We start from the raw sequence: 106,027 nt of genomic DNA on the forward strand, positions 1-106,027 counted from the left end.
TGGTTCTTAGACTCTTATCTTCCTATCCCGACCTCCACGCCGTGCCAGCTGGGATACGAGCAACCAAGGGAAGATCGGGTAACCAACCCCGGTGGGAACTTGGTGGTATACTGACAGGGAAGGAGGGCTCTTTTGAGTTTCCAAGCGTCTGTCTGCCATATTAGGAGTGGCTCATAACGGCGTCTGTACTTCAGGTTAGGGGCGGCCAATCACCGTCCTCGTGCCAACGTGGGACTCTAAACATTGTTGCGCACGATGGTCCTCCGGCGAGACAGGGGGCTAGTTAGCAGGCCCACCACAAGCCGCGACCGTAAAACACTCACAAGTAATGAACGAGGAACAAAGAAATTCGGACTGGAACAATCGGCACAGACTCATGTGAAGAAAACGGAAATTGGAAACTGGGGCGTGGAACTGCCGATCTTTAATTTCCAGGGGAGTCCTCGAGTGCTCTCCGAAGTATTGAAATACCGCAGATTCGACGTCGTAGAGCTGCAGGAGGTGTGCTGGAAGGGCTCAATGGTACGTACGTTCCGGGATGGTCATGCCTTCTACCAGAGCTGCGGATGCGGAAACGGGTGATTGGGTGGTGGCCAATCAATCCTCGAATGTGCAGGTTGAGAATCAAGGGCCGTTTCTTCAACATCTGCATCATAAACGTGCACAGCCCTCACCCTGGAAGTACCGAAGACGACAAGGATGAATTTTACGCGCAGTTGAGATCAAGATCGTCATCGGGGATTTCAACGCTCAGGTCGGCCAGGAGGAGGAATACAAACCGGTGATTGGAGGGTTCAGCGCGCACCAACTGACCAACGGAATGGCGCTAAGACTCATCGGCTGTGCCACCTTCAAGAACATGACCGTGCGTAGTACCTGCTTCCAGCACAACCTTCTACTCAAGTACACCTGGAGGTCACCAAATCAGACGGAAACACAAATTGACCACGTTCTGATTGATTGTCGGCACTTCTCAGACATCATCGACGTCAGATCCTAACGTCGCTAACGTCGAATTGGACCACTACCTGGTGATGGTTAAGATGCGTTCAAAACTCTCCGTTGTTAACAACATCCGGTACCGACGCCCACTCCGGTTAGATCTCGCACGACTGAAGCAGTCTAACGTCGCCGAAATTCGCATTCGCTCGAAGCTGCGCTGCCGGAAGAGGACCAGCTGGAGAATAATGCTGGGACTTTTAACCGGATATACTCGAGATCCGGTTACCCGAAGCTCGGATCACGGATGGGTAAACGAATACTATCCGGATACTCGAATATCCGAATACGGATCATCGAATAGTCGGATATTCGGGTATCCGGATATTTATCATCCGGATATCCGTAATTTTTTTCTGTCTTTTGAAACCCCGTCAAATAAAACGTAACACGAAAAATGGCTTTTTTCACAATCTCCCATCCCCTCGTAAGTAATTATTTACATAATTCTCTTTAAACTATGTTTGGATACAAAATCCGGATATCCGACTATCCGAAAATCCGGATGTCCTGTCGGATAATATTCGTATATCCATTTGATCCGGATTTTGGATATTTGTCGGATATCCGGATATTTTAATCCGGATAGTCCCAGCACTACTGGAGAAAGGTCCTCTCAAGGACGGTTGGAAAACAATTAAAACAGCCATCAACAGCGTAGCGGAGAACGTCATCGGGCATGTGGGACGATTCCAACGGTAGGAGTGGTTCGACGACGAATGTAGGAGGGTGATTGAGGAAGAGAATGTCGCGGGGGCGGCTACAAAGTGCTTTCCCAAATCAGTTTCCGCCGCCTCTCGCCCCTAGCCAACAGATTTGTAAGAAATTATCAGGCCGGCTTCGTGGAAGGACGGTCTACGACGGACCAAATCTTCACCATACGGCAAATCCTCAAGAAATGCCGTGAATACAGAACCCCCACGCACCACCTATTCATCCACTTTAAAGCCGCGTGTGACACTATCGACCGAAAAGAGCTATGGAAGGTCTTGGACGAAAACGGCTTTCCGAGGAAGCTGTCAAGACTGATAAAGGTGGATGGGACGCAGTGCTGTGTGCGGATTTCAGGTGAATTGTCGGGTCCATTTGAATCCCGCAGGTGGTTTCGACAGGGTAATGATCTCTCCTGCCTGCTGTTCAACATTGCGCTACAGGGTGTAATGAATCGAGCGGACATCAACTCGCGGGGTACGTTTTTCAACAAATCCAGTCAATTCGTTTGCTTTGCTGATAACATGGATATTGTTGGCAGAACAACAGCGGTGGTGGTAGAACAGTACACCAGACTAAGCTGGAAGCAGCAAGGATTGGGTTGCAGATAAATACGTCTAAAACGAAGTATATGCTAGCCGGCGGAACCGAAGCCGACCGACAACGACTAGACAGTAGCATTACAATCGACGGAGATGAGTTCGAGGTAGTCGATGAGTTTGTCTATCTTGGCTCACTGGTTACTGAGGACAATGATACTAGCCGAGAGATCCGGAGGCGTATTATCAGCGGAAGTCGTGCCTACTATTGGCTCCACAAGCAATTGCGGTCGAACAGACTGAGCCCCCGTACGAAATGTAACCTGTACAAAACGCTGATAAGACCTGTTGTTCTCTACGGGTATGAAACATGGACAATGCTCGAGGAGGACCTGCGAGTGCTCGGAGTTTTCGAACGACGGGTACTAAGGACGATCTTTGGCGGCGTGCAGGAGGACGGAATATGGAGGCGCGCGCAACTGTATTCAGAAGAAATGCTGGGCAACTACCCTGCGAAGATGGTGTTTGCCTCGAATCCGGTAGGAAGAAGACGACCAGGAGCGCAGCGAGCAAGATGGGTGAAGCGAGATCTGGCAGAGAGCATACGGTGTCCCAGGGATTGGAGAGCGGCAGCGACAAATTTTGTAAATCAGGTCAAATCTCTTTGGGCTGTAAACAGCAACTGCCAAAAACCTCAATCTGCGTTTAAATAATGCACCACAACTGCACAGCAGATGTTCCGATGTCTCGATTTCACTTTTTTTACAAAAACGACAGATATCATCCTGAACCCGGCCAATGTTCTTTAAATAATATCTACTCGGACAATGCCCCGTTACTAGGCCGACATATGTACAAAGAGCTCTTTTGCTGAAAAAAAAAATCCGGTCTCGTAATCTTGATCGCTTCGATCACCATTAGATCTTTCCAGCAGTTGCAATTTAGAAACTGCAGAGCTTAGCTACTCCTGATTCCATTGTATCGCACAACACTAATATAAGGACACCTTATTTCCAATTACAAATTAAACTATTTTTTTTTCCTTTTTTTAATTTATTTTCTCTTTATTTTTTATATTTATTTATTTATGCTGATTAGCAGTTTCGCAAAATATGCCTCAGTTTTATTGTTTTTTTTTTAAATTGTTATTATTGATTTGGCTGTAACTTTGCATAGACGTTTCTATAGGCAAAAGATGCCATTATGTGCTTACTTACCTCACCAAACAGTCCCAAGCCGTGGTGTGACCTTTGCTGTACGTAAGAGTCGTCTCAATTCCACTCGATCCATGGCTTCAGTTTGCCAGCTCTGCAGTCTGCGTAGGGTCCGCAGATCGTCTTCCACCTGATCGATCCACTTTGCCCGCTGTGCAGCTCTCCATCTCGTCCCTGACGGATTGGTTTCAAGAACCATCTTTACCGGGCTGTCGTCCGACATCCTTACAATATGTCCAACCCACCGCAACCTGCCTATATTAGCGGTGTGGACGATAGATGGCTCCCCAAGTAGCTCCTGCCGTTCGTGGTTCATTCGCCTTCTCCACACTCCATTATCCTTAACCACTGCTATGCGGCTCAGCAGCTACTATTCCAAGCAGTCACGGAGTCGCTGTCGGACATCGCCATCGTTTGGCGGCCGTATGGACGACGAGCAAGTTCAGGAGGTTTTGAACGGAGTGTTCAGTTGTTATGTTCCGCCACGTTGGTCTACCGAAAGGTTCACTCAGATGGTCGACCAGTTATTCATGAAGCTAACGGGCCGTTGGTGATGGCGGGGCGGGTGATTTCAACGCTTGCGCTGTTGAGTGGGGAAGTCACTTTACGGACCAGAGGCTTGCGACGCCACCATGCCTAGGACCCGCAACCTAGAAATGGGAAGATAGCGGACCTGCGCAGTGCTTGCCTACGTGCATGACGGAGGATGCAGCGTGCGCGAACTGACGAACAGAGGACTGAGTGCCGCGCAGCATTCGGTTCTGCATGATCGGCGCTAAAGAGTGCGATTAAGGCAAGCAAGAAGGCCTGCTTCGACAGGCTATGCGCGAGTGCCAATACGAACCCGTGGGGTAACGCCTATAGGATCGTAATGGCCAAGATCAAAGACGAGCTGGCGCCTGCAGAGCGATCACCAGCGATACTGGAGCGTATTTTCGGGGGACTCTTTCTACGCCACGAGCCTAGTCCTTGGCCTCCGGCAGTTGAGTCTCACGTCGTTTCAGTATCCCAGACACAGACCAGGGATGGTCGGCCAACCTGCTGAACATCCAATCCGTTAGCGACGACTGCCGTGTCGAGATTGAGGGAGAGGTTATGGTTACGAATGAGGAACTCATCGTAATCGCAAACTCCTTAAAGGTGAGCAAGGCACCACCATTACTTCCAGAACCGAGTACTTGTTTACAACACGGAAGAGGGTCAGCAGTTCGTCCCAATTACCGCAGGAGTTCCGCAAGGTTCTATCCTGGGACCGGTGTTGTGGAATGTCATCTATGACGGGGTGTTGAAACTTAAGTTCCCTGTAGAGGTTGTGATCGTCGGCTTTGCAGGCTAATGGCTATTGCAACATTATCTCACATGTTGTCGAATAGCTCAGCGGAGTTGTATAGGAAAATCAAATTTTTTGATAAAAATAGATAGCATATAGTGAAAGTAAGTACTAGAAAGTTAGAATAATATAAAAAATGGTAACTAAGAGCAGTTTTTGCGGTAGATAAAATTTCACTACTACTACCACTACAGCGCCACCTCTTAGCATTGGATACTTTTTCGGGTGTCCCATTGCAACAACAATAAAATAACCAACGTGTAAAACCTTTAAAATCGACGAGATTAATTTTTGTTGTTGAAATTTTAGTGCAAAAAGTTCAATCGTAGCTTAAGTGCTCGAAATTTGATTTGGGAATCAAAATATCCCATCGAAATAGAAGATCAACGTAAGCAGCGTAAATAGCTCTCATACGTTGTTGTTTACATGACAACCGACATAGCGACGACGCTAATTCGAATTGAATTTGTTGGGTACCGCTCGAATTTCAATATTAAAGCAATCTGATGAGGTTTATAATTTTATGAAAGCTAATATTTTAAATTATCCAAAAAAAATAATTTTTGATTTGATTTTGATTGTGATGTTGTTTACTTTCGCAATCAAAACCTCGGTGCAAGTGTTGAAAAATTTTGCAAAAAAATATATTGCTGAAACGAAAACTGCGTATCGTTTGATCGTTCGTTGATCACATTTAAAAAAGCTCAAACAAAAATCTCAACAATCTCCGAAGGAGAGAAACGGTTATCGTTGTCACTCGTCCTCTTCCAGGCACAATCACCGCCGCCGCTACCAAGAAAAGGCAGAGAAACGGGACGAAAGCTGATATTTTATGTGTCAACACAATGGCCTTTTTAGTGGAAATTCATTGATCGTTAAGATAATTTATTTACGTGTGTGTGCAATGCGTTTGCCCGCCCGTTTTGTCGCGCCGCTTGCCGTCCTGCCGTTCGTTTCCATTGATGAGCGTCTTCCCCGGTGTTCGTTTGTTGGAAGATTCTTTTTCTGTTTTTTTTTTGATTTCGTGCGCTAACGAAACGATGCCCAGGTAGACTGGCAGGCTATTGTTGTGCATATCGCACGAACATCAAGATCATCCATCTCCGCCTGACGAGGCTTCGAATTCCTAATTTAGGTGTCATTCCCGGGAACACGATCTCCCATAAACCGGGGTCTTAACGAGAATAAAACGAAGCAAGGTTCGAAAAATTGTCATTCATTTCGGATCGGTACCTGTTGGATGCAGCGAACAAAGCAAGCCGCAGCAGATGACGAAGACGTGGCGAGCAATCAAAGCAGCCCAAGAAGTAGTCGACATCGAGGCTGGCAGCGCTGGCAAGCGCCTACTTGCATTCCACAAATTTCACAGCCCTGTTCTCTCTTTCTCTCTCTCTCTCTCTCTCTCTCTCTCTCTCTCTCTTGCCCTCATTGTGAATGGCTTTTCGGAGAACTAATAAAATCATAACAATTATAAAAATGTTTTATTCCGGTCGTTTGCTGGCATATTGTCTATTTTCCCTGCCGTGTCGTGCCGGGCCGGGTCCGAAGCTGGCCAGCAGTAGCAAGCAGCATCACTGGGCTGCCCTGGAGGTAAACGGGAAGGTGTGAAACAATGGGTTGTAAAACAATATAGGTGCAGGTTTTGTGCGTCGTCTTCCGTTTAGCCTTCTGGCCGAGCTTATTTCCGCCATTGTTACCGCCTGCTGTGATTAAGTTCTCCTTCTACACCGGCATTACAGCCGGGCTTCGGAAAGGTGAGATGATTTCCATCCCGGCAGGGATCAGCTGGACAGTTAGATAGGATGTAGGGAGAGAGAGGAAGAGCGAGGGAATTGCCTAATTCGATGTGCAACCCGAGCGGTCGCGAAGCAGGCTGCGAAAAGAACACTCAGCACACCAACGACTCAGTAATCACAGAATTCCGATCTTTTTAACGAGATAAATTCCAGCGTCGTTTCAAGTTCAAAAGAAGTGAGAAGAACGATTGAGACCCAATGAAAGGAGTCCCACCATGCCACAGTTGCCGGTCCGTCCTGTCCGTCCGTCGCAAAGCTCCAATCGCCCGGTGCCGATCGCGTCCAAGAAGCGACCGAGGGACAGAACGAAACTGAAAAAAATAAAGATGAGGAGTCGAATAATAAATGAGCCAAGCAGGCGCTGGCGTTTTGTGTGGCACATTAATTCCGTTTAACACTTTTCTTCTTCCTTCACTCGCCGAATCTGCCGCAACTTCAGTTCGGCCTTTCCCCTGTGCCGTCCATCAACGACCGCTCGGCGCGGTCCAAATAGGCATTCAATTCCTGCGGCATTCACATCATCATCCGCCGTGGTGCAGCAAGCCGGCGAAAAGAAGAGGAAATCTCTTCAATATCTGGGCGCACAAAAGGAGCCAAGCGAGGTGAGAAATAAAGAATGAACCACAAGCATTTTTTTTTCTTCAGAATAACAGAAAAAAACTTATTGAAAAATCGACGACCAAACTCACGGGTTGAATAGGGATCGGAATTCCCGGAAATTCTCAACCTTCTGTCGTATATATTTATATATACATATTCTGGAGGCCAGACGCGGCAGTGGCCGCTGCCAATGCGCTAATCAGAACGGTGGAATCTACGGGAATAAATCACACCCGGCCGAACTTAATCCACATATTTACAGGCTTTCGAAATTGGATCGCATTGCCGACGTCGGCGACGAGTTTTGGCATAAATAAACCGCGGCTTCCCTGGAAATGAAGTGTTGCGTAGTTTTAATAATTAAATTATACAATTTGATAACCGTCTTTTATGATTAAAATGTTGAAAATGTCAAAACTGTTGAAATTCAGAGAAGCGGAATTGAAGAAATATAGTTTTCTATTTTGAATCCCGAAAAGTTATCTGAAAGACTCATTAATATGGAATTCCGCAATAGAGACATCAAATGAAGACCACCAATGAAGATCTCGATTACTGCTAGAATCACGAACTCTAAGAAAAAAAAAACAACAATGACGACTGAGAATTTCGTACTTGGCCTGTTGCTATGGCATTACAGGAATGCATTGCCTATGAATGGACAATCCATACATATATTTTTCGAAGCCAGCCGAAAAAAAAACAGAATCTCTCACCTCCAAATGCCTTTGAGCGCGGCCAAGTCGCGCGGTTCGTCCCGAACAATAAACCAATAGTATCTAGTTTCACTTCAAGCGAACTTCAAGATCTCGCCAATAAATCAGCCCATTATAGAAATATAAAAAACCTGGTGAGGAATAATAATTTTTCCCACTTGCAACCGAAGAGCCTCCCTTGGTTGAAGAACGGCGCTTCCAGCCGCACCAACATCAACTGACCAATCGAAATTCGGCTGAGCGCGATTCGTTGTAGCCAGAGACCCTCCCTCTTTGCTTCTTCTTCTTCTTCTCCTTCTTGTGAGTGCCCATTAGCATCGTTACCGGCCGCCGTCGGCCAGGTCGATGCCTGACGGACGCGTGGGTGGGAATCGTGCCGAGAGCTCCGTTGCAGCAGCGGAGAAAAACTGCAAGATTTATGTTAACTAAATATTAAAATAATTATTCGCAAAATGCCATCCGCCGCGTGGTCCGACACGTACAACGCGTACGACGACGACACCTCCTGATCTGGAACGGAGAAATCACAAAAGATACCGACGGCCGGCGGCAAACCGGTGACCGGCTGTAAGATTATCTCCTTCCCAGTGGCGCCAAGATCACCACCGCGATCGGGGACGGGCAGCTCGCGTTACAGACTGTCGTTCCTCTTTTCTTCTTCTTCCTCTTAGGACCTCATGGGTCCGAGGATCACTGCCTGTCGGAGTCTTCAACACAACACAGTGCCCGTCAACTACGGGACCGGTTATTCGAAGCCCCCTCGAAACAAATGGTTGCCAGTCGCCGTCTTTTTCTTTTTCTCTGGAAGGGCGAATCAGGAAACCAAATGGACCAAATGAACCACAGAAGGATGATTTAAATTACTAATGCCTAATGCTAGATCAAGATAAAAAAGAGGACGTTCGAAGTTGTGGGACATTTGAGGAAATCTCTCATGATAAGTTTGAACCGTGTAAAGATCAACAGCTAATATTAACGATTTCTACGTTTAAATATTGGTTACAAAAAAGTACTTATCCCCAAGACAATCAAAATTAGAAGATTGACAAACCGACACTTCTTAACTTTAAATCCGATTGGAATGACGCCGAAAACAACTACTCGATAAAAAGGTAAAAATTTTCACGTTAAAAAGAACTCTAGTATGTAAATACCAATAAATTCATTTAATTTGTAGTGAAGTGTAGTGTAGGTTTAAGTTTATTTGCTTCTTGTGATCGACAGTTTTCGGCGGAGTAAATAAATTAAACTACATTTGCCAGTTTGTCCGTACGTTTCGAGTTACTACTGGCTTCACTCATCATCAGCGGACTCTAAAATTAACTTTATTTAATATACATTCAGAACAAAAACACAAAATTCAAACATACAAACTTTACGACTTACTGTACACACCACAACTACTGTTTTGTTTTCGTTTATCTAATTTTCTTCCTTTTCCTGTTTTTAGTTTGCAAATTATAGGGTTGTATGCAGCTTTGAAAATTATAGAGTCTTTTTGTTTGTTAACAACGTTATCATCTCCTCTAACTTTGCAATCTTTGCTTTATAACATTTTTTACAAAGAAAACAGGATAATTATTTTTATTCATTATGTTTTTGACAACTTCTAAAGCTTTCTGTCTTAGGTCAGCATCGGTTAGTTTTAGAGCTCTATCTACTACAGCTATCACTGTGTTTTTCTTGTGACAGAAAGGGCTGTCCGATTTGAAGTCCAGATACCTACCGTCTGGATCTTTGGGGAACCATTCAGTCGATATCTTTCCATCGCTTTTTCGTAGGATAGTGTCTAAAAACTTCAGCTTCCCTTCTGCTTCCATTTCGATTGTTGATTGATGAATCTAGGCGGTTTTTAAAATCGCATAGCGAAATCATCGTAACGAAAGCTGATAAAGGCAAAACGATTGCAGTCATGGATCGAGATGAGTACGACAGTAAAATGGAATCATTGATCAATGACGAAAAAACGTATGAACGATTGATAAGAGATCCCACAGCTGTTACTCTGAAGAGGATCAACTTAAAGATTGACGAGTGGTACGATAAAGGCTTCATAGATAAATCGCAAAAGATGAAACTGGAGCTGTTCAATTGCAACCCACCTCGTGTATACGGTTTACCAAAGACCCACAAGGATGGAAGACCATTGAGGATAATTGTGTCGACCATTGGAACAGCGACCTATAAAATGGCAAAGTACCTGTCAAATGTTTTAAACAATGTCGTGGGAAAAACGCCGCACCATATAGTGAACTGTTTTCAGTTTGTGAATGATGTACGCAAACAAGAGTTACATTCGGATGCAATACTTTTCTCCCTGGATGTAGTATCGCTGTTTACAAATGTACCAGTTGACTTCGCGATAGAATCTGTTGACCGTCGTTGGGATGAAATAGAAAATTATACCTCTATCGAAAAATGTTCGTTTTTGGAAATGTTGAAAAATGTATTGGAATCCACTTTCTTCCAATACAACAACAGTTTTTATAAACAGAAGTTTGGAATTCCAATGGGATCACCTTTGTCTCCTGTGGTAGCGAACATCGTTTTGGAGCGAATTGAAAGTGCGGCTCTAGAAGAACTGCAAGCACGAGGTATAAAACCGGATTTCTTAAGGCGCTACGTGGATGACTGCTTGATGGGTGCTAAACGCGAAAACACAGATGAAATTCTTGCAGTGTTCAATAGTTTTCACCCTAGACTGCAGTTCACAATCGAAATGGAAGCAGAAGGGAAGCTGAAGTTTTTAGACACTATCCTACGAAAAAGCGATGGAAAGATATCGACTGAATGGTTCCCCAAAGATCCAGACGGTAGGTATCTGGACTTCAAATCGGACAGCCCTTTCTGTCACAAGAAAAACACAGTGATAGCTGTAGTAGATAGAGCTCTAAAACTAACCGATGCTGACCTAAGACAGAAAGCTTTAGAAGTTGTCAAAAACATAATGAATAAAAATAATTATCCTGTTTTCTTTGTAAAAAATGTTATAAAGCAAAGATTGCATAAAATGTACAACAGTCTGGAAAACCAAATGTAATTAAGAATGAACGCTTTGTCACTATACCGTACATAACAGGCTTAGGAGAAAAACTAGCTAGGTACCTAAAACAATTTGGGATTGATGTTGCTTATAGGCCACTTGACAAAATTAAAAACATATTGTTCACAAAAACTAAAGACAAAATTCCAAAAGACAAAAACACAAACGTGGTATATGAGATTAACTGTGGTCAATGTAACAAATCATATATCGGAGGAACGAGCCAGTTTTTGTATAAGAGATTGGAACAACACTAATTTAATATTAAGACGAAAAACATCGGAGGCACAGGCTTAGCCCAACATACTTTAGAAACAGGGCATAAGTTTGATTTCGACAAAACTAAAATTAAAGAAAAGGTATCTAAGCACAATACAAGACTAATAACTGAAACATTTCATATTAAAGTTAGAGGAGATGATAACGTTGTTAACAAACAAAAAGACTCTATAATTTTCAAAGCTGCATACAACCCTATAATTTGCAAACTAAAAACAGGAAAAGGAAGAAAATTAGATAAACGAAAACAAAACAGTAGTTGTGGTGTGTACAGTAAGTCGTAAAGTTTGTATGTTTGAATTTTGTGTTTTTGTTCTGAATGTATATTAAATAAAGTTAATTTTAGAGTCCGCTGATGATGAGTGAAAGCCAGTAGTAACTCGAAACGTACGGACAAACTGGCAAATGAAGTTTAATTAACTTACTCCGCCGAAAACTGTCGATCACAAGAAGCAATCAAATAGATGCGGCGATAACCACGATAAAACACGTTTAAGTTTATTGGTTACACCTTGCTAATCGTTTGGTCTAGGAAAGAAAAAGAAGCGTTCAATGAGGTAATTTCAGAGCGTACTTTGATGGCTTTGATACACGCAGCTACAGGCTTAAATTGCTGTCATGTAAAATGTGTACCTGCCTTCGTTGTTAGCAGATATTTTCTGTCTGATGCTCACTAGGGTTGTGTATCAATTAATGAATCTGTTAAAACTTAATGCTGCAGCAACGACCTTAGCCTAATTTTCTCAAGCTCCATAAAAGATACATTAGGGCGGAACTGTGTAGAAGTCATAAGCTTCGAGTTCTCGACTTCGAATTTTGAAGAGGCCCAAGACTCGGAAATAGTTAATACATCACCGATGAAAACATATTCTCAGGTTTGTTTACCTATTTTCACCGACGTTCGCTTGAAGAAGTGGTTGCACTGGGAACTAGCATGGCTGAGTCCCCGGATCAGTCAAGAAAGTTTCATGAACATCCGAACACGATGTCAATGCTATCGCAGACCAGCGAAAAATAATTTCACGGTACAAAGTTAGATTTAACGAGAGATTTCGTAAGCAAACGGAACGTTATCCAATATCGAATACGTTTTACATGTTACAGTTGTGGAAAACGTGGACGAACATATACAGAGTAGTGCTGAGTGTTCTACCAAACACAGTAAGTGTGTCAACTGTGGAAAGCTAGGCCATTGAGCCAAGCGCGGTTATTCTCGTGAACAGGTTCAAAAACGTCGTCAGGAACCACACCCAGGTGAACCAAAACCGAAGCGAATTCGTGCTGTCACTGAAGAAAGCGAAAAGCAGAAAAGGGAAAGATTACATTTTCTACGTGATGGGACGGAATGTGTTTAACTCCAAGGTCGGGGGTGTGGAGATTCCCATGAATATTGATTCTGGTGCGGACGCAAATATTCTCACTAGAAGTGTTTGGGAACAGATGAAAGATGAGGGTGTGGAAATACTGGAAATGTCTACAGACTCTGACTGCAGCCTGATTGCCTACGCAACAACAATTCCGCTGAAGATATGTGGCATGTTCAGTGCCACGATCGAAGCGGGTTCAAACAAAACAAAGGCTAAAATCTACGTGGTGGAGAACGGACAACAATGTCTCCTTGGGGATCATACAGCCAAGCAGTTACAAGTTCTTAAGACTGGATTCAACATCAATGCAATCTAAACAAAGCGATCGACTCCCTTTCCTAAAATTCCTAAAATTCCGATAGATAACAAGGTTCAACCGATGCAACAACCTTATCGACGCCCGCCAATTGCAATGGAAGGTGAAATTGAGGAAAAACTTCGTTCACTGTTGGAGCAAGACATCATTGAACAAGTCAATGGGCCATCTCCGTGGATCCCACCTATGGTTCCAGTAACAAAGGATTCGGGAGACGTTCGTTTTTGTATAGACATGCGTCAAGCTAACCAGGTAGTTCTCCGTGAGGCACATCCCTTGCCACTTGTTTATGAACTATTAGAATCAGTGAATGGGGCGGTTCGGTTCTCAAAAATTGAGTCAGTTTTGGCCGCTCTTGATGGTGTAATTGTCTACTTGCAAAAGAAGAACACGACAAAAGATTGTCTCCGACTTTACAAAGACTGTCGGTATACGACGTGCTTCTCAACGATAAGAAGTGTGTATATGGCGTTGATACACTAGAATTTCTAGGACACGAGCTCTCTGTCAATGGAGTGCGACCCACAGAGAGCAGAATCGTCGCTAGTCAAATGTTTCGCGAGCCACAGAATGTTCCAGAACTGCGAAGTTTCCTGGAACTGCTTTGTTACGTTGGTCGGTTTATGCCAGATCTGGCTTCTCGAACTGCATGTTTGAGAGAAATACTCCGAACTGATGTACCGTTTAAGTGGACTCAGAAGGAGAGTGCAGCGTTCAACGCAGTTAAGAACGAGATCGGCAAGAGAGCATATTTGGGATTTTTTAACCCTAAAGATACCACCAAACTCATAACAGATGCCAGTCCTACAGGATTAGGAGCAGTTCTGCTTCAATAAGACTCTAACGCGCAGATTAGAGTCATTGCGTATGCCAGTAAGGCTTTAACAGATTTAGAGAAAAAGTATTTCCAAACGGAAAGAGAAGCTTTGGCGCTGGTATTGGGGGTTGACAAATTCAAGTTGTATTTGCAAGGTACGCGATTCACACTACTGACAGACTGTAAAGCACTAAATTTCTTGTTTAGTCCTAAGTCTAAACCGCGAGAATTGAACGGTGGGTTCTAAGATTACATTACAAGCTTACAAATATGATATCGAACATATCCCTGGGGCAGTAAACATTGCTGATGCATTCGATGTATCAGGTGAGGGTTATATTCACAGTATAGTCGAAATTGCAGTACCTGTAGCAATACCATTCGCCGAAACAGTGAAGGACACTGCAAAGGATGAAATAATTCAAGCAACATTGCTGGGACTTCAAGACAACTCGGGATTTTCAAACGAATACAAGCCATTTCTTAATATGCTCTGCGAGGCTGAAGGAGTTCTGCTGCGTAGGAACCGGATAGTCATTCCGAATACACTTCGCGATCGTGTATTAAAACTGGCTCATGAAGCTCATCCTGGAATAGCAGAGTGAAATTAAGACAAAAAGTTTGGCGGCCATTGATCGATAGTCATGCGGAAGAGTATGTCAAGCGGTGCAAACAATGTACTTTAGTATCGTCGCTGGGTCCTCCAGAGCCACTGCGAAGAACTAGAATGCCAGAGAAGCCTTGGAACGACATTGGCATTGACTTCATGGCACAATCTCCTAGTTATGCTTGATTATTATAGCAGGTTTACAGAAGTAGTTGTCATTAAACAGATAACCGTTAAACGAACTGTGCAAGTATTACATGAGACTTTCTGTAGATTTTGGATACCGGAAACTAGCAGTAAGTTGAACACTTATTTCAGAGAATACGGTATAGAACTACGTTACGCTACACCATACTGGCCACAAGCAAATGGTGTGGTAGAACGTGCCAATAAAACCATACTGAAGCACCTGAAAATCAGTCAATAATCTAACAGCCATGATTGGATATGGGATCTACGAACATTTTTGCTGATGTACAACTCAACACCACATGCAACAACCGGAGTGGCACCATCTCAGCTAATGTTCGGGCGGATTTTAAGAGACAAGTTGCCGACATTACAAGGAAGTACAACTGAGTTCGAAAAAGAATAAATACGGGACCGAGATTAGACCCGAAAACTCGAATGCTCGAAATACACTGACAATCGTCGGCGTGCAAAACCATCAAAATTAAGGGAAGGGGATATAGTAATTACTAAAAGAATGGTTAAAGACAACAAACTCAACTGCAACTTTTACACCGGGAGAATTGGAGATCACAGATATATCGGGATTCGAAGCAACTCTCCCTTCAACGGAATCGGATCGGGTCATACATCGAAACGTTATCCCAGATGTGTAAGTGATGCACCAAGCAGGAAACAATTGCGGAAATGAATCACCTACTCTTCAGGAGATTTCGAAGACTTGACCTAAGGAGGATCAGCAAGGACTGCCAGAGCGACCATCTCGCACCCTACGGAAGCCAGGTTACTTGAGAGAGTATGTAGTACAGAAAGTTCAGGGGGGACGTTGGGATTAATTACTGGAATTACGAGAGACGATGCAAAAGAGGATATCTGGCAACAGGGTTTCGTGAATAATGTTAGTAGAGAGAACGGGTCGGAAGCAGCGTGTGTTCGAAGAACCCTGGGAAAATATATATAGATTCTAAAGTTACTACGTGTATGATTATTAATCCGTTTATTGCGTGCGTGATCCTTATTCAGTAAGTTAAGATCCTACACTATCAACATCGCCATCACCCTTGACGGCCATCCCACCAAACTTCTATCCAAAGAGCAACTTGGAACAGTGCACGATTCGATCCTGGATCAAATTGTGACACTAGGTTCTCCCCTACTCAGGCCCAAGTACAGGAGTTGCCACTACAAACACGGCTACTTTTACTTGGCCTGCGCCGATAACGAAACAGTTGTGTGGCTGGAGAAAACCATCCCAGACCTAACCCGAGGAAGACTCCCAAGTAACAATCTAAATGCTTCGAAGACTTAGGATTGTTTTGTTTTTGTTTCATATCGACTTGAATTAAAGTCATTAATTATATGTTGGTTTTATTTGATAGCCATGAAATATGATCCGCAAGTATCCTTTACAGCCATACTATGCCAACCGTTATTAACATGAATTTGTATGATAGTCCCTCTGTTGACAAAATAAAACTAAAATCCTGCAGACTATAACTGTGGATAAAATATAACTTGATGATCGTAACTTAGGCAAATTAATACCATGATAGGCTTGCTTGGTTATATATATGCTATATTTTGATCAAATTAAGAGAATGAGTTATGATCAAGGATTAAGAGTGCGTTCGAGGGTTTATTTGAAAACAATATGTCGCCTTGAATGAAATAATGCAAAATTATGAAATTCAATCCTTTATCAGGATTTTATTTTACAATATCACCGATACCACAGAGCAGTTTTGAAATTCGCATGATAAATAAAGTCATACATTTACCAAAATATGACAAATCATGGCATTTATTTACTTATCACCTTAGTTCAGAGGAATTTAATTTTGATTAAATATTTATTTTCTACACGCAAAAGTTGAAGTCTTGTACAATCATTGTGTCTTCCCGATTCGCAGAAATGTTGCACAGAAATCTCACAATAAATGTGTGAAACGCATAACGCAACAGTTGTACTGCGAATACATTGACATAGAATGAAATCAGAATATGTGTCATATACCGACACTTTATTTCTCACGTCGAGTGTATTAGTGACTAGACTAGACACATCACCAGCGTTGCCAGGTATCCAGATTTAGCTGGATTATCCAGATTTTTGAACATGTATCCAGGTAGACAGCTTTGATGTCCAATTATCCAGATTTTTCATGGATGGTCCAGATTTTATCCAGGGTTTTTAAAGGTCATCACTTCAATTTTGGCGCGGAATTTTGCAATTTTGTCACCACAAATTTTGCGTACCCCAAGACTTTTATTCGAAAAATTAACCTTTCACCCCACGAAATGACTGCCAGATTTTTTCCAGATTTTTATTTTGCCTTTTCCAGATTTTTGAAAAAATGACCTGGCAACGCTGCACATCACATACAATTTGCGGGTTGCTCTTTCGCTTCTCTTTCGGTTCGGATTGCGACGCGCAAGGCGATATCTCGTTGCTTCACGAAATGAGCGAGACACCCGTGTTGTACATACTTGATTTGATACCAGTGTTGTTAGTCTCACTCATACTGTCGGTGCGTGCTTGCTGCTATTCAGAGGAATGCATGAAGAAGAAAAAGTATCTCGAAAGCGTGTGTGCAAAGATTTGAAAAGCGTAGCATATGTCTCGTCCTCAAGCAGGAAGGAGGAGGATGGTTTTGCTTCTCGCTCGCTTTGCAATGCTGCTTGATACCAGTTGAAACTGTTTAGGTGTAGAAGTTTAGAGCTGCCAAATACATTGGAGAAACGCTAGAGCATTAATTGCGTTATGCCCAACACGCTATCATTGTACTGGTTCCGAATTACATCAACAATTGCGCTAAAAACGCACAATTTTGTACTGGTTTCGCACCATCCAACTTTTGCGTGTACAAAATTACGGCGGCGCGCAGTAATTTTGATAAAATTTGATGCTGATTTTACCTTGAATATTTCACGGCATGTGTTTTTACATGCACGAAAACAATTTGAATGATTATAATATTTAATCATTATAGAGAGAGAACTCACATATTTCTGTTCTCACGACACTGTCGGAATTCAAAGTTGTCATTGAGAAAAGAACGCCAAGAAAAGATTTATTGCTTGACACTAAATTTGGAGAATATATCTTAGTTAAAATTTCGAGGTCATTCTATGGTGAACAAATTGGCCTGTTGAAAACATCTGGTCCTACGGTAGAGCGCATATGAAGTTTTGATGACTTCAATAAAGCTGGGCCAACTAGCCATGACACATGTTTATAGCGGTTGTTAGTGGGTTGTTATAACTGCGTGGTCGGCATTGAAGGTTTTATATTTTGGTTGTATCTAGCGCTAGAAAACTTAGATATAACCTATATTGTTACATGGGCTAACTGGTCTTTGTATAAGGATCATTTAGTCAACTCCCGGTCACCCTGCTCAATCGACATGCGTGCTCCCGCTGAATTTGATACGGCCGCACGTAATCTTGAACAAAGGATCACTGATGCCTACATGGCCAGCTGTCATTTAAAGGAAAGGTTTGTGTGTCAGTACGTGCCTTGGTGGAACGAAACACTCAATAACCTCCGCCGTGAGGCCAGGCATTTGTTCAACAGGACAAAAAGCACATCAAATTGGGATGAATACAGAGCGTTGCTCACTAAGTACTTGGTCAATTTGCATAAACGAACAACAGACACCGGAGCAGCAGCGTCCGAGGACTAGGCGTACAGTGCCGAACGCATCGATTCTGCTCTCTCGAAAGCTGTACACGGAGGCTTCAATCAATTGGGCATTGAGCTCCTTTGAACCAATGAAGTCTCCTGGACCAGATGGCATTCTACCCATCTTTTTACAAAAATAAGATGGTGTTATAATGCCTGAACTGATACATCTGTTGCAAGCTTCACCCTGGGTTATATCCCAGATGGCTGGCGGAAAGTCAAGGTGATCTTCATACCGATGGTAGGGAAAAAAGACAAAACATTAGCTAAAACCTTCAGGCCTATAAGCCCCACAACTACACTCCTGAAGTTGATGGAGAAAATTGCGGATAACCATAAAGGCAATAAGTTTCTCAAGAACTCACCACTACATAAAGATCAGCACGCTTGCCAACATGCTAAATCAACGAAAACTGTTCTTCATGGCATAGTTACTCTTATCGAAAAGTCGCTAAAGTATCGAGAGACAGCACTATGCGAATTTCTTGATATTGGAGGCGCTTTCGACAATACATCCTATGCTTCAACCAATACAGCTCTTCTAAATAGCAGAGTTGACAACACTACAATGAGCTGGATTCAGAATATGCTCTCGATCGGAGAAATCACAGCTACATTGGGAGATGCTTCGATCACTTCGATGAAACTTTGATAAAACCAGTTTTGTTACTTGCGCTGGATAGTAAGCTGAATTGGACGGCTCAAATCGACTCTTAAACTTTGGGCAACTCTGCCTCGAAAATGGCATTGATCACGTCACTACTTAACCATACGCATACGTACAGGATTCTTCTTGAAAACTCTTGACCAATTTTGGATCGTGGCACGTCAAAAAGTTGGGAATTTTTTTTTTTGACATCCGGGACCGCGAGGAACCTGGAACTTGGATCCTCTAATTCCGGATCTTCGGGACTATGTTTTGGTGATCCAAATTAGTGCAATTGTCAATCAAACCGAACAACATTATTGGTGTCAGAACTCATAAAATTACTCCAAGAGTTGAATTTTATTAATTTTCATTACATCTGATGAGTTGTCTCCGAAATGGCCATTCCGGAGCAGATTCCCAAACATGAACATGGTACTGAAGATCCGGATTTACCGAAACCATATGCGGACCAGCGGCTATTCATGTCCCGTATACTAAAAATAGAACAAAATTGGCTAAAAATTGGAAAAGTTAGAAGCATTTGAACTTTTGAGAAATCGGAAATTTTCGATGTTTTTTCGACGCCATTTTGTTTTAAGACAAAATACTGAAATCCTAAGAGTTTGTCCACAGATTAGCAATTTCTTGCCCATCTTGAAAAACTGAGCTCAAAACGGCAATTCTACGAAACCGGCTTTTGGCATGGTTTTAGTATATTTCACAAAGTAAAATAATATCGAGTATGTCTGAGTATTAATGGTAATGCGCTAATATCTAAAAGTGGTAGTCAAATTATATCCTATATTGAGTAAAAAAGTCTCAGAAATTGATTGGTAAAAAATTGGTAAAAACTCATAATGGCGCCATTATTGCCCCTTAAGTTGATATATGTTCAAACTGAGAGAAATTCGGTTTTGCATCAAAATACACAAAAAAAAATTATATCGAAACCAAGGCAGAAAAAAATTCAATTTTTGTTGCACTGTGTTATTATCGTCCAAAGGGCAATAAAAATAACTGAATCTGGATCCAAATGAATCAGCCAAAACAGGAGACTGGATAGTACCAGTTCGAGATAAAAGTGAACTTTACCGGTTATAAGACATCTAAAGCAATCTCAAAATAGGTTCGAACCGCAAAGATCAACAACCGACTTGTTTTGATGATTCCAACATAAACAAAACATTGGTTAGTGAGATAATTACGAATTCCGACACCCAATTTCCACCTCATTGCAGATAAGTATAGTAATCGCCCTCTCCCCCCCCCCCCCCCCCCTCACGGTCAGGGGTAAGGGTCGGGAAAAGTAGCGCTAGTAGACAAAAAACAACAAACAAACTTTTCCCCGCTGAGTAAGGTTCTATCGAGTGAACGAGCTGCGAAATGCTTTTATCAGCAGTGCAAAATTTTAGCGCCATTCAATTTTTTCCTGAACTGTTTCTACTGCTGAGATGGGAATTTTCAACATTGCAATATTTACTTTGTAAAAAGTGTTTTTGCCCCTCAGTCTTTTTGCGGCCAGCTTTATTTTTTTCCGTACACTCTTGCTGGAATCCGAGTAGGCGATGATGCCATTTGTGGTGTGTTGTGAACGAAGTAAGTCGCCATTTCTAAAACTCCGCAACCGCTTCGGTAAGTGCTTCTTCGCTCTGAATGGATACGGGTAGGTACATGAATCGGTACTCCGGGCGTGATTCAATGTGCCAGACGGTTGCATTATGTTTATATTAACGTTAGTTTCCATTTTTTATTCCGCAGTGGGTGATCGCGAAAATGATGTGTGTACAAACGGGGTGAGATCATCGCGCGGTTTTCCTTCCGTTCAAAACGCCCAACATCAACCTAACCTCTTGATGTTGGCTTCAAATAATGGCCAGCAGACGCCACTCCGGCTGATCCGTACCGATGTCGTTAAAAGCACATTCACACGTGATTCCGGCGAGAATTTTCCAAATTCCTGCCGAAATCTGAAAAGCATTTGGCAGCAGCGAGGAAAACAAAAACAAAGGCAGCGCAACCCCCGTCGTGACCTTTTCGCCGCCGCCCTTGGTGTGTGTATGTGCGAAACGAAGAATAGTACGTGCTCGAACGGGGTACATTAAGCCAGCAGTGGTTTGCACTTCTGTTTGGCTGCCCTTAACCGCTTTCAGCCCACTGCCGCTTCGGTGTTATGATCCTTTACCGATAGAGGATAATCGCGTCCAGAGCACTTTTTTTAGAAATATATTTAACAACGGTCGAAAGAATCCCGATTATACTTGGCGATATTGTGGCGTGTAGTGTTTTATTTGTTCAAATAACTTTTGTTTGACACGACACAAGCGTATCGTTGTTTTTGAATAAGCGCCAAAAAATCCTCGTATTGTGTCTAAATCAGAATTACATTTATTTCATCAAAAGTCAAATTTCAACAATACTGAAGTTATCATAATGAATCATAATGACTCTGAGTAAATGAAATTGAAAATAAAAATAATTTCGAAGATATAGACGACATCCATTAGGTACATCACGCAAATTGGTAGGTAATTGAATTTTACTCCTTCTCCCCCACTTGCCACATTTTGTCTCACATTCATTGGAAGCCCCTTTCATAACCAAGTAATTTTTTGCACCAACTCGAGCCCGTCAGACCATTGTTGCCAAATGGGTCCTAAAGTTTCACACGGTTTTCTGATTTTTATTTCAGCTGATATGAAAGAGTGCAATTTTCTCCTGGACGAAATCACCAAAGGGAGTGACATCGCACAAATCTTTGAGAAAGAATGCGGGGTTACGATGGCCGTAGAGGTAATTTGCCTCTGAAAAAATTTTTCCGGGACACAGGTTGCCACCGTAGAACTTCCATCATCGAAGGAAGCAAAACACTGAAAAAAATCAAGCTGAAGGTTGACTGGTCGCTCTGCCCACTGGGCATCCTCCAGCAGCCCGATGTTTGCTTCAGGTGCTTCGAGCGGGGTCATAAGTCGTGATCCTGTAAAGGGCATGACAGGTCTGGCTTATGTCGACCCTGCGGTGGTAGTTTCCCCGGCACGAAAATGCTCTTGGTGATGTACGAAACATGGAAAATACCTATCACCAAACTATTTTAGAAAGCTAGCGTGCATGTCAATCTATCATCTTACAAAATCCTACGGTGAGTATAAGGGTCTGACGGAAGTTATAGGGTAAGAGGTGTGCATTTTGTCAGAAGCAACACGAAAATGCCTTTGAGGCTGTATGAAACATGGAAAATACCTATCACCAAACTATTTTAGAAAGCTAGCGTGCATGTCAATCTATCATCTGACAAAATCCTACGGTGGGTATAAGGGTCTGATGGAAGTTATAGGGTAAAAGGTGTGCATTTTGTCAAAAGCAACACGAAAATGCTCTTGGTGATGTACGAAACATGGAAAATACCTATCACCAAACTATTTTAGAAAGCTAGCGTGCATGTCAATCTTTCTTCTGACAAAATCCCACGGTGGGTGTAAAGGTCTGACGGAAGTTATAGGGTAAAAGGTGTTCATTTTGTCAGAAGCAACACGAAAATGCTCTTGGTGATGTATGAAACATGGAAAATACCTATCACCAAACTATTTTAGAAAGCTAGCGTGCATGTCAATCTACCATCTGACAAAATTCTACGGTGGGTATAAAGGTCTGACGAAAGTAATAGGGTAAAAGGTGTGCATTTTGTCAGAAGCAACACGAAAATGCTCTTGGTGATGTACGAAACATGGAAAATACCTATCACCAAACTATTTTAGAAAGCTAGCGAGCATGTCAATCTTTCATCTGACAAAATCCCACGGTGGGTGTAAAGGTCTGACGGAAGTTATAGGGTAAAAGGTGTGCATTTTGTCAGAAGCAACACAAAAATGCTCTGGGTGATGTATGAAACATGGAAAATACCTATCACCAAACTATTTTAGAAAGCTAGCGTGCATGTTAATCTACCATCTGACAAAATTCTTCGGTGAGTATAAAGGTCTGATGGAAGTTATAGGGTAAAAGGTGTGCATTTTGTCAGAAGCAACACAAAAATGCTCTGGGTGATGTATGAAACATGGAAAATACCTATCACCAAACTATTTTAGAAAGCTAGCGTGCATGTCAATCTACCATCTGACAAAATTCTTCGGTGAGTATAAAGGTCTGACGGAAGTTATAGGGTAAAAGGTGTGCATTTTGTCAGAAGCAACACGAAAATGCTCTTGGTGATGTATGAAACATGGAAAATACCTATCACCAAACTATTTTAGAAAGCTAGCGTGCATGTCAATCTACCATCTGACAAAATTCTACGGTGGGTATAAAGGTCTGACGAAAGTAATAGGGTAAAAGGTGTGCATTTTGTCAGAAGCAACACGAAAATGCTCTTGGTGATGTACGAAACATGGAAAATACCTATCACCAAACTATTTTAGAAAGCTAGCGAGCATGTCAATCTTTCATCTGACAAAATCCCACGGTGGGTGTAAAGGACTGACGGAAGTTATAGGGTTAAAGGTGTGCATTTTGTCAGAAGCAACACAAAAATGCTCTGGGTGATGTATGAAACATGGAAAATACCTATCACCAAACTATTTTAGAAAGCTAGCGTGCATGTCAATCTACCATCTGACAAAATTCTTCGGTGAGTATAAAGGTCTGACGGAAGTTATAGGGTAAAAGGTGTGCATTTTGTCAGAAGCAACACAAAAATGCTCTGGGTGATGTATGAAACATGGAAAATACCTATCACCAAACTATTTTAGAAAGCTAGCGTGCATGTCAATCTACCATCTGACAAAATTCTACGGTGAGTATAAAGGTCTGACGGAAGTTATAGGGTAAAAGGTGTGCATTTTGTCAGAAGCAACACGAAAATGCCCTTGGTGATGTACGAAACTTGGAAAATACCTATCACCAAACTATTCTAGAAAGCAAGCGTGCATGTCAATCTATCATCTGACAAAATCCTACGGTGGGTATAATGGTCTGACGGAAGTTATAGGGTAAGAGGTGTGCATTTTGTCAGAAGCAACACGAAAATGCTCTTGGTGATGTACGTAACATGGAAATACCTATCACCAAACTATTTTAGAAAGCTAGCGTGTATGTTAATCTACCATCTGACAAAATCCTACGGTGGGTATAATGGTCTGACGGAAGTTATAGGGTAAAAGGTGTGCATTTTGTCAGAAGCAACACGAAAATGCCCTTGGTGATGTACGAAACAGTGAAAATACCTATCACCAAACTATTTTAGAAAGCTAGCGAGCATGTCAATCTACCATCTGACAAATCCTACGGTGGGTATAAAGGTCTGACGGAAGTTATAGGGTAAAAGGTGTGCATTTTGTCAGAAGCAACACGAAAATGCCCTTGGTGATGTACGAAACTTGGAAAATACCTATCACCAAACTATTCTAGAAAGCAAGCGTGCATGTCAATCTATCATCTGACAAAATCCTACGGTGGGTATAATGGTCTGACGGAAGTTATAGGGTAAGAGGTGTGCATTTTGTCAGAAGCAACACGAAAATGCTCTTGGTGATGTATGAAACATGGAAAATACCTGTCACCAAACTATTTTAGAAAGCTAGCGTGCATGTCAATCTATCATCTGACAAAATCCTACGGTGGGATGGTCTGACGGAAGTTATAGGGTAAAAGGTGTGCATTTTGTCAGAAGCAACACGAAAATGCTCTTGGTGATGTACGAAACAGGGAAAATACCTATCACCAAACTATTTTAGAAAGCTAGCGTGCATGTCAATCTATCATCTGACAAAATCCTACGGTGGGTATGAGAGTCTGACGGAAGTTATAGGGTAAAAGGTGTGCATTTTGTCAGAAGCAACACGAAAATGCTCTTGGTGATGTACGAAACATGGAAAATACCTATCACCAAACTATTTTAGAAAGCTAGCGTGCATGTCAATCTACCATCTGACAAAATTCTTCGGTGAGTATAAAGGTCTGACGGAAGTTATAGGGTAAAAGGTGTGCATTTTGTCAGAAGCAACACAAAAATGCTCTGGGTGATGTATGAAACATGGAAAATACCTATCACCAAACTATTTTAGAAAGCTAGCGTGCATGTCAATCTATCATCTGACAAAATCCTACGGTGGGTATAAGGGTCTGACGGAAGTTATAGGGTAAAAGGTGTGCATTTTGTCAGAAGCAACACAAAAATGCTCTGGGTGATGTATGAAACATGAAAATACCTATCACCAAACTATTTTAGAAAGCTAGCGTGCATGTCAATCTACCATCTGACAAAATTCTTCGGTGAGTATAAAGGTCTGACGGAAGTTATAGGGTAAAAGGTGTGCATTTTGTCAGAAGCAACACGAAAATGCTCTTGGTGATGTACGAAACAGGGAAAATACCTATCACCAAACTATTTTAGAAAGCTAGCGTGCATGTTAATCTATCATCTGACAAAATCCTACGGTGGGTATAAGGGTCTAACGGAAGTTATAGGGTAAAAGGTGTGCATTTTGTCAGAAGCAACACGAAAATGCTCTTGGTGATGTACTGAACATGGAAAATACCTATCACCAAACTATTTTAGAAAGCTAGCGTGCATGTCAATCTATCATCTGACAAAATCCTACGGTGGGTATAAAAGTCTGACGGAAGTTATAGGGCAAGAGGTGTGCATTTTGTCAGAAGCAACACAAAAATGCTCTGGGTGATGTATGAAACATGGAAAATACCCATCACCAAACTATTTTAGAAAGCTAGCGTGCATGTCAATCTACCATCTGACAAAATTCTACGGTGAGTATAAAGGTCTGACGGAAGTTATAGGGTAAAAGGTGTGCATTTTGACAGAAGCAATACGAAAATGCTCTTGGTGATGTACGAAACAGGGAAAATACCTATCACCAAACTATTTTAGAAAGCTAGCGTGCATGTCAATCTTCCATCTGACAAAATCCTACGGTGGATATAAGGGTCTGACGAAAGTTATAGAGTAAAAGGTGTGCATTTTGTCAGAGGCAACACGAAAATGCTCTTGGTGATGTACGAAACATGGAAATACCTATCACCAAACTATTTTAGAAAGCTAGTGTGCATGTTAATCTACCATCTGACAAAATCCTACGGTGGGTATAATGGTCTGACGGAAGTTATAGGGTAAAAGGTGTGCATTTTGTCAGAAGCAACACGAAAATGCCCTTGGTGATGTACGAAACAGGGAAAATACCTATCACCAAACTATTTTAGAAAGCTAGCGAGCATGTCAATCTACCATCTGACAAATCCTACGGTGGGTATAAAGGTCTGACGGAAGTTATAGGGTAAAAGGTGTGCATTTTGTCAGAAGCAACACGAAAATGCTCTTGGTGATGTACGAAACATGGAAAATACCTATCACCAAACTATTCTAGAAAGCTACTGTGGGTAAAAGGTGTGCATTATGTCAGAAACAACACATAAAAGCCCTTGGTGATGCATGAAACGTTGAAAATACCTGTTACCAAACTATTTTAGAACGCTGGCGTGCATGACCATCTACCATCTGACGAAATCCTTCGGCGGGTATAAAGGGCTGACGGAAGCGAATACTCTTGGTGATGTGAACAACATAAAACTATCTATGATTTTAATAATATCAATCATGACAATAATCAAAAGCTCGAAAATCATCAACTTCGAAACTGATCACGCTCCGAGAGGATCAAGCGCAGCAGGCGTGAGAAGTGGTGATAATTAGATTACTAGAAACTATAAATCAACACGGAAGCACGGGATCGCCATCCTTATTGCGCGCGCTACCGCTGAGTGGCGGCCAACTGCGACGGGGACCATATGATGGGAAGATTGACGTCCGTTTGTCACGCAACATGTGCCGCGGTTGGTGAGATCGAGCGCACCGAAATCCGGGCCGACGGCTGTTAGCGTTTATATCATTTTGTCAACTCCAGCTTCTGCGGCGTTTATTTTATCGATGGAATATTAATTTTGAATATAAATTTTTTGCACGGCACTCAGATTAGAAATCAGAAAGGAACGTACTGCCGGGCGCTGTGTTGGCCTAAGCGCACCTCGAGCGTTCGTTCGTTCGGACGGTGGAAGAACGTGCTGTGGCCGCGCGGCAATGAATTATTTAACATCTGAACTAACAAGCCAGCCAGTCAATCGTGGCACACGGAGAGAGAGAGAGATAGAGAGGACGAAACTAGTGGAATAACATTTAGAGAGGAAACGTCATCTTCGATTATTGGATCCAATCGAAAAAAGGGGACTGGCAGAAGTTAGGGCACAAAACTGACGGCGCGACGGCGGGCGCCGGCTGACAAAGGTTGAAGGCGTGAGATTGATTCATGTAGAGCAGAATCGACCTCTGCTCACGAAATTCATTTGATTGCTCGATTAATTGGCAGCGCACTGATGGTGACAGTGAAAAGACGCTGCACGGGTCATTGGGAGTGGAGGAATTTCACGCCAATTCCCCAGCCGTCCTCGTGCAATTGACGAGAAATGTCCCTGATTTCGAGCAGAGCGCGTGAAATCCCTCCGCGTAGCCACTGGACGGACACACGATCGATAGCAGGGAGGCAGGGCATGTCGATCGCATCGTCAGCTCCGCCATCAGTCGTGCTGACAAATGGCTGAAAAATGACAACAAATCACGAATAGGCCACGGTGGTGTGATCTTATAGAAGGGCTACCTTCCAGCCGGTAGCGTAACCAAGGCGACCAGCAAGCAGCGAAACCCGTATGATCGACTCCTTCGCTTCGCAACCGCACCGTCGTCCGGGTCTTGTTGTGACAACGAACAAGCGCCAACAACGGTGACACTTTGCCTGGTCCTGGCTCAGGTCCGGAAAGTGGTTTTCGCGAGGAATGGAATGCGATGTTGATTGCATTTTTTTGTATTGTTATTGTCATTGAAAACTATGCGCACACCTTGGCAGGTAAGTCAACTTGCAGGCAGGCAGGCAAGGCGAGAAAATTGAATAATATTAGCACGCCGTTTAGATAAACATTCCCACTTTGCTGAATAAACAAATCGGAAGAGATAATTATTCAAATTAAGATTGACGGCGCAGCCAAACGCAAATCACCAGACACCTTTTATTGAGCAAAATATTTCCACTTTCGATGGGTCATATTACGATTAGGTGGAAACGCGTGGTGTCTGTCAGACGGCGGAAATCCACCGAGCGTCTACACCGAGGACAGACAAGACGCGTGTCAGGAGATCAAAGCAAAAAACATTCCCGAAATTCGTCGAAAATAAAAACTTTTACTGCCGAGTCACATCATTCGATTGAAGAGAAGAAAAAAAATACAACCAAAAAAGTGATTCCAACCAGTATCAGTCCGATATTTCCAGAACCGAACCGGTGACGGTGATGTTTTCTTTCCGCACGGGAGCACTTTCATCGGAACGCTCAATCCGCAGTTACACTCTATCGCTAGGAGAACAACAGAATTATTCACTGCTGATTGTGCAAGACGACGACGATGACACATGACGTAAGTGATGCGTTCCACTGGACAGCGACGGTGGCGCCCCGGCAGCGTTTTAACGCTTCGATCGATCGATCGACGCTGCTTGTTTGCCACGCTCCAGTGACCAAGCGAATCCAACCTGGCCGAACCAGGCCTGACGGGAAGCGACCGGAATCGGTCGGATGGGAACACCGACTACTCAGTACAGTTCAGTTGTGATTGTGTCTTTGTACTCAACGTGACGCGAAGGACGTTTTTGTTTCAAGTGAGTAAAAAGATGTGAAGTGTCGCTTGGAAGGGCTGGATGAAGATGGAGGGCTTCCATCAGTAATTAGTGCCAATTTAATAATGAAATCGAGACTTTACAGCCTAATTTACGCTGATTTTGACCTATGCGAAAATATACTGACGTTAGAGTAAAGTGGGGCAAAAGCTCGCAGAAAATAATCTAATGGCTTTCCTTTCTGGAGGTATGCATGAGATTGCCGTTGCGGGCTTCAAGCTTAAGTCTGAGTTGTAGGTTTTTGCATTTTGACGGTTACTTCTACCGGACTCGTGATGTTTTATTATCCAAAAGTTCCAAACAATTAAATGACAGCTAAAATGATCAGCTGACTCGATGAGCTGCCAAACCGGTACAGTGTTGCTAGCTTAAATGTTCTTGTATTCTGTCTAAAAATGAAATCGGATGCATTGATGGTAGCACAAGTTTGAAAATCCGGCGTCATTCCTAAACTTCTGTTCAAGAAATCTGCATTGGATGTGATTCGGTACGCTATTGATATTCATTGTCATTTGAATGATGTTCTCTAAATTACGACAATCTTTTTTGTTCTGTTATTTTCTGGGCAGCGCCAACCAGCCAAAAGTGATCACTGGGAGCCAATAATCAATCCTCTATCGAATTTTTAATTTTTTATTAAAATGTATAGAAAATTCCCCAGTTCCGGATCTCAATTCTTCTAACAGGGAACATTGCTGAAGACAACATTCGGACTTACAAATACTAAAGGTTATCAAATTTTCTAAATACATGTTAGATTTTGGCAACATGTCTAAATTTAAATTTTTTATGATGCCTACCGAATTAAAGAGAAATAGCAGCTAAACTAAGAGAGTTAGGTGCTTGGTGTCAAAGAAAAACTTGTAGAGTAGATTTCAATGTTTAAATTAGTTAACAACAAAACCATGTGAACTTCAGTTCACAAAAACATTCGATTTTACATTTGTTCCTTCTAAGTGCTTCTTTTTTGTCTAGTCTAGTACGTTTTTGAGACTCTATTGATTACGAAATTTTCTCAGCTTTCCAGAGTAACCAACAGAATTGAGCTAGCTTTCATTCTTCTTGTGCTAGATCTCGTTAAAGGCAAACATAACCGAAAACTGAACAAGTGAATAACTCTGCAGTTGTCTAATTTTGACCATATGCGAAGAAGGATTTTTTTCATCAAATAGGGTCCTCTATCACCCTTTAAAAGATTTTAAGTGAGCTACGGAACACCATGTATATGGTCGTATTTATATTTGTTTGAAATTATGTATATTTGAGAGATATGCGGTTGTTGTTGTAAACTTAATGGCGCAGCAACACGGGCCGGGAATCAGCTAGTGTTTTTCCTAAGTATGGCCTTATTTTTTTCTTCAATTCATACAACAAACATTTGGGGCTGTTTTTCCAAGTTTTATCAATCAATAAATGCAAGGTTGTTTAAAAAAAATCCAAACAAAAGTTAATTTTGAGTAGACACTGAAACTGCAACATGTTCTTGAAGGTTGCTCCCGAAAGGTTATTGGCTTTGTCATTCAGAGGGACAATAGCCTTGAGCAATACCGCTTTCTGTAAGGGGTTAATTTCCTGTAGATGATCTACTCACTTCAAATGATCTTTCAAGTTGAAATTGTCAGAAATAAAAAGAAATAGTTTCTAGTTGCTTAGCTAAAAACAGCGTTTACCTCTTTTCATCTTGCTCAGATCTTTATGAAAATTTGTAGAAATGTTCTCGAGATGTTGTACTTTAAGTTAATGCAATAAATTTTTTTCGATTTTTTGAAAACTAAAAACCCCTTAAGACTACGTGCGTGAAACTTTGTTCGATTGTTTGCGTCTTCGGCGCTTGCCTAAAGTAGCAATCTGTTTATTTAGTAGAAGCGGAGATTTTTACGCTCAAAAACGTGGAGTGACAAAAAAACCTAACCTGTATGGCCACAATTCCAATTCACCTTAGTACTGCACATGTTGATTTAACAGGTAGCCCGCAAAGTTACACGTCGCCTCTGAATTAAACATTTTGGTTCTCTGAGACAAAACATTGAGCCAAGACGATTTCATAAAAAAAAAACGGCATTGAGTATGCCACCGATATGCCTTTCACTTTCGCCAAGAACTCCCACTTTACTCGCATATTATACACAGCAAATTTATGCACCGTTTTGCTACTATAGATGGAACTTTTTCCTTTTCAAAAGTGTTCCCATTTTGAGTTTTTCTGTTACCAATAATTTCCGTTTCACTGACTCGTCCAGGTATGCTAGAAGTGTCGGGAAGAGAAAATTCTCTTTCTACTCGTAGCGATGCGTGGTATTTTTTTTTTGCCCTGTCATCTCAGACTGTTCATGCTGGCAGCCCGAAAATTTTTTCTTCTCGTGAACAACCACCGTTTGCTACGATACAAACGCAAGATAATAACGCAGTGCTGCTAACGCAACAACGCAATCACAGAAGCACGTGGGCGGTAAAAAATGGACATTAAACTTTTTCGGAAGACGCGAAATCTCGCGAAAGAAGAATAAATGAAATTTGGGAAAAGGTACTTTTTTCATTCACGCTTCCATTACCTAAACTACCTTCGAATGCTCGGAATAAATATGCATTTTGAAATGGCTGATAACTTTGTAGAAGGTTTGAAAGTTCGGACAAAAAATCACAAGAAGGTTGTATGCAAAGCCACGACCGCAAGGTTGAAGTAGAATACTTCTACAAGAAAGATAACCTGGCTGCTTGCGTGTCAGTCATTTTTTCTAGTAAATAAATGTTGACCGTTCATTGGCAGTATTGTAATTTCTTTTTGTCTGATATATTGAGGCTGAGGCTGTCACTATACTGCTGTTGGTACCAAAAGCTATTAACTCTTCAAATAAGTGTGTTATTTGTTCTCAAAAGAACAATTGTTCAATTCAAAATCGGATTTACGCAATCGCATCTCTGTAATATTACCGACAATAATATTCTTCTGAACAAACTGATACAACTTTCCCATTAGGCCTCTGCCATAATAGACGCGAAAAGCGACGCGAACCGATTCGCTCAGCTGTAGGTTAATGTACAGCCATCAGTAGAGCTGTACATTAACCTGCGGCCGAGCGAATCGGTTCGCGCCGCTTTTCGCGTCTACTATGGCAGAGGCCTTAGAGAAAGTTGCTGGCTGATGTATTCACTTCATGCAAGCCTGCTGCTGATGCTTCCCGCTACCACACTGAAACAGCATTTTAGTGAAGGGAGTGTCGTTGCATCAGCTGACCCTGCTACTATCGATGCTGATATACCCGCTGCAACAGCTACGCTATGCATAGCCATGCCACAGTTGTGGCCGCTATACGCTGGCCCAACTGCTGAGCACCTGCAACGCTATCCGTAGCCATGCCACAGTTGTGGCCGCAGTTGGTATTCGCTGTACCTGCATCTGCTGGCCCTGCTGCTATCGATGGTGAGATCCGCTGAAACTGCTACGCTTATTCGCAGCCTTGCCACAGTTGTGGCCGCTATCCGCTATCGATGGTGCCCACTGCTCGCTCCCGCTGCTGCTAAGGGAGGACTGCTGTCGTCGCTGTTCAGAACTATTATGAGCGGCTTCGACTAAAACAGGCTCTTATATAGAGATGAAAATAGGAATGAATTATTTTACGTACGTGGTGGAATGATATAACTTGAAAAATATGTGTGACTTCATTCTGGTTCAGAGCGATCATTTGATAAGCTCCACCTCTTTTTTCAGTTTCTAAAGTTTTTCCTCAGTTTCGTAGCTCGAATGCACAAAAATGATTTCTTGTGAACATTCTGTCGAGCCGGACCGATAGCACTCTCATTGAAGCAACAAAATAACATGTTTTGTGTCGTGTTGTGCAGCTTGGATGAAGAAAATATTCCCGTCCCCATGTCGCATGTAAGCAGATTATTGCGATCAGTAGACAGTAGATAGTGTATCCAGCGAATAAACACCGATGGGGCTCTCACACACGCAACGGTTTTAACCCGTATCTTATTGCGGTTTGTAACATCAAGCGATTTCGTTTGCTCGCTGTTGCGTGTTGCATCATGTTGCAACTTGGCAGCTGGGAGACGACGAAAATCTGTTTATGCTGATTGATTGAATCGACTTCATATTAGCTATGCATAGTCGAATTAACTGCTTTTGTGAATGCGTACTAACAGGGCAGTCTATTATTCAATGTCGGTTATGCTGATCGCAGCCTTTGCGCTGCCCCTACAGTGGGGAGTTTACTAAATAAAGTGAAAATTAGATAACTACAACAGAATTTGGTTGCATCCCGCACAGAATGTCTGCTTGTGTTGATGCCAGAAAATTATTAACCTTCAATTATTTTTTTATTTGCCTTGAAAAAAGCATGTTGCGGTTCAAAATCGGTTGCTAATTACAACCTTTGAGCTGCCCTAACATTGGCGGAATTAAGATACACGGACAACATGCACTGTGGAAGCTATTTCACATTCAGTAAATTAGACGGGTGCGACAAATTTAAATTGCTAGGATGCAACACAGAATACTTGCTTGCGTTGACAAAAATTATTAACTTTCAATGACTTGTTTATTTGCCTTCAAAAAGGCATTTTGATTTCCAAAATTGGATTTCCTGATGGCAATCTTCATGCTGCCCCAACACGGGGGGAATAATGGCTGTCTGGCGACACACGCTGAGAAAAACCGCGCTGCTCCTGAGACGTGGTGACCAACCACAGAGCTAGTGCTACTGCTAAGGAAGGACGACTGCTGTTGTCGCTTTCTAGAACTATTATGAGCTGCTAGAATTTTTTTTTTTTGAAGTAGAATACTTCTCTCAGGAAGTTCGGCTACATAGGGATGTATTCGATGGATTTCCTTCGTTCTTGCAGCAATAGATTGGAAAATCTTCTAAGATACTTCCCGAAATAAGAAAATTGTAATTTTTTTATTCACACTATTTGTACTATTGAAAATAGTCAAGCCTTGTCAAAACGAAAAATTCGACCTCTGATTGGTCGTTATATGCTTGCTTCCCAAGCACGGTCGACAGGATCATATACCTTGCGATTGAAAACATGCTATTTGGCCTATATAAGAGCCTGTTTCAGCCAGAGCCGCTCATAATAGTTCTAGACAGCGACAACAGCAGTCGTTCTTCCTTAGCAGTAGCACTAGCTCAGTGGTTGGTCACCTCGTCTCAGGAGCAGCGCGGTTTTTCTCAGCGTGTGTCGCCAGACAGCCATTATTCCCCCCGTGTTGGGGCAGCATGAAGATTGCCATCAGGAAATCCAATTTTGGAAATCAAAATGCCTTTTTGAAGGCAAATAAACAAGTCATTGAAAGTTAATAATTTTTGTCAACGCAAGCTAGCATTCTGTGTTGGATCCTAGCAATTTAAATCTGTCGCACCCTTCTAATTTACTGAATGTGAAATAGCTTCCACAGTTCATGTTGTCCGTGTATCTTAATTCCCCCACTGTTAGGGCAGGTCAAAGGTTGTGATCAGCAACCGATTTTGAACCGCAAAATGCCTTTTTCAAGGCAAATAAACAAGTAATTGAAAGTTTATAATTTTCTGGTATCAACACAAGCAGACATTCTGTGCGGAATGCAATTAAATTCTGTTGTAGTTGTATAATTTTTACTTTATTTAGTACCCCCCACTGTAGGGGCAGCGCAAAGGCTGCGTAACCGACTTCGAATAAAAAACTACCCTGTTGGAACGCATTCACAAAGACAGTTAGTTCGACTATGCAGAGCTAATATGAAGTCGATTCAATCAATCAGCATTAACCGAATTTCGTAGTCTCCCAGCTGCCAAGTTGCAACATGATGCAATACGCAACAGCGAGCAAACGAAATCGCTTGATGTTACAAGCCGCAATACGGTTAGGGGTAAAATCGTTGCGTGTGTGAGAGCACCATCGGTGTTTATTCGATAGATACAAAAATCAAATGCGAATTTTGGAATAATTCGTCTAAAGAACATTAGGAAATGGTAAAACTGAACAGAAAGGCGTGGCCTATTTCGTAGCGCCCTTCAGCTATGAAAGAGTGTTTCTGAGAAAACTAACAGACAATAGCAGCGTAGACAATGTGAAAACACCTTTCTATTGTGTTGGCTGTGCGCATTGAGCCTCTGCCAGGCTAAACGCGAAAAGCGGCGCAAACCGATTCGCCCGGCCGTATGTTAATGTACAGTACTAATGTATGTTAGTAGAGCTGTATATTAACCTACGGCCGGGTGAATCGGTTCGCGCGGGTTTTCACGTTTAGTCTGGCAGATGCCTTAGTCCTCGCTGTCGAGGTAGCACAGAGATGTAAGATAAACACTACAGCCTATGATAAATTAAACAATTGTCCTTATAAGGACAACAAATGAATTAAGGAAGATTTAATTTTTCTTGTTTTGCGCTATAATCGATAGGTAATTTTCACCCCTTGCATGCACACTCTGACTGTTGGCTCCGCATAGTGTTTGTTCCATTCCTGTTCAGTAATGTAGGTATCAGCATATTACAATTCGATAGCACTTCAACTTCTCATTCGCACAAATTTTCAAAAATATTCAATAAACTTCATTCAAAACGTCAAATACTATAGATACCATACAAGACTGTCAATGAACGGTTAACGTTTATCCACTAAAAAATTAATCCAATTCAAAACAGGTTTTTGTCTGAGTACAATAATTTGCACAAAAAGACATTAAAAATTTTACCGCATTATCAGACGCGTTTCTCCAGTCGTGCCTCGTGAACGTGAAGGTTCCCTATCACAAACATAGATTTCGTGCTCCAGCCCGTTACAACACGTAGAGATTATCTTTTGAAGTAGAATACTCCTCTCAGGAAGTTCGGCTACATAGGGATGTGAAATGAAAATTTGAAACTGAAAAAAGTGAAAAATATGTCCAATTTCAAATGCTAATAAATCGGTTAGTATTCGATGGATTTCCTTCGTTTTTGCAGCAATAGATTGGAAAATCTGCTCTGACTCTTCCCAAATGAAGATAATTGTAATTTTATTAATCAAACTATTGTACTATTGAAATCAGTCAAGCCTTGTCAAAACGAAAAATTCGACCTCTGATTGGTCGTAATATGATTGCTTCCCAAGCACGGTCGACAGAATCATATACCTTGCAACAGTAAATGCTTTCAATGAAAAGTTGACTCATTTTGACAACACGTGAGCCGTCTAGTTTTGAGTGTTAAATCAGCTTTTAACTGTTTATTTTATCACAAGGAATACTTTATTCGCACTGTCAGTGATAACGCCAAGATGCGATCGGTATATTATCCGATATTGAATTGAATAACAAATTGTCCTTTTCAGAATGAAATAAAAACGTGATGATTTAAGTGTTAATATTTTCTCTTGAGTTAATTTACATTTTAAAATTTGTGAAAGTTATAAATTTTACTTTATCTCCGTGTCTCAGAACGTTCTGAATTATCTTTTCCTTCAGTCATGAGCACGATATCAAAAAAATTTTCATTATCTGCATAAAAATTGTCAAGCCCCAATCATGACAAGCAACTTACTATATTATTGAAAATGGTCGATCCTTATTGAAGCGCAAAATTCGATTTATCTGATTAGTCAACGTTTATTTACTAGAAAAAATGACTGACACGCAAGCAGCCGGGTTATCTTACCCGTAAAAGTATTCTACTTCAACCTTGCGGTCGTGGCTTTGCACACAGCCCTCCTGTGATTTTTTTTTTGACTAAATGTTCAATGTATTTCTGATTTGTTAATTGGTAATTTACAATAATTTTACAATGCAAGTGTTTTGCTTCAATGCATTTCAACTTTGATTTTTCTTAATTTTTGTTTTTGTTGCTCATTTTGCATATTTTAATTATAGTATTAATTGTTTTTGATGTTTGAACATCAGGATTCAATTATTCAAAAATATTCTACCTACTTAACCTACTTATTCTACTATTTACAATCTTAACCTAAAGTTCGCGGATAATGGCGTGTTCGGAGATGGAGCACCTCCCTCCATATTTCGTGCAGTACCGGTCGAATTGCACTGCCAAGGTTTCCAGGTTCGCGAGCTCGTGTACCTCGCTTGTTCTTGTCCAGGGGGGAAGGTTTAAGATCATTTTTAAGATTTTGTTTTGGACGCGCTGGAGGCTCAGCCTGTGTGTCCGGGCACAGTCCTTCCAAACTGGTACGGCGTATTCCAACGTGGGGTAAATGATCTGTCTGTAGACAGCCATCTTATTCTTCAGACACAATTTCGAATTCCTGCAAATCAGGGGGTACAATGCCCTGATGAGGATGCAGCATTTGGTCACTGTCTTATCGACATGAGCCCGAAAAATTAGATGACTGTCCAGAGACAGACCAAGATAGACCACCACGTTGGACCACTCTATAAGGGAGCCACCGAACCGTATCCTGCAATCGTCAGTAGGAACAAGCCTAGACGATCTCGAATGTGGGAACAAAATGACCTGAGTCTTGGCCACATTGATCACAATTTTCCAGCTGGTATAGTACTCATTCAGAGCATTCAGGCCTCCTTGCAGTTTGCGTGTCAAAGCGCGGATGATGCGACCTTTGTACATGATCGCGGTATCATCCGCAAATTGTGACAACACTCCACCTCCCGGGAGAGGTGGGATGTCCGAGGTGTAAATGTTATACAGGAGTGGTCCCAAGATACTACCTTGGGGCACTCCTGCATCGATGTTTAGTTGCTCTGAGCACACATTGTGCAAGGAAACCCGAAAGACTCTGTCCGAGAGATAGCTTTTGATGATTTTGATCAAGTATAATGGAAAATTGTGTCGATGCAGCTTGTACACCAGGCCATCATGCCACACATTGTCAAAAGCCTTTTCAATGTCCAAGAGCGCCATTGCTGTCGTCTTGGACACCGACTTGTTCCGCTGAATGATGTTCGTAACTCGATTGAGCTGATGGATGGTGGACCTGCCCTTGCGGAAACCAAACTGTTCCTCAGGGAGGACACCATTCTCATCGGTGAATGAAAGCAGACGGCTCTGGATCGACTTTTCAAACAGCTTGGAGAGGGCAGAGAGTAGGCTGATTGGACGATAGCTCTTAGGAATAGAAGGATCTTTCCCCGGCTTCAGTACTGGGATGACTTTAGCTAACTTCCACATTGAAGGGAAGTAGCCAAGCTCCCAGCACCGGTTGAAAACACGTGCTACAAAAGCAAATGAGCCGTGACTCAGGTGCTTGAGCTCGATGTTAAATGTGTTATCAAAGCCGGGGGCCTTCATATTCATAGATCTCCTCGCTAGACCGATGAGCTCATCCGCCGTCACTCGTACTTCCTCTGGGACCAAACTGCTCGAATTGTCGACCATAGAAACTCCCTCAGAAACAGCCAGTTCGAAAGGGCTGACGATGTTTCGCCCCAAATTGTGTGACGACACGAACTGCTGCCCCAGCGCGTTCGCCTTTTCAACAGGTGTTATGAGTAGTTCACCTTCCCCGGACGGAACAAGCGGAGGAATGGGTTTTGGTCTCTTTTTTCAAAATTTTGGTTAAGGACCAAAAAGGTTTTGAGTCTGGTGGAATCTGGTGGAGCTTTTGGCCAAACTCGTGGTTCTGCAGATCTTGAATGCGTTCCTGGATAACCTTGGTCAGTCGGTTGCTCATGGTCTTCTTGGATCGGTCACCAGTTCGTTGGTACTGGCGCCGATAGATGTTGCGCAACCTTATGATGTGTTTAGTGGTGCTGTCAATATGGAAGGCGGTACTCACCTGAGTATGCTGTACTGGGACCGCCGAGTCACGTGCGACGACAATCGCACGCTGGAGTGTGTCCAACGCCTGGTCGATCTCCGCTGGAGTGTTCAACGGGTGGTCGGTGTTGGTGTTCTCGTCGACGATACGCTGAAACCGGACCCAGTCGGCGCGATGGTAATCTCGCCTGGGTTGATTGGCCACCGTCTCAGTAGTGGCACCTAAGGTCAGCACCACCGGATAGTGATCCGACAAAAGCTCCTCGAACACCACTGGACCCTCGAAGATTGCCATGTTGGACAGGAATATGTCCAGGACAGAGTGAACCCCGGACCGGGAGATTCTGGAAGGGCACTCCGGTGCCAAGATGTTGTAGTGCCCGGTCTCAAGGTCTTCCGCCAGGATGATGCCATTCCTGTTTTGCCTTCGGTTGCCCCACACCTCGTGCCGAGCGTTCAGGTCTCCAGCAATGATGTCTTCGCCCGCCGCCGAGTCAGCTTGGCCAGATCGTTTCGTAATTTCGCAGCGGTACCGTCTCGGGTGGTGGTTTGCTTGGGATAGTACGCTGCGATGATGATGATTGGGCCGAGCGAGGTTTCGACTTCAACCCCGATGGCTTCGATAGTCTTAAGCTGGAAACTCGGCAGCAGGCGACGCTTGATGTTGTTCCTCACAGCGATGGCAACTCCTCCGCCCCCAGCATTTATCCTGTCTAGTCGTACCAGCTGGAAGCCCGGAAGGAAGATGTCAACTTCCGGCTTCAGATGAGTCTCCGTAATGACGGCAATATCGACCTCCTTCTCGCCAAGGAAATCGAGAAGCTCAACGTGTTTGTTCTTTAGAGAACAAGCATTCCAATTCGCAATGACGAAGGGCTTATGGTCCATTGTTGGAGATTAGGGCGACGATTGCAGCAAGCTGCTGGCTGCGGGTTTTATATTTACGCTGGATTTCGAATGCAGCGGAGATGATTTTGACTAGTTCCTCTGTTTGTTGGTATTCATTCCTCAGTCAAAGTTCACATTCGTTTATATATTATCAAAGTTGAAATTCATTATCATCATCACAGAAACGAGAACGAATATCAGTGCCAGTAACTTGTACTGAATATTTGTATTACGTTGAGCTCAGATGCAATATTCAATATTAAATTCTTGGGATTCGACAAGCAACTGACTGACCTAGACCAGTTCATACGTAATCACAGCAGCCATCATAGTATATAATTCATATAATTTATTCAAGTTATAACGTTTAATACGTTTATTCTAATAAATGATATTTCTCATAAATAAGTTCAATCATAATCACAAACTTATTATTTGAATTCATGAACAATTGATCAGCCAAAGCGACCTGTCTATTGGTGATGATTCTTGGTTTCTTCTGAGTAATTTCATCATCTTTGAATAAACCATGCTCAAACGCTTCAAAAGAATGACTAGTGCGGAAATGCCGGATGATATTCCCGATGTCCAAAACGACTTAGGAATGTTTGCATTCGCTCCCAACATCAATTTGACATCGCCCACGTGCAATCAGCGGTAAAGCGGTAAAGTGACGCTTCCCTAAAAGAAGGTTTTTAATGTTGAAGCACTTTTTACAACGTTGAAAACACATGGACGATAACCATACCTGCACAAAGCTTTCTAGTTTTGATAATATCGTTATCACGAGAAGAGCTTCCAGTTGGTATTGATATCCATTTCAGATTATTTTCGAAATAAAAAAAATGTAACTGCACTTCAAAAAATATCAGTACTTCAAATCGAAATTGATTTTTTTGCCTTTGAGCATCATTTTCACGGTTGCTATTTTTGAATTGATAGATGAACCGATCCGAATATCTTCTGTTTCGTTCTAGTTGGGTATTAAATTCATCTTGAGACGTCAAGTAACGATGAACACTTTTGTTTACATCGCATATCGGATAGTGAAACCGATTGTCATGGTAATATGTATCACCTACACGACGAAAAAGCTGAGTTTCAAAGTTGTGAAACTCATTGGATAATTTTAACCACTGGCTCCAACACGGGGACCACATGTCTGGTCCGGATCGGTGGAAACTGATCTTGTGTATGAGCCGGGGGAGGCTTTCGATGACGTCCGTTCTGATTGGCTGTTGACGCTGCCTTACGAATGCGAATAAATTCCGCACGCTTCGGGCAGCTCCGGCTGGTGACACGATGGTTTTGGTCACAGTTCGCGCATTTCGGCTCGGAGTCATCAGGTTGAAGGCAGGTCGAAGAGCGATGCGCCCCAGCGCACTTGTCACAACGCGGAATCATTTTGCAGTTTCGTGTACCATGGCCGAACCACAAACAGATGGTACACTGGGTTACGTCACGGTGTTGAGGACGATACGGTTCCCACTGGATGATGGTGTGGAACAGATGTTTGGTGTTACGCAGTGCACCAAGAGTCGTGCTTCTCTTAGTGAAGTGTACTAAGAACAGCTCGTCTCGGTAGGGGTCGTCCTTGACGGTTTGGGATCGACGATTCATCTCGAAAACCGCTTCCACTTTAAAGCCAACCTGCTCAAGCTCGGCTTTCACTGTCGATGCAGCCAAAGCTGGCAAACCTCTTCAGTGGCTTCGTTGCTGGGTTGTCGTGCGTGTAGTAGGGCACCTGGTGCGTGGCTAGTAGATCGCTCACTTTGTTGTACTCCTCCATGTTGGAGCACAGGATTTTGGTGCCTTTGCTACATTTTTTGTAGAGAGGCTCCAACGATAAGTAGCTTTAACATGTCCCGGAGGGGGGTAAATAGCGGGGGGACTCGCTCTTTTTTAGCGATGGGCTCGTTGTTACCATTTTCTACCGGCAGCAGCGCAAACTTGTAATTTTGCAGCAGCCGATTCGATTCTGGGTCCGCCGAACCGGGGGGCACGGCCTGCTTGCGTTTGTGTTTCGAACCGGTGGATGTTGTTGCAGCAGATGAATTTTGGCTGTCCATTGTCTTCTTTTTCTTCACTAGGTGAAAGCCATCGGTCGACTGCTCCGCGCAGTCACTGTCGGTTATATCGTCTAATGTAACAGGAAAGAGCGGCTTGTTGCCAGCCATGGAAGTACCCTTGGCGAGATCCAGAAGATACTCCAAGGTACTCGACGGGAAATCCAACGCGAAAAGAAACTTGTTATATAGAACGTACAAAGCAGCGCAAAAAATATAACGACTATACTGCTCAACACGCTAGCAGAGAATGAGCGGCTCCGTCTGAAACAGGCTCTTATATAGGCCAAATAGCATGTTTTCAATTGCAAGGTATATGATCCTGTCGACCGTGCTTGGGAAGCAAGCATATAACGACCAATCAGAGGTCGAATTTTTCGTTTTGACAAGGCTTGACTATTTTCAATAGTACATATATAGTATAAAATTACAATTATCTTATTTTGGGAAGAATCTTAGAAGATTTTCCAATCTATTGCTGCAAGAACGAAGGAAATCCATCGAATACTAACCAATTTATTAGCATTTGAAATTGGACATATTTTTCACTTTTTTCGGTTTTAGATTTTCATTTCACATCCCTATGTAGCCGAACTTCCTGAGAGAAGTATTCTACTTCAAAATCTGAGAAAAAAGTTTTAATGAGAATTGTGACTTTTTCTGTGCCTCGTTATAGAAAACTTTATTTTGCTCGTAATATGTAAGAGATAGAAACATGATGGCTTCGGAAAAGTTTCTTGTTTTAAGATCATCTAAAATTTTACCAAAAACGCCATCTTTACGCACATGAAGCATGGACGCTGAAGAAAGCTGATCGACGAGTGCTCGGAGTTTTTGAACGTAAAGTTCTGCGATTGATACTTGGCTCGTGTCAATAGGATTGTAGTGCTAGCCCCGTAACTGTCCTGTACACTAAAAGTTGGCTGCAAAGTATGTGTCCAATAAACAGTAAGGTCTAGTGTTTTGCCCTGTATCGTCAATCGAAGTGAGATTTATGAAAAAGAGCGATATTACTTCGTGGCAATTTTTCTGAGAACTGTCACTACAGACGAAAGAAATTCCTCCGAAAGTGGTTACAGTGCAAGATTGTGGGCATTATCGAAACAAAAAAGGCGATAAGATAGTGAGTTTGTGAGCAGCTTTGAAAAGTCATTTGGAAAGTTTACATTTGGACCTTGTCTAACAATACAAATTCAGTCTGTAGTTAGAAACTTGCACGACCAAGTCTTTATTCTTAAGCTAAAATTTCCCGTGAAAGGTGTTTTAAAATTTAAAAAAAATCGCGTCCTTATCCGTTTAATGAGTAAGTTCTTCGAATAATTTTTGAGGAAGTAAATTGAGCAAGATTTTGCCATTCCAGATTACAAAGTTTTCAGTGCTGTGGATATAAGCAGGACAGATTTACTTTCAGAATGCCCATCACGATTTGTGAGTATGAGTGTCTTGAAAATGTCGGAATTCTTCGCGATAACGACCGTGAAGAGTTCATCGAGAAAATAACTTCGGGGGCAAAGAGAATCAATCAGTTGGGTTTTTCTGCACGACTTGCTTATGCAGATTTGGACATCGAAATTCGCAGCAAATGCTACCTGATGACCGTGGATGATAATTTTGTGGCCAAGGTACGAGTCGATAATCCACAACTCATCATTCAAGCTGTCGGATTCGATGCGGCGAAGAGAAATCTGCTTCAACAGCTGCGGATTTCCGAAGTCCTACAGGACGATCTGGCGACTGAACGGGAGACGAGGCAGTCCTCAGTAGTAGAGGCAATTCAGAATACCCTAAAGCAAATGTTGGAGTACGGAAACAGATCAGAATATGTTCAATTGTGTTTTTTAATAAGCAACCATACTGCCAGCTTGGACTTTTATCAGCTTTGTGAGGCCATAAAAGCAAACGAATCAATAAGCACAGAACTGCGTTCTGCAGCAACAACATTTTTTGACTTTGAAGCCCGTATTGCTGCAAGAGATAAGATTTTGGCTCAGTTTAATCATCGTCAGTCGACATCTGGTGCAAAACCAATCGCTCAATTACGCAAAATTGTAGATGAAAACATTACTGCCTACAGGAAGCAACTATTGGAAATTGCACCGTTCTATTTGAGACACTTTCTCACCAATTGCAGCAACGATCGAATAACCTTCGTGTCTAACAAAGATGTCGCTCTATTCTCTGATATGACGGAAAGCCTAGATAAAGAAATATTTCAGAAACCGCTTACCCACCTTGCTGTTCGTTGGATTAATTCAGTGGAGAAATTAACAGCAACTAAACCGCTCCCAGTAAATGGATTGATCAATACGGCTTTCTATCTACTGGCAAAAAGCGTGCAGCAATTGGTTATTGAAATCAGTGATCAAACAGACCACAAAGCGGAAGATCTTCTCATAAGTGACAGTTCGTCTGGATGGCATTCGATCAGAATGATTACTTGGAAGTCTAAGAGCGTGTTGACAAAATGTTTGGAGCGGGAATATTTTTTCATCTTCAAGCTATTGAGGCATTTCGATCTTAATGATGATAGTGAAGAGCAACCTTCTAAGTACATTCGAAAGTTGATTGAAGAACGAACATTTAACTTATCACCAGAACAACATATGACATGGAACCAACTCGCGAGAACAACAACACCTACTCTAGGAGTGGATGGTGGAAGCGATATCAGTTCAATGAACATCGCTGACGAAAAGTACATTTGGTATTGTCTACTGGGTGACGTTCTTTTCCATACTCTACCACCAGAATATAAATTTGATTGCTTCAAAACCATCTTCGAGAGCTACGTGGAATTTATGATTGAGGCTGGTCCCAATCAGATGGAAATGCTGCGTGTTATTACTCACAGTACAGCCCGTTTTATAATACAAACTATGACGTGCCTGGCACAAAAAGATTGCTCCACGATTGACCATCAAATTTTGCAAAAACAACTCAACTTAATTTATGCTAGATCGCTTCAACTCTTTTCCACTCCAACCAGCTTCCGAGATTTGGTTAATGAGTTCACCATATATTGGAAACATAGAGAAGACATTTTAACTGTACTTCCAACCAAAATCTGTCTTTTTGAGATGGAATCACTGATAAAGGTTTTGCTGGAAATTGTTTCGACTGCTTTGGATAAAAATGTCACTTTGGAAATCTGGGAATCCTTTTTCAAATCATACAATGAGCTCTTGATGGATTTGAATAAAGTTCAATACGATTGGTATGTAAAAGCTTTCCCTGGCGTCAGCATGACTACGTTAGAAAATTTAAAACTTATTGAAATAATCGATAACAGATGGGCAACTACAGAACATAAAACTTATCGGGTTACAGAAGTGGAAAAGTTTGCCAAAGCAACATCAGCATTTCTCGAAAATTCATCATACCCTAAGCATTATGTTATAGACGTAATACTAACGATGTTGTCTTATGTTATCAACCACCTAACGAAAGTCCAGTGGAAGTCAGGTACTAGACTATCCGAAGTGGAACAACTCTGTACGTCTAAAGAGCTTGTAAATGCCGTGAGAAAGTCAATCTTGGATCCAATGGACAGCCTGATTATGTATCCTTCAATTTGTATCGGGATGAACAGATCAAACCCTTTGCAAATGCGATTAATAACAGTAGCTCTCATGCAGACTTTACCGAACGTATCGAGCGTATTGAGAAGTCATCTTGTAGTTTTCTTCGAAAACAAAATGAAATGGACATTGATCAAACTCTGAAGTTGTTTGGCCAAACGAACAACGCATCCGAGATAGAAATTTTACGTTCCGTATATCTGAAGTATAATGAATTTTTTTACCAATTCATCGAGGATTCACATGATGGTAAACGTGTTTAAATATTATCACTCTTAAATTCGAATTATTTTTATTTTCCAGTTCCAGATTACACTACGGAAGCATCTCAGGTTGCTAACAAAGTGTTAGAAATGAGGTTCCAAAAACCATTTGCAAGCTGGACTAGTGATGACAAACGAGAAAAAATACCAAAGCTCCTGGCAGGGTTGGCCGCTGTTTGGTCTATTCTCGAATCCAAGAGTACTTCAAGAACTGGAAAATTTCTCACTCCTTGCTGCATTCAGATTCTTTGCATATTTAGAATGCTGGGTGTTGATAGCGCGATTGAAGGTGTTGAAAATCATCTCGCGCATGTTCAAAGCGGACAGGGCAAATCATTGATCTTTGCTTTGACAGCTGCTCTATTGGCGTTGACTGGTCATGAACCTCGTATACTTTGCAGTAATGATTATCTGGCATCAAGGGATGTACAGAACTTTTCACAGTTTTTTTCTCTGCTAAATGTTGAAAGTTCCGTAGTTTACGGTATTCGTAATATCATGATCGATGATGTTATCGATTGTACAAAACTAGGCAACTCGCTTGTGCAGAAGTTTCTGGACAAAAATGAGCAGAAACAGAATAATTGTTTCTTTAAAAACATGCGTAATTCAGTAATTCTATTAGACGAAATAATTAACGAAACTGGTATCTATAGAACTTTTAGTATTCCCGTGATCAACATACTGCCGGGGTTGAATTTAATACAGGAGAAAATTTGGAATCTTGTATTATCACAAAAAGGCGACATTAAACTCAATGACATTGTAAACTCTGTCTATGCTTACATTGGTTCAGAAGAGATGCTAAAAGAGAAAGAATTCCAGACCTTCCTTTCTAGTAAAGAGCAAATTAAATTCACTACATCTTGGTTTTTTGATAAAATACCCAGCACCACCAGAGAATTGTTTTACGAGAATTTAAAGGAAATGATCAAAGGTGCTATTAAAGTTCACAATTCGCCAGTGGATAAGGATTTCAAGCTCAGCAATAGAGGCACCATTCTTTGCAAATCCTTTAACAAATACGTAAACAAAGTGTATACTGGTTACGACAATATGTTTAACTATTTTTGGCTCTGCAAATCCGATTATAAGGTGAAAATAGGCAATGAAATCAACTACGGTTATTTATTTGTGCCTATTGGTCCATTTTCATACACAATGCTATTGAAAAGATATTCACTGATTTTGGGCGTCTGCAGCACATTGCCACCCAATGTTAAACTAGTTGAAGTATTTTTTAACACGAACCGAACGTCGATTATGCCAACGCACTCCGGAGTTTCCAACCTTCGTTTCAATCCGTCACGTGATTTCTGTGCTTTGGCCGACAAGACAAAATGGAGGAATGCAATCGTTAGTCGAATTAAAGCCGTGATAGCTGAAAATCGATCCGTGCTTGTTTATTACAAGCACCAGTCTGAGCCGAACAATGTTCACTCCGAATATTCCAGTCACCTGAGAAACCTGAACGTGTTGACAAAAGATACTAAACCGGAACTTAGAAATCGGTACATTAAAGAAGCGGGCAATGTACAAACTATTACGTTAATAAGTGACGGAATGGACCAAAGATTTGACTTCCAATCCAATGACGTTGTCGAGAAGCATGGAGGCCTGCATGTCATTCAGACGTTTTTCTCGTACGATCCTTATGAAGAAACACTGATCAAGGGAAGAACAGCCCGCATGGATAAACAAGGCAGCTACGAGTTGATTATTTGTCGAGCTGATTTGGAGAGAGAATATTTACATGAGAATGAGACCTATGCCAGTTTAGATGCGATTAGGCAGTGTTCAGCATCTGATGAATGCGAGAATTGTTTAAAAACAATAGACTGCTACCAAGTCCGTCATGAAAATACCATCGAGCATTTGAATAAGATTTTAAGTCAATCAGGCAATTAATTTCGCATAAATCTGAACTATAAAATTATATGATAGTAAATCGATCAACCGTATCTGATGTCTTTTATATAATACTAGCTGACCCGGCAAACTTCGTCCCGCCTATTTTAGTGTTTAATTTAATAATATTAGCATTTAAAATTAATTGATTCCTTGCGATTTGTTCATATCGTTCGAAATTATTGGTTTTATCGGAATGACAACATCCTCGACTTTTGGCTTTTATACATCACCTCTATTCCGGAAATATATTGGGTGCATTTCAGTTATTTTCGTTTTTTTTTTTCTTCATCTATAATTTATTTGACACGGCACAAATACAATTCAATGTTTAACGGCGCCAATTATATCTGGTAGCTTACTTTCTAAAGTATCTTAATAACTAAAAGAAAATTTTTTATCCTCGCTGCCGACTACGAGCTGGAACTAAATCTAACTTAAAGCTAGAATGTTTTGTATCAAAAGCACAGGTTTGCTGTTTGATGGATTTCAGGAAAACGTATATAAGGGACATGTAGGATAGGTCACGGCTCGCCAAGACATCACGAACAGGAACAGCCGGCTGCCTACTTTCGGCCTGCAGGGAAGCTATTAATTTAGACCTGGCGTCACGGTGTACAGGGCATGACCAAACCACATGCTCTATGTCGTGATAACCTTCACCACAGGCACAGATACCACTCTCCCCGAGCCCAACACGACGGAGATGCGCGTCAAATCTATAGTGATTGGACATAAGCCGGGACATCACGCAAATGAAATCCCGACCTACATCCAACCCCTTGAACTACGGGTTCGTCAATACTTTGGGGATTATGGAATGTAACCACCTTCCCAATTCCCCTCTGGTCCAAGCATTTTGCCAACTGATGATCGTATTCTGACGTACAAGTGCGAAAAATTCATTAAAAGCAATTGGTCTTTCATAAATATCACCGTTTGTTGCGCCCACCTTAGCCAAAGAGTCCGCTTTCTCATTGCCCGGTATCGAGCAATGAGAAGGGACCCACGCTAAGGTAATCTGAAACGATTTTTCGGATAAAGCACTCAGATGTTCCCGTATTTTCCCCAGGAAATACGGTGAGTGCTTAACATCTTTCATCGATCGGAGAGCCTCAATGGAACTGAGACTGTCCGTAGAGATGAAAGAATGGTCCGTGGGGATTTTTTCGATAATCCCTAGGGTGTACTGAATTGCAGCTAATTCTGCGACGTAAACAAAAGCAGGATTATCGAGCTTATGGGAGACGGTTAAATTGTTATTGAAAATACCGAAGCCAGTGGACCCATCAAGAAGTGATCCGTCAGTGTAGAACATATTGTTGCAGTTGATGTTTCGATATTTATTGGGAAAAAATTTGGGGATCTGCTGCACGCGTAAATGATCCGGGATTCCACGAGTTTCTTCTATCATGGATGTATCAAAAAACAAAGTAGAATCAGAAGTATTTGATAAGTCGACACGATTTGGAATATTCGAAGAAGGGTTAATATTTTGGGACATGTGATTGAAATACAATGTCATAAAACGGGTTTGAGAATTAAGTTCGATTAACCTTTCAAAATTTTCAATCACGGGACGGTTCAAGACCTCACATTTGCTTAGAATACGAGAAGACAGGCTCCAGAAGCGGTTTTTCAATGGTAGTACTCCAGCTAAGACCTCCAAACTCATCGTGTGGGTCGACTGCATGCAACCTAAGGCGATACGCAAACAACGATATTGTATTCGCTCCAGTTTGATCAAATGTGTGTTTGCTGCGGAGCGGAAGCAGAAACACCCGTATTCAATAACAGACAATATCGTTGTTTGGTAAAGCCTTATAAGGTCTCCTGGATGGGCTCCCCACCATTGTCCGGTTATTGTACGAAGAAAATTCACTCTTTGTTGACATTTTTTAATCAGATACCTCACGTGACAACCCCAGGTGCCTTTAGAGTCGAACCAGATACCAAGATATTTGTGTACTAAAACCTGAGAAATCGTTTTACCCATTAATTGTGTTTGAAGCTGAGCAGGTTCATGCTTCCTAGAAAAAAAAAATCACAGGAGGGTTGTGTGCAAAGCCACGACCGCAAGGTTGAAGTAGAATACTTTTACGGGTAAGATAACCCGGCTGCTTGCGTGTCAGTCATTTTTTCTAGTAAATAAACGTTGACTAATCAGATCAATCGAGTTTTGCGCTTCAATAAGGATCGACCATTTTCAATAATATAGTAAGTTGCTTGTCATGATTGGGGCTTGACAATTTTTATGCAGATAATGAAAATTTTTTTGATATCGTGCTCATGACTGAAGGAAAAGATAATTCAGAACGTTCTGAGACACGGAGATAAAGTAAAATTTATAACATTTACAAATTTAAAAATGTAAATTAACTCAAGAGAAAATATTAACACTTCAATCATCACGTTTTTATTTCATTCTGAAAAGGACAATTTGTTATTCAATTCAATATCGGATAATATACCGATCGTATCTTGGCGTTATCACTGACAGTGCGAATAAAGTATTCCTTGTGATAAAATAAACAGTTAAAAGCTGATTTAACACTCAAAACTAGACGGCTCAAGTGTTGTCAAAATGAGTCAACTTTTCATTGAAAGCATTTACTGTTGCAAGGTATATGATTCTGTCGACCGTGCTTGGGAAGCAATCATATTACGACCAATCAGAGGTCGAATTTTTCGTTTTGACAAGGCTTGACTGATTTCAATAGTACAATAGTTTGATTAATAAAATTACAATTATCTTCATTTGGGAAGAGTCTGAGCAGATTTTCCAATCTATTGCTGCAAAAACGAAGGAAATCCATCGAATACTAACCGATTTATTAGCATTTGAAATTGGACATATTTTTCACTTTTTTCAGTTTCAAATTTTCATTTCACATCCCTATGTAGCCGAACTTCCTGAGAGGAGTATTCTACTTCAAAAGACAATTTCTACGTGTTGTAACGTGCTGGAGCACGAAATCTATGTTTGTGATAGGGAACCTTCACGTTCACGAGGCACGACTGGAGAAACGCGTCTGATAATGCGGTAAAATTTTTAATGTCTTTTTGTGCAAATTATTGTACTCAGACAAAAACCTGTTTTGAATTGGATTAATTTTTTAGTGAATAAACGTTAACCGTTCATTGACAGTCTTGTATGGTATCTATAGTATTTGACGTTTTGAATGAAGTTTATTGAATATTTTTGAAAATTTGTGCGAATGAGAAGTTGAAGTGCTATCGAATTGTAATATGCTGATACCTACATTACTGAACAGGAATGGAACAAACACTATGCGGAGCAAACAGTCAGAGTGTGCAGGCAAGGGGTGAAAATTACCTATCGATTATAGCGCAAAACAAGAAAAATTAAATCTTCCTTAATTCATTTGTTGTCTTTATAAGGACAATTGTTTAATTTATCATAGGCTGTAGTGTTTATCTCACATCTCTGTGCTACCTCGACAGCGAGGAGTAAGGCATCTGCCAGACTAAACGTGAAAACCCGCGCGAACCGATTCACCCGGCCGTAGGTTAATATACAGCTCTACTAACGGCTGTACATTAACATACGGCCTGGCGAATCGGTTTGCGCCGCTTTTCGCGTTTAGCCTGGCAGAGGCTCAATGCGCACAGCCAACACAATAGAAAGGTGTTTTCACATTGTCTACGCTGCTATTGTCTGTTAGTTTTCTCAGAAACACTCTTTCATAGCTGAAGGGCGCTACGAAATAGGCCACGCCTTTCTGTTCAGTTTTACCATTTCCTAATGTTCTTTAGACGAATTATTCCAAAATTCGCATTTGATTTTTGTATCTATCGAATAAACACCGATGGTGCTCTCACACACGCAACGATTTTACCCCTAACCGTATTGCGGCTTGTAACATCAAGCGATTTCGTTTGCTCGCTGTTGCGTATTGCATCATGTTGCAACTTGGCAGCTGGGAGACTACGAAATTCGGTTAATGCTGATTGATTGAATCGACTTCATATTAGCTCTGCATAGTCGAACTAACTGTCTTTGTGAATGCGTTCCAACAGGGTAGTTTTTTATTCGAAGTCGGTTACGCAGCCTTTGCGCTGCCCCTTCAGTGGGGGGTACTAAATAAAGTAAAAATTATACAACTACAACAGAATTTAATTGCATCCCGCACAGAATGTCTGCTTGTGTTGATACCAGAAAATTATAAACTTTCAATTATTTGTTTATTTGCCTTGAAAAAGGCATTTTGCGGTTCAAAATCGGTTGCTGATCACAACCTTTGACCTGCCCTAACAGTGGGGGAATTAAGATACACGGACAACATGCACTGTGGAAGCTATTTCACATTCAGTAAATTAGAAGGGTGCGACAGATTTAAATTGCTAGGATCCAACACAGAATGCTAGCTTGCGTTGACAAAAATTATTAATTTTCAATGACTTGTTTATTTGCCTTCAAAAAGGCATTTTGATTTCCAAAATTGGATTTCCTGATGGCAATCTTCATGCTGCCCCAACACGGGGGGAATAATGGCTGTCTGGCGACACACGCTGAGAAAAACCGCGCTGCTCCTGAGACGTGGTGACCAACCACAGGGCTAGTGCTGCTGCTAAGGAAGGATGACGGCTATTGTCGCTGTCTAGAACTATTATGAGCGGCTCTGACTGAAACAGGCTCTTATATAGGCCAAATAGCATGTTTTCAATCGCAAGGTATATGATCCTGTCGACCGTGCTTGGGAAGCAAGCATATAACGACCAATCAGAGGTCGAATTTTTCGTTTTGACAAGGCTTGACTATTTTCAATAGTACAATAGTGTGAATAATAAAATTACAATTATCTTATTTTGGGAAGAATCTTAGAAGATTTTCCAATCTATTGCTGCAAGAACGAATACTAACCGATTTATTAGCATTTGAAATTGGACATATTTTTCACTTTTTTCGGTTTTAGATTTTCATTTCACATCCCTATGTAGCCGAACTTCCTGAGAGAAGTATTCTACTTCAAAACTACTATCTCAGTCTTCTCCGGAGAGAATTCGATACCTAGCTGTAAAGCCCAAGCAGACAAATTGTCCAAGGTATCTTGCAATGGTCCTTGCAAATCGGCAGCTTTGGCTCCTGTAACAGAGATTACACTGTCGTCTGCAAGTTGTCTTATCGTGCATGAATTTGCCAGACATTCGTCGATGTCATTTACATAAAAGTTGTAAAGAAGGGGGCTTAAACATGAGCCCTGGGGAAGACCCATGTAGCTAATGCGAAAAGTTGCCAAATCGCCATGCGTAAAATGCATGTGATTTTCGGACAACAAATTGTGCAAAAAATTATTTAAAATTGGAGAAAATCCTTGCCGGTGAAGTTTGCCCGAAAGAATGTCAATAGAAACGGAATCAAAAGCCCCCTTAATGTCCAAGAACGCAGACGCCATTTGTTCTTTGCGAGCATACGCCAGCTGAATATATGTGGAAAGCAACGCAAGACAATCATTCGTCCCTTTGGCACGGCGGAAGCCAAATTGAGTATCTGATAGTAGGCCATTTGATTCGACCCAGTGGTCTAAACGACGGAGTATCATTTTTTCCATCAATTTCCGGATACAGGATAGCATTGCAATCGGCCTATGAGAGTTGTAATCAGAAGCTGGTTTCCCTGGTTTTTGGATGGCGATCACCTTCACTTGCCTCCAAACCTGCGGTACAATGTTTTGCTCCAGGAACTTATTGAACAAGTTCAACAAGCGCCTCTTGGCATTGCCGGGTAGATTCTTCAACAAGTTGAATTTGATTCTATCTAACCCAGGCGCGTTATTGTTACAGGACAGGAGGGCAACTGGAAATTCTGCCATCGTAAAAGGTGATTCTATCGCGTCGTGGCCCGGAGACGCATCGCGAACAATGTTTTGCTCAGGAACAGAGTCCGGACATACTTTCCTGGCAAAATCAAATATCCACCTACTTGAAGACTCCTCGCTTTCGTTGACCGTTACGCGATTCCGCATTCTTCGGGCTGTGTTCCAAAGAGTGCTCATCGATGTCTCCCTCGACGTCTCGTTCACGAACCGACGCCAATATCCGCGTTTCTTTGCTTTAGCCAAACTTTTAAGCTTGGTATCAAGCTCCGAATACCGTAAATAGTCGCCAGGTATACCTCCCTTCTGGAAGGCCAAAAACGCGTCGGATCTTTGCGTGTAGACATCGGAGCACTCTTGGTCCCACCACCGAGTGGGAGGCCGTTCTTTGATCGTTACGCCGGGATATTTCTTCGTTTGGGCTTGCAACGCGGCGTCGAGGATTAAGCCCACGAGGAGGTTGTATTCTTCAAGTGGTGGGTGATGTTGAATCGACTCGACCGCTTTTGAAATCATTTCCTCGTATAACTTCCAATCGACATGTGAGGTCATACGGAATGTCAATTGGTCGCATGCGAGTTGACCCGTTGTAGCTGGCCCACAGGCCGCGATGTGTTCCGTCTACTAAATACTTTCCAGGACGTATAAACGAGTAGCTTAAGCGCCACCTCCAGAGAGGGCTACTCGTCGTGTTGAATTTTGCCCAGCACGAAACCTAAACCTCAGGGCAGGTTGTGGAAGAATTGTCCCGAAACGACATAAAGAAACGGTAGCAATTGTTGAATGAAGAATTACTCCGCCGCGCGTACGATGAAACCACTACTCCGCTTAGCCAAAAACAACCGTCTTATCGAAACACGGAAAACACGAGTGTCCGAAAAATAAGCGTTATCATCACAGGCGGAACACCAAAGCCAAATCTTTCTGTTCGATTCAGCGGCAATAGTGGGGGCTGTTTCCCGAGAGCCACCCGGAGTAAAATAAGAACGAACAACGACAAAAAACTACACGTACGCGAATGTGAGAATTCTCCTAGACAAGATTTACCTGTTTGGGAAGCATAAAATCGAGCATAGTATATAGTATTTACGATTTACATTTATTGCATGAAGCGGGATTTACTTAAGTCTAACGGGTTAGTGGCGTGTACAGTCAATTATCACATTTTTATTTCCTCGCTTCTGTGTGCTTCCCTACGTTACTCCTACAGTGCGGTCAAAAGAACTCGTCCAACAGACGGCTGGACGGCGAAAGCTTTCTATCAAGAAGGGTTTTTTGTGTGTCTTTATCGGGCCCGGCTCAATGAGCTATTTTTACTCACGGTAGATAAAGAAGTCCCGTCGGTGCTATTAATAGCCCTACCGTCGATGACTTGTTGCGTCCACTGCTGTTCTGCTTGGCGTCGTTGGCGTCGATCGATGAGCTGCGATGGCGTCACTCGATGATAAGCGATGGCGTCGATCAATGGGACGGGATGGCGGCGATCGGACAGTATCGACGGCGTCGTTTGCCGGCTGATCTCAAGGGCCGACGTTCAACCAGAGCAGCAACTTCCGATTTCGTCGTGGGTCAGCAGCGTGAGGGTGGCAGCGTCGCGCTGGTGCAGCGGCTAGTAAAGGGCGAAAAGAAAGCCCCAAAAAGAAGCCGACAACGGCTGACTTGGGTTTTCAGCATTTTCTGTCGTACACACATTTAAAACCTCTTACCTTCTTTTTGTAACAATAACGCACGAAAAAGCGTCCGTAGACCGCACTTCTAACTAAACCGCACTAGCTAAACCCTAACGAAACGGAAAAACTTAACTAAAAAGGACACTCACATTTAACAAAAGACTTACTATAAAACGCACGCGAAATAAACTAATCACACTGCTGCCTCGTTCACGATCAGAATTGAAATGGACGAGTAGTAGTTCCGAAAACCCTCAGATAAGTTGCGCGGTATTCGGTTTCCGCGATCGGAAGTAATGAACCACTTCAACACGATCATTTATGGCTTAAGCGTGAATGATTTTATCTCCTTCTTTCTTCCGTTCTTCCAATCGCAGATTTGCTTCCCCACCCGCTTCGGTATTTAGTGAGACGGAAAATACTAAGAAAAGGGAATTTGAAACTGCTGAATTCAATATAGTGGAGTATTTGTATACAAGCGTCTGATTTTCTATTCTATCATGCAATATTGAACAGTGAAACTAAGTGAAATTGAATGATTTAAATTCGTATAACAGTGACCATGCTACACCGTTTGTAATTGAAATAAGAATAGGCAGATGGTCGCTACCGTGAGGATCGAGGATTACCTTCCATGTGCAATCCAACCGTAGCGACGTCGAACATAAGGATAGATCCAAAGCGCTTGGGCGCGCTGGAGGTTTCGGGATACGTGTCATTTCACCGTTGTTTAAAATAGTCATTTCGAAGTCATCTCAAAGGTTATAGATTTAAAAGGAGCGGTTATCATTGTAAGGGAAACCCCAAGCCACGCCATGAGAGTTGAAGTCTCCCAAAATCAGGTTAATACGATAGAAAGAATAGCACTTTTTAATCCCTAAAAGTACTCCTCCATATGGGGTGTCTCGATCAAAGCGAATAATATTAAAATCATGGAAGTTGAGATCAATATTTGAAGTAAGCCAAGTTTCACAAAGGGAAAATGCATCGCATTTGTTTCTATTTATTAAAACTTTAAACCAATCAATTTTTGGTAAAATACTTCTACAATTCCACTGTAAGACAGAGATAGAATCCTTCATATACGCAGTTGAATTAGGCATCGAAGGATACAATCGCTGCAAGGAGGGGCCATTGGGCAGTCAACTGCTTCAAAAATGATCTTACTGTTGGGAGGAATGCTGTAAGAAAAATTTTAATTGGACCGGGTACATTGAAAGTTTCAAAAATCCAGTCCACAATGTCAGAAAATTTCACTAATCCAGAGTTTGTTTCATCAACTGGGAGTGCAAAAGGAACAACTGGGGTTTTAGATGTTTCTGGCAGTGCTGGGAACTCCTTCTGGGACTTTAAATTTGCAAGCCCAGGAGGAGTTTGCTTCGGTTTTTCCGCAGCACTGTTTGGTTTGTTCGTACTTTTCATTACACTTTGGGAAATCTTAGGACCTTTACGGGGAAGTTTAGGAGAAGAAACATTTTTCCTCTTCCTAGACTCCCCAGGATTGGCATAAGATGTTCCCGCTGATGAATCGTCAGAATCGGTTTCATCAGAGGACAACAGATCAAAGGGGTTCGATGTTATGGTAGAAGTGGTCACGGTCTTCTTCAGCATCTCAGCGTAAGAACGCTTTGAACGCTCCTTAAGTGACCGCTTGATTTTATCCCTGCGCTGCATGTACACCGCACATGTCGAGAGCTCATGCTGACTCTCCCCACAGTGAATGCATTTTTCAGCATTTTTACTGCAGGAATCATCCGCATGATTCTCCCCACACTTGCCACAACGTGCCTTATTGCAGCAGTAGGCGGCGGTGTGGCCTAACTGCTTACAATTCAGGCAGTTCATGACGCGAGGCACATATAATCGCACAGGGAGACGAACCCGGTGGATCGAGCCGTGGCTTGGTAGTGCTGACCCGGCGAACCCTCGAAACGAGTCTGACAGAGTGTATACTGTTTTGCCACCGATGATCGATGCTGACCGCAGTTGCTTGCAGTCGAGCACCTTTACATCGGGACATGTGTTGTTCTTAAAGCACCCTTCGGCACTTTCCAATATACACTCGACGGACAGACTCGAATCGGTTATGACACCGTCGATCTCCACGTCTCGTGCGGGTATGTAAACGCGATACTCGCGTGTGAAGAGCTCAGCAAGCTATATCGTTGGCCTCTTTCAGGTTACTGACCACGACACGGAGCTTGTTAGGCCGGACCTTGGAAATTTCGGTCACGCCCTTGTACTCCTTCGTCAGGTCTTTAGAAATCTGCAAGATGTTCAACTGTTTCGATTTCGGTCCCGCCTTTGGCCGAAAATAGACAGTATAGCTGCCCTGGGCTCCGTATGGGTAAAGCATGGGGCGAGGGGGGACTGCAGAATGAACAGGGGAGGGGGTAATAGAAGGGTCAGGGTCAGAGGGGTTCGGGGATGGTAGCGCGGGAGGCGAGGGATCTACATCCATCTCGCTAAGTCTAGCGCACTAGCGCCGACAAGAGCAGGTACCTTTTTACTTCTCCCTTCCAGTAAGGTTGGTTGTCCGATCGTTCGAAGTTGCAGCCGTTACAGCCAGCAGCACCAATACAGCAGCACCAAACAGCCACCAGCAGCGAGCCAGGTGTGAGATCACTCCACACAGCGATACAGCTCAACTGTCAACTGATGGGTTCTTCTTCTTCCTTTTTTGTGTTGAAATTCTCGTCCACTCGTCCAAATCGGCTTACGCACCAGCTGGCAGTCACGATGCGAAACAGTTGCACAAAGGCGCGACCTTGAACCCGGATTTATTTCACTCGACCAGGCAAACAATGCCAACACTTGTTCACACGTCTTTTGTTTTATATTCTATCGGAGCGATCACCAAACACGTCCGATATTGATGCGTGTTCGGCACAGAATGAGTTATTTTCGTTGTTTTCCAGAAACTGAAAGTAGTCATCTTCGAATTCAAAATGGTGTCCAGGGTCAATGCTTGGCTTCTTTACAGGTTACGGACATATCCATATGTAGTAGTATTCGGTTATTTTCGGCTGTTTCCTTGCATCATTCTGGATCCAGTGATACTCATATTGGGTGGTATTTGGTCACTTCAGGCTATTTTTCAGAAACCGTAAGCGGCAATCTTGGATTTCAAAATGGCATTTGGAGACAATTTCTGGCCCCTGCGCGTCATTCTGGTTTAAGAAACACCCATATTGGGTGTTATTTGGTCATTTTCGGCTGTTTTTCAGAAACCGGATGTCACCATCTTGGAATTCAAAATGGTGCCTGTGGTCCTGTGTAACATTCTGGTTCCTAAGATACTCATGTTGTATGGAAATCGGCCATTTTTGACCGTTTTTTAGAAACCGAAAGTTGCCATCCCACAATTCATAAGTGTCTGAGGTCAATTTTTAGCTCCTTGCATCATTCTGGTTTCGGAGATACTCATAATGGGTGGTATTTGGTCACTTTAGGCTGTTTTTCGGACACCGGAGGTCGCCATCTCACAATTTAAAATGTTGTCTGAGGTCGATTTGTGGCTTCAGTGCATCAAAACAATTCCGGAAATTCGCATGTTGGGCGGTATTTGGTCATAATGTTTCGACACCCTTTCTTCTCCTGGCACGTTACCAAATACCATTTTGAAATCCAAGATGGCGACTTACGGTTTCAGAAAAACACTGAAACCGGGAGTCGCCATCTTGGATTTCGAAATGGTATTTGGTGACGAGCCAGAAGAAGGAAGGGTGTCGAAACATTATGGAAATGTTTGTTACACCAAAAAACATTCACTTGCCAAATCTATTTATTTAAAAGAGAAGTTTTGTATGTATGTATTAGGGTGGGAAATCGTTATATGGAAAAAACGAAACTTGATAGCAGAAAGCCAGAACCAAGTTTTTTGACGTAGGACTACGTCTAACCGCACTATATCGAGATACATTCTGAGGAAACTAAAAACCAAGATGTAACGGCGGAATGAAAGATTTCAAACGGTAATACTGATGTAACCACATGATGGATCACTATAATCAATATGTCGTTGGATTAATAAAATGATGGACAATTTTGTGATTCTTCACATATCATTGTTACTTAATTGTTAAACAGTGAAAATTGATGAAAAGTTTCAAGGTCGTATTTTTACGAACAATGTACCAATCGCATGCGAGCACTCCTGGCACAGACTTCATGAGTGGACACCAACTGCCTGCTATGACAACCTCTATTCAGTGGCAAAAAAAAAATTTGACAGAACCTCCCAGTCCCAATAGGTCAACTAATATTTGCTTCTATGAACCTAGACTATTTTGATGTCTTGAAAGTAAAGCTCTTTCGGAAAGTTCATACACAGGCAACAGTACTGCACCGAGCCATGTATGAGAAGACGGTCGCTCGTCGTCAGTGCAGTAGCACTCGATTGCCATTTGTGTGCAGTCAAGCCATGTGGAAACAATGTAGCTGCTGTCGACGTACAGTGGTGCGTGTTCGCACACTACGCTGTGCAACCGGGGATAAAATAATTCTGTACGCAACAGTATATCACGATTTTGGATGTTGCATCGAATATGTGATTACAACTGAACGGATTTTGACCTTGATCGAACGACGACGGTTGCCAAAGCATGTGATACAATAATTGGCATATCATTGTACATTGTACGATGAACATAAATTAGTAAAAAGTTCAGTTGAAATCCACTTCTTCTAGTTCAGTTTCGCAGCTTTCAACCAATCACGAGCTCGCTTTATATAGCTGCAACATATGTTTTGTCATCGTTTTAAAGTGCTTATTGTATTACTACCCCTGAACAGATTTCAAACACCGATGTCTTAATCGACAGGTAAAATATTGCGAAATATTGTTATATAATAATTAAAATATCTCTTCAACAAGAGTTGTGTTAACATTCTACAAATCAGAAGCTTGCTACCCCGTTGCTCGTTTCCTTTTGGTTGTCGTGACGAGTAGATGGCATTTGAACTGCAACCGTAGTGATTTTCTTATCCATGTTTAATGATAAAAACTTCTTTCAAATTCCTAAAATTAGAAGTTGCATTGGGTTGCTGTCTTTTGAATTCTACACTCTGTTTTTCTCAGATTTATTTAAATGACCAACTATAGGCTATTTGCAAGACAATAGAAAACCAATATGCTTCGTAAAGATTTTTAAACAGATAGTTCAGATAGCTCGTTTGAGCTGTACTGATGGTTATGTTTTTTCCAGTTAAATCAATTTAATTCAATATGACAATCCTAGTTGCATTACGCGGTTGTGGTATAGAGAAAATCCAAATTATATGCATCTTGACGTTAGGTTTTGAACATTCACATTCGTATTTTTCAATTACAAAAATATTACATCAGCATCTGCAAGAAAATATTACTAAACATAGAAAGACAACCTGTCGCACAACACAACATATAAACACAACCGTGTAAAGATACAAAACATATGAACACAACCTGTTATTGCCAGACTTGTAATTGAACAACATTATGCAAACATCAGTTGGAGAGGTTAATGTTGTTTATCAAACCGAGCTAGGTTTATTCTTGAAGGAAACAGCCGGATGACTTTTAAATATGGCATTTTGTTGTTTGTTTTTTCATTGGTATCATAAAACTGATTAATTTTTTTCTGGTTCTGCTTAATGAATAAATGTTTCAATTGGCCAAAAATGAAAAAATGACTGTTACTTGTTACATCCTCATAAATTCCAATGTCAATTTCAAAATTTTTGTGAATATAGATTTTCTACTAAAAACTGCAACTCTTTATCGTCACTTTTCCAACGAACTTGTAAATACAGGATTTTTTCATGTGACTTCTTTGCTAAGCAGTTGTATGAAACTGACAATGATACTGCTTTGAAATCGGTGAGTGAGCTATCTTTTACAGGCGCAATTGAAGATGAAAGTAAGTTGGCTTTCTACTAAATCGTTCCTTATTAAGACCTATATAAAAAATTGCCTTTTCGCGTGTTGAAGAAATTTGACAGCATTAGGATGAAAGGTATTCAAAACAGTATTTATTTCTTCTTAAATAGATGTCTGCAAACAAATAATCTAAATTATTTTTTAAAATAAACGCTTTTCTTTTTATGACTTTCTGGTGGCATATGACCTTAACAATATGTGGCCACCAATGAACTAGTTTTAGGATTGTAAGTTGTTAGAGGTGTCGGTTGATGGATTAAGGCTCAATAATCTGAAAGTATCCGGAACGCAACGTCCGCATGAAGCCTTCAAACCGTGTCGAAAGTGAAACGTGGTCAAATCGAACAAAGTCTAAATTCTCTAAATAAAATATAAAACTATCGTAGTCCTACGTCAAACATGCGGTCGTGTCTTGGATACCACCCTTGTACTATTTTGTTCTATTTGGACCCCAAACAATCCTAAATTCATCGGAAGTCGATTGGTTTTGTCACCGCTTGGCGCATTGCATTTCAAATTTATATGTAGATTTGTATGGAAAAACCAACTTTTATGCATTTCCCATTCTCAAAAGCTCAAAATGGCTCAAACCATAGGGTTCATAACTTCAAATGGTAGGTTTTTTGATGCCTAACAACTTGGCCGAAAACACTAAAGAGCTAGGGTGTTCCAAAAAAATACTAGAGCTGTTCGAAGTTGAGTATGTCGAAATTTATGTTGCAAATCATTTTTTCTGCCAACACTGCCAGTGTACCGGCGTCAGTCAGATTTCCATCAGAAGTAACCTTTGAAACACGTTGTAGATTTTTTCTACGCCTAGAATATTGACCTAAATTTGTTTGCTTGATCCAGTTGAGTGTATAAACTCGTTACGACAGGTTTCTTCTGATGGGAATCCTACTGACACCGGTGCATTGGTAATGTTGGAAGAAAACAAGATTTTCTGCATTTAAATCGACATATTCAACTTTGAACAGCTATAGCTCTTCCTATGGACATTCTAGCTCTTCAGTGTCTTCTGCAAAATTGTTCGGCATCTAAAATACTATACTTTAACATAACGTAGTGCATCATTAGAGCATTATTGAGCTTTCTAGAAAGATAAATGCAAAGAAGTGAGTTTTCCTATATAAATTTTCATACAAATTTGAAATGCAATGCGCCAAGCGGAGACAAAACCAATCGACTTCCGGTAAGTTTAGGGTTGTGTGGGGCCCCAAAAGGAACCAAAAAAAAACTTGGTTCTGGAAAATCGATCATTTTTCCCCACCCTAGTATGTATGTATGTATGTTCCAGCATAACTCTCGAAGGCCTGAGTCGATTTGAACCAAACTTGGCATACGTGTTCTTTGTTCAAAGGAAGTGGTCATAGAAATATTGAATAGCGGGAGGGGTCACCCTTAAAGAAGGAGGGGGTCAAAAGTAATAAATTTTATACATAATGGAAACCTTTTATTGAAATTTGATGACGGAGAGTCCAATCTAGCGTTTCGGATAAAAAATATGTTTGGAAAAGTTGCTGAAGCTCAACTATTACCGAATTGAAATTTGGTTAAGAGCATCGATCAAATAAAATAAGAGCTCCTAGAACCCAGCTATTTATTTAAAAAAAGTTTTGTATGTATATACACTAAAGTGGCTTTTTACGCGGGGGATACGTGCCGCGTAAAAAAACCGCGTAAATTCCGGAATCCGCGTAAAAAAAAACCAGCGTTAATTCTGCATTCCAAGCAGACTTCCTGAAATCTCGCTCGTACAAAAAAGAGACAATGCACTTTGAGCTACAAGTCTCGTTTCTCATTCAGTCGTTTTGTGCTGTGCGCCACATGCGAGCGAGAGAACTTGCAATACGTACGAGCCATGTCTCGTCGCATGGAATTTCTTTTGCGACGTACACGAAGATATCTCGTCTCTCAACGTAACGAGCGCGGTGCATGGGCGTTGCGCACACGAGACAGCTTGCGCGCAAATTCTCGTGAGCTCGTCTCGCGAGCTAGTTTCACATATTGCTTTGCGCTGATGGCGCAAGGAAGAAATTGGTTTTGCCCAAAGGGATGAAGGCAGGAGATTTTATGTGATTTATTATTTACGGTGTTATAGGAGCTTGCGTCAGAGCACTGTTTGAATAAGGAATGGTGTGTAAACTAATTCATTTGTTTATCAATTCATATGTTGATTAAACCGACTTTTGTTAACAATAATGAAGAACGTTTTGTTACCATATTTATATATTATTATTTTCTTTGCGAACGGTATAAAAATTCATGATATTTTTAACTGAAACAAATATATTAGATGCAGAGTGTTATGTTGGTTAACGTGGAGATGCTGTGAGTTTCTGTCGTCGTTTAAGATGTCATTGACTATTATATAATAGAAACCATTCCAAAGAAATCATATTCAGTTTTGTACTTATAAGATTAGATGTGATTTTTAATTCGAATACAAGCCTTTCGGGAGTTAAAAATAACAGAACCACTAAACCAATAAAATCAATTTTATATTTTTCAATACATGTTGGGGGTAAAGGTGTTGGATAGAATTTTCAAATGAGGTATAGATATTGCAAATCAGATATATGATTCTAAAGCCACATTAACTCTAGTGCGACTATATATACTCGTATTAATAGTAATCTGATCTTTTTTTTGCTGTTAGGGGGATATTACCTTGTGCAACGATGTGAACTTTTGTAATAATCTTAGTAATATTGTTTTATGAAATTTTCCAACTAATGCACCTCCAGAAGGGTCTGAGGGCTCATACTGTATCAAAGACACAAATCTTTGAGTAACTCTGGGAGACGCGTTGCTCGAATCATGTCGCTGATACATGATGCTTTCGATACCGGAGACGAAAATGCAATTCAATGCTACGGTGTTATATTATCTAGTAAATATATGTTTTATAATGTGCAACATGGAATTTATGAATGAATTTCAACCATTTCAACGTTCGATTCGTCAAATGCGGAGTGTTAATCCTAGAAAGATAGTCTGCGTCAATTTGAGCCCTGAGTGTTATCATGCCAAATGTCCTATCATCATCGAATATCTACCATTTTTGATTTGGCTGAATCTCAGCACACGTACCTGACTTAACAAACTGAATATTTTTCGCGGGCGGGCAATTTTTTCAGACTCACGAGAATTTTTTTAAAAGAACATAAGTATTTTGGTATATGTTTGATTCAAAGCATTGTAGCTCAGAATCCTTCAGTTGTACCAAATAAACTGTCTGAGAATGAATTGCAGGGAACTAATAATGCTTATAAAAAAAATACACCCCAATAAAACCTTTTTTGGTCAAAATAAATTATAAACAAACACCTTATCTTAATTGACAAACAAAAATTAAGAGTTATTTTTTTTCTCATTTTCTTTTCGAAGAAATCCGAAGTTATAACAAAATTTCTGGTTTAAATTTCAGGATGGTGGAATGATTGGTCGATTGGTTTTGTCACCGCTTGGCGCATTGCATTTCAAATTTATATGTAGATTTGTATGGAAAAACCAACTTTTATGCATTTCCCATTCTCAAAAGCTCAAAATGGCTCAAACCATAGGGTTCATAACTTCAAATGGTAGGTTTTTTGATGCCTAACAACTTGGCCGAAAACACTAAAGAGCTAGGGTGTTCCAAAAAAATACTAGAGCTGTTCGAAGTTGAGTATGTCGAAATTTATGTTGCAAATCATTTTTTCTGCCAACACTGCCAGTGTACCGGCGTCAGTCAGATTTCCATCAGAAGTAACCTTTGAAACACGTTGTAGATTTTTTCTACGCCTAGAATATTGACCTAAATTTGTTTGCTTGATCCAGTTGAGTGTATAAACTCGTTACGACAGGTTTCTTCTGATGGGAATCCTACTGACACCGGTGCATTGGTAATGTTGGAAGAAAACAAGATTTTCTGCATTTAAATCGACATATTCAACTTTGAACAGCTATAGCTCTTCCTATGGACATTCTAGCTCTTCAGTGTCTTCTGCAAAATTGTTCGGCATCTAAAATACTATACTTTAACATAACGTAGTGCATCATTAGAGCATTATTGAGCTTTCTAGAAAGATAAATGCAAAGAAGTGAGTTTTCCTATATAAATTTTCATACAAATTTGAAATGCAATGCGCCAAGCGGAGACAAAACCAATCGACTTCCGGTAAGTTTAGGGTTGTGTGGGGCCCCAAAAGGAACCAAAAAAAAACTTGGTTCTGGAAAATCGATCATTTTTCCCCACCCTAGTATGTATGTATGTATGTTCCAGCATAACTCTCGAAGGCCTGAGTCGATTTGAACCAAACTTGGCATACGTGTTCTTTGTTCAAAGGAAGTGGTCATAGAAATATTGAATAGCGGGAGGGGTCACCCTTAAAGAAGGAGGGGGTCAAAAGTAATAAATTTTATACATAATGGAAACCTTTTATTGAAATTTGATGACGGAGAGTCCAATCTAGCGTTTCGGATAAAAAATATGTTTGGAAAAGTTGCTGAAGCTCAACTATTACCGAATTGAAATTTGGTTAAGAGCATCGATCAAATAAAATAAGAGCTCCTAGAACCCAGCTATTTATTTAAAAAAAGTTTTGTATGTATATACACTAAAGTGGCTTTTTACGCGGGGGATACGTGCCGCGTAAAAAAACCGCGTAAATTCCGGAATCCGCGTAAAAAAAAACCAGCGTTAATTCTGCATTCCAAGCAGACTTCCTGAAATCTCGCTCGTACAAAAAAGAGACAATGCACTTTGAGCTACAAGTCTCGTTTCTCATTCAGTCGTTTTGTGCTGTGCGCCACATGCGAGCGAGAGAACTTGCAATACGTACGAGCCATGTCTCGTCGCATGGAATTTCTTTTGCGACGTACACGAAGATATCTCGTCTCTCAACGTAACGAGCGCGGTGCATGGGCGTTGCGCACACGAGACAGCTTGCGCGCAAATTCTCGTGAGCTCGTCTCGCGAGCTAGTTTCACATATTGCTTTGCGCTGATGGCGCAAGGAAGAAATTGGTTTTGCCCAAAGGGATGAAGGCAGGAGATTTTATGTGATTTATTATTTACGGTGTTATAGGAGCTTGCGTCAGAGCACTGTTTGAATAAGGAATGGTGTGTAAACTAATTCATTTGTTTATCAAATCATATGTTGATTAAACCGACTTTTGTTAACAATAATGAAGAACGTTTTGTTACCATATTTATATATTATTATTTTCTTTGCGAACGGTATAAAAATTCATGATATTTTTAACTGAAACAAATATATTAGATGCAGAGTGTTATGTTGGTTAACGTGGAGATGCTGTGAGTTTCTGTCGTCGTTTAAGATGTCATTGACTATTATATAATAGAAACCATTCCAAAGAAATCATATTCAGTTTTGTACTTATAAGATTAGATGTGATTTTTAATTCGAATACAAGCCTTTCGGGAGTTAAAAATAACAGAACCACTAAACCAATAAAATCAATTTTATATTTTTCAATACATGTTGGGGGTAAAGGTGTTGGATAGAATTTTCAAATGAGGTATAGATATTGCAAATCAGATATATGATTCTAAAGCCACATTAACTCTAGTGCGACTATATATACTCGTATTAATAGTAATCTGATCTTTTTTTTTGCTGTTAGGGGGATATTACCTTGTGCAACGATGTGAACTTTTGTAATAATCTTAGTAATATTGTTTTATGAAATTTTCCAACTAATGCACCTCCAGAAGGGTCTGAGGGCTCATACTGTATCAAAGACACAAATCTTTGAGTAACTCTGGGAGACGCGTTGCTCGAATCATGTCGCTGATACATGATGCTTTCGATACCGGAGACGAAAATGCAATTCAATGCTACGGTGTTATATTATCTAGTAAATATATGTTTTATAATGTGCAACATGGAATTTATGAATGAATTTCAACCATTTCAACGTTCGATTCGTCAAATGCGGAGTGTTAATCCTAGAAAGATAGTCTGCGTCAATTTGAGCCCTGAGTGTTATCATGCCAAATGTCCTATCATCATCGAATATCTACCATTTTTGATTTGGCTGAATCTCAGCACACGTACCTGACTTAACAAACTGAATATTTTTCGCGGGCGGGCAATTTTTTCAGACTCACGAGAATTTTTTTAAAAGAACATAAGTATTTTGGTATATGTTTGATTCAAAGCATTGTAGCTCAGAATCCTTCAGTTGTACCAAATAAACTGTCTGAGAATGAATTGCAGGGAACTAATAATGCTTATAAAAAAAATACACCCCAATAAAACCTTTTTTGGTCAAAATAAATTATAAACAAACACCTTATCTTAATTGACAAACAAAAATTAAGAGTTATTTTTTTTCTCATTTTCTTTTCGAAGAAATCCGAAGTTATAACAAAATTTCTGGTTTAAATTTCAGGATGGTGGAATGAAATGTAAATATTTTTATTGAAGGTAAACTTTTATAAAAAAAATCAAATTAAACATTTTGCAAAACATTCATGCTCTCATGATTTTGGGTAGAGGCGGGCATCGCACTTTTTGGACTAAAATGTCTATCTAAATAACTAATTTTGAGAAAAAAAGAACTGAGAAATCCGATTTTGTAACCCCATCCCGTTCACATGATTTAAAAATACTTTCGGGTTAATTTAAGCAAAATACTTTGTAGACCAATTAAAGTGAGTGTAAAATATTGCATTTTGAAGAAAAAAGTTAAATTTGAAATGGTGCTTCAAAGCATCTTTAAGCACAGCAGGGACTTTTTTATTCATGACTCAAAATATTATCCCTAATATTTAACTATTTGAAGTATTTATTAAAAATGATTTAAAAGCGGAAGAAAACCAGATGTAATTTTCCAAGAAAAAAATAAAGTTTATGATTTTAAAAGGTTTTAGTAAACATTTTCAATCAAAAAGTTCGACTAGCTTTTGTTGTCAAAGCATTTGTTTATAAGGTTTACTGCCCATAAACGCATAAGAGTCACACTGCCAAAAACGTACAACTGAGTAAAACGCAGTAGACGCAGGTAAACCATAGCATTTTTTCCTTCCTATGGATTCAATCAGAGAAACAAAAATTTAAAATAAGCATTCATCCGAGGTAAATATATTTGTGCAGAATATTTTTATATGCAATGAGGTCATTGTTGTTCCGATCAGTACACTTTATTTAGTCTTTTAATGAAAGTTACCATGATTTTCTGCTAATTGGTTTTAGCTCTGAGCCGGTTATGCGTTTATTCGTAACGTGGGCCTGACCAGAATCAATATTTTTTTCATTATTTTAGCAACAAACCTAACTTTTGTTGTAAATTTTCGAGAGCACACGTAATGTAGAGAAGTTTCTAAGGTTTATCTCAAAAGTGATGAAAACTCACATGGGACTGTTATGCATTTATGGGCAGTTTAGCAGAATGAACAAAATCTTAGAACATCTTAGAATCGTCGAAACATTACAGAAAAAGTTATGGACAAAAAACTAATTTTGAGGGGTGTTTTCCTTTCATTCAGTACTCGGTTGGATACAACTAGAAACAGTTGAACTCTTATGAGTAATACATTTCTTTTGACAAACTTTCAAATGCATACAGTCTGGTTTGCTATTATCTGCAACCTTCGCAGAAATATGGACTCAGAATATGGTTATTTTCAGCAAAAAAACTAGAAATATCTTTACAACAGATGAAAATAGCAAACAAATATATTTTACAAAAATGCAAGGTTTAGCAGAATGAACAAAATCTTAGAACATTTTGAATTGTTTCGACGATTACAGAAAAAGTTATGGCCGAAAAATTAATTTTGAGGAGTGTTCCTCGTAAAACTCTGCTTCGTCATATCAGACGTACAGTTAGAAGATTACAGTGTTCAGCAATTCTTTTTCTTATATATTTTCCTACAACTTTGCTGAAGAAAGCAATCTGGTATTTTGAAAATTAGAAAAAATAGTTTTCATATCTAACTACTAGGAGGATTGATAAAAAAACCGAAAATGCCAAAAGAAAGGCCTTGTTATATGGAATAAACTTGCTGAAGACACTGGGTACATACAATCAATATTTCACAGTCGAATCTAAAACGATCACGGTTTTTTGAGTTTAGACCACTGTGGGTTGCTTTGAAAAAAATTTACTATTTTACTTTATTTTTTGCTAACCAAGATCAAGTGTTCATTAACAATTCACTCTGGCCCAAAAAGTTTAAAAAAATACATAGTTTGCCAAGTCAAACACGAGTGCAAAGTTCCATTTAAATCGAATAAAATTGACTTTACCTAACAGAACTGCACAAAATAAGTATTACTTTGAGCCTGGTACACGAGAAAGTCTCACGAGCTCTGGCGCACGAGCTGTATCATGTATGTACAGTACAGGCGTCTCGCTCAATTCGTAGTGCGACGAAACATCGCTTGCGCATCGCAATCCGAACCAAAAGAGAAGCGAAAGAGCAACCTGCAAATCGCATGTGACGTTGTCTCGTCTCGTCGCACGTACATGGAAATTCTACGAGCGAGAGAAAGATTTCTCTCGTCGCTTGAGAAAAAAGTACGTGCACAGGAAGTCTGATTCCAAGTGAGGGGGAACCGAAATCCGCGCAAAAAAAAAATACCGCGTAAATTCCGGAATCCGCGTAAAAACCGCGTAGATTCCGGAATCAGCGTAAAAAATACCGCGTAAAAAAAACCGTGTAAAAAAAACCGCGTGAAAAGCGACCTTAAAGATCAACAACAACAACAACAACATCGAGAAAAAAATCTATAATTATTTCCACTGCGTTTGCACCTTTCACGGTGGAAACAGCAGCACTGTTTGTTCACTCAGCCATGCATACAAGCCTCCTTGAGCTTCGTTTTTCCCAATTCAAGTTCTTTTGTTTGTTAGTTTGTTTGAAGTAATAAAAAGATCACTTTTAAGCTGTCACCTGCCCGTGCCCTATTATACTTAACTTTAGTAGCGGCGGTTTAATGTTCACTTACACTATCAAACGAGATTCCGTCGTTCTACACCACTGAAATTAGTTTAGTTAACGAGTTGAAGTAAAATTCAGTGTGCGCTTCGAAAAGCAGTGTTGCTGATCTCTCCGGATCAATGCCTGCACTGAAAATATTGTGAAAATTTCGGAAGACTAGCGTATTAATCTTCAAACCCGTACGCTATCTCCTCTATGTCAATCGCGCACAAACTTTATTCCGCAAAGTATTAAATAAAGTAATATTAAAGTCGTATAATCTACAGGCACTTTGTTGCTTTCCCCGTCAATTCGCCAGCAGGCGGATCTTTGGGTATTTAGTTCCCTAGTGCTTCTAGCACCTAATGTGTGTTTTACTCAGAATATTTTTTTTTCTAAATGTAGGTATAATTTCACAAAGTTAGTATCTCTATGCAACCGAAAGTTTCTTAGCTACCATGCTTCTAGTAAAATGTATGCCTTAATGCATACGATCTTTCAAAAAATAGCAATGTTTAATGGTCTCTGCCAAAGTATTTTTCAAAGTATCCAGTGTATCATTGACAACAGAGCAAATAGCAAATAACTTACAATTAATAAAATCATTGAAGGTGAAATTTTTTGTAGGTGTATGAGATTTTGCAATGATTTTGATAATGAGAGTAAATTTAAAGTGGTCGGTTAGCAACGCTACATTTTTGGTTTGCGGAACCTATCTACTGACATTTTTAGGTCAAACATTCGTTTCTAATTTTAGGTTCTACATATTTAAATACTCACCGATAGAAAAGGTGAACGGTTTCCTAATCACACTTGAAACGTTCCGAAACTAATTTTAAAATATATTCACCAGCAACACTAATCATTTTAACTGATTCATCTCATTCACCAGCGCAGCCGGACAGCGAAAACTTCGCTGGCTGCTGGACTGTAGGCAGATAACACGACGTCATAAAGCATTACCCGGATAAGAATAGAACCGGCCAGATAGAGATTGTCCGGTGTGAGGAACTACCGGCCGCAGTTGCACCCGCCGCCAGGTCGCGACTTTAGGCGTGCAAAATCACTCCACACCAACGACGACGACGACGAAGACGCGGCGACTCTAATCTCGTGCTCCGGCCCCTTATCAGAAGCAGTTAGATGACACTGCGCTACACATTAGAACTGCCTTGAACCCCGCGCGGAACACCGGACGCAATCGCAGCGTCAAACCTGGACCCGTGGCAAAATTTCGCTTGGTAAAGAACTCGCACCCAAAAACTGAAAGAACACATTAGAAAAATACTAATTGACAGCGATAAGCTGCTTGGCGCCACCGCTTGCTGCGATCGATCGGGACATGCGTAAGAACATGTAAGCGTCTTTTTCGCGGCTTTTTTTTTCTAGGTGTGGCGACGACGACGACGACGACAACAATAACAACAGCAAAACCCAGTGCACATTCGGGGTAGATCAGGAAATTTTGGTGCCGTCACGGCGTGCCGGCCCGGAAGAAGTGATAAGAGCTTCTACCGACAAGTACGGAGAAACGTGCGTGCAGGAAAAAGAAAAGTACCAAAACAAAAGACGTTATCTGCTGGTGCCTGCTCCTCCTCCGGTAGGATGCTGCTGGTTAATGCTGGATTTCGGCGAGATTACGTCGACTGGAAGTGGACGTGAACGCGAACGCGGACGTAGATGACGCAGTAGAATTGGGCGCCCTCGAATCGATAAGTTAACGGCTACGCCGCCAGTGGTGATCAGTGTCGATCGTGACTTCGAAGCAACTGGCAGCTCTCTTCCTATCTTGACCTAAGCTAAAGTGAAGTGTAGAAAACAAAAGTTGAAGGAATTTTTTTCCAACCCCGAGTGTGTCTTACTAGCAAATGCATATCAAGTGTTCTTGTTTAAAAAATCTCACCGGAAGAGTTTCTATTCGGCGGTTCTACTGGGTAGTCGTGCTCGACAAGGGGTAAACTAAACGACCGTTTCGTACGTGTGTGAGAAAAAAAAATTAAAGTGGAAGCAAAAATGGCTCCGAATCAGCGCGATATTGAAGCTGCTCCCCTATTGGATGAAAATTGTAATGATCAACTTCTGAAACCATCCCCACTGGAATTCAGTGGCCCAAGAAAACCAAAATCCTACGGCGCTACCAATCAATGGCAGAAGATCATTTGCTACGACCCATTGCAGCACCGAAAACTGGAGAATCCCTGCACTAACTTGGACACGCTGATGCACATCCTGAACGGAAACCTAGGCACCGGGATCCTTGCAATGCCAAATGCCTTCAAGCACTCCGGTCTGTACCTGGGATTCTTCGGAATCCTGACGATGGGAATCATCTGTACCCACAGTATGCACATCTTGGTGAAGTGTTCCCGCGAGCTTTGCCGGCGGTATCAAGTGCCGTCGCTCTCGTTTTCCGAAATTGGCCGATACGCCTTCGAGTCCGGCCCAAGCTCGCTGCAAAAACTTGCCCGCATCGTTGCGGTTCTCATTAACTGCTTTCTGATAGTGATGCAGATCGGGTTCTGTTGTGTTTACTATCTCTTTGTTGCCGTCAATCTGTGCGATTTCCTCGACTATGTCGGCATCCAGTTGGACGTCCTGACTGTGCTGTTAGGTCTGTTGATTCCACTGACAGCACTGAACATGATACGGAGTTTGAAGTTCCTCACTCCAACGTCGTTGGTGGCTTCCGTACTAGCGATCAGTGGAATAACGATTGCGTTCATATTCCTACTGCAAGATCTGCCACCCAGCAACTCCGTAGCTCCGATATCCGGTTGGAGCACACTGCCTCTCTACTTCGGGATGGCAATGTACGCATTCGAAGGTATTGGCGTTGTTCTGCCGCTGGAGAGTAACATGAAAACACCGAAGGACTTCTGCCGGTGGAACGGAGTTCTGAACACCGGGATGACGATCGTAACCTGCCTCTACTCTGCGGTCGGCTTCTACGGATATCTGAAGTACGGTGATGAAGCCCAAGGAAGCGTGACGCTTAATTTGCCCAGCGAAGAACTGTAAGTTTGCTACGAACTCCCAAAATGATCTTTTTTTATTTAACGTCCGTTCTTACTTTCAGATTGGCGCAAATGGTACGACTGCTGATGGCAGTTGCGGTGTTTGCATCCTACGCTCTCCAGTTCTACGTTCCGATGACCATCATCGGACCGATCGTTCGGCGTTGGTTTGGTTCCCAAACGGCTCAAGGGGCAGCCGAGTGTACGCTGCGCTTTGCGCTGGTTCTACTGACGTTTATAATGGCGGCGAACATTCCCAATCTGGGCGCGTTTATTTCATTGATCGGAGCCGTTAGCACCTCGGCGCTGGCTCTGGTGTTTCCACCGGTGGTGGAAATCATCACCTTCTGGCCGAGTCGAAAGTACGGCCGCTGGAATTGGATTCTCTGGAAGGATATTCTGATTACCGTCTTCGGACTAGCGGGATTCGTTATCGGTACCAGCACCAGTGTGGTGGAAATTATCACCGATTGGAAGTAGGAAGCTGCTGCAAGCGCGCAGTTTGTTTATTTATTCGTTCTTTTTCAAATGCCTTGAAGTGTTCTTGTTTTTAGTAATCGGGTAGGATGATGAGAGCAAAGTATCAATTGTGATAGTGGAAGTTTCGTGAAAATTTTATTATGCGAGATGTTTGTTTTACTTATTGATAGGAACCTATAACATAAGAAAGTGAATATTGACAGTGTACCATAGTTTATTATTTAAGAACTGGTCGACATTAACTAAAATATGAAGTTTTAACAAAACACTTTTAATATTGGAACAAAAGAAAACCTCTTAGCGTCGAAAATAAAATGCAAACAGATGTTTAACTCTGTTTGCCTTCTCCCCTTTCAAGGCTCAATTTATGGTCACTTGAGAAGTGTTTTCCATAATTCTGAGTTCAACTAAGGGATCCCCTGGAGATGTCACTGATCAGTGACGAAACGTCGGACAGTGAAAACAAAAATCGTTCTACAGTTTTTAGACTGCTCCGCCAAACGTTCGGAAAAATGGATATCAACGTTGAGATGAAGAGTCTGAAAAGATAATTATCCCTCGGGAAGTGGTTTTCGATGCGGGGTACGCAAAGTTTTGATAACGAGGTTGACGACCATAATATTTTAAACCCATTAATTCCATGTGGGTAATTGGAATTGAAATTGCTTTGATTACCATAAAACTTTTGCACCTGTAGTCAAGATAACAACAGTAAGAACTATTCTTTCTTTAGCCGTTGTGTAAAATATGCTCGAAAATCAGATGGATGTTAACCCGATCAGTCAAAAATATCAGGATTATAACAAATCTTGATATTTTGTCACGAACTTTTTGTATCAACTTGTGTACTAAACTTGGTCTCGTTAATAGTTACAATATCAAAATTACTTACTGATTATTACAAATCATAGCAAGTTTTGTTAGGTTTTGGGCAGAAAAAGATCAAAATTAGTTAGAATGTACAATATTTTGTCAGTTGAATATCTAGTTTTGTTATAGATATGTTTTTAAAAAAACACACTTTTGAACCTTCAAGTGTATGATAACAGAATTTGATAAAATTCGGTACTTTTTATCAATCTGGCATATCAAGAATATTACATGCTTTGATATTTCTATCAAGTCAGATATATATTTGTGTTGCGCGTTAGATATGATCGTTTGATCGGGAATCCTTTCCTGGCTAAGAGAAATCAGATTATACCTCGAAAATCAGCAATTGAACTTTGATCATTCAGCCACTACATGCCCAATTTTCACAAATTGTATTGCATCTGTTCTCGTATTAAACAGTTTCATCGTTCAAATTTTCAAGTATAACTGTTAAACGGTAATCGAACTTTAGATTTCATCCGCCGGGAATGGGTTGAGATAGCATTTCTTAATGGGACTTTAGAAGAAGAAGTGGGCATGGAATTGCCATGTGATGAAGAAGTGCAAAGTCAGATTTTTCGTTGGGTTATGGGTTAAAACAGGCTGGGAGAAGCTGGAACCTATGCTTTGACGAATTCATGACGCTACAACAGCCAACGCGTAAGCGTACACGTTATATACCGTGTTCAGGTTATATTACTAGGTACGCCTTTTAAAATATGTACACTACACCTTTCCCCCTTTCGGAAGAATGGTGTTATCATTCTTTTGTGAGTTACTTTAAGAATATTTTGCAATGTGGCTAAAATTTTAGCGAAGGCATCTAGACGCTTAGTTTGAGATTGAGCCGGATTTACTTGGTAGTTCAACTGTTTTTCTTTCAAACGGCGAGCTGATCAGAAGAATCAGTTCATTGAATGAACGAAATCTTTGTATCGCTATCAAACGAACTAGTTCAGTGATCAAAAGACTCAGTTCATCGGATGAACCAGTACTTCTGAGAGCGATCAAAAGCTTTCATTTTTTTTTCATCAAAGCACTGACTCGTCTGATCAGCTAGTGAGCGAATAACCTACATCTATATAAATTCAGTAGATCAGGGAATCAGTTCTTTCGCTCTTTTCGTTACATTTTTGCTATCCATTTGTGTGTGTACTCGGCGTCAGTCAGCCCTTGTGCCTTTGGATGATCTGTGGCAAGTTAATTTGTGCTTGTTCTCCGGGCTGGAGGATGAGTTATGCATAGCAGAGCAGACAGCCGGTGGCAGCTAGTTGCTGGGAGTTCTTGGCAACCGCGTACCCTTCGTTTGATGTTGACACAACTTCCTAAATTCAGGTTCAGTTGTGCCAACCTGGGCACCTTGGGCCTCTCATGAAGTGCCGCGCATCCCGTTTTCCGAAACATGCCAAGCATGAGGATCTTCGCAGTCTACTGTTTTTGGCCTGCACCACCGCAATGCCTCACAGTGCGTTGAATGTATGGTATCAAGGTACAAAAGTTAAACATGCATAATTGTGTCGCATAAACACATTGACATCGCATAAAGGTCATAGATTCTGAATCGCACAAATGTCCTAAGCGCCAATTTCTGAATCCTATACCAGAAACCATTTATTTTTTGTGAAAGTGGTCCAAAGTAATGAAAACGGCAGTTTATATCCAGCTTTCCACGAGCTCTTTTGCTCTTTGCTCTTGAATGCTCATTAGGGTATATTCTGTCAAGGAGGCTGAATTCGAACAATCTAGCTTTACAATTTGTCTGAACATTGTAATGTTGATATCGCTACAGTTCCATAGCCAGAGTTCTTTTATCTTCGTAGGTACCAAAAGAGTAGCTCTTCCGGTTTTACAAGCTTGGCCTGAATGTTTGGACAAACTGTCGAGATAGGGTTTCTCTACAAGTGCTTCATATATGACTTGTTCACAAAAGGTGATAACCAAGTGGTTGGATGTCAAAAAGTTATCCCTAATCTTAAAGATTTATAACACCAAACGAGAATCATTCGAATAAGCTCCTAGAGCTCCTTGTACATACGTCGGCCTAGTAACGGGGCACTATCCGAGTAGATATCATTTAAAGCACATTGGCCAGGTTTAGGATGATATCTGTCGCTTTTGTAATATGGAAAGCGAGACATCGGAACATCTGCTGTGCAGTTGTGGTGCATTATTTAAACGCAGATCAAGGTTTCTCGGCAGTGGCTGTTTACAGCCCAAAGAGATTTGGTCTTTGAATCCTGGCCAGGTAATTGGCTTCATAAACCATATTTTACCTGATTGGGAGCGTGTTGGTGCAGGAACCTGATTGTATTTTGCAAGGGGACACGTATAGCAATTGACTAGGATATATTACAAAAGTTCATATCAATGGACAACGTAATTCTAATTCCCTAACGGAAGTCTATTTGCCTTGTTTATGGAGCTCGGCCAGTTCTCAATATTCTGCCCTAACGTTGTCTAGCCTTTAGGAGCCTTTTTGCTATCCTGAGTTTGACTTGGAATTATTTTTTGGGACCATCGCATTATTTTCTCCGGTGCCCTTTGGAAGTTTTCTTCGCTATTCTGAGTTGAATTTCGATACAATTTTTTTTATGTCTAAACCCAAGTAACAAAACGGGTTTTATCAAAGTTTTATAGCGCTGTTTTGGCTTTCTTGAGGGCTATAAAACTTTGATAAAACCAATATTGCTACTAGGGAAGCCATCCCTAGTAACAAAATTGGTTTCATCAAAGTTTTATAGCTCTCAATACAGCCAAAACAGCGCTATAAAACTTTGATAAAACCAGTTTTGTTACTTGGGATGCTCATTCGCTGTTTTGATCTCAATGTAAGATTGGTTTTCTTGTCTCTCCGGATTTCAGATGCCCTTTTCCGCTATTCTAAGTTCGATTAATTTTCAGAAGTGTTTTTCTGTTGCGAATTCGGGTTGTTTTCAAGCCTTTTTCACATATCTGATCCTTATTTAGGATTATTTTATTTTATGGTGTTTCCTGTTCTATAAAAGTTCAGTTTTGGATCGTTTTCTTGTTCGGCCTTTCCTCTCTATTCTGAGCTCAATTTGGGTTTATTCTCAGTCTGGGCTCATCCAGTTTTTCGATTTTTTCCGCGAGAACCTTGGGTATATTTGCAGTTTTGATTTCGGAAGCGTTTTTCTCACGATTTTGAATTAAATTTGGGAATATACCTCACCACTTGCACGTTATAAGCCATGGCTTTATAGCCGACCTACCTGATACCCTCGGCTAAATAACATGCAGCAGGAGAACACCGCCTCATCGAGGATTGTTGCAGCAGCTGGTAAGCATCGAGAGCTGCAGAACTAGTTGGAAAGCCTCCAACGACAGCTGGGGGGAAAAGAAAACGAACCGATAAGTTTTTGTTGTACTTCTTTTATTTGTTTTTTTCTTAGGGTTCTAGTTCGCTAGAAGTAAGTATCCAGGCCAATTTGATATATTTTCGTACAACCTTTCTAAATTTGACAAAATGTAATCAAATCCGTTCGGAAAAAAAATCAATATGTCAAAAATTTACTGAGTTTACTTGAAGTGAACTAAATCTAGGGTACATTAGTATTAAGCTTGAAGAACTGAGCAAAGCTTGATTAAGCGCAGAATTAACGAGATTATCACAATAGACTGTATATCACCTCAATCACGTGTTAACACTCCTCGGATATTATCAACGTCTTGAACCTACCGGGGCGCAGAATCGACGTTCTAATCATTATCTCCTGTTGGTTAGAGTGCGTCAAAGATATTCAATTGTCTGAAGCGACTTAAACTTCCCGAAGTCGTCACTGAGTGCGAGTGAAGCTATGAGGCCAGATGAAGGAGAGCTCATTGAAGTCCCTCTTATGGACTGTTGGAGTATAGGCAACGCAGCCACTAACAGCGCAGCACCTTTCGCGCCTATCGAAGAAGAGTGATTTTAGACTTTTGATTTTAGACGAGACAAAATCAACGCACGCATTGATGCTGCAGGGAAGGACCCGTCAAATCTTGAGTTATACAGACAGAAACGAATACAGCAGACTCATTCTATCCGGGTCAAATAACAGATGAGCTGCGTGAGAAGTCACGATTACAACATTGATGCCTTATACATGATATTCCACAACACGGCGCCCAGAATAGAACCTTACAGAACACATCCTAACTCGGTTTCTAACTCGGTGTAGAAGAAAAGGTTTGATTCCGACGTTTATCAACGTAAAATCATCCTCCAATAGTGCAGCTAGCAAATTAGCAACCAGCAGTGCAAAGTAAATGTGGTTGATTGAGGAAATAAAAACGACGCATAAAGAAGTGTGGAGGAGAGAAAAAAGTGTCTCGACACAGTACAACCGAATTCACGGTTGAAAAAGAAGTGGAAGGAAAACTTACATGAAAGGACAATAATAAGTTGAAATTTATCGAAAACCAACTTTCACGGATCGTTACATCACAGCTGACTCGAACCATTTCGGTGGTCAACAACAGGCCGATTTCCATTCTATGCCCAATCGCATTTTTAACATACCGATGAAAGAAGAAGAGTTTCTAGTAAAAAAGAAACAATATACAAAGCAGCCGAATTGAACAGGTACGACAAACAGTTCGTCGATAAAATCCTTCGTAAGCACGAAAGGAAGACACACAGACAAGACGCCACCATTTTGATACCGGGAAATGAGGAGATTCGAAGAGTTTGCCTCCCGTTTTACCCTAACATCACGAATCAATTGAAGCATACCCTCCATAGATATGAAAGACATATTGCACACAAAAGTTTTAATACTCTACGTGAACTTCTGGTTAACCTGAAAGACAAAGTTTCACAAGACGAACACGCTGGGATTCATAAAATACCGTGCAAAGACTGCGACGCGGTATACAGGGTGTTCAATAAGTTCGAATACAACCTTTAATCGTTGTGTACCCTGTGTATTCTGTGTACTGGTATTGGTGTCCGCTTTTTTTTTTAAGGGGGGATTTGTTAGTAGCTTAAGTATTTATGATAAATGTTAGTAAATAATGAGTATGTGTGTCCAATCACAAATGGTGACTACTCAACACTGTTAGAAAATTGTAATTTTAATTGTTTGGATTTGTTTGCTTTCGCAATTAGGACTTATCATTCGTAGGGATTTAAACCTACTTGTCAGAAAAGGGGAAGTAAACTTACAACTAACTTAATTGCTAACTTATTGGCTATAAAGAGAGCTTATCGTAGCAATTGAGGATTGCAACGATTTTTGTCGAAAATTGTTAATAATTTTATTTGACATAGCTTCTAATGGTTCAACACCAGTAAGTCTATGTAATTCGAGTGTACCAAACCAAGGAGGACGCTTCAAAATCATTTTCAGAATTTTATTCTGAATCCTTTGGAGTGTTTTCTTCCTTGTTGAACAGCAACTTGACCAGATCGGTACAGCATAAAGCATTGCTGGTCTAAAAATTTGTTTGTAAATCAAAAGTTTGTTCTTTGAACAAAGTTTAGAATTCCTGTTAATGAGAGGATATAAACATCTCGTATATTTGATGCACTTGGCTTGTATACTCTCAATGTGCTCTTTGAAAATAAGTTTTTTATCATAAATTAGTCCCAAGTACTTAACCTTGTCGGACCAACTTAAAATAACCCCATTCATCTTGACAACGTGATTATTGTTTGGCTTGAGGAAAGAAGCCCTAGGCTTATGCGGAAAAATTATCATTTGAGTTTTAGAAGCATTGGGAGAGATTTTCCACTTTTGCAAGTAGGAAGAAAAAATATCTAAACTTTTCTGCAATCGACTGCATATGACACGAAGACTTTTTCCCTTTTACGGAAATGCTTGTGTCATCGCAGAACAATGACTTTGTGCATCCTGGAGGCAAATCAGGAAGATCTGAAGTGAATATGTTGTACAGGACTGGACCCAAGACTGAACCTTGAGGTACACCTGCTCTGACAGGAAATCTATCAGATTTTGAATTCTGATAGACAACCTGCAGAGTTCGATCAGTAAGATAATTTTTTAAAATTTTGATTAGGAAAATTGGAAAATTAAAAGTTTGCAATTTCGCAATCAAACCTTTATGCCAAACACTGTCCAATGCTTTTTCTATGTCTAAAAGAGCAGCTCCAGTGGAATAACCTTCAGATTTGTTAGCTCGTATCATATTAGTAACTCTGAGCAATTGATGAGTTGTGGAATGCCCATGGCGAAATCCAAACTGTTCATTTGCAAAAATTGAATTTTCGTTGATGTGTGACATCATTCTGTTAAGAATAATTCTCTCAAACAGTTTACTTATTGAAGAAAGCAAACTGATTGGTTGATAACTTGAAACTTCAGCTGGGTTCTTATCCAGTTTTAAAATGGGAGTAATTTTTGCATTTTTCCATAATTTGGGAAAATATGCAATTTTGAAGCAGCAATTGAAAATTTTCACTAAAAATTCCATTGTGCTCTCAGGGAGATGTTTGATTAGTATATTAAAGATTCCATCGTCACCAGGTGCTTTCATATTTTTGAAATTTTTAATAATTGATTTAATCTCATTCAAGTTAGTTTCAATTACTTCTGCAGGTAAAAAAATCTGGGAAGAAATTAAATCAAATTGACGTGTGACTTCATTTTCAATTGGACTCACAAAATTCAAATTTGAGTTATGAACACTCTCAAACTGCTGAGCAAGTCTTTGAGCCTTTTGTTCATTGGATACAAGAAAACGTTCACCATCTTTTAAAACTGGAATAGGCTTTGAAGGTTTCTTAAGAATCTTCGACGGCTTCCAAAATGGTTTTGAATATGGTTTCAATTTTTCAACTTTAGTCTCAAAATTTTGATTTCTCAGAAGAGTAAATCTATGTTTAATCTCTTTCTGTAAATCTTTATAAATAGTTTTAAAAACAGGGTCACGAGAACGTTGATATTGACGTCTGCGGACATTTTTCAAACGAATTAGAAGTTGAAGATTTTCGTCAATTATTGGTGAATCAAATTTCACTTGAGCCTTTGGAACAGAATAATTCCTGGCAGCAACAATTGCACATTTTAATGCTTCCAAAGCGGAATCAATATTCACTTCGTTTTGCAAATCAAGCTCATTATTGAAATTTCTCTCAATATGAGTTTTGTATCTTTCCCAGTTAGCCTTGTTATAATTAAAAACAGAGCTCATAGGGTTTAAAACTGATTCATGGGATAAAGAAAAAGTTATTGGAAGATGGTCAGAATCAAAGTCAGCATGTGTGATCAAATCACTACATACATGACTTTGATCTGTTAGCACCAAATCAATTGTTGAAGGGTTTCTTACAGAAGAAAAGCATGTAGGACTATTCGGAGACAAAATAGAATTGTATCCTGAAGAACAATCATTGAATAAAATTTTGCCATTGGAATTACTTTGAGAAATATTCCATGAACGATGTTTAGCGTTAAAATCGCCGATTATGAAAAATTTCGAACGATTTCTGGTGAGTTTTTGTAAATCACCTTTAAAATAATTTTTGAGCTCGCGTGTGCATTGAAATGGTAAATATGCTGCGGCAATAAATAAAATCCCAAGTTCAGTTTGAACTTCAATTCCCAAAGTTTCAATAGCTTTCGTCTCAAGATGGGGAAGAGCACGATGTTTGATTCGGCGATGAATAACAATTGCAACTCCACCGCCGGAACCCTGAATCCAATCATATCTATGAACCACGTAATTGGGATCATATATTAATTTTATGTTAGGTTTCAAAAATGTTTCAGTAATAATTGCAATATGCACATTATTTACTGTTAAAAAATTAAAAAGCTCATTCTCATTGGCCTTCAATGAGCGAGCATTCCAATTTAATATTTTAATTGTTTTATTTAAAATCATTGCTAAATTTTAAATTAGAAACAATTTTAATAGTAAAATTTGTACCTATTTGAATGGCTTCAAACATTGATTTTGCCTGCAACATGGCGTTCATAAGATCGAACATTGCCTGTTGCAAAAAAGAAAGTTTACCTGCCGTAATAGGCCACAGGCAGTTGACATTAGAAAAAATATTTTCGGCAGCAATATTAGCTGGAGTAATAGGTGTACAATTATTTTCTAGCGTGTTTTGCTTACCCATATTAACGGTCATTTTCGAACTACCAACACTAGGCGGTATAATGTTCGAACTACCTGTAACCTGTGCATAAGTTAAACGGGTATGCAAAGGAGTAGGTAAACTATGCGTCACTGGTACGCTTGGAGAATTTTGTTTTGAAGTTGGTTTTAATTGAGAAATTGAATTTTGTTTACCTTGCCTTGCCTTAACAATTGCTAAACGGACTGGGCATTGATAAAAATTTGACATATGGCTGCCGTTACAATTCGCACAGCGAAAATTTTTACTCTCTTTCACAGGACATGGGTCCTTTTTGTGAGAAGAGTCTCCACAATTAAGACATTTTTGGTCCATGTTACAGAATTTGGAACCATGGCCATAACGTTGGCAAGTACGGCATTGGGTGATATGCTTTTCACCTCCGCCATACTTCCTATAAATTTCCCACTTTACACGCACATTATACAAAGCATGTGCTTTTTCAAAAAAATTTAAGTTGTTAACCTCATTGCGGTTAAAATGAATTAAATAATTAACAAGGGAAATTCCAGTTCTCTGACTGTTTTCGCCTCGTGATTTTTGTTTCATTAGAATTACCCGATATTTCATGGTCGTAATCGACAACCTCAGGCAGTTTACTGCAATCTACCTTCTGACTGAAAGTCCAACGTCAAGGATCCGGATCTGATGTGCCATCTGAGTTTTTCGAATTTTGCTTGTAGCCTAAGAATTTCACTTTTCAAAAAACATACTCAAATGCGAAATGGAAACGTTCTTGTTTACTTTTCTTTATTCCCACTTTTTTCCTTCCATTTTGCTTTTTTTCTACACTCGGTTCTGCATGATGATTCTATATTTTTCAGTTTTTTGCTTCTGTTTCTACCAAAAAAATTTATACTATCTCCAGGTAAACAGACACAGGATAGGAAAAAAATCTGGTACAAATAAGCCCAGAACGACATGATACTCTCCAATCAATTGTTACGATTAACTGCATTCTCGAAAAAACAAGCGTTGTTGTTATTAACCGGCTTCCTATGACGAATTCATATTATGTATTGCATCATATTTCAGTCAATGTTTACAACCTGCGCCAAACTGGTAAACTCCGTTAATAAAATAATCTTCTTTTCGCAGAAGCTCGTTTGGCTGGGAAAATTAGTCATTCTTTGATAATCTGTGCTGTCTGCGTTCGAATTCCGCCAGAAGGGTTTTTTGACTTCTCGATTGACGTAAGTCGATCATAGTAGCCATTGCAGTAGGCTTCCTCATATAAGAGGAAATAATGTCATTGAAGTATTGATTTCGTAAAACAGTGGGAATTTTTCTAGATTGTGCAAAACAGAAGGAAAACTCAATAAAAACCAGGTAAGTCAATTATTTGTAATTTGCTTCAGTGTGAGAAAAACTGGGCTCAGTGGATGACCATGCGTCTCCACTCGAACCGTATGCAAACTTCACGGAACCAATATCGATGGTTCCCATATGTTTGAATCGCTAATTACCAGCCGAATGACATCGGAAGACAGCACTTCCTTGCGCGAACTTTCTCCATTGTACAACAGCAAGGGACAAATGGAGCGCGCGAGCGTGCGAGTTGGCTATTATTTTTCATTCTTCCTCCCGTCCGTTCCGTCGCGTCGTCGTCCGGAGGAGGAGGATACTTGGTACTCGGTGCGAGACTCTACACGACTCGACTCTTGACTTGTCTTGACTCAATCGACGCGTGCTGTTATTGACGACGTGTGAATCTGAATGGTGTGTGGAGGCAAATCCGAGCTGTTGTCGGTGGGTGCGCGGCTCCACGGGGGTAGAAAATAGCGCGCAAATATTTTCACGTTCATTGAACTTTCACGACTTCTAGTCAGTATTTTTGTTATTACTATCATCCACTTCGCGTGAAAGCCGCACCCGGAGGGGACGTGAGGGAGGCCCGGGGGTGAAACCTAAACTATACATACTTGTTATTCTTTATGATGATAAATATACACCCATTTGTAGGTACTTTAGACTCTTTCGTTTGCCTCGTACGTTCGGTTCGGTCCCAGGCAGTGGCCAACCTGGTGGTGCTGGATAGATGGATGGGTGCACTATCGCTCGTGGTTGTTTGGTTCTAGTTGAAGTTGACATTCCTGCTGTCCAATTCTGTTGTGCGCTGCATAAATTGATCCGCGCAGAACGTCTCTCGCGTGCACAGCACACCCGCGAACCACTCGCGCAATCGCAGCGCAGTAAGCCGTGTTCGCAATTCGGACAGTTCCAGCTGTGTCAATGTTTTTCGTATGTGTTGTATTCGTACGAACATCGGTTGCTATGTTATGAGGTGGTGCCATACTGCTATAATTGGGTCGATTTGTTTGCCAGCGAAATATGTAAATCGGTTTTTGTAAAATTTGCTTATAATACAGTGAATTATTGGGATTCCAAAATTCACAACTTTTCAGTTTTATTTCCATACCTACAATAAAGTAAGTAGAAGCTAGGGTCTAAATCACCTGTCCAACAAATTTATCTAAACGAACAAAAAGTTGAAGTTTTTAAACTCTTTTCATTTTCCGATTTATCTAAAAATGACAAAAAAAGGGTAATTATTCTACACGAATAAAAATTGATTTTAAATTGATTTCTGTGCTGCAATGGCTAGTTCACCTTACACAGAATAAAGCAGCAAACTTAAGCAGAGAATAGCAGATTCGGACAACTTTTTAGTTCACAATCAAATAAATTAGGACATTATCGAGTTGGGCGCAGTCATAGCTAGAGCGTTGGTTGAATCTACAAGGTCAACGTCGAACGTCTGGGTCTGGGACGAAAAAAAACATACACAAACACAACCACGTTTAGTAGAATAGGTGGAAAATTTCCACCACCGAGGGGTAATTTTTCAAATTTAACTGCCGAAGATAGATGGAATGGTTCGCAAAATTTATAGTTCACAAATTTGTCAACATATTCGCAACGCGGACACGCAAAAGAAGAAGGATCGGGCAGCGTAAATCCCGTGAGATTTGCAAACCAACGCCTACTAGGAAAAGTGTGTCACATACACACAGACATGTGCATCCACAGCTAGCTTAGTCTTCGGCAGGTCATTCGTACCGTGCGATTATTTTGTCTGAATCAGGTGCGCCGGCCGTCGAAATCGGGCAGAACTGAAAAATTACATCCAAGCAAGCAAGCGTCGTCGATCAGGCGGGGTTTTATTTTGGATTTGAGCTTTTCGCCAAATCATCTGCGGTTGCTATGATTAGGTTTTGATTTTCCACAACTAGCACAGTACGGTTAGGCTAGAAGTCGACAGTCAGCGTGCAGGGAAGCAACAAAAAAAAAAATTCCCAGCAGCCAGTCGATAATCCCGGTAATGTCGTATTATTTATATTCATGCATTAAAGAGCCGTCGTTGAAATATACCAACAATTTGTATCTGGTGTGCGATGATGATGATGGTGGGCTTGTAAAGTTGGCACTAGCCGCTAGTAATCCGGGGACGGCACCAACAGCAGCAGAAGCGCACAGACCAGACCAGGCCAGGCCATGGTAAGCCAAGTCAAGAGTCGTCGTTGTCAGAGTGCCGCAGCGCAGTCGCCGCCAATAATGTTTGTTTTATTAGTACCCATAAGTACTCCGTCTGATGGTCGGATATATTTAAGATTACGGCCGGCGCCAGCAGCACTCGCCGCATAAAACGGCCGCGAAAATAGCGTACACACAAATCGGCATACAGAGTGGGCCCCACCACGAAGGTGCACCGGGGCAAAAGTACCTACAATGTCAAGTCAAGAAATCGGAAAATGGAAAAGTTGAACCGGCAAAAAGTCGAAAAACTTAACAAGCGAAAAGAGATGAAAAATTAATCAGCCATCAGGTAAAGAATTGATTTGGTTCATCGAATCTATTTCTTCAAATGATTTTCGATCGCTTGTTGGAGCAACAGTAAAATTGTTGTCGGAGCTTTGGGTAATTGAAAACCCAATTTTGGTTATGATTATTAGCTATAGCACCACTATATTATGAGTAAAAACCTTTTCATCATGGAAGCTTCAAAAATAAAAAAAAAATTTGAGATTTGAAAAGTTGTACATATAATCTTCAGTCAGAAAGCTTCAACTTCTTTAAGCCTCCATGCTTCGTGTCTATTAGAGGCCACCGGAGGATTCAGCGTCCTATACAGCGTTAGTTTGGTGCGAGTTTGCAAGTTACGGGACCTCAACTGGTTACGTAGTCCATAGAAGGCCATGTTCGCAGCCCGCACTGAGTTTCTTACTCAGGATTCTCTGCGTGTTAGAAGAACAGGATACGAGCGAGCACTTTATATGCGGAGTTGAGCAACGTAATGCCTCGATAGTTGCAAAAATCCAGTCGATGTCTTCCCATCATTTAAAGTTTGGCCTGGATCCTTTCCAGTGACCTTGCCGTTTTTCAGCTTACTAAGTCTCAACCTCCTCCTGTGTTGGTGACTCCACAGCTTGTTCGTCGCTCATAATCCTAATCCTTTTTCTGTTTTGCTCCTCTTGATCTTTACTACTTGATAGCGCCTGAAAGTTCTCCTTCCACCTGGCTGCAACTGCGGTTTTACACTGTCATTACACATTACCGGTACTGAGAAATTCCTGCTTCTGACTCTGTTGACTTGTCTATCAAAGCTCCGCACGTTGTTTATAGCAAAGTTATCTTCTGCGCCTGCGAGCACCTACTTCTCGTGCTCGCGCTTCTTCCGACGATGGACTCTATATTCGGCAGCTCTTGCCTTTCTGTGTTTTCCTCTGTTCGGACGCGTTGCCATACGGTTTCTAGCACGGTTCTTCTCGTCCGTCGCTCTCCGGCATGTGATATTAACCCAGCCCAGTCGTACCTATCGCCTCTCTCGCAGAATACTACTCCACAGCCCATTTATGTCTGCCAATCCTTTGATTCAGCTCTCTAGCGTATTCTTCTACCACGCCGTCAGTTTTTCATAGAAATTATCCTCAACATGATTGGATTTGTCGTTTCTACGAAATCGACGCCCGTTCAGCAGCTTTGTCGTCACGCCACTGTGGTAGACTGCATGGAGCTCCCGTTCTTCGGAATTTAGCCACCGAATCTCCTGAATCACTGCGATTTCGACTCCCTGACGCTTTAGTTCTCGAGCAAGCAAGCCAGCTCGCGCCGCTTCATTGAAAGGTCGGATATTTCAAGTACCCAATTTCCAATACAGCGTTTCACGATTAAGCCGCCCGCTCCGGGTCAGACGCTGTTGTACGCCGCCTCTAACATGGGACCACCGTCGCGTCAACCCCCTCTTTCCTGTCACCATACGACCAAAGTTCACCAGGAGTTGGTTACTTGATCTCCGCTAAGGTTACTCGTATTCCGGTCGACAACTCGAGAAAGTTTGGATAAAAGTTGCTGAACAGAGGTGAATGATAACATAAGGGTCTCAAATTACACGTGTACAGCTATTCACCAGCCCTATAAAAGTTGCTACACTGAAAATTTAAGAGATTTTTTCGATAACTTTCAGCGCTCTGCTTTATGTAAATATCTGTTTAACTTGTTAAATATGTTGGTCTGTTTACTTTACTTACTTTTATGGCTACAAAACGATTAGTGGATGCCCATGTTTGCGGTTTTAGGCAGCCATTCTACATCCGAAAGCCCTGGAGTCTACGGCCTCTTCGTGGTTCTCTGCTGAAAATAGATTTGGCGGTTCTTACGTCACGCATTTTGCTTACATGTCCGGCCCACTGCAGCTTGCCGCACTTTATCACCTCATTTATGTAAGCAAATTTGTGCACTTGGTACTTAGTACTAAGCGACAGCACTACGGTTTATCCCGATTATATCGATGTCATCCGTAAAGTCCAACGTCACGAGAGCGACTGACGTTTCGCCCAGCATTATCCAGATCCGTTTCTCTTGACTGAGTCGTACGCCGCTTCGAAACTCTGCTAGGATCTGTCGCATCTGTAAAGATTTGATCCGTCGTGAAGCGTTCCCCACGAAAACTTGCTTGGTATTCACGACAAAAGGTTTCGTCAACGGTCTCAATCTCATGAACAGTATACGGAGGAGCCATTTGTACACGGAATTCAGTAGAGTGATGACTCTATGGTTTCAGCAGTCAAGCCTGCAATCTACAAGTTTGTTGTAGATGTTATCCATCCAAATCCTTGAAATGATCCGGTGGATCGCACTATGCTGCTGCTCGCCTCCCGCTTTCAGGAGTTTGGCCGGTAGCCACTGTGAGCATACGATTCTTAACTTGATTCTTGTCGGACGTCACCCTTTTGGTAGTCAGCGTTGAACCAGCCACTGATCGATCTGGAGACAGGCGTCACCATTTGGGTTTCTGCTGGTCTGCTACCGATTACATCAACGTTTAAAGTAGGTGCTAGGTTCAGATGGCTGTTCCTCTGGCCGCGGTAAAGTTTATCAACCTCCGGATGGTGTTTACGGTCATTTGCGGGTGTCCACCGAATGGATCTATTCTTCTGGTTACCCAACACTACAAAACCAACACCTCGTTCTGCTCTCTTGTCACCACATTGTAGTGGAAATGGTACTTCAAGTTGCCTGAGAGTGTTCCACGCAGTCTTGCACTTCATGTGTCAGCTTCGGCACTTCCTACAGTTTTTCAATCGTTCAAAATCGCTCAATCAGCCTTGCCGGGTGCAATCCCTCAAAAGACGGTGTTGACGAAGCGATTCCTAAAAGTACTCCAAACCCAGGAGTAGATCAATAGGATCCGTCATGTCAAAAAGGAAGATTCCAACTACCAATTGGATTGTTGTTGCCTGTTGGTCCTCAAGGAAAACCGTCGGAACTGAACAGTCCGTTGTTCGAGAACTGACCTTGGCAGACACAGAATCGTTCATCTGACTCCGCACACGTGCTTTCTTTCTAAGTAGTTTGAATAGCTAGCACAGCTTCTCCGAGATGACATTGGCTTGCGATTCTCTGTTGCGCTCTTGCCTCAAATCTGCTGCAATATTAGCCGCGTATATTATGACGACCGAACTCTGAAGTAACTGTCGAGGAGTTTTCACTCTAGAACTACCTATTTGCGAATAATCAGGAACTTGAACAAAAGACGCAGAACCAGAACCGGATGCTGATGGCCCATGATGGAGCAAAGAGTGGTGCTGCTTGCTGCACCTACGACAACGGTACTTGAAATTGCAGTCTCGACTGTAGTGAACACGCCGGATACAGTGGCTGTACAGCTTTTTTTTAATTGACGAACTGGGACCGCTTTTCCAAAGGCATCATTACAAATACTGGGCATTTACTCAAGCAACGAGGACAGTTCAGCGTATAATTTTCCGACGTTGTGTGGACCAACGGATGGAGAACGCTGGTTTTCGTAAGACTAGCCAACCCTTCGAAGAACTCCATGATGTGTAGATATCCAAGTTCTTCCCAATCGACTGCAAACTCCCCCCATTGCTTTTGCTTAGTGTTATCCAGTTTTGATACTGATAGCACGGTCAGTGCCGCTCCTAACCAGTTGTTATTTCTCCATGATGTCATCACACTAGCAGTCGTCTTTAAGAGCGTTTACGTGTTGCTTCTCCTGCAAGTAAATAAACCATTTCACGAGACGTTTCTTGTAACAATTCGCGAATGAAACTTCGACGTTAGATTGACTTATTTGAAATCTGTTCAATTTAAGGGTGTAAGCGATACTCAAAGATACAATAACAATTTGTCTTTACGTAATATTCCTCCTTTTGCGGGGAGGGGGTCGCATTTTTGGCCAGGAGCGGTCCAAACATGTAAATCTTGCTTCCGCTATGAGACAAAATTATCGCTCAATTTGGGATCATTTTCTATTTTGGCCTTTTCCGGCCTTTAGAAGGGGATTTCGGCCATTCTGAGCTCAATTTGGGATCATTTTCTATTTTGGCCTTTAGAAGGGGTGTTCGGTGATTCTGAGCTCAATTTGGGATCATGTTCTATTTTGACCTTTTCTGGCCTTTAGAAGGGGTTTTTGGCCCTTATGAGCTCAATTTGGGATCATTTTCTATTTTGGCCTTTTCTGGCCTTTGGAAGGGGTTTTCGGCCATTCTGAGCTCAATTTGGGATCATTTTCTATTTTGGCCTTTAAAAGGGGGTTTCGGTGGTTCTGAGCTCAATTTGGGATCATTTTCTATTTTGACCTTTTCTGGCCTTTAGAAGGGGTTTTCGGCCATTCTGAGCTCAATTTGGGATCATTTTCTATTTTGGCCTTTTCTGGCCTTTAGAAGGGGTTTTCGGCCATTCTGAGCTCAATTTGGGATCATTTTCTATTTTGGCCTTTTCTGGCCTTTAGAAGTGGTTTTCGGCCATTCTGAGCTCATTTTGGGATCATTTTCTAATTTGGCCTTTTCTGGCCTTAAGAAGGGGTTTTCGGCCATTCTGAGCTCAATTTGGGATCATTTTCTATTTTGGCCTTTAGAAGAGGTTTTCGGCCATTCTGAGCTCAATTTGGGATCATTTTCTATTATGGCCTTTTCTGGCCTTTAGAAGGGGTTTTCGGCCATTCTGAGCTCAATTTGGGATCATTTTCTATTTTGGCCTTTTCTGGCCTTAAGAAGGGGTTTTCGGCCATTCTGAGCTCAATTTGGGATCATTTTCTATTTTGGCTTTTTCTGGCCTTTAGAAGGGGTTTTCGGCCATTCTGAGCTCAATTTGGGATCATTTTCTATTTTGGCCTTTTCTGGCCTTAAGAAGTGGTTTTCGGCCATTCTGAGCTCATTTTGGGATCATTTTCTAATTTGGCCTTTTCTGGCCTTAAGAAGGGGTTTTCGGCCATTCTGAGCTCAATTTGGGATCATTTTCTATTTTGGCCTTTAGAAGAGGTTTTCGGCCATTCTGAGCTCAATTTGGGATCATTTTCTATTATGGCCTTTTCTGGCCTTTAGAAGGGGTTTTCGGCCATTCTGAGCTCAATTTGGGATCATTTTCTATTTTGGCCTTTTCTGGCCTTAAGAAGGGGTTTTCGGCCATTCTGAGCTCAATTTGGGATCATTTTCTATTTTGGCTTTTTCTGGCCTTTAGAAGGGGTTTTCGGCCATTCTGAGCTCAATTTGGGATCATTTTCTATTATGGCCTTTTCTGGCCTTTAGAAGGGGTTTTCGGCCATTCTGAGCTCAATTTGGGATCATTTTCTATTTTGGCCTTTTCTGGCCTTTAGAAGTGGTTTTCGGCCATTCTGAGCTCATTTTGGGATCATTTTCTAATTTGGCCTTTTCTGGCCTTAAGAAGGGGTTTTCGGCCATTCTGAGCTCAATTTGGGATCATTTTCTATTTTGGCCTTTAGAAGAGGTTTTCGGCAATTCTGAGCTTAATTTGGGATCATTTTCTATTTTGACCTTTTCTGGCCTTTAGAAGAGGTTTTCGGCCATTCTGAGCCTAATTTGGGATCATTTTCTATTTTGACCTTTTCTGGCCTTTAGAAGACGTTTTCGGCAATTCTGAGCTTAATTTGGGATCATTTTCTATTTTGACCTTTTCTGGCCTTTAGAAGACGTTTTCGGCAATTCTGAGCTTAATTTGGGATCATTTTCTATTTTGACCTTTTCTGGCCTTTAGAAGACGTTTTCGGCAATTCTGAGCTTGATTTGGGATCATTTTCTATTTTGACCTTTTCTGGCCTTTAGAAGAGGTTTTCGGCAATTCTGAGCCTAATTTGGGATCATTTTCTATTTTGGCCTTTTCTGGCCTTAAGAAGGGGTTTTCGGCCATTCTGAGCTCAATTTGGGATCATTTTCTATTTTGGCCTTTAGAAGAGGTTTTCGGCCATTCTGAGCTCAATTTGGGATCATTTTCTATTTTAGCCTTTTCTGGCCTTTAGAAGGGGTTTTCGGCCATTCTGAGCTCAATTTGGGATCATTTTCTATTTTAGCCTTTTCTGGCCTTAAGAAGACGTTTTCGGCAATTCTGAGCTTAATTTGGGATCATTTTCTATTTTGACCTTTTCTGGCCTTTAGAAGACGTTTTCGGCAATTCTGAGCTTAATTTGGGTTCATTTTCTATTTTGACCTTTTCTGGCCTTTAGAAGAGGTTTTCGGCAATTCTGAGCCTAATTTGGGATCATTTTCTATTTTGACCTTTTCTGGCCTTTAGAAGACGTTTTCGGCAATTCTGAGCTTAATTTGGGATCATTTTCTATTTTGACCTTTTCTGGCCTTTAGAAGACGTTTTCGGCAATTCTGAGCTTAATTTGGGATCATTTTCTATTTTGACCTTTTCTGGCCTTTAGAAGACGTTTTCGGCAATTCTGAGCTTAATTTGGGATCATTTTCTATTTTGACCTTTTCTGGCCTTTAGAAGAGGTTTTCGGCAATTCTGAGCCTAATTTGGGATCATTTTCTATTTTGGCCTTTTCTGGCCTTAAGAAGGGGTTTTCGGCCATTCTGAGCTCAATTTGGGATCATTTTCTATCTTGGCCTTTAGAAGAGGTTTTCGGCCATTCTGAGCTCAATTTGGGATCATTTTCTATTTTAGCCTTTTCTGGCCTTTAGAAGGGGTTTTCGGCCATTCTGAGCTCAATTTGGGATCATTTTCTATTTTAGCCTTTTCTGGCCTTTAGAAGGGGTTTTTGGCCATTCTGAGCTCAATTTGGGATCATTTTCTATTTTAGCCTTTTCTGGCCATTAGAAAGGGTTTTCGGCCATTCTGAGCTCAATTTGGGGTCATTTTCTATTTTGGCCTTTTCTGGCCTTTAGAAGGGGTTTTCGGCAATTCTGAGCCTAATTTGGGATCATTTTCTATTTTGACCTTTTCTGGCCTTAAGAAGACGTTTTCGGCAATTCTGAGCTTAATTTGGGATCATTTTCTATTTTGACCTTTTCTGGCCTTTAGAAGAGGTTTTCGGCCATTCTGAGCCTAATTTGGGATCATTTTCTATTTTGACCTTTTCTGGCCTTTAGAAGACGTTTTCGGCAATTCTGAGCTTAATTTGGGATCATTTTCTATTTTGACCTTTTCTGGCCTTTAGAAGACGTTTTCGGCAATTCTGAGCTTAATTTGGGATCATTTTCTATTTTGACCTTTTCTGGCCTTTAGAAGAGGTTTTCGGCAATTCTGAGCCTAATTTGGGATCATTTTCTATTTTGGCCTTTTCTGGCCTTAAGAAGGGGTTTTCGGCCATTCTGAGCTCAATTTGGGATCATTTTCTATTTTGGCCTTTAGAAGAGGTTTTCGGCCATTCTGAGCTCAATTTGGGATCATTTTCTATTTTAGCCTTTTCTGGCCTTTAGAAGGGGTTTTCGGCCATTCTGAGCTCAATTTGGGATCATTTTCTATTTTAGCCTTTTCTGGCCTTAAGAAGACGTTTTCGGCAATTCTGAGCTTAATTTGGGATCATTTTCTATTTTGACCTTTTCTGGCCTTTAGAAGACGTTTTCGGCAATTCTGAGCTTAATTTGGGTTCATTTTCTATTTTGACCTTTTCTGGCCTTTAGAAGAGGTTTTCGGCAATTCTGAGCCTAATTTGGGATCATTTTCTATTTTGACCTTTTCTGGCCTTTAGAAGACGTTTTCGGCAATTCTGAGCTTAATTTGGGATCATTTTCTATTTTGACCTTTTCTGGCCTTTAGAAGACGTTTTCGGCAATTCTGAGCTTAATTTGGGATCATTTTCTATTTTGACCTTTTCTGGCCTTTAGAAGACGTTTTCGGCAATTCTGAGCTTAATTTGGGATCATTTTCTATTTTGACCTTTTCTGGCCTTTAGAAGAGGTTTTCGGCAATTCTGAGCCTAATTTGGGATCATTTTCTATTTTGGCCTTTTCTGGCCTTAAGAAGGGGTTTTCGGCCATTCTGAGCTCAATTTGGGATCATTTTCTGTTTTGGCCTTTAGAAGAGGTTTTCGGCCATTCTGAGCTCAATTTGGGATCATTTTCTATTTTAGCCTTTTCTGGCCTTTAGAAGGGGTTTTCGGCCATTCTGAGCTCAATTTGGGATCATTTTCTATTTTAGCCTTTTCTGGCCTTTAGAAGGGGTTTTTGGCCATTCTGAGCTCAATTTGGGATCATTTTCTATTTTAGCCTTTTCTGGCCATTAGAAGGGGTTTTCGGCCATTCTGAGCTCAATTTGGGGTCATTTTCTATTTTGGCCTTTTCTGGCCTTTAGAAGGGGTTTTCGGCAATTCTGAGCCTAATTTGGGATCATTTTCTATTTTGACCTTTTCTGGCCTTAAGAAGACGTTTTCGGCAATTCTGAGCTTAATTTGGGATCATTTTCTATTTTGACCTTTTCTGGCCTTAAGAAGACGTTTTCGGCAATTCTGAGCCTAATTTGGGATCATTTTCTATTTTGGCCTTTTCTGGCCTTTAGAAGAGGTTTACGGCAATTCTGAGCTAAATTTGGGATCATTTTCTATTTTGGCCTTCTCTGGCCTTAAGAAGGGGTTTTCAAACGGAAAATTAGTTTATTGAAGAACAATCGAGCAGCAGGTAAGGACAGACTACCGACAGAGCTCTATTCTAACACGGCAAATAGGCACTAGCAAACTGTGTAGTTTCATGGATTTGTGAGGAAGAGCGACTACCGGAGATGGGAGGAGTTGTATGACCCATCTATTAAAAGGACGATCTGCTACAACGCAGCAACTACCGTGGCATACGGTGAACAACGCTCCCTGCACGCATCACGTCCTCGTGGACTTCGGGGCAGCGTATGATACAGTCGATCGAGACCTATGGCAAATAATGCACGACTACGATTTTCCAGATAAGCTAACAGGACTTATCGATGCTATTCAATCGAGTGATGTGTTACGTGTGCCTATCTGGAGCACTCTCAAATCCCTTCCAAGTGCATAGAGGGTTGAGACAACGAGATAGATTACTCTCGAGATCTAACGACACAGTCAAGCTGGAAATCGGGCCTTATTTGACCTTCGCGAGATGCCCCTGGTTAGACCAGTAGTTCTTTATGGACTTGAATCCGTGACAGACAGAGCTGCATAGCCTCAAGGTCACAGAGACTGCTTTGATAAGCGGATGGTTATAAATTCGTATCCTACAGGGTGACAAAAAAGTCCGGTCACACAGGAAAATCTCAATATTTCGAAGAATAAGAGAAAATCTGAATCTGGTTTTCATAGCTTTATTTAGTAACTCATAAAAATACTATACAGACGATACCTCGGAATTACACCACCTTTCTCTGATCGAACCAGCTTCAGATGTCTCGGGAAGTCGTCGCAAGCGGCGCTCACGTGCTCCATCGGCAACTCGTCCCAGATTTTCGTGATAACTCGCTTGAATTGCTCCAAACTTGTTATTTTATAGTCGTTCAGCTTCGGCATCATGAGGCCATTCATTCTTCGAAATGAAATCGGTCAAGTTTTCCTCATACCACGCCTGAACAATCTTTGCGGTGTGGGATGGGGCGCCATCTTGCTGGAGTAATCGTCTTCAAACAATAGTTCAGCTTGAGGCAGAATATTTTTATTCAAAACCGTGTCCAGGTAGTACGCTGCGTTGATTTTGACCCCTTTATCGATAAAAATAAGAGGAAGTTTACCTCTCTTGCAAATGGCTCCCCAAACCATCACTGACGTCTTATTTTGGAACCGGGAAACATTCAGCTTGTCCGCAGGAGCTTGCTGGAGGCTCACACTTCAAACTCGATCATTTTGGCGATTGACTGTTTGCTCCAAAACGAACAGCTTCTCGTCCGAAAAAATTATCTCGTCATCTGCGCGCCAACCGAGCAACTCCCGCGACCGTTGGTACCTCTTGTCCTTTGTAGCTTTGGTAATCCCATGAACCACCTGTTTTTTGTACGGTATAAGTTTTAAATCCTTGCGCAGAAGCAGGCGGATTGATTCTCGGTTCATTTTAAGGTTCCTGGCCAGCTTCCGTGCAGATTGGGCGGGATTCCGGCGAATCCGGTCTCGTATAATCTATTTCAGCCTTGGAGTTCTCACAGACCTTGGTCGTCCAGATCAGGCCTTGTCCTCGGTGCCTCCGGTCTCTAGGTACCGATTTATGGTCCGGTACACGAATTTCTGGTTGATTCCGAGCGGTTTTAGGTGTTTGAATATGTGTCCGGGTTTGTACCCTTTCACATATTCAGCGATAACAGCTGCTCTTAACTCTGCCGTGGCTCACAACTCAATGTGAACAAACTGCACAGAAACGAAACTCTGCCACTTTGGGCAGTAAAGTTAACCCTTTCATTTGACATATAGATGGCACCAGAGAGATGCAACGTGTAGGCTACAGGCGACCCCAAAAAAGTGCGACCGGACTTTTTTGTCACCGTGTAGTAGATCCAGGCCGCTCGATGTCAGAGGGACTTACGTTACGCATGAGTTTATTCTCATTCTCTCCCCGTCATCATCGACACTACCCAAACATTGAATTCTAAAAAATAATAAAAGAAAAAATTTAGAAAATCAACAAAAAATCATAAAAAAACCAGCGATGCTGAGCAGTAGAGTTTCCAGCGTACGGTGGCTGAAAATATAAAAATCCGTCACTTAAAACGTTTACAAAAGTACCTTCCTTTTCGTCACAATCGTTAGAAATGCAGAGATAAACCCGGTTTCTGGCATCAACGATTGTAGCACTTCCTTCTTTCCTTCTCTAACCAATTGTAAGGACGTAGCCGGCGCCGTTATTGATCCATAAAAAGCGAAAGCTACTGATTTGTTGTACATTGAAGATGGTAAATTAATTCCACATTAGCCATCTATAGTTAATTTTTGAGCATCTTCACTAGCTCTCGAAATGTTCACTTGTTCAAGCTCATGAAATGGTAACCGTATGTCTAATTCCCCATTAAATTAAGGCAGATTTGCCTGAGGTTATTGGGTATTGCTACATGCGGTTAAATTCCAAACAACTGGGAAGCCATTAAATACGTCACCTAGAGTGAACGAAAAAGTGCTGCAAGAAATTAACCTTCAAGAAATAATAAAAGAAATTCAATTTTGAGATTGACAAGCCACCCTGTACACGCAATCCATTTCAAATCTGATCAATCGCGGAAGAGCACACCAAACCGGTTGTTCAGGTTTATCCATTAGTGTTCAAAATAACCGTATCTGATTGATATGCCAGCTAACAAACAAATGCAAACTGCCAGCAGCGCTCGTTATCGCGAACTTTGCCCCACATTACTCACCGATAGAGAGCAGCGGGTGAAGATTCCACAGTTGCACATTCGCGTCGACTAATAAACCCCGATTATTGATTGGAGGTTAAGCCCTTTGCAGTTGGCAACGCTTTCGGTTTCTCTCTCTCTCTCTCTCTCTGTCTCTCTCTCTGTCCACTTTGACATCAAACAAATCGTTCGGAGCAACAAAGTGACCTAAAAATTGGCGCTGCTGTGGTTAAACTTACGTACCACCACCGTCCAGTGTCCAGTTTCTCCGGTCTCGCCGCCGCACATGAGACCCGCAAATCGATCCTTCCGATACGAGTCGGAATATTGAATTTCAAGTCCCGTCGTCGTCGTTGTCGATGTCAACACCATTATAGTAGTAGTTTTGGTTGTACTCTTTCAAATCACCAAATTCTAATTCACAGACAGTCACAAGGGGCTAGGTTAAGGGGATGTCACGGCGGGAAACGATTGGCGATTTACCACAGTTCTGTAACGGAGACACGAAAAAAAAAACAAAAGATAAGGAACTACGCGATATCAGATTTCGTTAGAAGAACTCGTAGTACCTGGGTGAGGAAGCAGAGCGGGTGGAGGTGCGGCCTTAAAGACGCGACTGTCCGTGGCGTCAGTCGGCGCCTACTGCTGTTCTGCATGTCAAGCGAATAACAAAATAAAACGGAAGTTCTGTTGCCCTGATTTTGCGGTGTGTGATTTGTTTCCCTGATGAAGGATTCGCGCATCAATCTTTACGACCGGCTTTGTCATTTTATATTTCTAAACAAATCAAAACATGTCGGCCTAGGATACTGCGGCTGCGCCGCGTTTTGTCGATGATTAATGCTAGAAGAGCGCGATCTTTTACCCACACACGACCCTCTTTTTTCCCTGGCAGAGCCGCGTAAGCGAAAATGGCAGGGCCATTTATTCCGTGGCTGTCCTGTCAGTGCGGTTCGCTACCTTAAACGGAACCGTCCGAACCGTTCGGGGTTTTGCTGTTAAGACTTTCACATCCATTGGCAGCCCTGTAGCGCCCGATTCGGGCAATAATTGACTGTGCGTAATCAATTGCCTAGCAGCAGTGCGGTAGGTTCGGTAGACGGACTCGAACGATCGGTTGGAACTGGTGGCGCCACTACCAAGCCCATTTATTGCTCGGCCAACCGAACGGCGGACTTCGGCTTAGTGGAGCCGCAGCGGTAGCAGCACGGTGGTAGCAGAAGCTTCACTAACCTCATCGACGGGGTCTGGGTTGCTATGATTTAAATTATGATTCAATCCGTTTGTTTATTTGATTGTTAGATGGACTTTAATTTATGTTTATTTGTTTTTAAACAACCAAATATTCAAGCAATAGAATTGATTAAAATGAATAGAAAACGATCACAAAGTCACAGATCACAGTCACAGTCTGTCTGTCTGTCTGTCTTGATAGGATCTTTTTGCAGTGATACGGAAAATTAGAACACGTGGAATTTTAAGGTTAAGAATAAGAGAACTTTATTATACGTGTTGGCTCTACAGCGTTTGCGAATAGAAAGAAAGAAAGGTTAGAAAAATCGCACCATCATGCGATCGCTTTTGACAGTTCGATTACTGTGGGGATTCGGTTCCATAGATCGAAACAACAAATATCTTGTGCAGGGTATTGACAATCCTAACACCCCCGCTCAATATCCGGAACGGATCAGTCCCAGGTTGGCTCGATGTTTCTGGAACAAACCTACTTGCAGGCCCTTGGTCATTACGTCTGCGACTTGCTCGCCGGTTGGGATGTATCACACAGCTATACGCCCCCGCTGAATCTCTTCACGGACGAATCGATGCCTAACATCAACGTGCTTTAAGCGGCCAGTGTCCCGCTCTTCCTCGACCACCTTGATCGTAGATTGGTTGTCTTCGTAGTAGACCACTGGGCTCTCCGGCTCCTTCGACAGTTCCTTGAGCAGACGAACCAGCCAGATGCCGTGACACACAGCGGTGCTCAAGGCCACGAGCTCAGCTTCCGTAGAAGAGAGCGAAATTGTAGACTGTTTCCTAGTCAACCAGCTTACAGTACCGCCACACACTCGGAAGACGTATCCACTTAGCGAACGCCTGCCCACCGGATCGTTCGCCCAATCTGCATCGGCGAATGCTTCCATAGTCGGTGTTGAATCTTTCACTGAGAACACCAGACCTAACTTCACCGACAAGGATTTCCTCCAATTTTGAACAATTTTTTGCACAATTTGTTGTCCGAAAAGCATATGCATTTTACGCATGGTGATTTGGCAACTTTTCGAATTAGCTACATGGGTCTTCCCCAAGGCTCATGTTTAAGCCCCCTTCTTTACAATTTTTATGTAAATGACATCGACGAATGTCTGGCAAATTCATGCACGATAAGTCAACTTGCCGACGACAGCGTGGTCTCTGTTACAGGAGCCAAAGCTGCCGATTTGCATGGACCATTGCAAGATACCTTGGACAATTGGTCTGCCTGGGCTTTACAGCTAGGTATCGAATTCTCTCCGGAGAAGACTGAGATAGTAGTTTTTTCTAGGAAGCATGAACCTGTTACTAACTTTTTACTCTACTGTCTGTACCGGGAAAGCTCAGTAGCAAGAGACCCTGTGACTATGGTCCCAGGATCGGCTTACTACTGGGTAATCAGCGGGGCTTCGCGAACAACTGTGCGGACTACTTTCACCTTGTTATCCGGGCTATTGTGGTATTGAATTTGTATTTAAAAGCAAGCAATTATGACGTAAATTAGTTTATTAAAAGGAGTATTTTAAGCGGGAATACATCTAATTTTATTAAATAATTCTATTGTAAGTGTGTATGTGTGTGGGTGTGGGGATGGCCGACGATCGGTACGTACCGCTGTTTAAGTTGACGCTGCTGCTGCTCGGTGTGGACGACGCTGCTGCCGCTGCTGTGGCGTGATGCTCCGCTTCGTTGCTGCTGTGGTTAACGACGGAGGGGTGGGGTGAGGAACAAATGCTGGCTATGCTTTCTCTTCTGGTCTTCCCTCGTTGACGAGTATCAGCAGGCCCAGGACGATACCAGAGTGGCCGTGCCGAGAGGGGTAGGTCCTCCTTTGCGCTTATGGCTCAATGCCAGAGGACGATCGCTGGTTCTTTACGGGTTAGACGTAGCGTGCATCCAGGGCTCGCTAGGCCGGTCGTGTGCTGCTTTAACCGTATGCCACGGTCTAAACTACGTTCGCTTGGCCAATTACGGGCCGCAACAACTCCTGTTGCCACTGACAACTCGTATAAGAACTCTTCTAATTTTCTAGATTTCAACGTTAAGCACACGACTACCAGATACTATCTGATGATGGCTGGCAATTTGGACTAGCAAGAAGGCTCTTCGCGCTCTTTTTCCCGTCAATTTTCTCGATGGATGCGCGATATCTCGCGCCTTAATGAATTTGACACCCATCTGTATAACAGTTTTCCTCCCCCTCGACAAATCTGTCATACTGGATGGGTGCTGCCCATTTTACCACCCACTTGTACCCACTGTGTGATGTTTATATTGTTCAGTGTGCTTACAATTTTTGGTATTTTTACTTTTTTTTTTTTTTTTTTGATTAACCCTACTAACCTATTTTTTTACAAACAACATTAACATACCAATACATGTTACTAACCCTACTCATGATAACCCTTAAATATTAACGTGAAAGTATGACTAAACATTTAAGCACAAATAAAAATCATACTGGATTCTGTAACCGACGGTTACAAACCTGCTCAGCTCCAGCCACAATTAATGGGTAAAACGATTTCTCAGGTTTTGGTACACTAGTATCTTGGTATCTGGTTCGACTCTAAGGGCACCTGGGGTTGCCATGTTAGGTATCTGATGAAGAAAAGTCAGCAAAGAGTAAATTTTTTTCGTACAATAACCGGATCATGGTGGGGAGCCCATCCAGGAGACTTTATAAGGCTTTACCAAACAACGATATTGTCTGTTATTGAGTACGGGTGTTTCTGCTTCCGCTCCGCAGCAAACACACATTTAATCAAACTGGAGCGAATACAATATCGTTGTTTGCGTATCGCCTTGGGTTGCATGCAATCGACCCATACGATGAGTTTGGAGGTCTTAGCCGGAGTTCTACCGTAGAAAAACCGCTTCTAGAGCCTGTCTTCTCGTATTCTTATCAAATGTGAGGTCTTGAACCGTCCTGTGATTGAAAATTTTGAAAGGTTAATCGAACTCAATTCTCAAACCCGTTTTATGACATTGTATTTCAATCACATGTCCCAAAATATTAACTCTTCTTTGAATATTCCAAATCGTGTCAACTTATCACATACTTCTGATTCTACTGTGTTTTTCGATACATCCATGATAGAAGAAACTCGTGGAATCCCAGATCATTTACGCGTGCAGCAGATCCCTAAAAAATTTTCCAATAAATATCGAAACATCAACTGCAACAATATGTTCTACACTGACGGATCACTTCTCGATGGGTCCACTGGCTTCGGTGTCTTCAATATCAATTTAACCGTCTCCCATAAGCTCGATAATCCTGCTTCTGTTTACGTCGCAGAATTAGCTGCTATTCAGTACACCCTAGGGATTATCGAAAAAATCCCCACGGACCATTATTTCATCTTTACGGACAGTCTCAGTTCTATTGAGGCTCTTCGATCGATGAAAGATGTTAAGCACTCTCCGTATTTCCTGGGGAAAATACGGGAACATCTGAGTGCTTTATCCGAAAAATCTACTCAGATTACCTTAGCGTGGGTCCCTTCTCACTGCTCGATACCGGGCAATGAGAAAGCGGACTCTTTGGCTAAGGTGGGCGCATCAAACGGTGAAATTTATGAAACACCAATTGCTTTTAATGAATTTTTCGCATTTGTACGTCAGAATACGATCATCAGTTGGCAAAATGCTTGGACCAGAGGGGAATTGGGAAGGTGGTTACATTCCATAATCCCCAAAGTATTGACGAACCCGTAGTTCAAGGGGTTGGATGTAGGTCGAGATTTCATTTGCGTGATGTCTCGGCTTATGTCTAATCACTATAGATTTGATGCGCATCTCCGTCGTATTGGGCTCGGGGAAAGTGGTGTCTGTGCCTGTGGTGAAGGTTATCACGACATAGAGCACGTTGTTTGGTCATGCCCTGTACACCGTGACGCCAGGTCTAAATTAATAACTTCCCTCTGGGCCGAGAGTAGAGAACCATCTGTCCAGTTCGTGATGTCTTGGCGAGTCGCGACCTACCCTACATGTCCCTTATATACATTTTCCTGAAATCCATTCATGCCCAAGTCTAGCCCCATTCCTTTCCACCCACATTCAACAAAACGGCAAGAACACGTCGTAGACCTCGATTTTGGAACCAGCAATTGAACTCCACACGAACTCGCCAGGAAAACCCGAGGCCTTTCTTTATATCTTGGCTCAGCGGCACACACCATATGGCAACTTGAACACCAGCGAACAACAACAATGAACCAAAACCAGCAACTAGACCCCGCACAATACCCTCAGAACCCGAGGATTACAAGCCCCTGTCCCAGCTCATGACATCGTGGCTTAGCAGAACAAATCCATACATGCTGCATATTCATTCGATGATCATCAGACGACCATTCAACTACAAAACACTGATTGAATAATACATGCTAGTTTTAAGATAGACTTAATTTCAGCTCGTAGTCGGCAGCGAGGATAAAAAATTTGCTTATAGATTTTAAGTCATCCGATATAATTCGCGCCGTTAAACATTGAATTGTATTTGTGCCGTGTCAAATAAATGATTTGTGAAGAAAAAAAAAAACACCAGACCTAAGTCCAACGTCTCTTTAATATACCGCAGCACCCTCTTGGCGTGCATCCAGTGCACTTCCGTAGGACAGCTTTGAAACTGACTCAGGTAGCTGACCGCAGCACACAGATCCGGTCTTGACGTCAGCGTCACGTACGTGAGACACCCGATCAACTCTCGGTACGGTTTCTCAGTACGCTCGGCTTCCACTCCCTTCGTCAGGCGCAGGCGACACTCAATCGGTGTTGATGCTGGATTGCACTCGAGCATGTTGAAACGACGAAGTAAATTTTTGAGAAATCCTCTCTGGCTAATTCGAGTAATCCTCGCCTCCACGTCCCGGTCAATCTTCATGCCGAGAAACGTTCGCACCTCTCCAATGTTCATCATTTCAAATTCACTCGCCAGGCACTGCTTCACTGCTTCAATCGTCGTCAGCTGACGAGCAACCACAAGTAGGTCGTCCACGTACAGCACAAGGATAACATGGTTACTTCCGGATCCCTTTACGTAGAGACATTGATCGCTCATACTTCTGTTGAACCCTAGTCGTTCCACGAATGCATGGAACCTCGCATACCAAGCCCTTGTTGCCTGCTTAAGTCCATACAGTGAACGTTTGAGGAGGCATACCAGATCCTTGCCTTGCTCGAAACCCTCCGGCTGTGTCATAAAAATCTCCTCGTTCAACTGCCCGTTGAGGAAGGCAGTCTTCACGTCCATTTGGTGCACTGCCATCCTCTGCTCGTTTGCTACAGCGAGAACAGTACGCACGGTATCTAGACGCGCCACTGGTGAATAGGTTTCACCGTAGTCGAATCCGGCTTTCTGGCTGAAGCCACGAGCCACGAGCCTAGCCTTGTAGCGCTCCTTCCCATCGGCTTCGTTTTGCTTCACTCTGAATAGCCATTTGCCCGTGATTGGTACTCGTCCTTCAGGAAGTTTTACTAACACCCACATTTGATTCCGCTCAAGAGACTCCATCTCCTCACGGATGGCTGCTTTCCACTTTTCCCAATCCGGTCGTTTCTTCATATCCGCTAGCGAACTTGGTAGGTTTTCCACAAAACTCGTTGCATTCATGGCGAAACCATTCATATCGTACTCCGTATGCCAACCCGGAGGCTTACGGTTTCGTCTCGATTTACGATCTATCGCTGTTTCCCAGGCATCTTCCGTTTCTTCTGCGCCGTCTTCTTGGATTGTTTTATCAGCGCAGCTGTCGAAGGTTTCATCCGCATCTTCGTGATTCGAACCTGCACCTTGCTCGTCCGATTCATCGCCCGGTCCCTCCGGTACTTTACCGTATTCATCGGAGGTATCTTCAGCATGACTATCATTGTCGGATTCGCTATCGGATTCGTCTCGAACTGCGCGAACCGGAAACACATCGGAGATGCTGCTAGGCTTACGACTCTTTTCCAAACTTAATTTTCTTTCACTCTCGACGGAGACTACATCTCGAGCTACAACGATCTCCTTGCGCTTAGGGTCCCATACTCGATAACCGCAGTGGGAGTAGCCCACAAAAGTTCCTCTCCAGGATTTCGCGTCCAGCTTCTTTCTTTTCTCCTTGGGGATGTGAACGAAGACGTCTGCTCCAAACGCCCTCAGGCTCCGGACATTTTTTTCATTCGCTCGCTCACGCCGTTTTGCTCGGGTGTATAGGGACTGGTCCATTCAATTTGGATTCCCTGCTGCTTGCAAAATTTCTTAAACTCGTGACTGACGTATTCCCCACCGTTGCCACAGCGAAACCGTGAAATACGCGTTCCGAACTTCGAACTCACTAACGCTTCATACTCTTTGAACTTATTTAACACTTCGTCTTTCGAGTACATTAGCCATACCACCGTGAACCGACTCCAGTCGTCGACGAATGTCACAAAATACTTTTCGCCTTCTATGCTCACCGGTGACACTGGGCCACACACGTCCGAATGAATGAGTTCAAGCACTCGCTTCGACTGTCATCCCTCGCGCGCGGAAAAGGGCTTACGCGATTGCTTGCCTACGAGACAAACGAACTCACCACCTGATGGCTTCAATTTACCACTCAGTCCTTCGACAATTTCGTTTGCTATCAACACTTTTAAGTTTTTCGCACTGAGATGCCCGTACCGACGATGCCAGAGTTCAAGTTCCTTGGGCACCCAACTGCACGAATATAACACTGATTTGGATGGCTCTTCCCGATGGAAATCCATCTCGTAGAGTTTCCCGCGGCGTACTCCAACTGCGATCACTTCCGAATTTCGTTTAATATTCACTACACCGTCAGCGAACACAACTTTTAGTCCAGCCATTTCCATTTTACGAACGGACAATAAGTTCACTCGCGCTTCCGGGATGTATAACACGTCTTTAAGAGTAATTCGAATCGGTTTACCACTCGCTATGGCAAACGCATGGATCTCACCGTACTGTTTGGCGACGATGGACTGCCCTTCCTTCGCCACCGAGATGCGCATCGGTTCCTTCATCGGCAATAGCTTCTCGAACAGCTTCCGATCGTTGGTCAGATGCTCCGATGAACCAGAGTCAATGATCCAGCTCGTTTTCGGTTGTCCATCATGCTCATCGCTGAGAAAGCAAACACCTTTGTCGGCTTTTCCCAGATGTGCACTGGTTTTTGCAGATTCCTTCTTCTTCTTTTCTTCTGGACAATCGGTAATCTTGTGCCCTTCCCGTTGGCATCCGAAACACTTCCAATTGAAATACTTCTTCTTATTTTTCTGCTGCTTCACACCGCCAGATCCGCTGAATGCAGCCGCTTCCACTTTGGAGCTACTCGACCTGCTTCTACCTTCACTGCCGCACTTGCAGAACTTCAACGACAGTTTGTCCTCCGGCATTGTTTCCAATGCGGTAACAACGGTGGCGTAGCCTTGCCCCAGCGTTAATAGCAAATAGCATACGATGTCGATTTCTTCCAGCTTCGCTCCGGTCGACTTATAGTCCCGAATGATTCGTTCGAAAGTTAAGAAGTGATCTTGTAACCTTCCGCCCTCGTGCCGAAGTGTGAGAAGTTTCTTCTGCAGATGGAGACGACTGGCGATACTTTTTAGCTGAAACACGCGCTCCAGAGCCATCCAAATGGCCCTCGGGGACTGCTGATCCTGAATATACTCCAACATATTGTCGCCAATCCGAGAAATCAGCAGCGACTTGCAACGCCTATCCTTTTTTATTCGCTTCTCAGCCAACTTATTTTTCGCCTCCCTCACAGCGGCTGGATCATCGTCTTTCACCAATAATTGCGGATCTTCCACCGCTTCCTTCTCGATGCAGCACTGAAGTTCGTGTTCCTCCAGTAGCACCGACATCCGGTACTTCCACTGCGGATAATTCGATCCATCGAACTGAGGCACGCGGACATTTTCCACTT

The 106,027-nt window shown here is 41.6% G+C and overlaps 2 protein-coding genes across 7 annotated transcripts; both read left to right on the plus strand.

Moving 5' to 3' along the window:
• The first annotated feature begins 28,450 nt into the window (after positions 1–28,450).
• Positions 28,451–73,062, plus strand: LOC129719007 (proton-coupled amino acid transporter-like protein CG1139). 6 transcript variants are annotated; one of them, XM_055670313.1, is made up of 4 exons: positions 28,484–28,563; positions 70,228–70,576; positions 70,634–72,349; positions 72,412–73,062. In XM_055670313.1, exons 3-4 carry the CDS (start codon positions 71,349–71,351, stop codon positions 72,827–72,829), a joined length of 1,419 nt encoding a protein of 472 aa, XP_055526288.1. In that variant the 5' UTR covers positions 28,484–28,563; positions 70,228–70,576; positions 70,634–71,348; the 3' UTR covers positions 72,830–73,062. The 6 variants fall into 6 exon arrangements, with proteins under 6 accessions (XP_055526283.1, XP_055526288.1, XP_055526287.1 ...); XM_055670312.1 differs by having other exon boundaries at positions 70,641–72,349; XM_055670314.1 differs by having other exon boundaries at positions 70,725–72,349.
• Positions 42,592–45,242, plus strand: LOC129719006 (uncharacterized). Its single transcript, XM_055670307.1, has 2 exons — positions 42,592–45,052; positions 45,107–45,242. Exon 1 carries the CDS (start codon positions 42,638–42,640, stop codon positions 44,945–44,947), a length of 2,310 nt encoding a protein of 769 aa, XP_055526282.1. The 5' UTR covers positions 42,592–42,637; the 3' UTR covers positions 44,948–45,052; positions 45,107–45,242.
• Positions 73,063–106,027: the final 32,965 nt, after the last annotated feature.

The sequence above is a fragment of the Wyeomyia smithii genome, chromosome 1 (genome assembly GCF_029784165.1).
Source record: "Wyeomyia smithii strain HCP4-BCI-WySm-NY-G18 chromosome 1, ASM2978416v1, whole genome shotgun sequence".
NCBI classification, from domain to species: Eukaryota; Metazoa; Arthropoda; class Insecta; order Diptera; family Culicidae; genus Wyeomyia; species Wyeomyia smithii.

Bases quoted from the DNA above. Each gene is read 5' to 3' on its own strand.
- LOC129719006 (XM_055670307.1), top strand. From the start codon at position 42,638: ATGCCCATCACGATTTGTGAGTATGAGTGTCTTGAAAATGTCGGAATT.
- LOC129719007 (XM_055670308.1), top strand. From the start codon at position 71,349: ATGGCTCCGAATCAGCGCGATATTGAAGCTGCTCCCCTATTGGATGAA. The intron at 72,350-72,411 runs GTAAGTTTGCTA...TCTTACTTTCAG, and splicing joins AATTTGCCCAGCGAAGAACT to ATTGGCGCAAATGGTACGAC.